At 43.3% G+C, this 144179-nt stretch overlaps 1 protein-coding gene across 1 annotated transcript; it reads left to right on the top strand.

The window, feature by feature from the left end:
- Positions 1 to 7245: 7245 nt before the first annotated feature.
- On the top strand, positions 7246 to 89506 carry LOC124553474 (zinc finger protein 227-like). Its single transcript, XM_047127331.1, has 10 exons — positions 7246 to 7473; positions 7797 to 7866; positions 19560 to 19637; positions 28214 to 28282; positions 29242 to 29298; positions 30435 to 30503; positions 31906 to 31962; positions 49008 to 49067; positions 68374 to 68411; positions 88816 to 89506. The coding sequence occupies exons 1-10, from the start codon at positions 7451 to 7453 to the stop codon at positions 89504 to 89506; spliced, it is 1212 nt and encodes a 403-aa protein (XP_046983287.1). The 5' UTR covers positions 7246 to 7450.
- Positions 89507 to 144179: the final 54673 nt, after the last annotated feature.

Consider the following 144179-nt stretch of genomic DNA (forward strand, 5'->3'; position numbering starts at 1 on the left):
ATTAAGATCGAGTGAAGGGCTGAGACGAGGGGGTGGATTTGGGGAGGATTTCGATTGGAAGATGGGACGTCTGCTTGCCTTTACTTAGGGAAGCGATGTAGCCTGGTAGGTTGTTGGTGGCGCTGGCAAGCAGGAGCGGACTTAGGGCAAGTGGAGGAAGGGTGGGATCTGGCACCGACGCCTTTATTTACCACTGATAGAGGCGGAAGTACTGTTGCCCAGCGTCCTAGCTGTGGCTAAATCGCGTATTCCGTCTGTAGAGACCACAGGCTAAAGGCTACCGCTAAGCACACAAGTGTAAGCATTTATGACAAAGTTTCTCAGCAAAATTTAGTAGATGCAAAGTGTTGATCATTCCAGACATTTATATAGCAAACTTGAGTGAATTTTGCAAGGCAGGTATTTAAACCATTAACATATTCATTAAAGTTAAAGCAACAATAGTGCAAATGTACACTTACGGCATACAGTTCAACGTGTGTTTTCAAATGGAATGTATCGTTACGACAGTGCTGTATTGACAGTAGTAGGCATATGCAAAGACTGTCTGATTTTCATATTTAGGTCTAATAAATGAGTGTAATGAGCACTCCGTCGACACAGCAATAAATACCAAAAGAAAAATGGTTAGGCACAGCAGATGGGCGACATAGGAAGCTAATGGCCCCTATATCAGGTCACACTGCCAGATAACCCGCGAAACAAAAGGGAAATAAAAATGATCCTGGCTGTGCCTGTGACCACTGAACCACTGCGCCACAAAAACTATGAGAGCACCTGGGTGTAACATTTTATAGGGATATGAAATGGAATGATCACATAGGTTCAGTCGTGGGTAAAGCAGGTGGTAGACTTCGGTTTATTGGTAGGATACTAGGGAAGTGCAGTCAGTCTATGAAGGAGATTGCTTACAAATCACTCGTGCGACCGGTTCTAGAATCCTGCTCAAGTGTATGGGACCCCTATCAGATAGGGCTTCAGGGGATATTGAACGTATACAGAGGACAGTACGAATGGTAACACGTTTGTTTAATCCATGGGATAGTGTCACAGAGATACTGACGGAACTGAATTGGATGACTTGAAGGTAGGCGTAAACTTTCCCGAGAAAGTCTGTTAACGAAGTTTCAAACACCGGCTTGAAGTGATTATTCTAGAAATATGCCACAAGCCCCTACGTATCGCTCACATAGGGATATTGAGTATAAAATTAGAATAATAACTGCAAGCACAGAAGCATTCAATAAGTCTTCCTGCACTCTTTCGTGAATAGAACAGGAAGCAACCCTAAGTGTTACAATGGGACGTACTCTCTGCCATGCACTTCACGGTCGTTTTCAGAGTATAGATGTGGACATAGATGTAGAGTACGTGTAGGTTGTGCTCTCTTTTCTCACATTTAAATGCCTTAGCTCCTATACTGAAGGCGTTACTCACATGTGCAACTAAATTTGGCGCCTCGTCGAATATTCCGTCTTGAGTGTAGACCGCAGGTCAGAGACTGTATCATCTACATACACAGTGTCAGAAAAAATTAGCAATGTGCCTTTATCTTATGGGAGCCAGATGAGAAAACATTTTATTTTCCAAGCACAGATCAAAAACTAACAAGAATAAACAACTCGTAACCAAGCCGACTACGGCAAAGATAAATATCTATCAGCTGCAGCTTTCACCCGCTGTTTTTGGCGCAGTGGATAAATGACGTCGCCACATCAGCCCCCCCTCCTTTTGAAACCGGATGCACCAGGTATGTGGGGAAACTTGCACTTGATTTTCCTACCAGCTCTCGTGAAAACATCTGGTGCAGGCAATGGCTGCTCCTGTTCTGCACGTGCTGCTTCGTTGTCCTCTTCTGAAACCGAGGGCTCGGCGAGACTATCTGCTGTTTCTTTGGCCTCCACGTTTGAGGGTGATTTTGCAGACCGTGAAGGAGTGTACCCTCTTCGGTGTGAGCAGGTTTAAACCGCTCAATTGAGACTGTCTCTTCTTTACCATCCTTATCGATTTTGAAGCTGTGGCTTCCCCTTGTGATTACCCTGTATGGTCCAGAGTAAGGCGAAACAAGCGGCAGGCACACCGTATCATCCCTAAGCCACACGTGGGACGTTGCTTGCAGGTCTTTATGTACAAACACTCTCTGGTCTCCATGTCTGACAGGGTTAGTGGGTTTGATGTTTCTCATTCTAACGCTGAGTTGTCTCACGAATTGCGTGCATAGCGCAGGGGCGAATGGCTGTGTAGATGCTGGAACGATAAATTCTCCAGGAACCCTCAATTGTTCGCCATAAACCAATTCTGCAGAAGAGCTTTGTAAGTCCTCCTTCACGGCCGTTCTCAATCCGAGTAGGACCAGCGGTAGTGCTTCAGACCATGAAGTGGAACTACACATTAATGCATCTTTGAGCGTGCGGTGTAGTCATTCCACCATTCAATTACTAGATGGATGATAGCTTGTGGTGCGTAGGTGGTTGCACCCACACAGTAGTAAAAGTTCATTGAAAAGTTGGCTTTCAAACTGCCTTCCGCAATCTGTTGTTATGTTTTGCGGAATGCCAAACCATGACTGCAACAGTACTTTTGCAACCGACTCCGCAGAAATGTCTTGTATTACAACTACTTCTGGCCGCCTGGTAAAACGATCAATGATTGTGAGCAAATAGCGTTGTTCTGAAGAGCATGATAGCGGACCCACAATGTCCACATGCACAGGGTTATTACAAATGATTGAAGCGATTTCATAGCTCTACAATAACTTTATTATTTGAGATATTTTCACAATGCTTTGCACACACATACAAAAACTCAAAAAGTTTTTTTAGGCATTCACAAATGTTCGATATGTGCCCCTTTAGTGATTCGGCAGACATTAAGCCGATAATCAAGTTCCTCCCAGACTCGGCGCAGCATGTCCCCATCAATGAGTTCGAAAGCATCGTTGATGCGAGCTCGCAGTTCTGGCACGTTTCTCGGTAGAGGAGGTTTAAACACTGAATCTTTCACATAACCCCACAGAAAGAAATCGCACGGGGTTAAGTCGGGAGAGCGTGGAGGCCATGACACGAATTGCTGATCATGATCTCCACCACGACCGACCCATCGGTTTTCCATTCTCCTGTTTAAGAAATGCCGAACACCATGATGGAAGTGCGGTGGGGCACCATCCTGTGGTACGTTTAGCTCCCTGCTTGCTTTATTTGTCGACTTTCATGGTCTACGCATGAAACTTGCCCGCACGCGTTCAACCGTTTCTTCGCTCACTGCAGGCCGACCCATTGATTTCCCCTTACAGAGGCATCCAGAAGCTTTAAACTGCGCATACCATCGCCAAATGGAGTTAGCAGTTGGTGGATCTTTGTTGAACTTCGTCCTGAAGTGTCGTTGCACTGTTATGACTAACTGATGTGAGTGCATTTCAAGCACGACATACACTTTCTCGGCTCCGGTCGCCATTTTGTCTCACTGCGCTCTCGAGCGCTCTGGCGGCAGAAACCTGAAGTGCGGCTTCAGCCGAACAAAACTTTATGAGTTTTTCTACGTATCTGTGGTGTATTGTGACCATATGTCAATGAATGGAGCTACAGTGAATTTATGAAATCGCTTCAATCATTTGTAATAGCCCTGTATATGTGAAAATCTTGCAGATGGCGTCGGGAAGTCAGCAATAGGTGCAAAGACATGTCTGCTGATTTTATTACGCTGGCATGTTAGACATGCACGCGCCCATGCACGACAATCTTTTTGTATTCCAGGCCACACTACTTTGGAGGAAACTAACTTTGCTGTAGCTCGTACTCCTGGATGTGATAGGTTATGTAGTGCACTATAAATCTCGCGACGATATTGTTCTGGTATGTAAGGTCGCTCCTTTCCTTTTGCTACATCACACCAAATTCCGTCTGGATCATTTGGGACAGACACACGTCTGAGCTGCAGCGCAGATCTCTGTTCCTCTATTAGACGACGCAAGAAAGGATCTTCTCGTTGTTTAGACGGTAACTCGGTCCAACGAATTGAATTTAAACTGGCACAATTCCTAGACAGGCAATCTGCGACCAGGTTGTCTTTTCCTGAAATGTGACGCACGTCAGTTGTGAACTGTGCAATGTACTCGACTTGCCTGCACTGACGTGGTGAACTGAGCTCTGTGTCTCGTCGAAATATAGCTACTAACGGCTTGTGATCGGTAAAAACTGCAAAGTGCCTCCCTTCGACAGACGTGCGAAAATGCTTTATGGCTAAGTAAATAGCAAGCAACTCACGGTCAATAGCACTCCATTTTTGCTGCTGTCGAGTCAGGTTTTTAGAGAAAAATACGAGCGGCTGCCATCTGCCATCAACTTCTTGCTGTAGCGCTGCACCCACTGCTGTTTGGCTCGTATCAATCATGAGCGCTAAAGGAGCGCTCAATCTTGGATGTCCCAGTAGTGTTGCCCGAGAAAGACATTTCTTTAAGTCATGGAAAGCTGCTTCAGCATCTGGACTCCATGGAATTTTACGATTTCCTGTTGTATTTTTACCTGTAAGTAACGTTGTGTGTGGCTCTTGGGCGGCAGCTAATTTAGGTAAGTGACGTCTGTAGTAGTTGAGCATGCCTAAAAATCTGCGAAGTCCTTTGTAAGTTGTGGGAAGGGGCATCTGCTGCACTGCTTCAACCCGCTCAGGCAAAGGTGACAGGCCTGCTGCTGAAACCAAATATCCCAGGAACTTAACCTCACGTTTTCCAAACGTGCACTTTGTTTCGTTAACAATTATGCCATAGTCTGTCAGACGGCGGAAAAGCTGCCGCAGATGTTCGACATGCTGGTATACAGAACCAGAGAATACCAAAATGTCGTCCATATAACAAAATACGAATGGTAATTCTCGAAGCACCTCGTGCATGAATCTTTGCCATGTTTGGGAAGCGTTTCTGAGGCCAAATGGCATAAAATTGTACTCAAACAAACCGAATGTGTGATAACTGCTGTTTTTTTAATGTCAGATGGAGCCATGGGCATGTGGGAAAATGCTTTGACGCAATCGATCACACTAAATATTTTGGCATTGCTAATCGTACTGTTAAAATCAGTCACATTGGGTACTGGGTAGCGGTCGGGAATTGTGCGGGCATTGAGCGCCCTGTAGTCTCCACATACTCTCCATGAATTGTCTTTTTTACGGACCATGTGAACTGGAGATGCCCATGAACTATCAGACCTACTTACAATGCCTGTTTTTAGAAGTCTGTCGAACTCAGCTCGCGCCGCGAGCAGCTTCTCTGGAGGCAGACACAGCGGGCGGAAGGCAACGGGTTGGCCTTGTGTCGTGCTGATATGGTGTTGAGTGTTGTGTCTGCATTTCCTGGTTGTGTTGACGGGTTCGGTAAGTGCTGGAAAGTCTTGAAGCAGTTTACGAAAAAGTGATTCCTCCGACAGTACTCTGATATTGCCTACAGTATACGAATCGTTACGACTGTCGGCTGTCTTCTTGCGTGACGCACACGTGTGCGCCCCGCTTAGTTGCGGGTACGAAATCGTATCACAATATCCCGACGCGGATGACGCGGTAGAGGGGCCGGAAATCTTCGTGCGGAAATACACGGGCACATCGCACTGCACTTGAACCGACGCGGAAGACGCAGTAGGTAATATCCCTTCTGTGGGAACTGTCACCAAACAACGGTTAACCAGGTCGGGCATAAGTCGGTAGTTCCGTTAAAAGTCCGCTCCAATTATAGGACTCGGCACATCAGCAACCACAAAAATCCATTTTGAATGGAAGTTGGAATTCAGATGTAATGCCAACTGTTTCTCACCATAGGTAGATATTCTGGAATTGTTTGCCGCAGTCAGCACATGCTGCGTTGTTGTCGTGAGTTTATCACCTCTCTTTCTTGGATAAACACTGACTTCTGAACCTGTGTCAATCAGAAACTTCTCACCTGAAGAGAGGTCCAACACGAACAATCGGTGTGATTGGTTGACTGCAGGTACCGTGGCGTTTTCACCTCTTTGAATCACGCTATGAGTCGGGCGCCTATGTTGTTGTTGACGAACGTTAGCGCCCTTTAACGCCCGCCTTTTAAGTTTGGGTAGCTGCAGGGTTGAATACATTGACGGGCAGTGTAACCGAAGCGTCTGTGGTACCAGCACTATTGATCTGTCAAATCCTGTTGGATAGCATTTCTTCGTCTTTTCCAACTGCGACTTCGTAGCTGCTGGTGGTGTGAAGTTTCTTGCACGTTGAGTTTTGCCACTTGTGCTGCCAGTTGCTGTATGGTGGGTTCGGTCGATGAGCACTGCTGTTGGGAAGTATTATTGCATGTTCCTGGCTCACTGACGTCAGATTCCATCACACTACACGTTCTTGGGCCTCCTGGCTGTAGTTGAATTCGGAACTAGCAGAAACTTCGGTTAAGGTGTTTGCGATGGTGTCTGCCTTTTTTGCTAAGACTTTCAATGGTAAGTCTGTTTCTGCTGCAATGACGGCACGGATGTTGGCAGGAAGTTTACGAAGCCATATTAGACGTAAAGACTCTTCAGGTAGGAGTTCCGGGCTGGCTAATGTGCGTAAGGTTTTTAGTACTTGTGACGGAGTCTTGTCGCCCAAATCTTCGCATGCGAAAATTTTTTGTAGTCGCAAATCTGGTGACAACGTATAATGCTGTATGAGAGCTTCCTTTAGCACAAAGTAGTTTTGTTGCGACAAGGTTTCTTCTACTTGCTCTATCACTTCTAAATTTAGATGTGAAACCACTATATTAAATTTGTCAATGTTGTTAGACACCCCACGCTGCCTAAATATGCATTCAGCCCGCGTAAACCAAAGCTGGGGGCGCGTCGGCAAGAACGCGGAAAGCTTAACATTTCCGTGTCGCGCGTAGGTACTCCCGTCTTTTGCGTTAACATCTGTCGTTCCGTTTTGTGGCGAATCAAAGGGCGTGGACCGCGATCCTTGGTCGAAAAGACTGTAGTCTTCAATCTTGATTCCACTGCCCCATGCTTTTGTCTCTGAATTCATTATTCTCTTCGGTATATATATTTTCTTTATGCTTCTGCTACGATTTTTCGGGGTCACCACTATGGGAGCCTTTATATTTTATGAAGTAACAGCTTTTTCATGGGATGAGAAAACATTTTATTTTCCAAGCACAGATCAAAAACTAACAAGAATGAACAACTCGTAACCAAGCCGACTACGGCAAAGATAGATATCTATCAGCTCCAGCTTTCACCCGCTGTTTTTGGCGCAGTGGATAAACGACGTCGCCACAATCTCTTTGTATGATTTCAGCAGATTAGTCGTTTGGTATCTGTTTTGGATACTTGTGAACATTATACTTGTAAATGTGATTGTTTCCCTGTTCCTGTTAGTACGGTGTACATTTGATACGCGAAGAAATTTTAGAAGTATACCGTGAAATTTAGACCCGAAAGTGTGGCTAACCTGAAAATGAACTCCTAGGATCATGCCGTACCTGAGTAGCAGAAGGTTCGATATTTAAAAATTGGTTGAGTTCGTGTGGTTTTTTGTTGTTCTGATTTCTTCTACAAGTCTTTGTGTGTTTGTTGTTTTCGTGTTTGCGTGTAAGTATAGTTGAGCTGGAATCCTGATTTATGAGAGGCACATTTAAAGTTTTCAGCATGTCCAAGTAACAGTGAGATGTAAAAGTTGTATCCGCGTTGTCTTAGGAATCGGTTTCAACGCGTTGACTAAATCGAGGATTGTTTTGTGAAAATTATACGTCTTTACTTGCAGACGATATCATATTGTAAACCCATTTATAATCTTACACCTGTCTTTTTCTGTTTCAGAATGTTCAACGCGGGTTTGAACGATCATTCAGCTAAAGGCATTATGGGTTATGTGAAACAGGAGGACATGGTATGTTTTCACATCCTTAGTGGCGGGATGAGCTTGTTTAATTAAACTATGTGGCTTAGATATTGAGGTTGTGGGACATTTGTAACTTCCTGAAAATCACATTCAGCATATGAACAGGTGGATTGCTTAGATTGAGGATGGGGACCGCCTTGGTTGTAGCCATTTTCACTTCGTTACCACAAAATGTTTCTTCGCAACGGACCGCACTCCCCTCTGGCGAAGCAATTTGAAAAATCAAGCAGCAAATTTGTTTGTTGTGGTTTAATGGTAGAGTAAACCATGTATGCACAGAACGCCACCACTTTCAACAATAATTTTTTATTTTTTATTCTATGGAAACATATGATGCTTGGGTATAGAACATTTCATACTTCATTTGTGTTTTAATGAGAAACTTTGGTATAGTTATCCACGTTTAGATCAATACATAGGCTGTATGGATGCCATCAATTGGGGGGCAATATTTCTTATCTGATAAACGTTTCATGGATTCTTTAATTAGTCTTACAGTATTTATAATAATGTATTCTTGCTTAATTCATGGGGTATACAGGAATATTAACTGGCTGTCTACAGTTACATTAAATACTCATGCACAATGTAACAGCTGTTTGGATGATGTATTCACATGGTACAGTCAGAATTTCTAGATTTTTGAATGAACCTGTACAGTGGCCTTGTTGCTACTATTTGTTATACACAGAGACCTTTTCTGTATCTTGAAGAGTCCGTATAACTGAAGTATTTGTATTGTAACAAAAATAGGTCACTTTGGGGCATGAAATATTGGAAACTGGTGCAAGGATTCACAGAGCATAATATTCTGTGGATAGTCTTTTTTACCGAAGCCTTTACATTTTCTGTTGAAATCTAGCAGTCTAAATTCAATCCAATACATCATCCTTTGTACTTGTTGTATGATCATTGTGTGCTTTATTGAACTAGAAGCATATAGAATCAGTTTTCTTTTAGATTTAAAGGTATGTTATTTTTTAGTGAGCAGGTGAGGCCATTTTCAGGGCTGCATTAGAATTTTCTGTGAGTTGTGTTGGAGCTTTAGCTGTGCTAATTATGTTGCTGTCATCAGAAAACTGTATTCTTTCTCAGCATCTGAACCTTGGGAAATTGGTAACATCCTTGTCCGTGGGACTTTTATGGTATTCATGCATTCTTTGACACAAACTGGGATTTCAGCAACACCAGTTGACCTCTTATTTTTATTTTTTAGTTAGCATATTATTCTTGTCACCCCCCCCCCCCCCCCCCCCCCACCACCACGATATCTCTCTCTCTCTCTCTCTCTCTCTCTCTCTCTCTCTCTCTCTCTCGACAGACTACAACTGAGATTGGTTGCTGATCCAGGGTGGGTAAGATGTACGTGTCAGAAAATTTGTTTTAATTTCTTAACAATGTTATTGAAGTGCTTATTCACAAAGTTTGCTATTTCTTTTGGATGGTTTGACTGTCTTTGTTTTTAATTTGTTAATTTTTGTTTGCACAATCTTGCCGTTTTCTATGTTCTAATATTGCAGGCTTCTTTACTTTTAGTTTCTGTTATAAATAGTATTGATGGCTTGTAAGGTTTTTTAGTGGATAGCAGTAGCTTACTATAAAATCTCCCAAAGATTTCATTAAATTGCAAAAAGGCTGTGTCTGTGAGACTAGTTTTCATGGAAGTGAGGTAAATAAGTGTTTGAGGATTTGTTGATACGTCTACTCATCCATGTATTTCTCTCTGAAGTTGGGATGGAATGCAATGTTTTGAGAAATTTCTCTTCAAATTTTAATTTAAATATGGACAGTAAAACATTTTTATCTGTTATTTCAACATACACTTCCTCCCACTCTACATATTTCTACATACATTTTTACTTCTAATATCTGATGCAGATGATCTAACAGACATAGATTTTGATCATTATATATAATCATTTATTCTTGTCTTTACCTGTTGCTACATTGTCTGTAAGAGTAGACGATTGAACCCCTACCTTTCAAGGAGAATCTACTGTGGAAAGATGCAAATTCATATGAGGTTAAAGCTAAATACAGAATTTCGTTTACTGTCCACCTATGGTCAGTAAGATGTACAATTGAACTGTATGTTTGTATTTGCATTTATCAGCATCTCATGGATGTTTATTTTGCGACGTAGCTGCTGCACTTGCTTGGCATCTGGACAAAGCATTGACATTGTTAGTCAGTAGTGACGTGTAGCTAGTGTGGCACTAACTCCTGCATCGGGGGAAGGGGTGAGGGGTGTAGTCTGGTTTTAGGGAGATTCGGGTATGCACAATGTTGTTGGCTATAATATTACTTGAGACACTCAAAATTGGTAATTAGAGCTTCCCCCTGTACTTTCATGCTTTCCCATTATGGCAATGTATTCTTTATATGCTATGGTTTTCGTTTTATTCCCCATGATTGTTCTCGTTGTTAATGTAAGCATCTTATCGGCAATTTTTAGAACAGCAGTCATCTGTAATTACTGTTATGGTTTGCTTTTATGATGAGATTTAGCAATTGAACACTATCATAGCTCACAACCAGCAGGTGCCATCTGCTGAGGGCCACATGTTCTGGTCTTAGGGGCCTTGTATGTTTCCATATCCAGTGTGATGCATGCAGCCAGAATATGCACAACATTGTAGGCATGTTTTTGATGTAAAGATTTACTGTAAGCTTGATACTGTTTGGTTTGCGTTGGACTGTGCCATATGGCATAATATGGTAATCTGCTGCTTTCTTCTTATTTCTAGTGTAGATTGTCACTTTGGGGACAAAGCAGGTTACACATTTAAAAAAAAAAAAAAAACCTTTAGATCATCTAGTGTTTTATTCTATTTTATAGTACTGTTCCCTTTGACAAGGGTATTTACATACTGGGATATTTTGTGCACTGTATCCCAAAGTATCTACCAAATGCTAGTAAGTTCTTATATCCTTTCTTGGTAATCCAATCTCACTAAATGGGCTAATACCACTGTTATGAAATTTTGTTTTTCTTCCGGTTAGGGCAGTCGGATGGTGCCTAAATAAAGATGAAATGAGTCAGTGGGAAATAATAAAAAATTTGATCACTGCAACTAAGGCTGCTTGTTTCTTCATGTGAAGTACATAGTGTTCACAAATGTACTTCTCGTGGCTGAACATTATTTTTTATGATTTGATGGAAGACTGTTTAACATTTAGTTGTACTGTCTGTGGTGGTCGCCTACTTTTTAAGCTTGAGGTTACAAAATCCTTAAGATGGGATGGAACCACTGCTTTTGCCTGCTTGCTACACTGCACATCTCACGTGCTGCTATTTCTTCCTCTTCTGGCGATGCCTCACCTTCTGTTACTTCCACTCACTGGCTTGACAAATTGTCTGTACATAACCCTGGGAATTTGTATAGTGCGTTTAAAATAAGTTCCAAATTTTGACCTCTGGCTCACAGGAAGAGACGAGATGCCTTAGCTGAGGTAACACTGATGGCATGTCTGCTTTCCGTACCGCGCTGCTGTCGGTGTGCTTGCTAGTGCACCACTGTTGCGATGCTGTGGATAAACAGAACCAAGTGATACACCTATGTTCAACAGCTCTACTGTAGTTGTTCATTTTCACATTGAATTGTCTGGCAGTCATCAGGTGTTGTGGACAAGTGTTTTGTGTTGGTGTTGCGTTAGTAATAACAGTGCGGCATGTCTGAATGTGCGATTCTCAATAAGAGAGGTCATCTAAGAACACGTTCACCGGCTGCAAAAATATTGAACATTGGAAGCGGGATACCAATTCGTGGACCAAGTCATGAATTTGTGTTCTGTGTGCAGTCATTTTGCAGTGTGTGCAGTAGTGGCAGTCTGATTCGGAATGTTACAGAATGGCTGCTGCTCCTTACGGTCAGCAATCTAGATTGCTGAGAATTGGGAAGGAGAAGGAAAGCAATCTAGATTGCTGAGAATTGGGAAGGAGAAGGAAAGAAAGGAAAATATGAATGACAAAAGAACATCAGCTCATTCTTCACTGGAAACTCCGGGCCAGAAATGAGGTTAAGATATGTGGATAACAAAGATAGGCATATCAAAGATAGGCATATTAAAGCAGGATGCAATGTGCAGATGTGGGTTTGCTTATCAATACCAGGAGTACCCTACAAATAAGCTTCTTTTCAGCCATGAAGCTGTGGAGCTGTTCGTTAGGAGGAGGTTGTCAGTTTGAAATTATCTTTACGAGCTTGGTTTCTGGAAGAACAAATTTTTGTCTTGAGAATCTATCTACATCCGTGCTCTGCAAACCACTGTGAGGTGCATGACAGAGGGTACTTGTATAAGTTACTAAGGTTTCTTTCTGTTTCACTCACATATGGAGTGCAGGAAAAATGATTATTTGAATGCCTCTGTGTGTGTGTGTGTGTGTGTGTGTGTGTGTGTGTGTGTGTGTGTGTAGTAATTATTCTAATCGTCTCCTTACGACCCTTATGTGAACGATATGTGTGGGTTTGCTGTTTATTCCTAGTGTTATCATTTGAAGTTGGTTCTTTAAACTTTGTTGGTAGACTTTTTCGTGCTAGTTTACATCTATCATCAAGCGTCTTCCAATTCAGTTCCTTCAGCATCCCTGTGAGACTGTCCCATGGATCAAACAAACCGGGGACCATTTATGCTGCCCTTCTCTGTATGTGTTTAATATACCCTGTTAGTTCTGATTGGTACAGGTTCCACACACTTGAGCACCATTCTAAAATTGGTCACACAAGTGATTTATAAGCAATCTCCTTTGTAGACTGCCTTGTACTCTACCAATAAACCGAAGTTCACAGCCTGCTTTACCCATGACTGAGCCTATGTGATCATTCCCTTTCATATCCCTACAAAGTGTTACACCCAGGTATTTGTACGAGTTGAGATGGCCGATTCCAACAGTGACTGACTGATATTATAGCCATTGGGTACTAAGTTTCTTTGTTTTGTGAAGTGCAAAATCTTGCATTTAGAGCAAGTTGCCAACCTCTGTAGTGGTGCACATCAAAGGCAAGAAACTGGCATCATTGAGTACTTCCAGATTCCTCAATTATTCTACAATTGTGGGCAACAACAACAACAACCACAACCACATCATTATCCCTTTGTGACCTTTCATATTGGTAGAAGATTATTCAGTTCTTTCCTGTTTTGTCTGAATGCCTCCAATCACGAATTCCAATTTTTGGCTAATTCCTCTTTGACACATTCCTCCCACCTCAGCTTGCTCTTTAAACCCTTGCGATTCCTTCACACACTGCATTTAATATTGTCTTAATCATTCTATCCTTAGCTCCGAGTACCACTCGTGCCCTTTCCAGTCTTTTAATCTTAGTGCAACTAATAACATCTCGTTCTCTGCACACATTATTTTCTCCGTATTTGAATCTCCACCACCACACATTTTTTCCACTGGTCCCAGAATTTGTCTCAAGAGCTTTGTTTCAAATATGCCAACTTGCTATTCATCAAATTATGATACTGTCCAGATTACAATACCTGGTCTCACTAAAATCTTAACTAGCTTTCCCAAGCAACAACTTGCCTTTGAGATGTTTTCTGAGGGCACGGTAGAAGTTGGATGACATTACCTGTTTTTGGATTTCAGAGCTTGGAATTCATGATTGGAGGCATTCAGACAAAACAGGAAAGAACTGAATAATCTTCTACCAATATGAAAGGTCACAAAGGGATAATGATGTGGTTGTTGTTGTTGTTGTTGTTGTTGTTGCCCATAATTGTAGAATAATTGAGGAATCTGGAAGTACTCAGTGGTGCCAGTTTCTTGCCTTTGATGTGCAACACTACATTTTCAATATCTTGTGCAACTGCACTGCACTTCTTTTGGTATTTAGTGCTCAACTTGTCGGTTAAGATTAGATTCTTCAGCAGAAGCACCTTTTTTATTTGTTCATCATTTTTGCACCATAAGGCAAATCCCCCCCCTCCCCCCTCCTCCCCCCGCCCCCCCCCAAAAAAGCAATTTTTATTTACTAAAAGCTACCATATTTTAATAGTGGTCACCTTCTCGAAGTTTGTGAGTGGTATAAGTTTGCTAGTTGAATTCCCATATGTTGTAAGCAACCTTTCTCATATTAAAGATTTGGCTGGCTGTAGACATTTTAATGCTGCAGCTCCCCATGTCCATTTAGAAATCATTGATACAACATTTGATGCTAATTAAATGTATTTTTAAGTTAGTCATATAGCTATGAATGTGTGTATAGTGTGTTTACAATAAGTCCAGTACGGTGCGAGTGGAGGGAAGTGTAGTTGCCAGTGTGTGCTGGGCATGTCAGCAGGTGACTGCAGTATTTATATCTGCATGGATACTCTGCAAATCACATTCAAGTGCCTGGCAGAGGATTCATCGAACCACCTTCACAATTCTCTATTGTTCCAATCTCGTATAGTGCGCGGAAAGAATGAACACCTATATCTTTCCGTACGAGCTCTGATTTCCCTTATTTTATCGTGGTGATCGTTTCTCCCTATGTAGATCAGAGTCAACAAAATATTTTTGCATTCGGAGGAGAAAGTTAGTGATTGGAATGTCTTGAGAAGACAGAAGATTCCGTCGCAACGAAAAACGCCTTTCTTTTAATGATTTCCAGACTAAATCCTGTATCATTTCAGTGACACTCTCTCCCATATTTCACTGCCTTTCTTTGAACTTTTTTGATGTACTCCGTCAGTACTGTCTGGTAAGCATCCAACACCATGCAACAGTATTCTAAAAGAGGACAGACAAGCGTAGTGTAGGCAGTCTCCTTAGTAGGGTTGGGTTGTTTGGGGAAGGAGACCAGACAGCGAGGTCATCGGTCTCAGCGGATTAGAGAAGGATGGGGAAGGAAGTCGGCCGTGTCCTTTCAAAGGAACCATCCCAGCATTTGCCCGGAGCGATTTAGGGAAATCACGGAAAACCTAAATCAGGATGGCTGGACGCGGGATTGAACCGTCATCCTCCCGAAGTCTCCTAAGTAGGTCTGTTACATTTTCTAAGTGTCCTGCCAATAAAATGCAGTCTTTGGTTAGCGATCCCCACAATATTTTCTGTGTGTTCCTTCCAATTTAACTTGTTCGTAATTGTAATACCCAGGTATTTAGATGAATTTACGGCTTTTAGATTAGACTGATTTATCGTGTAATCAAATTTTAACGAGTTCCTTTTAGCACTCATGTGGATGACCTCACACTCTTAGATATTTACGGCCAACTGGCACTTTCGGACCATTCAGATATCTTTCCTAAATATAGTGCCAGGCCTACTCGGCACAGAACCAGGCATGTTCGCTTGACTACATGAACAGCAAGCCGTGCTAGCCGGCCGATCTCCCATCTTTCTCAAACAATTTTAAAGAAGCTATGTAGTAATAAACTCTTATTCTCGCGCATCTTATGGTTTAATTCGTCAGCTTTGTGGTGAACCCTGTCTCATTTCTTTAATGGTCACAGTTACTGTGATATTTCGATAGTATGTAAACTACTGCAAGAAATTCTTATTTTGTAATGAAAAATAAGTATTGTCATGAATTTGTGTTTGGTACTTGTTAGGTTGCATGTTACTGCATATTAGGTCTAGATAATACATTGAATTATTCTTTAAACTTGAAAGGCTATTGTTGTCTGTTTCCAGTCTCATGAAAATGGAATGTATGTAAAGTGCTTCATCACAGACTCGTGCAGTGGTGAAAAAATTAGAACAAAATATTGATAAATTCCTAATATCTCATAAATGGTTTTTGTAGATGATAGTGGGCAAGGCGAGTGCGTTTCGGCATATGATTAATATGCGAAACTTCCGTGTCTCTCGTGACATTCGAGTAACTACATATTTTTTCAATGAAATAGCATTATTATTGAGGACCGTCAATAGCTTGTGAAATGAGAACTGCTGTGGTTTTGTACAATATAAATGACACCTATTTATTTTTATACTGAGAATGAGCTGTTTCATAAACTATTGACCTGACTTGGACTCAGTTGTTTGTTTAATAATACACTCTTTCAACATTGTCACAGTTTCAACTGCGCTAGATGTTAGAGGGATGAATATTTCTAAACTCCAGTTTGTTTTGACAAAAGAAGCAGATTTAACATGGCAATAAGAGAAGTTATGTATCCCTCAAAACTTGTCACAATCGTTCATGAATCAGTCTCCTCAACTATCTTCATTCTGTGGCTGACAACTTGAGACCAGTCCTGTCATATAACATTCGCAGTGGCATCTTTCGTCAGCATTTCGACCTCAGCGAATGTAAACTTTATGCTGTTGTTGGCCACATTTTTTGACCTAGTCCCATATATTCTGTCGGATTTAAATGAGCATGATACAGAGGAAGCCTGATTAAACTGTACAGTTTGCCTACAGCTAGTTCATTGACCTGGTAGTGTGAAGTTTTGGCTTGTACAGCACTACAGGTTCCATGAACGCCACCTTGTACATGCTAATTTCAACTTTATCTCGTGGAACATTTCTTTGTACCCAGAGCAAAATATCCACTTTCCTCCACAGCATTGTTGGAGATTTACACATCACAACAGAGGGGTCGACAGAAGTGTCCGACCCCACGCGTCGGCTTTGACCCGTGACGTCATGACGGCGCGGAGTTTGGTTTGTGAGTGTGGCGTGTTTGTAGATGTCGTCGTGTTGTGGTTTGTTGTGCTCTCTGGTGGTATGTTCAGGGTTTTCGTTTGTGTGGTGTAATGGGCTCAGTTTGCTTTTGCTCATTATCCAGAATTGTTAGTGTGTCGGCTGTGTTTGTAGTGGAATTCGTTTCAGTGAATTAACGATTTTGTGTGAAGGTTAATTTAGTGTTGTTCGCTGTACATCGTGTGGTAATTTCAGTAGAATTAATCGATTGTTGTTTTTGTCAGGAATGGATATGACAGATAAAATTAACAGTGCGCAGGTCAAGGGAAGTGTTCGATCCCAATGTGTGGCTGTGTATGTTGATATTGGTATCGGGAGATGTTTTTGAGCTATATAGGCCAAGGGAAGTGTTGGACCCTAATTTATGGGATTGGGAGCTGCTGTTGAGCTATATAGGTCAAGGGAAGTGTCCGATTCCAGATGACATTGTGTTTAGTGGTATTTGGGGAGTTTTGTGAAGTCGTTTTTTTCGTCATTTTGTGTGGTTTTATATGGGGGTGGGTGTCTAAATTTGTTTATATTTAGTTTGCCCCCCACCCAAAAACACCCCAATTTCCGCCCTTGTCCTGTTAGTGTCATTAGGCTTTTTGTGGAAAGTGTGTGTGTTTGTTTTTCGATGTATTTTCGTCCTTATAACGTGTGCGTACCAACTTTATGTGCACCATATTGGAATCGTGATTTATGGTCGTTTCCGCCATATTTGTGACGTCATGGGTCAAAGCAGACGGGTGGGATCGGACGCTTCCGTATTTCCCAACAGAGAATTCCGTGGATGTTTCGCAGCAGAATGTTATCTTCACAGCTGGTGAACATTTTCCTGGAGGACACTTTTATTGCAAATATCATATTCAGATGTACTGAACTGTTGTTATTAATTCAAATCAAATCCAAAACACTTAGTCACAATACCTGATGACAACAGAGCATTCCAATGCCACAAAATGCGGCTTTGAGACCTGGTGAATGTTGACGCATCTAATGCGTGTGGTACAGTTTATTTGTGGTGTGGTAACAGGGGCACTTTACCGGCAGAACGACTGGCAGCTTGTTAGGGAAAGCTGGCTCAACTATGCTGTCTCATAGGCAGCGGTGTCATGTCCCCCTCCAGGTAGCCAAATGTAAAGAGTCGCAACTAATTTTAAAAGTGCTATAGTTATATAGCATAAGACACAGCAAAGTTATAAAAAAAGCTCTAAAGTAGTTTTACAATGAGAGATATATTTTAATGCTCATCCTATTTTTGTGGATGTATTTGTGGCTTCAAATGTTAAATTCTCTAGGGGATGATGTGAAGGTCCAGGTCTGTTGAATGCTAGTGAAGATGAAACTTCCTGGCAGATTAAAACTGTGTGCCCGACCGAGACTCGAACTCGGGACCTTTGCCTTTCGCGGGCAAGTGCTCTACCAACTGAGCTACCGAAGCACGACTCACGCCTGGTACTCACAGCTTTACTTCTGCCAGTACCTCGTCTCCTACCTTCCAAACTTTACAGAACCTCTCCTGCGAACCTTGCAGAAGTAGCACTCCTGAAGGAAAGGTCCCGAGTTCGAGTCTCGGTTGGGCACACAGTTTTAATCTGCCAGGAAGTTTCATATCAGCGCACACTCCGCTGCAGAGTGAAAATCTCATTCTGGAAACATCCCCCAGGCTGTGGCTAAGCCATGTCTCCGCAATATCCTTTCTTTCAGGAGTGCTAGTTCTGCAAGGTTCGCAGGAGAGCTTCTGTAAAGTTTGGAAGGTAGGAGACGAGGTACTGGCAGAAGTAAAGCTGTGAGTACCGGGCGTGAGTCGTGCTTCGGTAGCTCAGTTGGTAGAGCACTTGCCCGCGAAAGGCAAAGGTCCCGAGTTCGAGTCTCGGTCGGGCACACAGTTTTAATCTGCCAGGAAGTTTCATATCAGCGCACACTCCGCTGCAGAGTGAAAATCTCATTCTGGCTAGTGAAGATATTTATTCACATTTTATTTCCCATCTAGTCGTGGCAAACAGCGATACCTATGCATCAGCTCTTTGCATATCGCTAACTAGTCTTTCTGCTGGCATCTGCAGATATCATTTTAATCACTGTCCTCAGTTAAGTTCTTAAAACCTTTCAAATGCATTTTCAATATAAATCCGTTTTCAACATAAAAAGTGACATGTAGAGCACATACCATTCAGAGCATGATGAATCTAACATAAAACTCCACATGTAGACAGAGTATGCCTCATTTCAGCCTAAAATAAAGACTAACTTGCTTTTGGTGTGTATGACAAATGATATATTTCAGTATGAAGTTATGGATTGTTCCATAGCCGGTAATTGGTCAAATTAATTTACGTACATAGTTTTGTGCATCCATGAGTGAACAGTTACAAAGAAAACATTCCTCTTGATATAAGAAAATTTGTAAAAATAATTATGTTATTCTACGTAACTTTCAAACAAAGCTTTTGTAAAAATTACTGAAAGTGTCCCATCACCAAATTAATACACACTTTGTATTTTCTTCTATATGATTGTTTTTTTATTTTTATTTATTTATTTATTTTTTATTATGAAAAATTGAGTTTACTTTTGGAAAGATATGACGGTTCTTGATTTAAGGGGTAATAAAATGTTAGAAGAGGTACCACAACCAAAATATTGTAAAGTGTGAAATACGTACCATTCCTCGTCAAATTGAACAAATGGAACCTGTAAAATAATTAATTTCTTTTAAAATTAAAAATAAAAATGTTCCGTGAAGTGTCACAGAAAAATCTGGAAAAGAATGACATTATAATAAATATTTCCATACAATACACCAATCACATAGGCACCTTTTTGTACCTCAGACGTGAAACTTCAGGTAAAATGTAACTGAAAAAAGTGCAGTCATTAATTTTGTAAAACAGTATCTTAATCTACTGTTCAGCAAATGTCCCTGCAATTGTGTTTCATTACGACATACTCTTAAATATACCTTGTTGCCAAATGTTTCATCAATATATGATTGCTGTTACTGCTGTGTGTGTATACACACCACAATTACAGGAAAAAATAACTTATTTTCTAGGATACTGGCATTGTGACGGTGAAAAAAGAACTCGGTCTGGAATTTGAAGAACTGGAATTCGAAGATTACAGACCAGAGGTATGTGTTCGCTACATTAGTATTTTAATTTTTCACAAAAGGTTGCTGTTTGTTTAATAATCGTATTCAACAGATGTAGGATTATCAGTTTACATATGTAAGGTCTTTAGTGTGTAACTTTTAATGGATGTTTGCAGGGAATGTATTGAATTATTTTTTTAACTAAACTATGAGCTTTGTGCTTCTTTCCTATTACACTCTGAGAAGAAGGGAAAAAAAATATACACTATGAAGCAGTTACGCAAATTGGTCACAAACTGATAATTGTAAAGGTATTGATGGAAGATGTAAAACTGTGTACTGTGGTTGCCAATGGATGAATGTGTGATACTGCAGCACAGTTTCACCGCCCAACTGGCAAGGATAGTAAACAGGGGACATATTGACACCAAGGCATAAGGACTTCGTGAATTTCATCCTGTGTACTCAGCTGGACAGTAACTATGCCTCACACACAAGTATGTGAATAATATATGCAGGTGTCACCCTTTGAGACAGGGCATGTAATTGGCCTCAAAGAACCCAATTGGAGTAATTGTCAAAACACTCAAAATTGAAATTTGAGCAGTGCCACTATTCGAACGATGTTGGCGGAAATGGGTGAATTGTGGCCAAACACAATGTAAAGTTGGAAGCAGTCAACCTAGAGACAACAGAACACAAGAATAGAGCAATCATCAGAGTGGAACTCGAAGTCCCACATCAGTATCATCATCGATTTGATCTCCCCAGGGGGGTTCACTGCTCATTATCGCTTGTGCTCGGCTACCGAGGCGCCCACAGCCTTTGCAGCATCTTTTCACTTCCATCTATCCTCTTACTATTCCTTTTCCATTGGGAAACATGTCTGGGGTGTTTTTGGGAATGTGTTCCCCATTTTCAGTAGTGGACATAAGAACAGTTTCACCAGTTTTTCATTCCTTTTTTCCTTTCTTCATTTACCTTCTCCTATCCCTCCTCCACTTCAGGGTTTGAGGTGCCTCTTTTTTTTCTCCCTGTGCTCTCCCAAAGGCTGACCCACGCGTCTGAGCCAATCATCTTCAGTCAGTGGCTACGTAACGTAAGTGGAATGAGGCTAACGATTCAAAGACCCTCCCAACTGTTCCACGGTTTCTCGTGGTTTCACATACTGAAGATCATCAGTCCTTTGCAATGGGAAATAAGTTTCTTAATCAGAAAGGTGTTGATGTAATTGCCAGCCCTGTGAAATCTTGCTCTCGTTTACCGATGGCACTTTGCTTTTGGATACTACTTGTGATTCTCAAGCACAACTACTGCTTGCCACTTCTCCACAGTTATTATGATCATGTTGAGGCCCATAGAACTCTGAATTCTTCCCTTGGTGTATTTTACACTAGACTGCTCGACGGTCTGACTGAGGCAGAAATCCAAACGTAACTCTCTGGTCAGGTTTTCATTGCCGTCCATGGGGTAATGAAACAGATAGATTCCTCCTTAGTGCCAACCCACACTACTTCTCACTTTTGATAGAGTGGTGCTTCTGTCCAACATCAAAGCAGGCTACAAAGTTACCACAGTCCGACTGTACTTTCTGAACCTGATGCACTGCTACCATTGCCATCATTTCCACCACACTCGAATGTCTCGTTGACACCCGGCCAAATCTGTAACCTGTGGTAGGCATGTTCGCGAGGGTGGTTGTCCACCTCCATTTCTGCACATAACTGTAATGACGACCGTGCTGCCTCGTCTCGAGATTATCCCACGTATCTCGATGAGTGGGCTGTTCAGGTGATCTGGGTAAAGGAAAAAGTGCCTTACCTGTCACTCGCAAGGACTACCATCTGGCACTTACAGTATTGTGCTTTATGGATTTCGGTCCACGGAGGACGTGGCCACGCAGAGGTGCGATCTCAAATTCAGCTCTGACGATGTGAAATTGCGCAGTGTCACACTAGTATCGCTGTCTCCTGGTTCAGTTGTGCAATAAACCACCAAACATTTGCCTCCCAGGGTGAAGTCTCCTGCTCCACAACCAACTGGCCAGAAAGGACAGAAGGAATACTCCCTCAAAGACTTCTTGCATCCCTCCAGCTAATAAACATCTGAGTCTTCGTCTGCCAAGCCGAAAGGTTCCAAGAAGTCAAACAAAGTCAAACGGTCTTCTCCTTCTCCGACTCGGAGAGCCTCTTTGACAGTGTCGCCACGTGATACCCTCTTTTGGCTGACCTCCCTGTCTCCGATGTGCGCCGACAACCGTTTCTCTGCCCTCGACTTCGCATATCGACAGAGGGAGAATGCCTACGTCTTGTAGATCTGATGGAGCAGGATCCTCCAGTCTCCATGTCATGTAACAGTGTCTTTGAAGGCTGGCACTTGGCAGCTGCCGAGGTGACACTCCTTCGTTTTTTCCTTCTTCCCCTTTCCTCATTATGACTCCTTCAATGTAACGTTTGTGGCCTTCAACGAGGATGTACGGCTTCTCTTAAAATTGCAACATCCATTAGTTCTCTGCCTACAGCAAGCAAAACTGTCCCCTCTGAGCTTTCTTTCACATTCCGCCCACCCGCTCAGAGGATGGCATTCCACCTCCTGGGGAAGTCATACTGCTCATATGGGATGACGTTCATCTCCTAACTGTCGGCCTTCAAGCTGTTGCAGTTCGCCTTTTCTTTCCTCACTTGTATCACTTACATCCCTCTGTCATTCGACATTCAGCATGGCAGATTTCCTCCTACTTATTGGACAGTTATCTCACCCCTTTCTGCTGCTTGGTGACTCTAATGTGCACCATCCGCTTTGGGGTTCGCCTGGGACCTGTCAGAAAAGTGCCCTCTTGGCTGACCATTTCAAGCAACTTAACCACCTCTACCTTAACACAGGAGCACTCACATTCCTTTCAGACTCCACACACCTATTCCCAGCTGGATCTATCCTTCTGCACTGCCCAGCTTGCCCATCATCTCGAGTTGTCTGTTGTCTCTGACACATATTAGTGACCATTTCCCGTGTGGTATCCGTTTGCTGACTCCTACCTCACGTATGTGCATACCCAAATGGCAGATTACTCAAGCCGACTGGAGGCTTTGTTCCTCCCTGGCAACCTTCGATGAACAAAATTTCCCCAGTTGCGTTGACCAGGTGGAATATCTTGCAAACTTTATTCATACTGCCGCGGAATATTCCGTTCCTCGCACTTCCTCTTTACCACACCGTGTCCCTGTCCATCGGTGGACTGAAGCGTGCCACAATGCAATACACGTGCGGAGACGTGCTCTCCGTGTTTTTAACCGTCATTCTGTGATGGCAAAATGCATTAATTAAAACAGTTGGTGCACAGTGTCGTCGCATTCTTCGGTATAGGAAAAAAGCTAGATGAATTTCATCCACTAGTTCTTTCAACAGTTCCACTCCCTCTTCCATCCTGTGGACCAACCTCCGACAGCTCCCCGTGACCGAGATCCGTTCCCCAATTTCCGTCCTGATGGTAGCAGACAACACCATAGTGGACCCTATTGCTCTCTCCAACACCTTGGACCTCCATTTTGCAGACATTTTGAGGTCCTCCCATTATCACCCTGCCTTCATCTACCGGAAAAGAGTGGAGGCGGCTCAGGCGATTCCCTACTCTCCTTACAGTTGTGAGTGCTACAATGTCGCCTTTACTATGAGGGACCTAGATCGTGCTCTCGCTTCATCCTGTTCCTTCGTCCCAGGGCCAGATGTGTTCACATTCAGATGTTGCAGCACCTTTCTCTTGCGGGCAAGCACTTTCTGCTTCATATGTACAACCGCATCTGGGCAGAGGGCACATTTCCCAGATGTTGGCGTGGAGCCACTGTCGTACTAGTACCTAAGCCTGGTAAGTACAAACACCATCTTTCTAACTACCGCCCAATTTCTCTCATCGGCTGTGTTTGCAAGGTCACCTGTGTTTGGAAGGTGATTTATTTTTTATTTATTTACACGTCAAGTTCCGTTGGACCAAATTGAGGAGCAAATCTCCAAGGTCATGGAACGTGTCAGTACATGAAATTATGACATAAAAGTAATAACAGATAAAAATAAATGTTCATAACATGGAAAAAGTCGGTTCATAAGTTTTAAGTAAACGCTATCAGCAATACAATAAGAATCATCTTAATTTTTCAAGGAACTCCTCGACAGAATAGGAGGAGTAACACGTGAGGAGACTCTTCAGTTTCGATTTGAAAGTGCGTGGATTACTGCTACGATTTTTTTAATTCGAGTGGCAGATTATTGAAAATGGATGCAGCAGTATACTGCACACCTTTTTGCACAGGAGTTAAGGAAGTCGGATCCAAATGCAGGTTTGATTTCTGCCGAGTATTAACCGAGTGAAGGCTTCTTATTCTTGGGAATGAACTAATATTGGTAACAAGAAATGACAATAAGGAATATACATATTGAGAGGCAAATGTCAAAATACCCAGACTCGTGAACAGAGATCGGCAAGAGGCTCATGAACTCTCACCACTTATTGCCCGAACTGCTCGTTTCTGAGCCAAAAATATCCTTGTAGAATGGGAAGAGTTACCCCAAAATATAATACCGCTACTGGTAAAACATGCGCAATTCAAGGCAGGGCCACATGTGAAACTACACATGTCATTTATCAGCTGACATGCCTGCACTGCACAGCCCTTTACATCGACATGACAACAACTAAACTGGCTGAGCGCATGAACGGACACAGACGAACTGGCTGCCTAAGAGATGTCCAATACCCAGTAGCAAAGCATGCCCTCTAGCATAATTCTAGGGACCTAGGAACCTGCTACACCGTATGTGCCATTTGGCTTCTCCCACCCAACACCAGTCCCTCTGAACTGCGGAGATGGGAACTTGCACTCCAACACATCCTTTCATCCCGCCATCCCCCTGGACTGAACCTACGTTAAACAACCTCACTCCCATTAACTCTTCAGTCTTCTCCTCTTTCCCTTTCCTCTTTAGCCATTCACGCGTCTTTTCATCCTACATAGTTGTGTTTATCTTTATAATATATACCTCTTTACTTCTGTATGCATCCTCTTTGGTTTGAAGCTGCCACAGTACTTACAGTAGAATATTTTTGGCTTCCCTCTGACAACCATGCCTCCATCCTTGCTACCCTCCCTGTTTTCCTTTCCCTGTTGCTTCATAACCTGGGTTGTGAGTAACTGATCCCACTTTCCCTTCTTCCCTTTCTTTCCCCTCTCTCCTCCCTGATGAAGGAACATTTGTTCCGAAAGCTAGGAACGTAAATTTTTGGTTCTGTTTTTTGTGTATCTATCAGCTGTACTGAGCTGAGGTAAGTACTGGCCAGCCCCTCTATCTCCTTGTTAGTATTTGTTTCACATCTTTATATGAGATTTTCCATTAATGATTTAGATTTCCTACATAGTTTGTAATTAAGTATAACATTGGTTTGAGTACAAAAGCCTTTTACTGTTAAAATTTGTGCATCATGGTCTGAAAGACCATTCACACTTTTACTAACAGAATGCCCATCTAGTAATGAAGAATGAATAAAAATATTGTCTATGACAGTGCTACCTGCACCCTAGTTGAAAAACAATACAGTTTGCATCAGATCATATGAATTTAGGAGATCTACCAACATCCTTTTTCTTGCACAATCATATATAAAATTAATATTGAAGTTACCACATATAACTGCTTTCTGGTACTTCCTACAAAGTGGATGAAGAACCCTCTCTAGCTTGAGCAGAAATGCTCTGAAGTTGGAGTTAGGGGACCTATAAACAACAACAAATAGAAGTTTAGTATCACTAAATTCAACTAACGCTGCACAACTTTCAAATATCTGTTCAGTGCAGTGTCACGATACGTCCGTGAACTCAAATGAAATACTGTGATGCAAAGTATGCTTCATGCCTGGCTGGTACGGTGGCTCGAGTTTCGCAATTTACTAACTACTACACTGTGTGGCTTTCGAGCGTGCCGTTCTGCAGTTGACCGTCTCATCACTTTGTCCACCCGTGTCGTGAACGGTTTTCTGCAGAAATCACAGAATGTGGTTGTGTTTTTCGATTTGGACAAAGCCTACGACACCTACCGAAGGACGGGTATCCTCCGTACTCTACATGTGTGGCTTCTGAGGCAGCATCCCTCGTTTTCTAAAGGAATTTTTGAACGACAGAGTTTTCAAGGTGCACATGGGTGGTGCCTCAGGTTTCCGCCCTGACCGTCGTCCTCATTGCCATCGCCACTAGCTCTCAAATGGCCTGTCTCCTGCTGGGCATCTCTGGCTCCTTTTTCATTGATGATTTTTGCCACCTATTGCAGTTCTCCTCGGACTTCTCTCCTTCGCGGCGTCTTCGGCAATGTATCTATAGTCTTTATTCGCGGAGCATCGATAATGGCTTTAGTTTCTCCACTGACAAAACCGTTTGTATGAATTTCTGGTGATGCAATTGGTTTCTTCCACCTCCTGTACATGTTGGTCCTTGTGCTCTTCCATTTATTGAAACTGAAATTCCTGGGGCTCATGCTCAATAGGAAACTTTCTTGGTCCTCCCACGTATCTTACCTGGCAGCCCACTGTATGCGGTCCCTCAATGTCCTGAGTTTCTTCAACAGTCCTTCCTGGGGAGCAGATCAAACCACCCTCCTGCGTTTGTACCGTCACCTTATCTGTTAGAAACTAGACTGAGTGTTTCGTTTATGCATCTGCGCGGCTGTTCGTCTTAAACTGTCCCGATACTATCCACCATGGTGGCATCCGTTTGACCACCAGCACGTTGGAACCTAGCACAGTTGATAGTCTGTATGCAGATTGAATAACATTGTGGATAGGCTACAACCTTGCCTCACTCCCTTCCCAACCACTGCTTTCCTTTCATGCCCCTAAACTCCTATAACTAAACTGTAAATAGCTTTTCATTCCCTGTATTTGACCCCTGCCACCTTCAGAATTTGAGACAGAGTATTCCAATCAACATTGTCAAAAGCTTTCTCTGAATCTACAAATTCTAGAAATGTAGGTTTGCCTTTCCTTAATCTATCTTTTAAGATAAGTCGTAGGGTCAGTATTGCCTCACGTATTCAAACATTTCTACAGAATCCAAACTGATCTTCCCTGAGGTAGGCTTCTACCATTTTTTCCATTAGTCTGTAAAGAATGTGACAGAGTTTACACCCCTAAAGAGATGCGGACATCATAGCAAACAGTATTTCTCCTGCTATGGTGGAATGTGAAGACGTAATGGACTTTGACACATGGTGGCTTCGTCAGTACAAAAGAAATGTACAGTCTAGGGAAACGGCCCATCTCAAGACGCCTCGTCACGAGGGGAGAGGGGGGCAAAAAAAATCCTGTGGCAATGTTCAAAGAATTTCGTTATGACGCAATAAAGCCAGGAGTCGTGACATGGTGCCCTTTGTAAACAGCTGTGTCAGTTACTCCGTTAATCTGGCAAAAACTGTACGTGCTTCGATTCAAATTGGCTTGCAAAGGCTATGTGATGGAAAAAGGTTAGAATCAATAAAAAAGAAAACTGAAGATATTCAGGAAATGGTTAAGTACATCGATGGAGAAGATTCTGAGATTTTCTTTTTTATGAAGAGATATTGAAATGACAGACTGCAAGTGATAACTTGCCATGACAAATTATGAACTATCCAGAACTTTGAATTCTATGAAGCAGCTGTTTTCATGTTCAGTTGAAAATAATTTTCAAATAGTTAGTTAATGAATTTGAGCTTTAGTCCAGAATGTGTAATTTTGAAGATAGTCATAAAAGTGCTAAAGTCCCTTGTTGACTGGAGAAAGGATCTATGTTATAAATTTTCAGTTTTTTTTTCATAAGGTATTTTTAGAAGGTATGAAAATTATTTTCATTCACAGTATGTATGAGTAGCGAGCAACAAATGTCAAAAATTTCAGTTCAGTCTGTCAAGTAGTTTAACAATAACAGTTTCTTGTCTCTCATGAAAAGTAAGAAAAATTTACACAGTTCTTTTTCCCACAAACCAATTTAGTTTATGAAGACATTCTGAATCAAACTGAGGAGAAAGCAACATTACAGCACAATGTGGCCAGAAGAAGCAGTTGGTCACTAAGACACATTCTTAGACACTGAGGAATGCTTAATTTGGTAGTGGAAAGAAGTGCAGGGGTAGAAATTGGAGGAGGAGACCGAGACTGGAATACATTAAGCAGCTTCTAATTAATGTGGCAGACAGGAGTTGTGCAGAGATGGAGAGGCTTGCAAAGGACAGACTGGTGCGAAGAGCTGCATTAAATGCAGACCGAGAATGAAGTATAAGGAGTAAAGCTAACTAGTTACTTCCCAGTAGAGGTGGAGTTTGTTGACAAGCACGTAAATGAGGCTGAAATCACCAATGAGCTTTTGCTCAGCGTCATTCCTCATCGTTTGTACTCCATGCAGAACAAATTGTGTTTGTGTGTGTGTGTGTGTGTGTGTGTGTGTGTGTTCTGAAGTTCTGAATGTTAAATTGTTCAAATATACAAATATAAGATCGAAGGAACCATTTACCATTGCTTCCACACATAAGGTGTATACTTTCTAGGTACTAGCCAATGTAAGGGGGGTGAGCCTTTACTAAGGAAATATATTTTGTTTCAGGAATTTGGGGATAAGGTGATAGAGCTGCTTGGTCTCCAGAATGTATCTGCTGATGCCAATGGTCTTAAGGTAAGTTATGTCCCTCCGGGATTTAGAACTTCTGTGTATAATATGTAAGAAGCATATTAAGTTGTGAATAGTAGATTGGTTCATTAAGAATTACGTAGTGGAACACTTCAATTTTTGTAATTTACATACAATACATGTACAAAACGTGTATCAAAACACTTGTCAGAAAATTTTCCATATCTGATATAGGTTTGCTGAACTTACCTTGGACCTTAAAAGTTTTTGCAACGCAAAGTGGTGAAATTTATAGCTCAGGTTAGTGGTGTACGTGAGTATTCTGCACAACAGTGTTGTGAGCATTAGCTGAGAGGTGTGATGGGAAGAAGGGGGTGTGTCAGTAGCCAGCTCTGCACAGCCAATGAGGGAACAGTGGGCAGATGTTTCCAAACAAGAGACAAAGGAATAGTGGCACATTCTCACATCAATACAGATGTGAGATCTGCTGTGTATGTGAAAAAAGCAGCTAAGCTCTGATTGCACTGTTGACAACCACCTTAGAAATCACGACGTACTCAAAAGAAACAACCAAGTATTCGTGGCTACCAAGTATATAGATTCCAATGCTGCTCATAGAAATAAGTTGCCTCCTTTCTTGCCTCCTTTCTTGCCTCCCTTTGGTTATGTGAAATTGTTGTCCCATTGGGTATGTGAAGCTGACGATTGCTAATTTGTTAGCAGTAAAGAAACACTACTGTGGCTGATTCTGGTGCCGATCTACACTTTAGCCTGAGAACGTTAGTGTGATATTCACATCTGCAGCTTTGCCAACTGGCTACCAAATGCTGCCTTCCAACATAACCTAGACAACCAGTTACGCTAAAGATTGTTCCGTCACCAAAACCAGGACTTCAGGGGTGTATGTCCAATACCACACTCCTGTCATTGATTCTAGCTTAGTTAAAGAAGCTCCCATTCTGTAGTGTCAGTCTAACTATACTCTCTTGTTTTGTTGTTTGCAGATTTCGACACGCCAGAATGATCAAAATTCAGCACAGATAATAATCAAAGAGGAAACTGTAAGTACAGCTGTGTTTTCTCATTGCAATTTCTTATTTTATGTTCTATTAATTTACTTTCTGTAAATCTGGTCCCTGTGAAGTAATGTAACACAACTGAATACTATGTGACAAAATTTTGTTAAAATGAATTCTATGCACACCTTATATAAAAATGTGAATCTCATTATCAGTATACAACACCAGTCATCAAGGGTGTGGTGTTAGGGAACTTAAAAGTGTATTTACAAATTTTCTTGGCATAAAGGTATATACTTCACTATATATTTATATGTAAAAAAGGTAGCAACACCTGTTGGACAATGCATTCAATTCAGTTATATTCTTTATTCGCCATTAACATTATATAGAAGAATAGGTTTAGACATTAAATGTACAATTAACAACTTTACAGTGAAGTTCTTTTGTTCAATTCCACATCTTTAAGAAATATTGGTAATGTTTATTTTAAATGTTCTGATATCTTGTAAAATGGGTTTTCAGTAACAAGTCGTAATTCAGAAACTTGAAAATATTACATAGCAAGCGCTGAGCAGATATTGGAAGTTTACTAAAAAGTTTTAAGCGTGTTATTTTATGTGAGTTTGCAGTATGTCGATCTGTATTGGGGTATTGAAGTCCAGTTTGTCTTTAGCTCTCTGAAGTTGTGTATTTTCTCTGGTGTAAAGTGGTTGCACCTTTGCAGAAGTCATGCAGAAATAAAGAAGCATTATGTGGAACTCCTTTTAGATGGAGGACAAAATGCAAGAAGTGAAGCTAACTGTATATTTCACAGTAGACGAGGCATTTGTTGACAAACATGTAAATACGGCTGAAATCAGTGATAAGCTTTTGATCGATATCATTATTCAGAAATAACTGTCAACTTAAGGTGTGGTGCTGGGACAAAGTAACTATGTGTTAGCTTGTAGTTACTTTTACTATTCCAATATTTGTCTTCTGTGCAAAAACACGTATGTTGCTAGTAATGATTGCAAGTGTGTGTTTAGTGATAAAAATATAAATCAGATGAATGAATAAATGAACTATTTATCATAACTTTCACACGTAAGGTGTGCAATTTTAAAGTGTGTAATTTGTAGATACTAGCCAACGTCAGGATTGAGCCTTTACTGAGAAAAGACATTTTGTTTCAGGAATTTGGTGATAAGGTGATAGAGCTATTGGGTCTCCCAAATGTATCAGCAGATACAAATAGTGCCAAGGTAAGCTATGTCCCTTCCAGATACAGTACTTGTGTATGTAATATACAGGGTGTTCATTTTAACTGGAGACATTGAAATATCTCAAACTAAAAATTAGATAAAAAAAAAAGGCACAGTTGCAATTTGTTTATCTTGGAGGGTGACTTTCACTGGTACAATTCCCCCCACCCCACCACCACCACCACCACCACGCATGTGGGTGAGGGGGCTGGCTTTGAAATCTTCAATGGGAACCCCTGTTTTTATTGCAGATTAAGATTTTTACAGCAAAATCTACGTATGTTTTGTCTGAAGCATTTTCTTCGTTTTTCCATAGAGGGCACTGTAATCGGAGGAATAGAAATGGATAAGCAGTCGTAATTTGTGACGTGTTACTCAATAGCCTTTTAATATTCAGTGGCACGTGGACCCACCTCTGTGCGGTGAAGGTAGCACATGCCAATATTCTATAACTTCTAATTGGAAATCCCATCTGCAGTGTTGTATTCGCTCAGCATATCAAACATTTTTGGATCTGACGTGTAGTTCTCGAGATATTTCATTGTCTTTACTTAAAATGAATGCCCTGTATAAGAAAGTTATTCAGTTGTGAATTGTGCATTGGTTTGGAAGAAGTTATTTAGTGGGCTATTGCCCCATCCATTTTCCATTGTTTACGTATGATATAAGTAAATAATACGCATAAAAGTACCCTTCGGGACTTACCCATTATCTAATATAGGTTATGTCAATTTATCTTGATACTTACTATATGCAGCAGTATTCTCAACACTCGCAGTGTCGTATTGGGGTCGAATTGGGGGGGGGGGGGGGGGGAGGGCTAAAGGAGTTGTGTTAGCTGCTGTCCCTGTACCACCAGTGAGAGGACAATGGGCAGACTATATTTTTCCAAGCAAGGTATGGAGGAGTATTGCCATATTCTCACATCAATATTGATGTGAAATCCACTATGGAAAAATAATCTGTGCTCCCATGTCCCATCTTAACAACCGCTTCAGACATTTTGACATACTCGGAAGAAACAACCGATATTATAGACTTCCAAGCAGCTCGTACAAATATATTGTCTTTTCTCACCTCTCGTTGGTTATGTGAAACTATCATCCCATTGGTTACATGCAGCTGACATATTGCCAACCTATGAGCAGTAGGGAAAGACCTTTGTGACCAGTGCTGTCTCTGATTTAGACTTTAGCCTGACAACCTTTATAGCTTCACCAACTCATAACTAACTTATTACATGCTAACTTAACCCAAACACTCTACACCACAGATCAGGCTGCCATCACAACAGATATTTCAGGGGTGGGGACCATTATCACACTCTAGCATTTGCTTACATTTCAGTTAAAGCAGCTGTAATTCTGTAGGAGGCTAATCTACTCATTTGTTTTGTTCACAGGTTCCTACATTTCAGAACGATCATGAATCAGCACAGATAATAATCAAAGAGGAAATTGTAAGTACTTTTGTGTTTGTTACTCTTTGAAATATTTTATTTCATTAAAGTCAATTTATTTATTTTCTTAAATTCTACTCGCTGTAATATTCTTCTAACTGTATGTGGTACAGAAAATTTTGCTAAATATTTACAGGCATCTAATTTAAAAAGCCTGCATCTTAATACCAGTGGTCCACTTTGTGTATAGTCATCGGTGGTCTGGAGTTGAAGAACCTCACAGATTTTTGGGCCTTTTTTTATTTTTATTATACGAAAATTTAGTGATAAGACTGCTCTTATGCACAGGATTTGTATAGTGGCATGTGATTCCAATGTAGCCAAGTACAAGAGAGGGAGGGTGGGGTAGGGCAATATACTAAAAGTTTAAAACTCCAAACTATTTTTATTATGCATTTTGAATGTGAAGTCGATAAACTGACTGGTGGCGGCGTCAGAATACTACCCCATAGAGATCTGTCAGGCATGTGACCTCTTTCAAGTAAACTTCCACAAGGTGCATGTAGAAAAGCTGCTTCTGCAAATTTTTTGATGTTGAAGTGCCCCCTCCAGCAAGACTCCCAGAAGTAACTTCTGCAAGTTAGTGGAAGTGTTTTCTTGCTGCAAGTACCTGTCAGTTGCTGGAAGTTTTCTCACACTTGCAGAAGATTTGAGAGTTCAATATCAGTTTGAACATCTCTGTGTCAAAAAGGAGAAAAGCAAAAAGTTGGATGGGCCAAAATGAATGTAATATTGAAACCCTGAAGCATACATAATGGCCAGTTCAGCCAATGAAGTGAGAAGTGACTTGCCATTGCCAATTACTTTTTTTTTTTTTTTTTACAAGAAGCAGTAGAATAGCAGTACAGGTGTTTTAAAATTTTAGTTGATATATTCTGGACCGATTATGACTTGCACAGAGCCAGCCTGTATTTTTGGCGACTTTGAGCTGTAAAACCTTGGGCAATAGTTTTTGTACAGAAATCAAATGTGGCCATCTTGCACAACTTTATATTCCCTTAAGAATAATAATGAAAATAATTTTATGAGCCATATTGCGCCAGAAAATTGTAGGTAAAATTGGCCAAAAAATACTTACTGTGTTGGGTACACAAACCACAGTCGGTCTTTGGCCTCACCAATTGGCCTCGTCCAGTGTCCTCGGTCTGTGTATTCTTCTTCAGACAGCCCCAGCATACTCGTATCCTCTCTGACCTGATCGATCCATTGGAGTCGTGGTCCTTTGCCTCTAGTATCTTCCTCCACTACCTGCCTGATGATGATCTGGCCTTCTCAACGCATTATGTGTCCGTACCACTTAAGCCTTCTTTCTTTGATGACTGCCACAATGTCCGTTGACTTGTATAGCTCCTGCAATTCACAGTTTGTTATTCTCCTCCAATCATCTCTGTCCTTCATTGGCCCAAAAATCTGTCTGAGGATGGCATTCTCAAATGTCAGGAGTTCAGGTGTCTGCACCATATAAGACTACAGGTTGTATTATTGTCCCGTACATCTCGGTCTTTGAGGATCTCGATAGAAGCCAGGACTTTAACAGCTTCCCCGAGCTAACCTTGACCTGTTTCCTGCTTGTATTTGTGCGGTAATTTCCTGGTCTATCTCGTTCCTTTCACTGAGTATATTCCCAAGATATTTAAAGTCTTTTACCCTTTGAAAGTCTTTGTCCTCCACCTTCAGGGGGTCTGTCATCATTTTCTCTGCTAACTACGAGGTATTTTGTCTTATCCATATTAAAGTTCAGGCCTGCTCTCATTGCCTCTTCCATTAATATTCTTGTCATCTGAATCAGGACTTTCTCTTTCTCTGCTGCTAAAACTACATCATCCACATAGGCCAAAGTGTTGATCCTTGTTCCCAGTTGTATTCCTGTCTCCAGGCTTGCTACCTTTCTCAGGGCTCTTTCCAGTACCAGGTTAAACAGATGAGGGGAGAGGCAGTCTCCTTGTCACATTCCAGTCATCACCTTGAACTTCGCTGATATGTTTCCATTTACTTTCACCGTGCATGTTGTCCTGTGGGTGCATATCTGTGTCAGTTTTATGAGTTTTGTGGGATCTTGAGCCCTTTTGGAGTTTTCGCCATATTTCTTGTCTACTCTCACTATCACATGCTATTTGGAAATGCACAAAAAAGCAGTGAACATTTTTGCGGAATTTCCAGCTCTTTGCTAGCACTTGCCACATTGTATGTAAATGGTCTACAGTTGACTTTTCCTTTCTGAAACCTGCTTGTTGGAATCCCAGTACATTCTCAACATGTAGTGTTTGTCACTTCAGTAAGAACATGCTCAAGATCTTATAAGTTGTACATAGTAATGTGATTCCTCTATAGTTGCTACATCACATGTGGTCTCCTTTCTTTGGTATAGGACAGATGATAGATTCCTCCCATTTTTCTGGAATTCTTTCCTTCTTCAAAATTAAGCAGATTAAGTGGTGTAGTCTTGCCAGAAAAAAAAAAAAAAAAAAAAAATAGGTGCTCGAAAAAACTTCAAAGTTTGGCTTCTTGTATCTCCTGGACTACTGCTATGACTAATGTGAAACTTGGCATGTAGTAACCTAACAACACATGGTTCTCAAATATTAAAGTTTTATTTTTGCATAGCACATTCCAGCACTGAATAAATAGAGTACAAAATTGAAGATTTTTCTAAAAATGTCAAAAATGTGGTATTCCATTCTGATTTTGCTAAACTATGTTCTATAAAACATTTCAAGTTATATAATTGAAAACAATATGGGCGTGATAATCAGCCCCGAAAACAATGTAAACTTCCAATTTGCATATCTATTGGAATGAAACAATGATGAAAATGAAATTTAGAGTGCAATAGATTAATAGCACAAAGATACAGAATAAAAAATTTTAATCCCCAACTATTTTCCAATAATCTATAAATTAGTCGAAAAGATGTTGAATGTTCTGAAAACATGAAAGCAGGATATATTCAATACTTCTTTTACAAATATCGTTTTCTATTATTGCTTCAAAGCCAGTCTCATTTGAACAACCCATTTTAAGCCCCCCCCACCCCCTCCAAAACAGCGAGTTTAATTTCCAGTATTGGCAAACAACAGAGGCAAAGTATTAAGAATTAACTTTGGCATGTTATTTCTTGTTGATCAAAGGCGTTTGCAATCAGTTACGGAAAACAGGTTTTATACAAGTAGACGGAATGTGATCAATATTTGTACTACTAACGAGAAAAGAATATAACTGTGTATGTTTCATGTTAATAATTTAAGTGTATCGTATGTAGGTTAATATATGGGTTTTGTTTTACTGGCACAATCTACTCGGTGTAATTAAATTTGCCACAGTATAGATATTTCGCCATTGTAACCACCGAATCAGTTTGTTTGCCATGAAACTAAGACATATGAAGAAGTCGGGCATTGTTTGAGTAACACATAATGGAAGTTTGCAAGTTTTGCATTGGTATTTAGTTTCCCGGCACACTGTCTGTTTCATGAAAACACGCATTGGTGCATTAGCATACTTTTCTGTGGATGTTCACTCACAGCAATAGCTGCAAAATGTCTCTCTGTGAATCGCAGAGGATTCTCGTCATAGTAGCGCCTTCCCCTACCAGCTTTTTTTCTATTCTTTAGAATATATTTTTCTACATTCTCCGTTACGAAAGAAAGGTGAAACTCTGCGAGTGCCATTTTTCTCCCTGTTACCGACCGGTAGTGAGTATGAGCATTTAGAATGCACAAATCCAGAACGTGAAAAAAAATATTTTTTGCACCATTTCACAGTGTTACGCACTGGTCCCACTGAGCTCAGTAACATGTCACAATGGTCAACTGCACCCATACTCTATTTGTAATCTACAATTCATTGTGGTTTCTTTATTTTTTTAAATTTTTACCAGTATTTTTGTCAGTCTTCTCTGTTTCAACCATTTGTGTCGTGTGACTTATGGTCACCATGCACGCCTCTTTCTTATCGCAGCACTCGATGGTAAGGATCTTGTCAGTGGACTTACTCTGTGTCTGCTCGTTTTAATTTCTTCTGAATTTTTTGCATGTTGCACCTATTCTTACGAACAGTGGCACGTGCGGCTGTTCCGTGGTTGTGAAGCCAGAAGAAGAGGTCCGGGCTGGAGTACCAGTTATCAACATACAGAACATGACCCTATTCTAAATGCCGTCCCGTAAGAGTTGCCACTACGTTGCCACTTTTCCCTAAATTGTGGAACCCAGTTTCTGTTGTGCGTGTATATACAATAAAATCCAAAATATGCCCTCTCTGACAGTCACACGGTACAAATGGCTTTATTCCGAATCTGCTTTGCTTGACTGGAATAAATTGCTTAAAAGATAATCATCCTTTGAAACAGCAAGAGACTTTCATCTATACAAAGCTTGTGATTGTTACGAAATGAATTATGAAACGTCTTATGAACGTTGTCAACAATCGTCGTAATTTTAAATAGACTGTCACTTCCAGTACTTGCAGGGCTATCACTGAAGTGTAGCATTCTCAGAAGTAGGCAAAAATGGTCTCAGGACATAGTTCCGCTGAAAAATAGTGTGTTCAAAAGTGTGTCGCTGGACCAATAAACTCTTAATTTTAACTTGTTAACTTGCGCCATTAGAAGGCAAGTAGCAACAAAAAATAAATTTCCTCAGATCCAGTGTCTTTCCACTCTGACAGTTGAGAATTCGCAGATTCCGTATTATTTTCTCTGGTGTAAATGTAAAAGAGATTTGTTGTCTGCTATAAATTGCAAGAGTTCTTCAGTTATGAATATCACAAAAATGAAAGAATGCTTAGGTCAGTATCTAGTTCACATTTTGTCCTGAACTCGTCATCAAAGTAATGGTTTAACGGCTGAAAATCAGTTTCTTTCCAGTCAAACGTGTCACTTAAGTGTGGTCTTTTCCGAACTGTTTCACTGTCACTTTGATTCCTCGGATTCAGAGAAACTGATGACTGTAATTCTTGCTCTCCCCTCTGATGCAAAGGACTGAGGACTACAGCTTCGAGATTCTGTCGAAGACTCATCACTGCTACCAACGTCAGATAATTCATTCACTGTCACTCATAGTGAGCATATCCAGGATCTCTCTATCTGTGCAACCACACCGATGTGACATTTCTCCCGTAGAAAACAAGAAAACTGATGAAAATACAGGAAGCGAAGTCATATTCTGCAAAGAGGGAACACAGCAACATACATGTATGCACTATCGAACCATACAGTCAGACCACTGAACAGCTACTGGAAGAGCAGGGCGGAAAGACAGTTGTGCGCATTTACGTGTCTGTCACGCTCAGGTAGCTGTGACTCGGTGTGCCTTTGTCCCTAGTGGTGAAACGGCCAGTGGCACGGTACGTGTCAACACATCCTTAGTGCTGTACAGAATCTGAGTGCCGCGCTTAAACACGTCAGGTGCGCCAGGGAACGGCGAGGCACGATGAGTTAAAACGTCCCCAGCAGTTGAAGGGTTAAACTACCAAACTTAACAGTTGCCAAGGACATAGGTAGTGAACAAAATGGAACATACCAGCTGTGTTCAGTAAATTGCTGAGTGAATTCTCTCGCCCCTCAAACATGTTCCCTCCTAGAAATTCAGCTACTAGCAGACTGTAACTGCCCTCTTAGTTATTTAACAAATTTCTAGGCTATTGGACAACTAAGAGGAAGTAGTTCGCGATTACATCCAGATATGTAGGTGGTTCTTTACTTATACTGTGGGCCTGAAGCCAACCTACGCACCACTCCATAAGATTGTAATGATTAATACTTAACAATTTTCTTGATTTGCAAGTCACTCAATGGAAACAGCTTTTTAACTCTCAAGACAAGTAAAATGTTCCCTAAGCAGTTGATGGCTGTCAATCTGTCTACCCACAAAGTAAAATTTAATTTGAAAATTACAGTATGAAGGGTCAAATTGATTGACTGACTCACAATAAAACTTCTTTCAAGATCCGGTAAACAGTAACTTTGTTAACGTTGAAATACCCATGTGGCATTAATGACAGCCACACACATAATATCTGGAAATTTCACATCTCTTGATAACATGCAAATAATTTGACGAAACTTCTTCCACATTTATAGAATTACTAGCTGCAGCACCCAGCAGTGCTTGGGCTGTTTAATATCGCCACACAAGGTGATTGACCCACGTGCCTTGTTGATAGTTGTAGCAAAGCCAAACTGCATGGGAAACTACAGTTGCTTTAAATAGAAGAGCATATTTGAACCACTGGGTGTCAACAGAATGTGATGACTGGGTGTATACGACCCGGGACAACCGGGAGATCTGGGAAAAACCCGGGAATTTTTTCATCCGGGAGAAAAGCGGGAAAAACCCGAGAATTGTTTAGAACTCTGAGAATTATTCTTTGTATTAGTTTTCAGTTAAATTTTTGTGTTTTGTGACTGGTAAGAACCAATACTCTAACAAAGGATATTACTGTATCCCACTACTGCAGAATGATACTGCAGCAACAAAACATGAACGAGAGAAAGAAAAACGAAAATAAAACTTAAGTTGCAAAGCAAATGCGCCATATACAACAACACAACACAGTGCTCATACAAGCGTCTGCCAACAGCAAAGTGTGTCAAAAGCTTTAGGAAGACTATGCAGTGCTTCCTAACAACAAATTGCCTCCGATGAGCGTGACGTGACAACTGTTTAAATTAGATTCGTTTGAGCCATTGCGGGCGGGCTCTTGCGTATGCACAATTGAGTCTCGTATGAGCAGTACCTTCTCTCGCTTCTGGTTACAGAAGTGTGGCTGGGTGCCACTATCTAATATTGCCTCAGTTCGGAAATATAGTAAATCTGGGGCTGATGCACAGAGCAGTCTGAGTTATGGTGGAGAGGTGGGTCGTCGCCACGTGACCTGTGTTTACGTTCAGTGATTTTGTTGCTTCCTCTTTGTTTATTGCTCTCACGTTAAATGATGATAAACTGATTTTTGCGGCTGGTAGCTATCAAATGAATTAAAATACGTTCAAATAATTACGGAAGGTAAAATATGTTACTAGTTTTAGATTTTATTTCCACCTTCCTGACAGTCAAGCATTAATTGCCTTGCAGAACAATGAAGTTATTTTTGTCGGTTTTCTAAAGAGATTTGACTTTTATTAATCTTTTCTACCAGGTAGTCAATTTATTTGAAACAAAGTGTTTAATTTCACACTATTGGCTAGTTTCAACTGTTCGCTGCATTTCAAGTGCTCGTATGGCATTATATCATAATAAAGAACGAAACAGGAGATAATACAGTACTGGTACTCCAAGGAAATTTACATACGAATCTGGACATACGAATATGCATTTTAAGCCGAATTATGCATTTTAGTATGGTTCACGAATTTACGATGGTCTTGAAGTATCCTCTGATGATGTCTTGTTTCTTTTATGACATAATGTGAGATCTTTTAATGTTTTACACGTACGAACAGACTGACTTCCTACGTCATCGTAGCTGCGCAAGTGCGGTAACACCTAGTATCTGGTGCTCTCTGACAACTACTGAAATGAACCTATTTCTAACAGGTCATGGGAAAATATTGCGAATGGTGGTTTGAAACCAAATTTCCTTTTATGCTAGATGAACTATATGCGAGAATGTACGATGAATTTCTAAAATCACAAAGCGTTTGACTCACTTAAAAATCAACTCTTAGAGGACAACCATTTAGAAGAATTTCGAGCCCAGAAGATCAAACATTTACGTTGTTATTACAAATTTTACTGGCACATTTGTGTGATCTGTCTAAAAGTGTAACACGCGCAATAAAAGATCAACATTATATACGGAAATTTAGCTTCTCTTCCAGCTTATTAATCTTAGAGACCAATATTATATGTGAATGCTATGTATATTAATTTAAACAATTAACTTTTCTTATTTGTGTGTTCGCACTACTTAAGAGTGATATTGCTATTGGCTGACTACGTTGTGTGTCCTATGCTGTCATCAGCTGGCGAGATCACATGACATGAGCTATGACTGGATTACAAAAGCGCGTTGCAATCTCAATTTCAATGCTTTGGAAAGTGACATACGGTATTTGGTGGAATTCAAATTTATACCTTCGTAATATGGAAATGTGCAGCGTACAAGTTGCTGCACATCAAAGGTTTTTCAGAACGTGCCCCCCCCCCCCCCCCCTCCGTCCCGAGTTCTGTTTCTTCCTAAGTGCCAGGAAATTCCACGTCGGTATATAAAACCATAAACATTCAAAGGATTGATGAGTTTCACAGTGCCAAGGAAGAGTATACTGTCACTTAACATGGTAAAAGTGTATTTTCACCCAGGAGAAAGAAGTGTATTTTTAACCGGGAAATCCGGTTTTTTTGTGTGTGTGTGTGTGTGTGTGTGTGTGTGTGTGTGTGTGTGTGTGTGTCCACATATACACCCTGGATGAATGAATGTGTCTTAACCTGCGGCAGGTTTTTTTTTTTTTTTTGACCTGTACACTTTTTCTTTGGCAGTGTTTAAATGGGCATGAATTGATATCTACCTTAACTAACCTTGTACTCTTCCAGTTCTTGCTTATATAAACAAATCAGCACTTAAAAGTACTAAAAATTAGCATAAAGAAAGCAAGGGGACTTCACTGATAGATGGTAAAGCTAATAGTCATGCTTCCTAATGACCAGACTAAGTGATGCTCAAATAAGAAATGGTGATGTAAACTACTTTAAAACAGAATGAGATTTTCACTCTGCAGCGGAGTGTGCGCTGATATGAAACTTCCTGGCAGATTAAAACTGTGTGCCCGACCGAGACTCGAACTCGGGACCTTTGCCTTTCGCGGGCAAGTGCTCTACCAACTGAGCTACCGAAGCGTGACTCACGTCCGGTACTCACAGCAGTTTGGAAGGTAGGAGACGAGGTACTGGCAGAAGTAAAGCTGTGAGTACCGGACGTGAGTCGTGCTTCGGTAGCTCAGTTGGTAGAGCACTTGCCCGCGAAAGGCAAAGGTCCCGAGTTCGAGTCTCGGTCGGGCACACAGTTTTAATCTGCCAGGAAGTTTCATACTTTAAAACATTCGTTTCCAGAGAAAGTGCTCTGTTATCAGTATTTGATAAACTGAAATTTGATGTTTCTGTTAAACTTTGAGAGGAGCAAAATGTTTTGCTGATAGCATTTTTAATTCATTTCTTTGAACAAGTTTTTACAGACTTCATATGTAAGGGTTATATGAAAAGGTTGATCCAGACTAGTTACCAGAAATGATATCGATATTACCTCAGCATATCACAAAACGCCCAAAGGATTAAGTGGAAGGACTGGCCCGTAGAGCAGAGGAGCATTCACCTTTTATTCTTCACAATGTTTATTGAAAGTCAATCAACAGAAATAACAATTATCATAAACTTCAAGTGAGAGAACATTTGTACATGAAGCTCATCAGTTGGCCTTAAATACCAAAGAAAATATAAAAGTTCTGCAGGGTATGCAGGAGAGCTTCTGCGAAGTTTGGAATGTAGGAGACGAGGTACTGGCGGAATTAAAGCTGTGAGGATGAGTCGTGCTTGGGTAGCTCAGTTGGTAGAGCACTTGCCTGTGAAAGGCAAAGGTCCTGAGTTTGAGTCTCGGACCAGAACACAGTTTTAATCTGATAGGAAGTTTCATAGTCCGCTGCAGAGTGAAATTCTCATTCTGGAAGTTTCAAAGCATAACAACTTTTCAAATGCGAAAGGTAATACCATTTTTATAGAAAATAGAATACACTCGACGCCTAAAGGGCTATTGTAAGTTTACTTACAGGCAGTTTCGAAACCTTGCCCAAATATATTCGTTTAAAAGAAACAGTAACCTTACATACGAACTCCAAACTAGACAGCCAGTAATTTACATCACACACTACCTCACAAATAGTTCCCAGCTCACTGCATCTGCCAAGTGCAGACATGAACGTCCTGCGGAGCAGCCGACACGGGCCACACCTGGTTGTGCCGCTCGGGCCTGATTTATCGGTCTGACAGAGGGTGCGAAGTACAGTAGGTGCATCTGACGTAACTTTCCCCAAATGGTTAACTGAGAGGGCTGTCATTGTGTGCACTTAGACCTTAATGGAACATTCAATTGTGTCAGATGGAAGAACAAGTGCACTACACGCCGGAAGCGGCTACAAGGGTAGCGGAGTATGTGTGGAGTGCACTTGTGGGTTTTTTAGGTTAGAGAATTCCCTCCCTAGGCCCGACAAGACGCCTCCTGAGACGCGGCAAGGTAGGAGTAGGCAAAATGCAACAGGGAATAACAATATTAATGTGCTAATAGTTAACTGCAGGAGCGTCTATAGCAAGGTCCCAGAACTGCTCTCTTTAATAAACGGTCACAACACCCATATAGTACTAGGGACAGAAAGTTGGCTGAAACCAGACGTTAACAGTAATGAAATCCTAAACTCAGATTGGAATGTATACTGCAGAGACAGGCTGGACAGTGAAGGGGGAGGCGTGTTTATAGCGATAAGAAGTGCAAAAGTATCGAAGGAAATTGACGAAGATCCTAAATGTGAAATAATTTGGGTGAAGGTCGCGGTTAAAGCAGGCTCAGACATGGTAATTGGATGTATCTAGTGGCCCCCTGGCTCAGCAGCTGTTGTGGCTGAGCACCTGAAGGATAATTTGGATAATATTTCGAATAGATTTCCCCACCATGTTACAGTTCTGGGTGGAGATTTTAATTTGCCGGATATAGACTGGGAGACTCAAACGTTCATAACGGGTGGCAGGGACAAAGAATCAAGTGAAATTTTTTTAAGTGCTTTATCTGAAAACTACCTTGAGCAGTTAAACAGAGAACCGACTCGTCGCGATAACATATTAGACCTTCTGGTGACAAACAGACCCGAACTATTTGAAACAGTTAACGCAGAACAGGGAATCAGCGATCATAAAGCGGTTACTGCATTGATGATTTCAGCCGTAAATAGAAATATTAAAAAAGGTAGGAAGATTTTTCTGTTTAGCAAAAGTGACAAAAAGCAGATTTCAGAGTACTTGACGGCTCAACACAAAAGTTTTGTGTCAAGTACAGATAGTGTTGAGGATCAGTAGACAAAGTTCAAAACCATTGTACAATATGCATTAGATGAGTATGTGCCAAGCAAGATCGTAAGAGATGGAAAAGAGCCACCATGGGACAACAACCGAGTTAGGAAACTGCTGCGGAAGCAAAGGGAACTTCACAGCAAACATAAACATAGCCAAAGCCTTGCAGACAAACAAAAATTACGCGAAGCGAAATGTAGTGTGAGGAGGGCTAGGCGAGAGGCGTTCAATGAATTCGAAAGTAAAGTTCTATGTACTGACTTGGCAGAAAATCCTAAGAAATTTTGGTCTTCTGTCAAAGCTGTAGGTGGATCAAAACAAAATGTCCAGACACTCCGACCAAAATGGTACTGAAACAGAGGATGACAGACTAAAGACCGAAATACTAAATATCTTTTTCCAAAGCTGTTTCACAGAGGAAGACTGCACTGTAGTTCCTTCTCTAGATTGTCGCACAGATGACAAAATGGTAGATATCGAAATAGACGACAGAGGGATAGAGAAACAATTAAAATCGCTCAAAAGAGGAAAGGCCGCTGGACCTGATGGAATACCAGTTAGATTTTACACAGAGTACGCGAAGGAACTTGCCCCCCTTCTTGCAGCGGTGTACCGTAGGTCTCTAGAAGAGCGTAGCATTCCAAAGGATTGGAAAAGGGCACAGGTCATCCCCGTTTTCAAGAAGGGACGTCGAACAGATGTGCAGAACTATAGACCTATATCTCTAACGTCGATCAGTTGTAGAATTTTGGAACACGTATTATGTTAGAGTATAATGACTTTTCTGGAGACTAGAAATCTACTCTGTAGGAATCAGCATGGGTTTCGAAAAAGACTGTCATGTGAAACCCAGCTCGCGCTATTCGTCCACGAGACTCAGAGGGCCATAGACACGGGTTCACAGATAGATGCCGTGTTTCTTGACTTCCACAAGGCGTTCGATACAGTTCCCCACAGTCGTTTAATGAACAAAGTAAGAGCATATGGACTATCAGACCAATTGTGTGATTGGATTCGAGAGTTCCTAGATAACAGAACGCAACATGTCATTCTCAATGGAGAGAAGTCTTCCGAAGTAAGAGTGATTTCAGGTGTGCCACAGGGGAGTGTCGTAGGACCGTTGCTATTCACAATATACATAAATGACCTTGTGGATGACATCGGAAGTTCACTGAGGCTTTTTGCAGATGATGCTGTGGTGTATCGAGGGGTTGTAACAATGGAAAATTGTACTGAAATGCAGAAGGATCTGCGGATAATTAACACCTGGTGCAGGGAATGGCAATTGAATCTCAATGTAGACAAGTGTAATGTGCTGCGAATACATAGAAAGAAAGATCCCTTATTGTTTAGCTACAAAATAGCAGGTCAGCAACTGGAAGCAGTTAATTCCATAAATTATCTGGGAGTAGGCATTAGGAGTGATTTGAAATGGACTGATCATATAAAGTTGATCGTCGGTAAAGCAGATGCCAGACTGAGATTCATTGGAAGAATCCTAAGGAAATGCAATCCGAAAACAAAGGAAGTAGGTTACAGTACGCTTGTTCGCCCACTGCTTGAATACTGCTCAACAGTGTGGGATCCGTACCAGATAGGGTTGATAGAAGAGGTAGAGAAGATCCAACGGAGAGCAGCGCGCTTCGTTACAGGATCATTTAGTCATCGCGAAAGCGTAACGGAGATGATAGATAAACTCCAGTGGAGGACTCTGCAGAAGAGACGCTCAGTAGCTCGGTACGGGCTTTTGTTAAAGTTTCGAGAACATACCTTCACTGAAGAGTCAAGCAGTATATTGCTCCCTCCTACGTATATCTTGCGAAGAGACCGTGAGGATAAAATCAGAGAGATTAGAGCCCACACAGAAGCATACCGACAGTCCTTCTTTTCATGAACAATACGAGACTGGAATAGAAGGGAGAACCGATAGAGGTACTCATGGTACCCTCCACCACACACCGTCAGGTGGCTTGCGGAGAATGGATGTAGATGTAGATGTAGATGTAGATGTAGATGTAGCCCGGACCCACCACGATAATCGAGGTCTTGGTGGGTGCCAACATTTGAACCTCTGCATGAGTGTATCACGGAGTTAGCGTACTCTGGTACATCGTGCAGTTGGAGCTGCACAATATTGTCTGGATCAAACTAAACACTCAGTTTTAAAACATTATACACAATAAGCCCCATGGTGTGGATGGTAAGGCAAAATGCTGAAGTCACTAGACACCGAGCAACAATGGGTCGATCAGAATGGTACAACAAATTGCGTAGTGTGCGACCACAACATGGATTACTAACAGATTTTCATAAGTGAGCACTCACTGATAGTTTACTGTCAGGTGAGGTACACTTCCAATACGGAAGGCAGAAGGTGCGTGGCCAGTGAAAGACATAAATAGAAAGATGTCACCTTATCAGGTCAGCGAAATGATCGTGCAGCAGCATCAGAGAAGTAGGTCACCAGTTCAATCTCGCAATAAGATGTAATTGGTTAACAGCCACCAATGGCTTGGCTGCGCAGACCATCCCGAGACACAGCTGTTAAAATTGTCACCTGTACAGTTCCTTTTCAAATCACCTCTTCGCCGAACCGGTTACCTCCCCTCATCAGTCACTGTCGCCTCTCCCCATCCAAAACTGCTCTTGCGCTCACCTGTCGATCCGCTCACTGCCGCACCGCCTCGCGACAGACCCACAGGTGCCGAAAAGTTTGCACCTCTGAAGGAATATCGATAGCTGCAAAGCCGGCACAGCTCAGAAAAGTTGGTAACGTCGTTGCAAAGAGAAAAATGAGTGCACATGTGAAAATACACCATCGATGGGAGCAGTAGTTCATGAGTTAATGTCAAAGTTGCTATAATGTAACCTGATAATTAAACTACTGGCCATGAAAATAACTACACCACGGAGATGACGTGCCACAGACGCGAAATTTGACAGGAAGAAGATGCTGTGATATGCAAATGATTAGCTTCTCAGAGTATTCACACGAGGTTGGCACCGCTGGCGACACCTACAACGTGCTGACAAGAGGAAAGTTTCCAACCGGTTTGTGATACACAAACAACAGTTGACCGGCGTTACCTGGTGAAACGTCGTTGTGATGCCTCGTGTACCATCACGTTTCCAACTTTGATAAAGCTGGGATTGTAGCCTATCGCGATTGCGGTTTATCGTATCGCGACATTGCTGCTCGCGTCGGTCCAGTTCCAGTGACTGTTAGCAGAATATGGAATCAGTTAGTTCAGGAGGGTAATACGGAGCGCCGTGCTGGATCCCAATGGCCTCGTATCACTAGCAGTCGAGATAACAGGCATCTTATCTGCACGGCTGTAATGGATCGTGCAGCCACGTCTCTATCCCTGAGTCAACAGATGGGGACGTTTGCAAGACAACAACCATCTACACGAACACTTCGACGACGTTTGCAGCAGCACGGACCATCAGCTCGGAGACCACGGCTGCGGTTACCCTTGACGCTGCATCACAGGCAGGAGCTCCTGCGATGGTGTCTTCAGCGAGGAACCTGGGTGCACGAATGGCAAAACATCATTTTTTCGGATGAATCTAGGTTCTGTTTATAGCATCAGGATAGTTGCATCCGTGTTTGGCGACATCGTGGTGAACGCGCATTGGAAGCGTGTATTCGTCATCGCCATACTGGCGTATCACCCAGCGTGATGGTATGGGGTGCCATTGGTTACACATCTTGGTCACCTCTTGTTCGCATTGACGGCACTTTGAACAGTGGACGTTACATTTCAAATGTGTTACGACCCGTGGCTCTACCCTTCATTCGATCCCTGCGAAACCCTACATTTCAGCAGGATAATGCACGATTGCACGTTGCAGGTCCTGTACGGGCCTTTCTGGATGCAGAAAATGTTCGACTGCTGCCCTGGCCAGCACATTCTCCAGATGTCTCACCAATTGAAAACGTCTGGTTGATGGTGGCCGAGCAACTGACTTGTCACAATACACCAGTCACTACTCTTGATGAACTGTGGTATCGCGTTGAAGCTGCACGGGCAGCTGTACCAGTACACGCCATCCAAGCTCTGTTTGACTCAATGCCCAGGCGTATCAATGCCGTTATTAGGGCCAGAGGTGGTGGTTCTGGGTACTGATTTCTCAGGATCTATGCACCCAAATTGTATGAAAGTGTAATCACATGTCAGTTCTAGTATAATATATTTGTCCAATGAGTACCTGTTTATCATCTGCATTTCCTCTTGGTGTTGCAATTTTGATGGTCAGTAGTGTATATGAATGCACGGTGTCTGTTCTTTTTGGCATGTCTGAAATGACAGACATCACATGGAATCCACACCTGTAATAGACATTATGTAAATTAAGGTGGAGAGGGGGAGAAAGGAAAGGGCAGGAATTATTGTCAGTTGCATCAATACTTTGCGTGAATTTGGCGGCGACAAGTGAACGTTTGTACCAGACTGTGAGTTGTTCCCAGTATCTCCTGCTTACTAGGCCGTCACATAAGCACAGCGCCATGCAGACACAGTGTCTGTCACAATTGTGTGCACTGTCTCGGCATGCCTCTGTGCCGACCCACATTCCCACAGAATGCTACTTACCCTCCACACTCACTTGTTTGAGATTCCTGCAGAGGTCGAACGTAATTGTGCTTCTGCACTGAAGGTGGTGGATTCGTGGCCTGTAGAGGCAAATCTACATGTACATTTATCTACACGCATACTCTGCAAGTCACCTGATGGTGTGTGGCGGAGGGTACTTTGAGTACCTCTATCGGTTCTCCCTTCTATTCCAGTCTCGTATTGTTCGTGGAAAGAAAGATTGTCAGTGTGCCTCTGTGTGAGCTCTAATTTCTCCGATTTTATCCCCATGGTCTCTTCACGAGATATACGTAGGAGGGAGCAATATACTGCTTCACTCCTCGGTGAAGGTATGTTCTCGAAACTTCAACAAAAGCCCATACTGAGCTACTGAGCGTCTCTCTTGTGGTCTTCCACTGGAGTTTATCTATCATCTCCGTAACGCTTTCGCCACTAAATGATCCTGTAACGAAGTGCGCTGCTCTCCATTGGATATTCTCTCTCTCTTCTGTCAACCCTATCTGGTACAGATCCCACACCAGTGAGCAGTATTCGAGCAGTGGGCGAACAAGTGTATTGTAACCTACTTCCTTTGTTCAGTTATATGAATGCCCGAGCAGAATAAGCAGCCGTGATTTGTATTACCTAAATGGAGGTAGAGAGGAGATCAGAGTAGTTAGATGTCCCACTCAGCACTCTGTACGGTGTCAGTAGCTTTGTGCGGCACCTGTTGTGATGTGGACTTTTGCCGACTGAATCTGTCTGTGACACTCGCCTGAGAAGTTCCTCCAATGGAATAGTAAAACAAAATGAGAATTTTATCTGCATATTCGTGGACTCTTGCACATTTTCATCTCTTTCAGCACTTTCGCTACTTGCGTCTTTTGGGTGGTGGGATGTTACTTGTTCGAGTTGTGTGTGAATATCGTGATAATTTAGGCTGAAACCTTTTAACTCTTGATGTGTGCATACTTTGAACTAAGTAACTCACAACTTTTATTTAAAATGTCATTGAAAGTGCAAACTATACTTACTATGCTCGTGTCAACCAATTTTTATGGATATATTTTTGTACCATTTCCTTTCTTGTCTGAGGGAAGTAGTATAACTTTTCTACCGGTGTGCTAAATTGACAAACGGTTTGCATTTTTAGAGCTGAGGGGAAACACTCCCAGAAAGCAAAATCGTGGTGACACACTGGCGCCATGTGACGCATACAGCTGGAAAAGTGGGGTCAGACTAATGTTTCACCAGAATTTTGACACACAATTTAATTAGAATTCTTTGCCAGAAGAAAATTAAACATGAATTTGCATCCAAGGTGCAGAAGTCAGCTTCCATGGAAAGCTGAGAAACCTAGTTTGTGTTTCTCTTGAAGCACCTGAAATTTTGGATGTTGTTAGATGTGTTGAGACATTGTTTGTTGCAGGATTGTGACATTGACAACGGCTCTGTCAAAGACTTGGATTCTCCGCATTTTGCAGATGAGGTGAGTTTTCGTTTGAAAGTTACCTGATGACCTCTAACATACGGCTTTTCTTTTGTCTGTTGCATGTACTGTAACTCGTTTGGCTTTCTGTGGCTACTGCCACATAATGTTTTGGTCTCATTTTATGTATGGAACTGTAAATAAAAATTATCTAGCCAGAAAAGAATATCAGTAAGAGTTAAGTCATACAAATAACTGATTGTAATAATTGGTGGGGATATAACGTGGAAAAACACATGGGATCCGTCCTAATTAAAGCAGGATCCAGATTTCAGGTCTTCAGTAGGATCTTCATAAAGTGCAACCTTTCTACAAAGCCGAAGAGTTTCAAAATAGTACAGCAATCCATCATAGAATACAAATATTAAATGTGAATATCAGACAACAGATGTTCCACCAATGCAGTTAAAGATTTGACACTCCGCCATTTTGTTGTCACCAAGTGTCAGATGCACACGAGTGATAAATTGGAAAAGTGTGTGCATAACCTTGTGTTGTTCTCAATATGTTGAAATTTATTTCAAACAAAGAGCATTCACATACAGCAATAACTTTTTGTTTTCATATGAAGAAAACTGCTGTTGAATCAAAACTGATTGCTTCAGAAACTTGCGGTAAACATGCTCCATCACAAGATAAGTATCAGTGATAGTTTCGACATTTCAAAAATGGTGACTTCAGTTTTGCAGATAAAGAATGGGGGGGGGGGGGGGGGGGGGAATAGATGTGGAATTGTGAGCATCGTTGAACGAAGATGATTCCCAAACATAGTAACAACTTGCTGCGCAATTGGGTGTTAGTCGACAAGCTGTTCCCAGTCGGGTACGAGAGATGGGTTGAACGACAGGCAAAAGGAAAAGCGCAGAAAGTTGAGTGATTTTGATTGCTCGGTACAAAGGGAAGTCATTTTGGCATTGTATACTTCAGAGGATGAAAAGTGGATTTACGATGAGAATCCCAAGTGCCAAAAATTGTGAAAGGAGCACACCGTCCATATCGAACATGGGACTGAATCGCTCTGGCAGAATGACAATGCTTTGTGTCTGGAAGCACCAGAGGGGCGTGGTCTATTATGAGCGGTTAAAACCTGGGAAACAGTTCATATTAACGTTACCAACAACAGTTGACTGATTTGACCCATTCACTGCTTGAAAAAAGGCCACAGAACCTGAAGAGGCAACAGTCATTTTTCTTCGTGACAGTGCTCCTTCACATGTGGCAAAACTCAGCTGGAACGTTCTATACCATGCAGCTTATGGCTTACTCACCAGACTTGGCTCCTTCAGAGTACCACTTGTTTGCAATGATGGGTCACGCACTTGCTGAGCAGCACTTTGGTTCATACGAAGATGTGAAGAAATGGCTCGATGAATGGTTCGCAGCAAAGGGGAAAATTTTTGCTGATGTTGTTTTCACAAATTGCTCGAAAGATGGGAAAAATGTGTAACAAACAATGGAGCATAATTTGAATAAAGCACTATTTATCAGTCCCCTGAATTTAATATGTATTTTAGACAAAAAAATCTGCATTTTGTACTTCTACACCTGGTAGAGCTTGAGTGTACTGTCAGCTGGAGTTAAGCTGACTCCAGTGTTGTGGCCAGCTGTGACAGCTTTCTCGGTTGATGATCCACAGCTCAAATGGCCCGATTGAGTTGGTCCTCCAGATTCTAGATCGGATTTAAATTCAGCGTGTTTGGTGGGCAGGGGAATATGGTAAACTCACCTGGTCTCTTCGACCCACACATTTTCAGTGCAATAAGCTGTGTGACATGTTGCATTGTCCTGCTGGTAGATGCCATTGTGTCAGAGAAAAAACAAACTGCATGTACACATTGACATTGTTACTGACAATAGATATGTACTTGTCGGTCTGTTGTCCCTTCCTGAATTGTGACGAAGCGAGCTGGAATATTTTTAATTCCTCTCTTGTTTTGCCATCTGCCTCTCCTTAAATTCATTTTGTTACTTTTAACTGTTCCCCATTATCACACGTGAATATAATCTGTACTTTCATAAGAGAGAGGTTGGCCCTCAGTTCTAAAGGATTTAACACCAGATCTAATTTTGTGCTTTGTTTTATGTATATGTTTGATTTTATAATTTATTTTGGTTATTCCTAGTAACTTTCATTATAGGGCAAAATCAGTAATTGTTTCGTAACTTAAATTCTATTGTTGACATATAAACAAATATAAATTCTGTAATAATTGTAAATATTTGGAAGATGAAATGCTATTAATTTTAAAATATCTATTTCGATCTCTTCAAAAACATGTTAGCAAAACCAGCTCTTCATTAATTCCAAACTAATTAACGGTTTTGTCAAAAGTATTGTTTACATAACTGTATTTGTTAATTTAGTGATTTAAACAAATAATTTGGCCTAAACCTTGTAATAAATGGAGCTGTTAAAAAGACGCAATTTTTTGATGTATTCAGTTAATTTAATGAGTTAAGTTTTAATTGTAACTTCTGTAGATTTATCTTCAAACAACGTGTAGCTTCAGTACCGTTTATTGTGACGATATATAAAGGCCCGATTTTTGGCCACGAAACAGTCAGTCCACGGCCGAGAATCGGACTAGTAACCTGTACCGGTTAGAATAACAACAATGCTTCAACTTAACAGTGTAATAAGTGTTAAACGATTATGCCGTGCGTAAACCAGTGACAGTGTCTGCTCCATACGTACCCGATTATTCTTAAAAAACTGTGAACTTTGTGGTTCGGTTATACTGCTCGTAGACGTTCGACAAGAAACTATTATAGGAGTATGTGGAGTTTTGCCTGCAAACTATTAATGAGATTTATCACAAGTTAAATCATTGAGGAGACACACTGTCCATAGCCGCCTTTGTTCACCTGGGTGGTCAGTTGCTTATCAATTCACCTGCATATATCTCCGCAGCTGTTATGTGCTTTTCTCGCCTGTGGTGTGCCAGTTATCAGACACCAGTTTTGGAAAGTGACATTTTGCCATCCACAGTATACTTTAACCATGGTGGCATGGAACCAGATTACAAACTTAAACGTTTCGAAAATGCTTCCAATCTGGACCTGAAAGCAAATGATCATTCTCTCTTCGATGTCAGATTAACTGCTCCGTTTCCACATTATGATAACTTTTGCACTGTTTTTCACATCCCCCCCCCCCGACACACTTTATGTATCGTCAACTGCTAGTGCTCTCGTCTGCCCTCTGTGAGTAGCTGTTGCATGCTGACATTGAATATGGGCAGTGGTCACATTAATCCTTTAACAGGTGCACCATATTTTCGTAACGAGTGTGGGTGCAAGGCGTACTTCGTACATGTGTAGAGAATAGCTGCCTTTGTTACTGAGGTAAAAATTTATGAGCAAATCACATTTTAATCTTGGTTTAATTTAACAATGATAAAATAAGCTTACATTATGAGCTAAAGCACTATTTAATTAAACAATGATAAAATAAACTTTAAAAATTGGTTAAGGAAAGGAAAACCTATGTTTATAGCATTTATATATGTAGAGAAAGCTTTTGACAATGTTGACTGTATCACTCTCTTTCAAATTCTAAAGGTGGCAGAGTAAAATACAGGGAACAAAAAGCTATTTATAATTTGTACAGGCATAAGATATGAGGGGTACGAAAGGGAAGCAGTGGTTAAGAAGGGAGTGACACAGGGTTGTAGCCTATCCCCGCTGTTATTCAGTCTGAATTTTGAGCAAGCAGTGAAAGAAAAATTTGGAGTAGGAATTAAAGTTGAGGGAGTAGAAATAAAAAAATTGAGTTTTGCCAGTGACATTGTAATTCTGTCAGACAGCAAAAGTCTTGGAAAAACAGTTGACTGGGCTGGACAGTATCTTGAAAGGAGGATATAAGATGAATATAAACAAAATGATAATGGAATGTAGCCTAATTAAATCTGGTGATTCTGAGGGAATTAGATTTGGAAATGGCACACTTAAAGTAGTTAATGAATTTTGCTATTTGTGAAGCAAAATAATTGATGAGGGTCAAAGTAGGGGGGATATAAAATGTAGACTGCCAATGGTAGGAAAAGCATTTTTGAAGAGAAATTTAACATTGAATGTAGGTTTAAGTGTCATAGTCTTTTTATGAAAGTATTTTGTGAAGTGTAGCCATGCATGTAAGTGAAACATGGGTGACAAATAGTTTAGACAAGAGGAGAATAGAAGCCTTTGCAATGTGGTGCTACAGAAGAATGCTGAAGATTAGATGGGTAGATCATGTATCTAATGAGGAGGTACTGAATAGAATTGAGGAGATGAGGAATTTGTGGCACATCTTGACTAGAAGAAGGGATTGGTTGGTAGGTCTTGTACTGAGGCATCAAGGGATCACCAATTTAGTACTGGAGGGCAGCGTGGAGGCTAAAAATCGTAGAGGAAGACAGAGATCAATACAGTAAACAGATTCGAAAGTATGTAGGTTGCAGTAGTTATTCAGAGATGAAGCAGCTTGCACTGGAGAGCTTCAGCAACCCGGTCTTTGGACTGAAGACAACAAACAAAATAAACTTTTACTATATTACTCTGTTGCCATGTTAAAGTTCTACCACTCACTGATCCACTTGAAGCATTAAACAGTGCAGTTGCATCAGATCCCAGCCAACCACTTACTAGATTGCTAATTATCTCGTAGACAACTGCATCACTATGGGATTGCACTGCTAGCTTGTAATCTAGGTTGTTTTCTTGCACAGATTGTAAACTTTTTCTCACGTATCTCACTGTTTATTTTATATTACCACTGCTGACTCGTACTTCTGATGGAACAACTTTGGGCTCACAATGTCAAACAAGAATGGAATGGTACAAGAAAAATTATTTCAGTTGGTACACTTTATACCTAGGTGCATCTGCTTAAGGATTAATGTTGCTGGACCATGTAAAATCCTTCAGTATCATCTTCGGTTATCCATTTCACAACAACAGATTGGAACATATCCTAACCATCACTAAGGCAGCGGTAAAGTAGAAACTGCATTAAGAGGCAAATTTGTCATGCAGTTGGAATGTGATCAACGTGGAACCAGACAATTTTGTTTCAAAATTTAAGTCTTGATTGAATTAAGTCAGAATTTAATGTCAAACAAATGATTTATTTTCTTCCATTAAATTTGAAGTCTCAATGAGTATCGAGATGCTCCATTTACACTTAGATTTAGTCTGCAAGATCAGTGTTAAAATAAATAACTAACACAAAGATTGGCTTCCTCTGACATATCGTCCATTGCTGTGCTTTGTGATAAACAAAATTTTTTGTTTTGTTGTCTGCTGCGAAAACAAACAAATCTGATTTTCTGACATCGCAACAGACGACATAAAATTGCCCATGTGAGTGCTGCAAATAATCAATGACTGCCCTTGTAGATTGTTTGTCATTGCGAATGCAAGCTACTCTGATCAGTTATTTCCATTTTGAACAAAACAAAAAAAATGATCAACCAGGTAAGTCATCGTGTAGCCCATCGTCAGTTAAGATACAGTGTGCATACGGAAATTTGTTCAAATTTTCAGACATTCCTTTGCCATTGTTCCAAATTTTATTTCCCTAAACTTTTCCAGGGTCACTACAAAAAATAATAAAAAGAATTACACATATCCACCATTTGAATTGTGAATTTTGGCCTTGAGTTCATAGAAAAATCCAATGGAAAAAGCCCTTATATGTTTTCCTGAATTTTGGAATTTTCTGAGCAACTTTTCCAATTTTTCTTTCCCTTAAAACCTTACTGGGCTATTATGAACCCTTTTTGTGCTATTCTCAATTGATGAGCTTACTGACGAATATTTAATTTTTAATTATGTGGACTATTTTGCAGTTGTTGATTTTGGGGCAAAATGGGAAGCAGTAATTTTCTGAGCATCTTGCACACTTTATGAATGTGACATATTCAGAATTATGGGGTTGATTCAAAACGTTTCTGTAGTAAAACATACTTGAGTTGCATTCATAAAAGGTTCTCTCTTATCGCACGTGGTCAACGAACCATGCGTAATGCTTAATTTTGCCAAATCTTGCAATGAGGTAAGAACACATTTGAAGTTTCTCGATCGCAATCTTTACCTGATGATCAAAATAGACATCATTCAGCACTAACAGGGTGTGTTTGGGAAAAATTACTTTAATACTGTACAATGCCAAACCTTCATCTTCTTGATAATTTTCATCATATAATTTTAGAATTTTTTGTCCTTGCAGAGAGTCGGTTAACAGAATAAATTTGTTCTCCTGCATGTGGGGGCGTTGTCGTCGTCGTCGTTGTCGTTGTCTTCAGTCCAGAGACTGGTTTGGTGCAGCTCTCCGTGCTACTCTATCCTGTGCAAGCTTCTTCATCTCCTAGTACCTACTGCAACCTACATCCTTCTGAATTTGCTTAGTGTATTCATCTCTTGGTCTCTTCTATGATTTTTACCCTCCATGCTGCCCTCCAGTACTAAATTGGTGATCCCTTGATGCCTCAGAACGTGTCCTACCAACCAGTCCCTTATTCTGGTCAAGTTGAGTCACAAATTGTTCTTCTCCCCAGTTCTGTTCAGTACCTCCTCATTAGTTGTGTGATCTACCCATCTAATCTTCAGCATTCTTCTGTAGCACAATATTTCTAAAGCTTCTATTCTCTTCTTGTCTGAACTATTTATCGTCCACGTTTCACTTCCATACATGGCTACACTCCATACAAATACTTTCAGAATTGACTTCCTGACACTTAAATCTATACTTGTTAACAAATTTCTCTCCTTCAGAAACGCTTTCCTTGCCATTGCCAGTGTACATTTTATATCCTCTCTACATTGAGCATCATCAGTTATTTTTCTTCCCAAATAGCAAAACTCATTTACTACTTTAAGAGTCTCATTGTCTAATCTAATTCTTTCAGCATCACCTGATTTAATTTGACTGCATTCCATTATCCTAGGTTTCTGAACTGTACACCCTGCTAGGTTTTGTAAGTTAATAAATTGTGTATCACGGTCTGATAATCCATTTATCACAGGGAAAGCATGTGTTAGTGTTTCATTCTCTTGCTGTACAAATACATAATCTACTGTCTTGAGCTATACGTGTAGGGAAGTTGATCATTGATTCTAAATTATGACATTAATAACGCTTCTAGTTCACCTTTCCTATCAGAATGCCCAGAATGTTTTAATTGAAATCATCACAGATTAATAACTTCTTTTTGTCTGACAGACAGCATAATATGGAGTCAACTTTTTTTATGAATAGCTTCCAATCTACTAATGGGGACCTGTACACTGTTGCTAATATCAACACCACATTATCTAACTGTAGTTCACATGCACAAACTTCAAAGTGCTGATCGCCACAGAATTTACTTACTTCTACAGTTTTGTACTTACATCCATGTTTTGCGTCAATAGCAACTCCTCCTTTATCCTTGCTAGATATGCAAGTGTAAGACTCTAAATTATACCCGTTTATACTGTCATTTCCATTCCCACAGTTACGTGTTGTTCAGACAAAGTATATAAACGTCATTCTGATTTTTGACATCATCTAAACACACTAACAGCTCATCTACTTTTTTATTCTCCTGATATTTTGATAAAGTGAATTGATACTACCCTTAGCTTTATCCCTATTTAGAGTACATGAAGCTTCTTTTATTTTATTTTTCTTGACTGTTGTCTCTGTGGACTTTGGCTTTAACCTAAAAACCTGTCTGCCTGGTCCCATTAACCACAGGGATCATCCCTTGTGTCACTGTGCCCCCCTCCCCCCCCCCCCCCCCCCCCCTACAGTGTCTGCTAGTAGAGAAGCTAACTTATCTTTCCCCTTCCTATTTAGGTGCAGGCTGCATGCAGTGTATTTCCTCCTACCAATAGAATCAACTGGATCAACCCTTCTGCGAGATTTTGCCGGTGTCTGGAGAACCCTGTTCAGCTTAGTGTTAACATGCCTTACAGCAGTGTTTACCCAGGGCCGATCACGGCACTGGAAGACTTCCACAAACCCCACATTTGTGTGCCCAGTTTCTGCTCCTATTTCGTCCAGGTCACTCGTAATACTATATCTTGGATTCATAGGTAGTAATCAAGTTTCTTAACTATTTGTGTTACATTAGATGGTGAAAAGAATGAAACGTATCTACATTTTCTGTATCTACATGACTAAAGTACACTGCATTTCACATTTACTTGCTTGGCACAGGGCTCATAGAACCACCTTCAGATTTCTTTTCCCGTTTGCTGTTATAGAGTGGAGCATTCAAAACATAAGGATTTTAAATCCTTCCACGAGAGCTCTGATTTCTCTTACTTTATTCGAATGGCAATTTATCCCTGTATAAATGTGAGTTAACAAAATATTTTCATTTTTGTGGGAGAAAGTTGGTGACTGAAATTTTGTGAGAAAATCTTGCCACAACAAGAAACTTCTTTGCTTTAATGATTGTCATACCAACTGACATATCTGTGATACTCTCCCCTCTACTTTGTGGTAGTATAGAACAAGCTGCTCTTCTTTGAAATTTCTCAGTGTCCTCATCTACTGAACACACCACATGAACAGCAGTACTCCAGAAGAGGGCAGACCAGGGTATTGTAGGCAGTCTCTATATTAGGTTTGTTGTAGCATTATAGTGCCCTGCCAGTGAAATGTCATCCCCACAATTTGTATGTGATGCTTCCAGTTTAAAGTTGTTTGTAACAGTAATCCTGAGGAATTTACTTAAATCTACAACCATTATATTCTTTATTTACATGTAACTGATTCTTAATGGAATTTCTTTTAGTACTCACATGGAGGACATCAGACTGCTTATATTTAGGGTAATTACTACTGGGCAATTACTGTTTTTTGCACCATGCTGGTATCTTGTCTAATTCATTTTGCAATTCATGCTGGTTATGTGTCAATAACTTTCTTAGTCAGTTTTTGTAGTCTTTGAACAGTGTTTGATCTAAAACACTACTGTAAATTTGTCAGTGATAGTAATGCATAATTCACTGGATTACTTCTGTTTCCTTTCCTGCTTACTGATGTGACCTGTGTGTCTTTCTAGTGAGCAGGCACACACATTTTGTAGAGCAAGCAGTGGTATCTAACAGCTAAAATTGACATTGTTTCATCGCCATACTCTGAAAGGGACCTAATTGGATTACACTTCGGAAAAGATTATTTGTGTGTATCTGACTTCGGTTGCTTTGCTTACTGAAGATACGTACTTCTAAAGGAGTTATTTTAGCAGCTGTTCTTGACTTGAATTCTGGAATATATAGTGCTTTGTCTTTGGTGGTGGAATTTCAGGAACCCGTCTTAAGTAATTCCACTTTAGTGATGCTGTCATTGGTAACATTACCGTTACTACTTTGCGGTGAAGGTATCTGTTCCGTCTTGCCATTTGGTATACTTCGTACAGCCAAATCTCATTGGATTTTCTGCCAACTTTCAAAACAAAATTTCGTTGTGGAAACTAACTTGCATTGAAGTTTGTGCAGGTTTTGAGCTTCTGTAAATAACTATTACTTGTAAAAGCCATCTCTTTGCTTGCCCACGCTCGTATGTGTCTCGTTGTCATTCCTAATGGTGCCAGGGGTGCCTTATACACTTGGTATTAAAATTTGTCATATACATACCAAATGTGGTTAAAATTACTGCAAGTGTTTTGATTACATGCTTGACCCCACAAATTGAAGTGCTAAGTGTATCCCAGCCTCACAGTATTTATTCCTAGGTAGTAAGCCACATGTTTATTTATGTCTTTGTACATACTATGTATTCAGTCTGTATATTGAGCAAGCAGTGAAGGAAACAAAAGAAAAATTCGGAGTAGGTATTAAAATCCATGGAGAAGAAATAAAAACTTTGAGGTTCGCTGATGACATTGTAATTCTGTCAGAGACAGCAAAGGACTTGGAAGAGCAGTTGAACGGAATGGATAGTGTCTTGTGTTACAGAAGAATGCTGAAGATTAGATGGGTAGATCACATAACTAATGAGGTGGTGTTGAATAGGATTGGGGAAAAGAGGAGTTTGTGGCACAACTTGACTAGAAGAAGGGATCGGTTGGTAGGACATGTTCTGAGGCATCAAGGGATCACCAATTTAGTACTGGAGGGCAGCATGGAGGGTAAAAATCGTAGAGGGAGACCAAGAGATGAATACACCAAGCAGATTCAGAAGGATGTAGGTTGCAGTAGATACTGGGATATGAAGAAGCTTGCACAGGATAGAGTAGCATGGAGAGCTGCATCAAACCAGTCTAAGGACTGAAGACCAAAACAACAACAACATACTATGTAAATCACCATAGTGCCTAGCACATGGGAATTAGCATGTTACTGCATGTTAGGGTTTAGGCTGTTGCCACGGCATACGAAGCATGAGAGGGATGACTCTCTCTCTCTCTCTCTCTCTCTCTCTCTCTCTCTCTCTCTCTCTCTCTCTCTCTCTCTGCTATGTGTGTGCGGGTGTGGTAAGTAGGGGTTAGGAGTTTAAGGAAGGGTCTAATTTCTTCACATAATACTGGTTCTCAAAATTTTGTTAGTAGCCTTTTACAGTATGATTTGCATCTGTCTTAAAGAACCTGCCATTTCTGTTTCTTCATGTTCTGCATGATGTTTCTCCATGGGTGTAACAAACCTGTGACCATTTGTGTTGCCAGTGTTTGTATATGTTCTGTATCTGCTGTTAGTAGTAACCAACACGGGTCAGACACACTTCAACAGTATTCTGTCCACAGCTCGTGGTCTAGTGTGCATTGCTGCCTCTGGATCACGGGGCCAGAGTTCGTTTCCCGGCTTGGTTAGGGATTTTCTCTGCTCAGGGACTGGGTGTTCCTGTTGTTCTCATCATTTCATCTTCGCTATTCGAGACAGTGACTAGATTGGACAAAAATGTGGACTGTTTAAAAATTGAAACTTTGTGTGGGTGCTGATAACGCAGTTGAACGCCCCACAAACCAATAATCATAAACAGCATTCTACAACGGGGCCCTCAAGTGGTTTGTAACCTATTTACTTTGTGGACTGTCTGGTTAACTGCAGGACACTGGGATAATGCAAGGTCTGGTCTTCTGCCTTACATACAACTGAGCTTATGTGATCGATCCATTTCCTATCACTACACGTTCTTACAGGTAGGTGTTTGTTTGAGTTGATCAGACTCGTATTGTGACTCAATGATGTAGTCATAGGATTTTACTTTTTTCTTAGTGTGTAATGCATGATTTTACATTATTGAACATTTCAACTGCAATGGCAGTCTTTGCACCATTTTGAAATCCTGTCATGAAATGATTAGTTATTTTTGCAGTTATATGCAAATAGTATATCATTAAAGGTAACTGAATCCTGCAAATTGTCTGAGGTTGCTATTATAGTGTCTGGGAAGTCATTAGTTTCAGCACGAATAGCAAGGGCCCCAACACACTTCCTTGCAGCCAGCACTATGTTATTTCTACTTACACCAATGATTCTCCATTCGAGTCGACACACTGTTTCCTCCCTATTGAGAAATCCTCAGTCCTGTAACAAATTGTGTGATACTGCACATGATAGTACTTTCGTGTGCAAAGTGTAGTATAAATTTCTTCACGCTTTCCAGAGCTGAGCTAAGCTTACATGTCACTCCTTTTTGTTCTGTGCCCTCAGCCCCATTCTTTGGTATGCTAAGCATTTCCTAGTCCCATTCATTCATACCAGCACTCCTATTACCAGGACTTAACATTCAGCACAGCCATCCAAAAAACTGTGGATTCGATACTTAAGATGTTAAAGATCAATTTTTCAAGTACATCCCACTCCACCATTAACAATATTGTCCAAGTTTTACCTCAACAGTAATTGATGCAAGAATAAGTTGGCTGGGTTTACTGGATTGAGCACAGTTGCACAAGTTAGACAGTACTGGCTATCCCCGTTGTGGGTGGTTAGCTGTGCATTTTATTTCTGAGCCGTGTCCATTACAGAAGTTTGAGTATTGCTCATTGGTGCCTTACCAGGTAAGATTGCTGGTGGAGATAAACATACAAAAAAGAGTAATAGGTCTTTTAAAGGGCCACTAGTCAAACACGCTGTAAATCAGAGATTTAGTATTATGTTTCTGATCCTACCTTCTGAGTACTTCAGTAACATATTTCTTTCTCCCACACATTTCTCCAGGAACGATGCTGATGATAAAAATTTGTGAAATTAGAGCTTGTATGAGGTCTTATTGACTGATGCGTTTCCAGTAGACTGTTCTCAAATGGAACAGTCAAGGGTGAAGATGGTATTGGCAAATTAAGTATTCTGTGCCATATTACGTAAGCTATCTTCTGGAGGACAGAGGGTCTGTCGGCTAGGAGTCACCGGGCGTATTTTCTCTGGGGTTTTCGTCGATATTTGCAGTTTTGTTTCTGCAGTGTCGTGTAGCTGGAGTAAGCCCGAACAAATTGTTCATTACGTCTTTTCATGTGTCGCCGAGTGTACACGGAAGGCATTGGTCCCTTTCCCTTTACAAACAAAATTATTTTTAAGCCAGGATTTTATGTGCCCAACCAATAGAGCAATCTTAAACGAATCTAGTGTGATATTTGTTTTATCGATATTTACACCACTGGCCATTAAAATTGCTACACCACGAAGATAACGTGCTACAGACGTGAAATTTAACCGACAGGAAGAAGCTGCTCTGATATGCAAATGATTAGCTTTTCAGAGCATTCACACAAGATTGGCGCCGGTGGCAACACCTACAACATGCTGATATGAGGAAAGCTTACAACCGATTTCTCATACACAAACAGCAGTTGACCGGCGTTGCCTGGTGAAATGTTATTTTGATGTCTCGTGTAAGGAGAAGGAATGCGTACCATCATGTTTCAGACTTTCATAAAGGTAGGATTGTAGCCTATCACGATTGCGGGTTATCGTATCGTGACATGGCTGCTCGCGTTGGTTGAGATCCAATGACTGTTAGCAGAATATGGAATCGGTGGGTTCAGGAGGGTAATACGGAATGCCGAGCTGGACCCCAATGGCCTCCACATCACTTACAGTTGAGATGACAGGCATCTTATCCACACGGATGTAACGGATCGTGCAGCCACGTCTCGATCCCTGAGTCGACAGATGGGGACATTTGCAGAACAACCATCTGCACGAACAGTTAGACGACGTTTGCAGCAGCACGGACTATCAGCTCGGAGACCACGGCTGCGGTTACCCTTGACGCTGCATCACAGACAGGAGCACCTGCGATGGTGTACTTGACGACAAACCTGGGTGCACAAATGCAAAACGTCATTTTTTCAGATGAATCCAGGTTCTGTTTACAGCATCGTGATGGTTGCATCCGTGTTTGGTGACATCACAGTGAACACACATTGGAAGCATGTATTCGTCATCGCTATACTGGCGTATCACCCAGCGTTATGGTATGGGGTGCCATCGGTTATACGTCTCGGTCACTTCTTATTTGCATTGACGGCACTTTGAACAGTGGATGTTAAATTTCAGATGTGTTACGACCCGTGGCTCTACCCTCCATTCAATCCCTGCGAAACCCTACGTTTCAGCATGATAATGCACGACCGCGTGTTGCAGGTCCTGTATGGGCCTTTCTGGATACAGAAAATGTTCGACTGCTGCCCTGGCCAGCACATTCTCCAGATATCTCGCCAGTTGAAAATGCCTGGTCAATGGTAGCCGAGCACTGGCTTGTTACAATACGCCAGTCAGTACTCTTGATGAACTGTGGTATCGAGTTGAAGCTGCAGGTACACTGTATACGCATGCCTGTTTGAATCAATGCCCAGACGTATCAAGGCCGTTATTACGGCCAGAGGTGGTTATTCTGGGTACTCAGGATTTATGTACCGAAATTGTGTGAAAATGTAATCACATGTCAGTTCTAGTATAATATATTTGTCTAATGAGTACCCGTTTATCATCTGCATTTCTTCTAGGTGTAGCAATTTTAATGGCCAGTATTGTAGTTACGGAGACAAAAATGGGAAGTATAACCAGTACTCGAGCAGTGACAGCCCCACCCTGGCCTATACTGACTGCTATCGCCGTGCAGCAGCACTGCCCAGTCGCTACTGCAGCACTGGTTATTCCTCGTGTCTTACTGTCCCTGTCAATACGTGTTAATATAACAAAAATTGCACTAGATTAATTTGAGACTACCCTATTGAATGAACACGTAAAATTCTGCTTTGCAAATTAATTTGTCTAAAATGGGAAAGAAACCGCTGCTTTCCATAGATGCTGGCTGTCACATGTAAGACGTGGTGGCCAATACTTGCTTGGCCGATTCCAGCTACACGTTGCAAAAATAAAGTTGTGTGTATTTGCTGATATACTAGAGAAAATTTGCATGGTGACTCTTAAGAGGCAGACCCTGTAGATGCAGGTATCACTACGTACAAGAAATGGCCTCGTTAATATCTTGGTATTGCTCCAGTTGTTGGGAATTCAAAGTAGCTATTTGTTCTGAAATATCTGAAGCTGTGTTCTGTCAGTATAGGTCAGCAGGAAATCATAAAGCTGTCAGTAACGCACGGTAACCAAAAGTCTGTATGTTATTGTCACAGAAAACGACTGATCTTTAAAATGAAGGTACACATTTGCCAGCCAGTGCACACCTTCAAGAGACAAAAATTTAGTATCTCAAATACACACATAAAAGTACAAGAAACAGTTTTCTTTCAGAACTACTTGTTCCTTCTTCGGGGAGGAGATGGGAATAGGTAGGAGGTGGTTTGAAAAGGAAAGACTGGTGACTCTAGCTTCAGCATGGGGGGGCACAAAGACCACTAATATTTATGCTCTGTTGATGAATTCTGACATTACCACAACACGAAATTGCAATTGTAAATGTATTTTAACTGTGAAATCAGAGTATGATGAAAACAAATAGCGAGAGGTCGGAGAAAAGAAGAAAATTAATCTGGGTTTGGCACTTCACAACCTGTTAACAGTAATATTTAACCGACTGCTTATCACCAAAATTTAAAGATACTTCTTAAATACTTTCAATCTTAGTTTTTATCTCTTGATTAATACCTCTCATCAACCATGAAAAATGTTATTTAGAAGCGTAATATTTTGTAAAATAACAATTTTTCAGCTTCTGTCACATTTTCCAACATTTACTTGGACAAAACTTACTGGAAGTTTGCTACCATCATGAAATGTGCAACCGTAACATCATGTCTGTCCTAATCGCTCATAAAAACCAGAGGTTACATGCTGTACCACCTTACAGTGAGGCCTTTGGAGGTGATGGTCAAGATTACTGTACACACCAATACCTCTAATACCCAATGGCACATCATCTTGCATTGATGCATACCTGTATTCATCGTGGCATAGTATCCACAAGTTCATCGAGGCATTGTCGGTCCAGATTGTCCCTCTCCTCATTGGCAATTTGGCATAGATCCCTCAGAGTGGTTGATGGATCACATCATCCGTAAACAGCCCTTTTCAATCCATGCCAGGCATGTTCAATAGGATTCGTGTCTGGAGAACATGCTGGCCACTCTAGTCAAGTGATTTCGTTATCCTGAAGGAATTCATTCAGAAGATGTGCACGATGGGCACGTGAATTGTCGTCCACGAAGACGAATGCCTCCCCAATATGCAGCCGATATGGTTGCACTATCGCTTAGAGGATGGCATTCACATATCCTACAACCATTATGGCGCCTTCTGTGACAACCAGCGGAGTACGTCGGTGCCACATAATGCCACAGGGAACCTCCACCTTGCTGCACTCGCTGGACAGTGTGTCTAAGGCGTTCAGACTGACCGGGTTGCCTCCAAACACGCCTCCGACGATTGTCTGGTTGAAGGCATATGCGACGCTCATCAGTAAAGAGAATGTGATGCCAACCTGATCAGTCCATTCGGCATGTTGTTGGCTCATCTGTACGGTGCTACACGGTGTCGTGGTTGCAAAGATGGACCTCGGCATGGACGTCGGGAGTGAAGTTGTGCATCATACAGCCTATTGTGCACAGTTTGAGTCTTAACATGACGTCCTGCGCCTGCACAAAAAGCATAATTCGACATAGTGGCTTCATTGTCAGGGTTCCTCCGAGCCATAATCCGTAGGTAGCGGTCATCCACTGCAGTAGCAGCCCTCGGGCGCCCTGAGCGAGGCGTGTCAGTTTCTGTCTCTCAGTCAAAGGGGCTGTCTCTGTGATACAATATCCGCAGTTAAAGTCTATCTTCAGAAGTTGTGGGAACTGGGGTAATGCAAAACTTTTTTGGTGTGTGTATGATCAGTTTTCTCACTCATTTGATGCAACCTCGTCATGTCAGAGTAGCACTTGCACCCGTCGTGTTCAGGTATTTGTTGGATATACTCAAATATCTACCTTCTTTAGTTTTTACCCTCCACATCTCCCTCTAGTACCACGGAAGATATTCCCTGATGCCTCAATACATTCTATCGTCTTGCAGCTTCTCCTTGTTCAGTGTATTCTACACACACCTTTCTCTGCCAGTTTTGTGGAGAGCCTCCTAATTTCTTATCTTAGGAGTCCGCCTTCATTTTCAGCATTCTCCTTTAACACCACATCTCAAATTCTATATTCGTTTCTTCCTCACAGTCCACGATTCACTAATGCTGTGCTCCAAATATACATTCTCAGAAATTTCTTTCTGTAATTAAGACCTGTGTTCAATACTTATTGACTCCTAGTGGGAAACCAGTAAACCTCCCCAATTCTTTGAAGTGTCGGACTCCTGTGCAGTAAAACAGTTTCAAACCTGTGGTTACTTTACAGATGTATCAGTGTGTTAAAATACTTGATATTACACATGTAAGCAAGGAAAAACTTTAGAAAAGGTTTGAAATTATGCTTAAAGTTTATTGAAAGTTGCTAAGTACTCTTATTAGAAACACTGGATGAGTAATACAGTCAGGATAGTTTACTCTCCTGTTTTTCAGGCATCTTAGTGTTTGATGTCCTGTCTCCTGACCTGTCTCTTACAACAATATAATTTTTCAGATACGTTCAGTGATGTGTAAATACTGCCCGCAAAGTTAGTAGTAAAGAAGTAATAAATTAAAACTTTGTGCCTGACGTTGAAGTTTTACCGCGAGCCATTTTAAGCAGTAGCTAGTTTCCAAGGATCTCAATGTCTGATGTCATATCTCCTGAATTTCTTAATGATGAATTATGAAAGAATTTTAAATATTTAAATTTGATCAATAACAATGCAAAATATTGAAAGTAAAATTTTTGTTGCACGTGGAAGCCATTAGATCAGCAGCCTGCCTGCAGCTATTACTGGGTTGCAGGTACTAGGATAGTCACTTGGTAGTAAGAGGTAACACAAAAAAAATTGGACTGAGAGTGTGCTATCATTCATAGTGCAGAGTTCTCCCAACAGACAGGGTTAGTAGAGGCCTTTACAAAATAACTGTACAGACGGCATCAGTGTGTAGCTGAGCATGTGAGTGTAGTGTTTCTCTGACTTTCGGTGTGCTCTGCTTGTGAAGTTGTTATGGCAACTTTGAGAAGAGTGTGTATGAAATTTCGTTTCCTGCTTTAAAGAAATCGACAACGGAGACTCTCCAGACACTTACAGTGGCTTTCCAGGATGATTCTAAGAGCCACATGAACATTTTCAACTGGTTTGGGCACTTTTGACTTGATGAGACGAGTGTTGAAGAGCAAACTCATTCTGGATTTCCTGCAACATAGCCAAATTAGGGGAAATGACTTGATAAGAGATTGGAAGTGATCCAAACTTTTTGAACGAAGTCTTTACAGGTGATGGGAGTTGATGTTACACGTATGACCCAGAAACCTAGCAAGTTGAAGATGATCATTATCTTCTTTGTTGTTCGTGGAATTGTACATTGAGAATTTCTACTCTCTGGGCAGACTGTTAACCATTAGTTTTATTTGGAAGTTTTAAGACATCTGCGAGAGGCTGTGCGGAGGAAATGCTCAAAACATTGGCAGTCAGGTTACTGGTTCATTCGTTGTGACACTGTTCACACACATACACATACACATACACACACACACACACACACACACACACACACACACACACACACACACACCCACCCTTACGAATGACCCACTGTTTGGTTGGTAGAGTGCTCAGCTGCGCGGTCAACAGCACCTGTACAAAGTCCCAATTTTTACACAGTCCATTTTCATTTCACAGTCCAGTTTAGTCACTCTCTTTGGCATTTGATGGATGGTCTGTCACTCCACCTTCCATATTCTCCACACCGAGCCCCGTGCAACTTTTTCCTATTCCTGCAAATGGAAAAAGTTAAAAGGGAAGTGTTACGATGTGGAGGCAGCAAAAACAACTTCACAAATGGCACTGGACGTTGTCAAAGTTGAAGGAGTTCCAGACATGCTTCAAGCAGTGGGGAAAAAGACTTGACAAGTGCATTGACACCTGATGGAGAGTACTTTGAAGGTGACTGAAGGAATTGTATAAAGGTTCACAAATGAATGTTTTATAACAAAAATTCCATTTCCTTTGGGTCTCCCCCTTGTGTACATGTCCTGTTAATGTATTTCTTATGTTCTCCTTGCTTCATCCGACATGCATTATGCTCCTTCCAGAGTACAGTTGGTTTAATTCAAACCTCGATAAATGAAATTTATCATTAATCGAACTTGTCATCGCTTCCCTAGAAAAAACTTCAATAAATCAAACTAATCCTGTGTTTATCATAAGCAGCAAGGAAGTGAACCCCATGAGAAGTTTTTGTTTCCTGAAGAATCCTTATGGGAGTGGAGGACAAAAAAAAAAAAAAAAAAAAAATCTGTTCGAGCTGACCTGCTTGAAAAGCTTCAGTCATTTGCTGTTAGTCTGGGCACTGAAGGCTTAGCCGCTATTGTGGTATGGCTTACAAAAGACATAAACTTTTTGTGGAGAAAATGACAGTGTTGACACAGTTTGTTCAGCATGGAAAAATGAATGAAATTGATACTTTCTTATGTAATTTCAAAAATGTGTGTCTTTCTTTGAAATGCTAAAACAAATAAAAAATGTTGATAAGTTTAATGCTAACCACATTTCTAATACTTTTCATGACTCACCTTTCTGTGGCTTACTCTTTGCGTATTCTGTGCTCATTGTGTTAGGTTTATTTAACAAATCCTGTAATTCTTTGGTATAAAACCGAACAGAGCAGTGCCGTAATCAATTAGTAGCATTGATGTCCTTGCGCCCTGAATTTTAATTTCAATTCCAGAACATGGGAGAGGGGCTGCATTCGTCTCTTCTGTGCATTTTTAGTGTGATATGCTTGTTGTCTGTCATCGTACGACTGAACTAATTTTGCAAATTGTTGCAGGCACCAGGTCCAACACTCAGGAGGTCATCAAGGAGGAGGTAAGTTCTGTGCCTAGCCAATAATATTCATTTTTTTTTGGGGGGGGGGGGGGGTGTTAGGAGGCAGATGCAAGCTGTCGAATTTAGACATAGCAGTTCCCTCCTACATAAAACCTGCTGCTTGTCAGCATCCATTGTGTTGTTTCCAGGGCTCTCGGGTGTCCAGCCGGACGCGATCGTTGAAGTCCCACGATAATAATAATAATAATAATAATAATAATAATAAAGATTTTATTGTCTTTAGGCCATTACAGCAATTGACAATGTCAAATGAAGCTACAATTTATAATACAGTGTGATAAGGTATTGACTACTGAAATATTTTAGCTTATATTACAATAAATGTACAGTGGGTCATCTGTTGGATTACTGCATTTTACAGTTGAAGAATTCATTGATATCATAGAACGGGTGGGCAATAAACCATTCATGCAGTCTTTCTTTGAATGTATGTTCAGGAAGATCCTGTATGGCATGTGGCAGCTTATTAAATAGCTTGTGCCCTGTGACTTCATAGCTATTTATTGATTTTGATAGTCTGTGGTAAGGCGTGTATATGTGTTTGATGCTTCTTGTGTTGTAACAATGTACATTTTCTCTACGTTTCACATCTTGTAGGTTCTTCTTCGTAAAGATTAAGACATTGTATATATAGAGGTTTATTACAGTCATAATTTTTTGTTTAGTAAATAAGGGTTTGCAGTGAGCCTTATGTGAAGAATTTGTAATTATCCTAATGGCTTTCTTCTGCAATAATAGGATGTCATGTATATGACTACAGTTACCCCACAAGATAATGCCATAGGATATTATACTCTGGAAAAATGCAAAATAAGATGATCTGATGTATGTTTCAGGTACACAATTTCTGAGTTGTCTTAATAAATAAATTACTCTAGATAGATTACTACTAATATAGTTTACATGTTGGCCCCAGGATAACTTTTCGTCTAAATAAACTCCCAGGAATTTAACAGAACTAGGGTCATCAGATAGTGGCTTGTCTCTTAGAGTGAAGATTATCTGCTGAGTTTTATTTTCATTTAGCAGGAAACTATTTGCTCTGAACCAATATGCTGCATGAGTGAGTGTATTTTCAGCACAGGTTTTAAGATCATTAAGACTGTTACTGCTATGGAGAAAAGTCGTATCATCTGCATACAATACAGTGGTGGATCTAATAAACGAGGGGAGGTCATTGATCATTATCAGAAACAGGAAGGGCCCCAGTACAGATCCCTGAGGCACACCTACTTTAACATTTTCTATGTTTGACATTTCCTTACCAACACAAACTACCTGTTTACGGTTGTTGAGATAGACTTTTAATAGTCTGAGACTGTTTTCTTTGATGCCGTAGAATTCTAGTTTCTCTAGTAGTGGCATGTGCTCGACACAGTCGAAGGCCTTGCTTAGGTCACAGAATGAGACCTGAGCAAAGCCTTTGTTCTCAAAAACTTTGAGGATGTAACTGACTACCGTGTTGATTGCATCAATGGTCGACAGATTCTTCCTAAACCCGTATTGTGTAGCATTAATTATTCCTAGATTCTCAAAGTGAGATGATAATTGTTGGTACATGATGCATTCTATTACCTTGGAGAATGTAGGTACTATTGAAATAGGCCTGTAGCTAGATGGAGAGTCTTTATCTCCCTTTTTGTATACTGGGACAATCCTAGACAGTTTTAACTCATCAGGAAAATATCCCTCAAGTAAGCACTTGTTTATGCAATGGGTTAAGGGGTAGAGAATGCAGTCACACACTTTTTTTTAGCAGGTTGGATGATATGCCATATATATCTAAGCTATCAGATGATTTCAGTTGTTTTATGACCCCTTGTACATATCTAGGCGATACTTCGGAGAAGGTTACCGTGCTTGTATTTAGTGACTGTCTACCCCAATTTTGGGAGAGTAACTCTGATGGACTAATGTCTGGTTTGATAATTGTGTCTGCTATTTCTCTCACTGAATTAATAAGAAACTCATTGAGTGTTTGTGGTGGGATATTAATTTTGTCTTTTTTAGTATCTCTGGCAGCACTGTTAATTACTTTCCAAGCAGTTTTGCATTTATTGGTGGAATTATGTATGCTGTTGGCATTGTAGGTTTTTTTGGCTTGCAGGATGGCTTTTTTGTATTCATTCCTGCATTCCACATAGGCTGATTTGGCACAGTCAGACTTCATACTATTGTATATGTTGTACAGTAACAAAACTTGTTTCTTTAGGTCTGTCAGCTGTTTAGTGTACCATATATTTTGTCTGTTTTGAGATCTGGATTTGTGGCTGCTGTCCATTATTTTGATTTTCTTTTTGGGAATACTATGGTTAAATAGGGTCAAGAATGCATTAAAAAATCTATCAAATATTATTTTGGCTGGCAGATCATTACTTGATGTGTAATGTCCATCGACACTACAATGGCCAAACCAGTCTCTGTCAGCAAGGGAATTACGAAATGTTTTAATTTTATCCTCAGTTATGGGTCTGGTAATCACAACTGTTGGGACAGGTCTGTTTGCATTGCTCCTATTGAGGGGAATTTTACTTGCATAATTTAGAGATACGGAGTCATGGTCAGAGAATGGGAACACTACAACTTCGCATGTGTTTTCAGTGGTCTTGAAGCTTACAAAGATGTTATCTAAACATGCTTTGTTTCTTGTGGGCCTGTTATTAACATGATGTAAATTGTATTGTCTTAGCAAGTTTTCCAGATCTGCAACACTACCCTTACATTTAGTAACATCAAAATCAGCATTCAAATCACCTCCTATTGCAATATCATAATGTAGCCATTTAATATTACTTAATTCACTCAATAGCATGTCCATTTTTTCTAAAAATATGTTAATGCTTCCCTTTGGTGATCTGTACATGGATACTACTATTAGCTTATGACTATTAATGATTATACCTGTAACTTCAAAGTGCTGTTCATCACACAAGGAATTTAGGTCTAGTTTGGTTATTGTACAATTGAGTGACTGGTTGGAATAAATTGCCACACCACCTCTAATGTGCTTTTTCCTACAGTAGCTATTTACTATACTAAAATTGTCAAATTTGGCAACTGCAAGTTCATTCTCATTAGCCCAGTGTTCACTCAGACAAAAAATATCAAACTGGTTATCAAGTCCAAACTCATTTATGATAAGTTCTATATCTTTCAGTCCTTGAACGTTAAGGTAACATATTTTAAGATCCATGCTCTTATTGCTAACACACTGAACACTATAGTGATTGGTTTTCAAACGTTTTTCAGGGCTTATCTTTTGGATTTCTGCCTCTTGTTGCCTTTTACTAAAAAATTGTTCACTTGGAGTGGTAGCACATCCACTGTTGTATACCTACTCTTCCCTCCTTGTGATGATATTGTAGATGAAGCTGCTACTAGAGGAATTGATGTAACTGCTGCTATGGTGTCTGGAGGCACTGTTGTGGCATCTGGTGACTGAGGAGATAAGGTGGTTGCTTCTTCTTCTGCTGCTGTTGAATCTTGCTGGTGAAGTGTGATAGGTACTGCTGCTGCTGTAGGCATTGTTGTGGCAACTGGTGACAGTATTTCGGCCAATAACATTTCCGGCATCATCAAGTGGTTCTGATGGAATGGTCTGTCTGCTCATTGTCAGCGTTATTTATGTCCGTCAGTCGAGCTTCGATTTCCTGAGCCGATGGTCCGATTGCGGCCGCTGACATTCCGTTTGCGAGTGCCAACGCTTCGATTACGGCCACTGACCCAGGTCCGCACCATCCCCGGCATCGCGCTGGATGGTGAAAGATGCAGAATCCCGTGGAGTGTCCTCTGCAGCCGTCTTAGAAGGGTCTTGTGTCCGCTTGTGGCGTGACTCCTTGCTGGAGTTAAGTAATGGTTGCCATGCCTTGCTTAGTTGAAAACCTGTGTCTCAGTTTATGAGATTGACTGTTACGTGAATTTCAATGGCCTGCTTGAAGATGCTGTCCCAGTAGAAACTGGTAAGGGCCACAGTCTTGGTCTCTTCGTATTTCGCGTTGTGTCCAGTTTCCAATCAGTGTTCTGTCAGTGCCGATTTGGTGGGCTGGCCTAGGCGCGTGTGGCGTTGGCGTTCTTTGCAGCGGTCTTTGACTATTCGGATTGTTTGACCGATGTAGGATTTGCCGGAACCACTTGGAATATCATATACATCCGCTTTCTTGAGGCCAGATCCGTCTTTCACTGTCCCCAGTATGGCCTGTATCTTGGATGGTGGTAGGAAGACCGTGACAGTTTTGTGTTGTTTTAGCAGTCTTACAATTTTTTATGTCGCGTTGCCTGAATACAGTAGAAAGGCAAGGCTTGTTTCCTCATCTTTAGACTGTTCTTCATCTGGGTTTCTGCAGTGTTTCCGTCGTTGTGAGGGCTGTCTGGATCTGTCGTTTACTGTATCCGTTCTCGCGAAACACATTTTCTAGGTGTTTGAGTTCTTTGTACAGACTTTGTTCGTCCAATATCGAGTATGCCCTATGAACCAGTGTGTTGAGCATCCCGTTGAGTTGTGCAGGATTGTGGCAACTCGAGGCATATAATTATTGAAAACAGGTGTTAAGTGAGAAAAAGGCCTCTCTAGAACCCCGCAACAATTTAAATGACCGCTTTATGGTCTGACAATTGTTTATCGCTATAGTGTAATGTTTCGGTGTAAAATCTGTTAATTTATCTATGTTCCTTTTAATTTTGTATAAAAATGTGGTCATAGCTGGCTTAGACATTTTCGGTCCTCTAAGAGATGTTACTTCAAAAAATGAAAATTCGGGCCACATGCTAGTTTACGGACAGAGCTCCAGCATACTAAACAGGTTAAATTAGTTTACCAGATTGTAATCTTAACCACTGTGGATAAGAAAGATGGAGATATGGAGAGCATTTTTATTACCTACACAGACTTCTATTGACTCTGAAGAATGGGTGCTGTAGGAGGAAACAAATAAAGAAAAGCAGGTATTTCCGGAGTGCCGTATAGTCACCTCGACCTGAGGGCCAATTGTGAGGCCATTATTCTGAAGTGAGACCTTCGTAGAGGTCAGATTGTTGGCAGTGGTGGGAATGGATAGAAGATGAGAAAAGAGTTTTGTGGGGACAATTTCTGGAGGTGATGGAGGCTTCCATTAGGAGCTGTAAGGGTTTCACCTGTAGTGACGGGTTAACAGATGCGTGTTTTTAAACAGTTTCCTTATATCGTACACGCACTTGTATTTGTGTAAAACTGTTTCAGTACCACATGGAATCCTATTCGTGAATGTGCTTTTGAACATAGTATCATAACCAGCCAACTTCTTTATTCCATTATCATAAGAAAGCTGCTACCTTATTGGGTGACCACTGTTCAACAACCATTGTGAGGTTGTCGTTACACTGCCGACCACTTAAATGCTTCCTCAAGTGCTAGGTGGCAGAGCAGGGCTGTACGGGAAGTGATAATGCTGGTCCCAACTATGTTTCAGCTGTATATGGCTGGTCATTATCTGGAACCAAAAAAGTCCCTTCACCTAGCTTGCCACATATCTTGTTCGATTATTCGGCACAGTTTAGTTGAGGTTTCACGAAATGAGGTGTAGTCATAATTTTAATTACCGCATCAGAAAAATTGAGTTAAAGCCAAGAGACACATTAAGGGTTCAGTTGCTCTCTACATATTCATTTTTGGTGCATCACATTTTTCCCAATACTGGATGACTTGGAGGCTCCAGTTGTAGGAGTCTGCATTTTGCTATTACGGAAACATTCCACCCCAAAAGCCACATAATTTCCATTCTGGAAATCCCTGTCGTGCAATGGCTTTTTGCATGAGGTGCTGTGTCAGGAGAATGTGTGAGATGAGACAAAATTTGATTGCCCAAACAAGCAACCTGTGAGACTGTATGTGATGCAGAATTAGACGGACATTCTTGTTGAAATAAGCTCCCCCTCAGTCATTTTTCTGCAAAGCATTGACCTCACAGCCTCCCGTAACCTCCTGATGAGATTTTGATAGTGTGCTCCTGTGGCAGTTTACCCTTTATGAGAATAATCTGTTAGCCCCACACTGCGACAGCCCAATACACACTCGGCATCTCTTTGTCGGATGATGTTTTGGTCTCGATCTTCCCTGCCGTGGTGAATTCGCACATTTCCACTGCTTCCTCTGCTCATTTGTCTCTGGGTCACAGTGGTGTAGCCACGACTAGCCCACGATTATTAGGCAGCCGAGGATGTAATCTAGATTGGCTCACTTTCCCTTTACTGCCTCGGTGGTGGGCTTTTTGAATGAGTGCGAGCAGTAATGGAACTCAGCTTACGCTGACATTCGTAACGTACAAAATGTCATGCAAAAAACTGTCCTCTGTCTGATTTGTCAGTTTCTCAGCTATCCCCCTTGATTTATGGTATGCTAGTCTGAGTACTGTGCCTCCACTTCTGTTGGGGCTTCTGGTTCTTCATAGTAAAATGGTCTGCCACTTCATTCTTAGTCGTTCAGACTTATTTGAACTCCTCGGAAGCATCCGCATCACCTAACCACTGCACTGTTACTGTAAACTTGCGCCAACTTGGCACAGGTTGTTGTTGTGTTGTGTCCCTTCAGATTCAGAAAACGAATTACTGCACGATACCTCGTACTATCGATGGGCTGTGGCATTTTGCTTTGGCTTCTTTAGTGCCATACTACAGTATTGTGGTGTGGGATGTCGACACATACTAGGACTGTGTCTATCCACAAGCACCATCCCTAGCCTTCCCCAAATCTAGTACACATTATTTTGGGTTGACATTGCTTGCCTGAACTTTGCTTTCTTTGGTGGTATGAAATGCCTCCATTGTATGGATTCTCATTTAGATTCTAATGTAACAGGACCCATTAGAGTTTCATCTCCAGTGATAGTGTGGCTAAAACATTCTTCTTTTATTTCTGTTCTGCTTGAGGTATTTTGAAGCATTGGATGCTGATAGGTTTTCTGCAACTTCCTCAGGACTTTATAAGTCCAATTTGAGCACAGCTTCCAGTAGTTTGTGTTGTATAATAATTTATCTCTCTTATCACATAGTCAGTAACTGTTCTAGATCTTCTGTCCTAGCCATACCTAGTTATTTTATGGCTGTCTTGTATCTTGAAGAAGATATTTTATACCATCAGATTATTTATTTTTGTAGTCTGATGTACAGACTCCAGCTCAAGCAGTTATGTTCCGTATTATATGAATGCGTGGTGTCTGTTCTTTCGAACGTGTCCGAAAGAACAGCCACCACATGGAATCCACAGCTGTGAAACATTATACGAGGGTCAGTCAAAAAGTAATGCCTCCTATTTTTTTTTCTACGTTTAATTGTCAGGAAATTTAAATGCAATTACATAGGTTGAAAACCACAACATTGAGGATCATTTTGTCATTTTTCAATGTAATCTCCGCCCATCTCTACAGTTTTGGTCCATCTTTGAACAAGGGCATGTATCCCAGCACGGTAAAAATCACAGCTCTGCTTCCTAAGCCATTGACGCACGGATGTTTTGACGGCCTCCTCATCTTCAAAATGAATCCCACGATGAGCTTCTTTTAGTGGCCCGAACAGATGGAAGTCTGATGGTGCCAGGTCAGGGCTGTATGGGGGATGAGGCAAAACTTCCCATCCAATTTTGACAATCTCGTCAGAGGTGTGACGACTGGTGTGTGGTCTTGCATTGTCATGCAAAAGAAGAACATCTGCCATTGATTTTGTTGGGCGAACTCGCTGAAGACGTGCTTTAAGTTTGTTGAGGGTTGTGACGTATTGAACAGAATTTATTGTGCATCCCTGCTCCAAAAAATCAACCAGAATCACACCCTCTGTATCCCAGAAAACTGTTGCCATAACTTTCCCTGCCGATCGCACAGTTTTGAATTTTTTCTTCCTCGGCGAGCTTGTGTGACGCCACTCCATTGACTGCCTCTTTGATTCGGGTTCAAAAAAATGCACCCATGTTTCGTCCCCGGTCACAATTTTTTTCAGAAACTCATCTCCCTCCAAACGGAAGCGCTGCAAGTGTTGGGAGGCTATTGTTTTCCTTGCCTCTTTATTCTGATCGGTTAACATTCTTGGAACCCACCGTGCACAAACTTTTGAGTACCCCAATTGTTTAATAATCGTGATCACACTGCCTTTACTAAGAGAAATAATGCGACACACTTCATCTGCAGTCACCCGACGGTCACCACGAATGATGTCATCAACTTGCTGAATGTTGTGTGGAGTCACTGCACTCACCGGTCTGCCGCTCCGCTTTTCGTCAGTCAACGGTGTTTGCCCTTCAGCTTCCTTACGACGACGAACCCATCGTCTAACAGTGCTGACATCCACTGTCACAACACCATTCAGTCTTTCATGAATGCGTATGGGCGTTTCACCTTCTGCATTCAAGAATTCAATCACACAACGCTGTCTCAAACGAACATCGATGTCGGCCATCTTACAAACTTCTGCTGTGCTGCCACCTGTTGACACAGAAAGTTACTACTGCAGTGGATTGCAGAAGAAGGTTTGAGGAATGGCGCCAAATTCAAATTTTTCACTTAACTTAATTTCTTTAAGTAGAAAAAAAATGGGAGGCATTACTTTTTGACCGACCCTCGTATGTAAAGTGAAGGGGATTGTGCTGTCAGCTGCAGCAGGACACATTTTAATTTGTCGCCTCTGACTGCGCGTAATGTCCTGCTGCAGTTGATAGCAAGATCCCCTTCAATTACATAAAAAGGTTCCCTCTTACCATAATATTGTTTTCCTTTACTTTGACCTCCATACTTCCAAAAAACTCCTCTTTCTTGCCACAATTAATTTTGTCTAGTGAGGCATATAAGTGGATTACTGTGAGATTATCACCTAATTCCACTCTGGCTCTGAGGAGTCTTCCATTTATGTATGCAGTATCTGTTACGGTTTCAGTATCTTCATGCACAGAACAAACTCCATTCTTAGCTTCCTTTTTCTTACCATTCCCCAGGTACTACGATTTCACCTGTTCCATTTTTTCCACTTATTCCTAATAAATTTATCTTCCTCCTATCCCTTAAGTTAATTATTTCTTCACATTTGCCACTGAACGTAATTGTATTTGGGAATCTTATACTTCTTGGTTTCTTGATACAGCCCCTTCTGGTTGTGGGGTAAATACCAACAAGGAGAGAAAGAAGGCAATAGAAGTGACCATAAGATTGCACTGTCTCGACTGATTGTTCTCTAGTCAGTGAACCCCTCGTGCACTCACGACGAGGTTGCCTCGAGATAGTGTGTGCTGTTGCTCCTTTTTGGTGAAAATGTCCATACAGTCATTGATCTTCTACTAGGATGGTCCAAAACAGATTTCCTATTCATTAACAAGGGCCAGTTCCTTGTCAGTCTTATAAATATTTTTCGCCACAGTTAATTTGGCCGCCCTGTAAAATCGCTGGATACAGCCGAAACCCTCAAAATATTGTATTGTGAGGTATTAAATAAATGTTCGAGGCAGTGAAAGGACAGTTACCTCTGGTACCTTGAATAATGTTTAGACTACTGGCAGCTTAAGCCACGTTGAAACAAAAAGCAGTTCCTAAACTAAATTTTAGTCCAGGATGAAATTGCAGTCCAACATTCTAATTTTGCACCAGATTATTTCCTTTGAATAGGTTTCTCTTGCTGACCCTGCCTCCATCTGTATACATGATACAGGCACCTTTGTTTTTATTGAATGTAACTTCAAAAATATATAATTTTGGGCCATCAGACTTCATCCAAAATTATAATCTAAAATTTTTTCGTAACACATTTTTGCCACTCAGTTGTATAAAATAAATTTATAGCATCTTTGTTTACAAGAAGTGGCTGTAAATAAAAAGGTTGTTGTTTGTATACAGAGGAGTCCAGATAAAGAAGACACTTTGACAGTTAATATCTTAGGAAAATGAGGACATATTATTGCAATTTTGTGCAGTAACGTAGTGTATAGTTTCCTCAATAGATGGTGGCATGGGTCTTCCAGCAGATGACAGTGTAGCAATGAATGAAGTAAGATTGTCGTTTGAGCAACACAAGGACGTATTGAAGTGGTACTGGAAGCACGAAAACGTAATGGAGGTACGACGACAGTGGCAAAATGTGTGCGGCCACCATCACGTACAGCAATTTATCGTATTCGTGATAAATTTGGAGCCAACGGCAGTGTTCAGGATGTGCATAAGGAAAGGTGTGGCTGACCAAAAACGTAAACAAGTCTAGCTTCCAGTGCTGCAAAATTTTACTAGGTCACCTCAGAAATCTGTAAAGCAGGGCACACACGAAAGTGGGTTAAGCCAATCAAGCGTACAGTGAATTCTGAAGGCTGTAAAGTGGAAAGTGTACATTGCAAGATTGCTGAATGCTATGAAAAAGGATGACCCAGATTGAGGGATAGAGTACCGAGAGTGGTTTGAAGGCATGCTTTGTGAGCGTGAACAGTCTGCAGGGATGGTTATCTGATCTGATGAGGCACAATTTAAGCTGAACGGCACTGAAAGCAGCCACAACTGCATGTACTGGACTCCTGAAAATGTTCGCGTTCACGTGGACAAACAAGTCAATCTATTGCGTGTTGATGTACGGTGTGGTGTCATTGTGCAGTTTGATTTTCTCATATTACTTTGAAGGTACCATAACTGTTGAGGTGTATCTTCATATGTTGCAAACACTGATTTTATCTACCAGCCGAGAGGTGTTTGAAAACACAAGATTTTACGTACAACAAGATAGTGCTCTGCCTCACTACCCCAGAGACATCAGAACTCACATGGATGTAAATCTACCTGGATGATCGATACGTCAAAGAGAAGCTGTTCAGTATCCACTGTGGTCTCCAGACGTTACACCTTTGACTTCTACCTTTGGGGGACCTCGAAAAAAGGTGGTTTCCACAAAGCCAGTTACACTGAATGAGCTGTGAGAAACCATTGAGGCATCCAGTGTGGCTGTCACACCAGCAAAACTGACAACAGCAGTTTGGCCAACAGTTTAGCAGCATCGACGTCGTTTGGCTACTAATGGGGTTCACTTTAAACACACAAAATGACCCCCCCCCCATGCAAGAATTGTAATGGTACACTACGTGATCAAACGTATCCGGACACTTGGCTGAAAATGACTTACAAGTTCATGATGCCCTCCATCGGTGATGCCAGAATTCAATATGGTGTTGGCCCACCGTTGGCCTTGATGACAGCTTCCACTCTTGCTGGCATACGTTCAATCTGGTGCTGGAAGGTTTCTTGGGGAATGTCAGATGTCAGCCCATTCTTCACGGAGTGCTGCACTGAGGAGAGGTATCAATGTTGGTCAGTGAGGCCTGGTACGGTATTGGCGTTCTGAAACATCCCAAAGGTGTTCTGTAGGATTTAGGTCGGGACTCTGTGCAGGCACTCCATTACAGGGATGTTATTGTTGTGTAACCACTCCACCACAGGTCGTGAATTATGAAGAGGTGCTCGATTGTGTTGAAAGATGCAGTGGCCATCCCCGAATAGCTCTTCAACTGTGGGAAGAAAGAAGGTGCTGTGGTAGTGCCATGAAAAACAACAAGGGGTGCAAGCTCCCTCCATGAAAAACACGACCACACCATAACACCACCGCCTTCGAATTTTACTGTTGGCACTACAAACTGTGGCAGATGTTCACCGGGCATTCACCATACCCACACCCTGCCATTGGATCACCACATTGTGTACCGTGATTTGTCCCTCCACACAGCATTTTTCCACTGTTCAATCATCCAATGTTTACGCTCCTTACACCATGCGAGGCGTCGTTTGGCATTTACTGGCGTGATGTGTGGCTTATGAGCAGCTGCTCGGCCGTGAAATCAAAGTTTTCTCACCTCCCGCCTAACTGACATAGTACTTGCTGTGCATCCTGATGCAGTTTGGAATTCCTGTGTTATGAGCTGGATAGATGTCTGCCTATTACACGTTACGACCCTCTTCAACTGTCGGCAGTCTCCGTCAGTCAGCAGATGAGGTCGGCCTGTACGCTTTTGTGCTCTGCGTGTCCCTTCACATTTCCACTTCACTATGAAGTCGGAACAGTGGACCTAGTGATGTTTAGGACTGTGGGAATCTCGCATACAGATGTACGACACAAGTGACATCCAATCACGTGTCCACGTTCGAAGTGTGTGATTCTGTGGAGTGCCCCATTCTGCTCTCACGATATGTAATGACTACTGGGGTCGCTGATACAGAGTACTCCTGGCAGTAGGTGGCAGCACAATGTACCTAATATGAAAAATGTGTGTTTTTGGGGTGTCTGGATACTTTTGATCACATAGTGTATGTCCTTTTGATCTGCTAATACTGACTGTCAACCAGTGTCTGTTTTTTCTGACCCCTCTGTATGTAGCATGTTGTTCGCATGGTACTGATAAACACAGATTGAATTTTTAAAACATAGAATTGGCGAAGTGTCATTGTTTTCTCGTCAGTAGTTAATGGTTTTCTGTGAGTGCATTGTAGGTGATCTGTAACCACTGTGTAAACAGTGATTCAAGAACTAGCAAACTTGTTACTTGCCTATTGGTTGCATTTAACTGCTCCCCTGATGCCTATGAGTATCTGACACACATCATACAAGCACCTAAGACCAGGTGGGCAGACAAATTAAGTAAATATTAATTAACCCCTACTTATAATGTTCCTATATGAGTATATTCTGTAGATTGTGTCGAGCAACATTGTCAGACTTGACTTCATTGGTTGGATACTGGGAGTATACTGATGACTAAACAATGGAGCAGCCCATTTTAGACTACTGCTCAAGAGTGGAGGACCTGTACCAAATGGGACTAAAAGTTAGTCCCATATATATACCAAATGGGACTAAAGTCTTTTCCCCCAACATTTGAGGCTTTAATGAAACAAATTGGTTACATGTGTATCGTTCAAAGTATTTTCCATTGCTGGCAACTACTTTCTCCCATCTTTTGGGCAGTGTACGAATCCTGCGTCGAAAAAATTGTTCATCTTTTGAAGCGATCCACGAATCGATCCAATTTCCGACTTTTTTGTGAGATCGGAAGTGTTGGTCAGCCAGACCGTGCACTATTGATCTAAACAGGTGATAGTCAAGAGGGAGCAATGTGTGGAGAATACGGCGGGTGAGGTAGGACTTCCCATTTTAACGTTTCCAACTACGTTTTGACCTCTTTCGCAATGTGAGGTTGAGTGTTGTCCTGCTGCAAAATCACTTTATCGTGCCTCTCGCTGTATTGCGGCCATTTGTCTTTTAATGCTCTGCTCAAACGCTTAATTGCGTTCGATAACGAGCACCTGTGATTGTTTCACTCAGTTTTAACACCTCATAGTACACCAAGCCGAGCTGGTCCCACCAAATGCAGGGCATGATGTTGGAGCCGTGAATATTCGTTTTGGCTGTCAACGTGGAAGCATGGCCGGGATATCCCCATGATTTTTTGCATTTAGGGTTATCATAATGAACCCGTTTTCCATCCCCGGTAACAATGTGATGCAGAAATCCCTTCCGTTTTTGCTCTGAAGCAACTGTTCACAAACACACAAATGCCGTTCAACTTCTCTTGGTTTCAGCTCACATGGGACCCAAGTCCTCCTTTCAGAATTATGCCCATAGCCTTGAGACGTTTTGAAATGTCTTGCTGTGTCACTCCCACTAATCGTGCCAATTCTTCTTGAGTTTAACGTGAGTCTTCACTCAGCAATGTCTCCAATTCTGCGTCATCGAACACATTCTCTCTTCCACCACTATGCCGGTCTAAGACATTAAAATCACCGTTCTTGAAGTGTTGAAACCACTCAGTACACATTCTTTCACTAATAGCGTCCTTAACATACGTATCGGAGAGTATTCAATGAGACTCAGCAGCTGTTTTCTTCATACTGAAACAAAACAGTAACACCTCCCGCAAATTACGAGAATTGGGCCCGTAAACTGACATCTGCAATCAAGAACAACTTTATGATGCAGACGCAAATCAACTAATGTTTGAATGAGGTTATGTTGACCGAGGTCCAAGCTAACTGCCTGGCGTCTGCGATCTGTTTCTTTCGACCGCTACGTTGTCGCCACCTATCGGCAAACGGCGGAAACAAAGTTGTACACCTTGTAGAAATATACCACAACTCCATACATCTTGCTCCTATTGGCCTGTTAAAAGATAAAACAATTCCAGTGCGCAAAAAGGAATTTAATTGGTTATTCTCTTGCTATATGTGAATGTCATAGAGACCCTGATACTCGCTATAGTTTACAGCGGTTTGCAGAGAGAGATTCGATCGCGTGGACTCGGATTTCCGGTCGATAGAAAACTGTCACATCATAGTACTGGGCGCGAAGGTTTATTATATGGTGCTTGATTCTGTACTATTAGAATGATTATTTGTTTACAATAACAGGGTGTATACAAGCCGGGACATCCGGGAAAAACTCGGGATTTTTTTCATCCGGGAGAGAACGGGAAAAACCCGGGAATTTTTTTAGAATTCCGCGATTTTTTTTTAGAATTCCGGGATTTTTTGTTTTAGTTTTCGGTAAATTTTTGTTATTTTGACTGGTAAGAAATATTCAAACAAAGGATAGTACTGTACCCCACTACTGCAGAATAATACTGCAACAATAAAACCTGAACGAGAGAAAAAAACTAAAATAAAAATTAAGGTGCAAAGGAAATGCGCCATGTACAACAACAAAACACAGTGCTCACACAAGCATCTGCCAGCAGCAAGATGTGTCAAAGGCTTTAGGAAGACTATGCAATGCTTCATAACAACAAATTGCCTCCGATGAGCGTAACGTCATAACTGTTTACATTGGATTAGTGTGAGCAGTTGCGTGCGGGCCCATGCGCATGCGCAGTTGAGTCGCGTATGTGTAGTACCTTCTCCCACTTCTGGCTACAAAAGTGTGGCTGTTATTAGCTGTATAAGCAGTAGCAAGATGCTACTCGGAAAAATTTTACTGTCGCGCGCAAGCTGCCATATTCGCTGGGAGCGATCCGGGGTATCTGCCCCGGGCGGCAATTTCAGTCAAACATCAATCGCCTTGCAGAACAATGAAGGTATTTTTGTCGGTTTGCTAAAGAAATGTGGTTTTTTTAATCTTTTCCGCTGAGGCAGTATATTTGTACGAAATGTTTAATTCCACACTATTGGCTAGTTTCAACTGTTCTCTGCATTTCAAAAGAGCATGTTTTCGTCTTCTTGCAAGTATGGCATTATGTCATAACCAAGAATGAAATAATACAGTACTGGCACTCCAAGAAAATTTACAACCGAATGTGGACGTCCGAATGTGCACTTTAAACTGAATTATGGACGTTATTATGGTCCACGAAGTTCCGATGCTCTTGGAATATCCTCTGATGTCTTGTTTCTTTTATGACGTAACGTAAGATCTTTCAATGTTTTACACGTACGAACATACGGGCTTCTTGCGTCATCGTAGCTGCGCAAACGGTGTGAAAACTGTTATCTGGCGCCCTCTGGCAACTGCTGAAACGGACCTCTTTCTAACAGGTCGCGGGAAAATATCGCGAATGATTGATTGAAAAGCGTTACTTTCAAAGTAAATTTCCTTTTACCCAAGATGAGCTATGTGCGATGAATTTCTTTAATCACAGAGCGTTTGACTCTCATTTAAAAGTCAGCTCTTTGAGGATGACGATTTAGAAAAATTTCGAGCCCAGAAGATCAGACATGTATGTCTTTGTTAAAAATTTTAGTGGCACATTCGTATGATGTATCTTAAAGTGTAACACGCGCAAAGATGATCAACGCTATACCTGAAAGTTTAGCTTCTGTTGCAGCTTATTAATCGTTGATACCAATATTGTATGTGAAAGCTTTTCTTTTCTTGTAGCAACACTATGTATATTAATTTAAACCATTTACTTTTCCTATTTGTGTGTACGCGCTACTTAACAGTGATAATGCTATTGGCTGACGACATGACGTGTCGTGTGCTTTGAATATCCGCTGTATCGGCTGGCGAGATCACGTGACGTGAGCTACGACTGGCTTACAAACGCACGTTTCAATCTCGACAAATTGATAAGTTTTACAGTTCCGAGGAGAAGTATACTGTTACTTAACACGGAAAAAGTGTATTTTCACCCGGGGGAAAGTGTATTTTTAACCGGGGAATCCGGGATTTTCTTTTCCTTGTCCACGTACACACCCTGAACAGGCGCGACTCGTGGTTTCTATACTGGGGAAGGCTGCGGCATTTATCAATCGGAGCCAATATAGACCTCAGGTTACGTTACAGATTAGTCCGACATAAACAACTAAGAATTCAGGGGGAGGGCAGATCACTCTCTACCCATAATTTTACGTACTGTATCTTCTATAATCAGGTATTAATTTATTAAATATCATTAGAAGTTGACTTCGAGTTAAAATATTTGGTTAATGTTTTTATACGTCATCATTACATTTTCTGACGCTTTGCAGCAAATCATATGGAAAGACGCGTTTCGGAGAGATCTTTAATGCGATGAATGTTAACTTTGCGGCTGCTTAATATTTTTGGTGTTTTCAGTTCTAAATTTAAGGCGTTTATTGTAGTTTACCTCCAAAGCTCGAAGTTAAATGTTTTTCGCTGGAATTATGTTTTTTGACCTTTGCGTGAAAATACTTTAAGTCAGTGATACCAGTTTCAGTCCAGGCACTATCAGTACTATTTGTACGAAGACACGTGAAACAGAAAAATGCATTTTTCGCTTCACAACCATTCAGCTGCATCGTACATTGCTCTATTAAAACTGCGTTTGTATCCTTGCCTAGATTTGCACTGTTTCTGTTCTTGATTGATCGTTAGATCGGGTCTGTGTGCACCAAGTTCTTTCACTTGCATCCTATGGCCGTGTTCCAAGTTTTTACCGATTAAATTGCACACTGAATTCACATTGCGCTGGTTTCACACTCGCGGTATGTCGCAGATATTCACAAGCAAGTAAAATTCACTAAAATCTTGCAAAATACACTCCGAAAAAGAAACTTGCTAATATCACGATATCAACAAAAGCAGTCAGCATCAGCAAGCAAGGAAAGTAAAGTAATGGGACAAATTTCGCGCGCTTTGTCCTCTAATCACTTATGAAACTCTCGCTAGATGGCAGTACTGATGTTACGGTTAGAGAGCCTGTGGTTACGGTCGTTTAGTGCACTCTGGCGGGATATTTGCAAACGTATTGTAAATGTGGATAAAATAGCCAATGGTAGAAAAACAACAACTATGTAAAACATTATCAAAACAATAATACTAAACGTCGATTAATGACGCATCGAAGCGTAGTAGAGATGTGCAGAGACAGAGATTGGATAGCGAAGTTTCGGCCACTCTGCATTCCTTTATTACATAGATAGTGGAACGTGAAAAACGTGTGGTGGTTGGTATGACACCCTTAGGCTGCAAGCTCTGAGCCAGGGGGGCGCAGAAAGCAACGTGTTTTCTCAGTTGTGCGCATGACGTCACGGTGGAAGCAGCTGTGCCAAACAGTACACAGTTCGAATTGTGTGTGTTTTCTTGTGTTTTGTGTTTGAAGGAGTATTTTGATTGAGTTCTTTGTTCTGAGGTACTCAGTCAACAGCGGAAACATTCGGAATTCGGGAGTGTTAACGGATTTTGCTGTAATTGATATTTGATTCGGAACTGAAATACTGAGCGATAGTGGACAGCGGGATCAACATTGTGTTCGCCAGCTCTACAGTTCATGGTTCGTCCTTTGAAATTCTTATTGGAGAATCTACAAGTGAGTGAGAAAATTAATTTTTACAATGCCAGGCTGTGCTGTTACGGGCTGTTTTTCCTACAACCGGAGCACAAAGGGAACTGACGTAATGTATCACAGTTTCCCGCGTATTGAAACATTACAAAAACTATGGTTGTCGAAATGCTAAGGCAGTGTAAATGTTGCGCTTGCACGAATATGTTCTCGCCATTTCGCATAAACAGATTACTTAAGGTATTTACAGTCTGAATTGCTTAATTTGCCCCGAAAAAGAATGCTCAAGCCAGATGCAGTTCCTTCGTGCAATTTGCCGTGCAGTAGTGCGACTGTCAATGTGTCACCCGCAACAGAAGACAGAACCAAACGGTATAAGGAACGAGAACTACATAAGAGATCTCTGGAAACTCTGGAAAAGCTGTCACCAAATAAGAAACATCATAATAAGAGCACATGTACAGATGACAGTTTTTTTTTTCAGACACAGATAAAGTTACTTTGATGAATACTATAGCGGCTTCAGAACGCTGTTCAAACAAGTGTGTGCAACTTCGAGCTCTTAATTAAATTTATTTCAATGCGATTAAATGAATAGTTTCTGATTTATCTGAGCCGAGGTTTCGAATTTCAAGTGTGTGTCAGTGTGGTTGTGATCTGATATTTTACCGATGTGTGAGGCATAAGCTGCGAAAGAATATAACTCATCAGTTTTAACTGTAATATTTTAGCAGCAGAAAAGCAGTTTAGACATCTCGATTCTGGTATAAACAAAACCTTCCGCCAAAAACTTGACGTAAACACGCATGCCGTGTCGTCTGCTTCTGAGCGCTTGCTTCCACGCTGACGTCACTAGGCCAGCCAATAGCAGAGCAGAGCGCTTACTGCCCAACCTTATTATACCGTGCTCTGAGCCTTCGGGTCGCCCATAAAGAGCAGTACTATGTAGAAGCCACGCCCCCAAACAGCTACTACATGCAGCTTACGGACGTTCCAAGGCGCAGCCTAAACACTACTAACCGTTCGGAAAACATCTATCGATACAAACAGTTCCAAAAACGTTGACCGTCGTTATTTTAATCGGAATGGGAAATGTGCGAAATTCGTCCTGATAATTTAAATTTTGTAATATGTTCTTGCGAAATTTACTTTAACATACACTGCTGGCCACCGTAAATGCAACACCAAGAAAGACAAGAGGTAGCACAACAAAATTTATTTTGTAGATAACATGTTGACCAAGTATCAAATGATTACGTTTACAGACATCTGTGACATGTGGTTCCTGCCAGAATCTGTAGCCAGAGTAGCCGCCATTGCTGGAGATCACCGCTGCCACACGTCTCGGCATTGAGTCAAAGAGACGTTGTATGTGTTCCTGGGGTACAGCAGCCCAAGCAGCTTCCACACGTTGCCAAAGATCATCTGGTGTGGCAGCTGGGGATGTAATCTGGGTCACTCGTTGAGCAACCGTGGACCACATGTTTTCTATCGGCGAAAGATCCGGAGAGCGAGCCGGCCAGGGAAGCAATTCAATCTGGTTATTGACGAAGAACCTTTGGACAATGCGTGGCACGTGTGGTCGCGCATTATCCTGTTGAAATATGGCTGTGGCCGAGCCCTGAAGGTAAGGAAGGACAACTGGCTCCAGCACCTCGGATATGTAGCGCCGGCTATTTAAAGTACCAGCAATGAGTACTAGAGGCGTGCGAGAGTAATATCCAATACCGCCCCATACCATAATACTCGGTGCAAGACCAGTGTGGCGGTGCATAATGCAGCTGTCCAGCATCCTCTCTCCACGGTGTCTCCACACTCGAATCCGACCATCGTGGTGCTGCAGACAGAAGCGTGCCTCGTCAGTAAAGACGACGTCATTCCGTTCTGCCGTCCACATCCGTCTGTCATGACACCATTGGCGACGGAGACGTGTGTGGTTCTGCGTCAATGGTAGACGGAGCAATGGACGTCTTGCGGACAGACCACTCTGCTGTAAACGGCGCCGAATGGTACGCGCAGACACTGGATGATGCGTTACAGACGCAATGTGCTGTGCTACGGTTCGGGATGTCACTGAGCGATCCGTCACTGCCATGCGCACAATTTGCCTATCAGCACGTGCAGTGGTGCACCGAGGTGAATGCGATCGACCACGTCGGTCCGTCGTACCCTCCTGCATCCAACGGTCACATATCCGCATTACAGTTGTTTGGTTTCGTCCAACACGACTAGCGATTTCTCTGTATGATAATCCACAATCTCGGTAAGCCACTATCCTTCCTCTGTCGAACTCGGATACTTGATCAAACGATGTTCGCTGTTGTCTACGAGGCATAACTGATCGTCTTGTGAAACAACCACAAGGTAAACACACGTGCCGAACGTACACTCGTCGAAGTCGCCAAGCCTTAAATGGCGCTATGAGGTGGCGCCACAGGCGCGCGTGATGTGCGTCTGCGCTGAAATTCTAATCAGTTGCATATCTCATCGCTGCAAACCCATGGTGTAAATTTCACTTGATTCGGATGCTTCCTTCAGGGTGTTGCATTTACGGTGGCCAGCAGTGTATATTATGGGGCGGCTCCGCCTCAGAGCCTTTAGTTACGAGCCGCGCCTGACCCTGAATAAGAGGCAAGCACTGTGTTAAACAATTTCCTCTCTGTTTTTATTTCACAGGTGTCAACGGTTTTCTTTAGATGACCTGTCGGAAAGCTCGACCGACGAAGCTGCAGTGTGCAAATTCAGAAAGAAGGTGCGGGTACGGAATTCTTCTCACGACGGAAGAAGAAGAAGAAGAAGAAGAAGATCGGACCGCGGCACTGTCTGTGGTAAATTCTTCGAGCTGTACTGCGATATATGCGGCAGAGGTTTCAGCCGGATCGGATATTTGAGGCGGCACGCGGCTACGCATTCCGAATCGAAGAGGTACTCGTGCGGCCAGTGCGGGAGGTCTTTCGGGCGCTCCGACAACTTGAGGGAGCACGAGCGGCTGCACGGGGGGGAGAGCTACGGCTGCGCCGTGTGCGGCAGCGTGTTCTCGCAGCCGAGCCAGCTGAAGCGGCACGCGCGCCTGCACACGGGGGAGCGGCGCTTCCGCTGCGACGTCTGCGGCAAGGCGTTCCGCGAGCGCCGCTACCTGCGCGACCACCTGCGCGTCCACACGGGCGAGCGGCCGTTCGCCTGCCACGTGTGCGGTAAGTCGTTCACGCAGGCGGCGCACATGCGCGTGCACGCGCGCCTGCACACCGGCGACAGGCGGCACGGCTGCGACGTCTGCGGCAAGCTGTTCTTCCGCCGCACGCACCTCAAGCTGCACGCGCGCGTGCATGCGGGGCTCCGCCAGAGGCGGAGGAAGGCGCGACGCTAGAGGGCTGCTGTTCGCCGTATTTTACCACAGCTTACGGATAATTACAGAAAATCGTAAGGTACCGTCCTCTGCTGCTTGTTCAGAAGATCCAAACGTGTCAGTGAAAATAAAGTGTTACAAACTTCTGAATATTTCTGAAGCGTTTGTACGTTGCTGAGAGACGTTTGTAACGTGGCTGACTGTTTGGATTTTGTGTGCGAGATTTTGTTGTGAAGTGCGTGTTTTTCTATACTGCATAGTGTGTGGTTGAACGTAGTGTACCTATTGACAGGAATACTATCACTTCAAAAACTCCTTGTGTCTGGAGGTGTTTTTTCATAATTTGGACCGGTAGCAATGTAAAGGCTTTGCCCAGTAGCTGATGGTAGTATGGTATATATTTTGATTTTCATTACATTCGTGTCATTAAAATTGTGTTGTGCAAAGCCCAAGCAACAAGGTCCAACGGTTAAATATTTGGAAAGGGCGTGTCATTTGAAAAGTTGTAAAACAGTTATTTACTATTAAGTGGAACTAGTCCCAGAATTTACAGTAATGATAAAAAGGTATTGGTCAAAGTGGCGGGATTGCGCAACTTCAGATTGCCAATCGATGCGTGATTTAACTCACTCGATTGGATTTGGTAATGTGCCACTCTCGAGGGTGTCGAGCGGTGGTGTGGAGGACAGTGTGGTTGCAGAACAAAACGTAAAATAGTATGTTTATTACAATTAATAGGGGTTTTATTTCGTGAAACTATTTTCAGAGTGTTGGATGTCATTGTAGCTTATTGAGAAATGCATGTGATGAGGTGGTTGTGAATAAGCCGTGCTGCTTAAACGGCAACAGAAGGTTTGTCCACCAACTTTGAGAGGGATATTGTGGTTGCACAATTTCAACAGAGACATATGCTACAGTGTGTATCTATGTGATGTAGTAGATTTATACTGTTTTTCAAAGATTATTTTTCCCACTGGGCATTGTTTCATTGCGGACCGAGACTATTCTTCATTCTAACTTCCAAAATTAGGACAAAAAAAATGTATTTGTAGTAGTTGGGTTTGGAGCTGTGACTAATTTACATTTCTAACATACACAGCAGCATAGCTTTCTCTGAGAGTCTTGGGTTTTATTTAAGCCTTAAAGCCAGTAGTTTCCATGCTCGCACATAGTATTTTTCAAAGCTGGGTGGTATTTGAATTCAGTGTTTCACTTAACTTGCTCTAGTGCCGAAATCATTTGCAGAAAATTAATGAAACTTTTGCTAATTGTTAACAGTATAGGCGAGAGTGCCCAATTATCGGTTACTTTTCTTTACGATTATATTTGACATACTTTATTTCATGCTATTTTAAAATAAAATACACTTTTGCATGCCACAAGCATCCCAATAAAATATATCTTATAAAGGTTTTCATTACTGATATTATTTTGGTCTCAAACTGTACATTATCTGACTTACGAGCAATTTGGTGTTTTTAAATTTGTGTTCCTATTATCTGATAATAGTCAGGATTAAGTACACTTCAATATAAGAACAAATACTTTTATTAAATAACATACAAGAACCTTATTTAAACAACATAGAGATGTTATTCATTTGTTTACCATGCAGTACTTGCTTAATTTATTACAACGATCACATACAAATGTTTTCCATCCCTTCTTGGCAATGCCAGAACACAATTCGTGTGCCCAACGAAGAAATTTTGTGCAACGGATCCACTGTTCGCTACTTGGGTCTAATTTGTAAGTGTGATTGCAATATAGGCACTCCTTGTCCACACTGTCTTCGTCATCAGTGGAGACGAGAGGAACACAACCGTCCTCAGACGAGGAGGAAGATGAGTAACGCTGCCTTTTGTTTCCTTATTTCTGTCTTGTTGCAGGTGTTGTTGATCTGCAGCAGTTCACCTTTCCAAAGATAAACATTCTGACAGGGCTCTGGCTAATATTGCGTTTGATGGACCTGGTTTAGGTCTAGGCTTATCTGTTGGGCCTTCCAATTGCAACTTTCCTTAAAGTGATTTCTTGAAAGGCGAGCTAGTGATTGTAGCGGCTTTACCAGTGGGACCTGCTATTGCATTCGTTTGGCTGACTGTTGGAGGCAGACACACATGAAAAGGTGAAACAATTTTTTTCGTTTGGCTGGGCTCCAAAAGTTCAGGATCATGGCCCATCACCCAACTGGATAAAGTCCATCGATCTAGGGGCAGAAATCCATTCCAGTAAGATTATGCCATAGGTGGCAAATCATTGGAAGCGGTAACGACCGTAAAATACTTAGGAGTTACTATCCGGAGCGATCTGAAGTGGAATGATCACATAAAACAAATAGTGGGAAAAGCAGGCGCCAGGTTGAGATTCATAGGAAGAATTCTAAGAAAATGTGACTCATCGACGAAAGAAGTAGCTTACAAAACGCTTGTTCGTCCGATTCTTGAGTATTGCTCATCAGTATGGGACCCTTACCAGGTTGGATTAATAGAAGAGATAGACATGATCCAGCGAAAAGCAGCGCGATTCGTCATGGGGACATTTAGTCAGCGCGAGAGCGTTACGGAGATGCTGAACAAGCTCCAGTGGCGGACACTTCAAGAAAGGCGTTACGCAATACGGAGAGGTTTATTATCGAAATTACGAGAGAGCACATTCCGGGAAGAGATGGGCAACATATTACTACCGCCCACATATATCTCGCGTAATGATCACAACGAAAAGATCCGAGAAATTAGAGCAAATACGGAGACTTACAAGCAGTCGTTCTTCCCACGCACAATTCGTGAATGGAACAGGGAAGGGGGGATCAGATAGTGGTACAATAAGTACCCTCCGCCACACACCGTAAGGTGGCTCGCGGAGTATAGATGTAGATGTAGATACTAATATCTGTGTTCGTGGATCACGGATCCCTCACAGCATTCAAATGAAACACGGTCACTTGTGTAAAGTAATGGTAATGATTTTATTAGATTAAAAATGTAGTTATACACAGTTCACATACTCAAAAATAGTTGCCAAAATTGTTGACACATTTATCCCATTGTGACACGGGCTGGTCGATTCCATCCTTCAAGAAGTTAGTAGGTTGCTGTTGGATCCAGGCCTGGACCCAGTCACACACTTTGTCATCCATTGAGAATCGATGTCCGCAAATAGCTTGTTTTAGAGGTTCAGACACGTGAAAGTCGTACAGTGAAAGGTCGGGACTGTACGATGGATGTTGCAGCAGTTTCCCACTGAAACTGTTGTGATGTCCAGGACAAGCATCGTCTTCCGGTGACTCACGCCCCCTCAAGGGATCATTTGCGCCATTCCACAACACTTGAACAACTCGGACTGTACTCACTGTATACAGCCTTCGTCTGTCGATACATTTCACCACCTCCAACTCCCTCTGCTGCCACAAATCGAATCGCTCCTCGTCGTTCCTGCTATTTGCCTGCACGTTTGGTAGTGGCCGATAACTCGTGTGACCACCTTCTCTTCGGCGTGAAACCACTCTGGCGCTATGCGACATCAAACAGTGTGCACGCCTCAGTCTTTCTGCCAATAGATGACGCCACCGTACCCGCAGTTATGTGGTGCCACCTTACGTGTAAGGCAAAGGTAGACGCACTGACCAGGTATCATTTGAATGAACCTCATATTTCCCTCTTATCTTGACGCTCACCACTACAAGTAAGTGTCTCCTTACATTTCAAACAACCACACTTTTCGATGCATGCTTGTGCTAAGTAGCCAGCACAATAAACTACTGAACACCATTCAGAGGAAAGGTCTTGCTGTGAGGAAGAAAAATAATTGCCATCCATAGAGGAACCAGGGGTGTTCGGGATTCCAATGTCTCCAGAGCTCTCCAACAGCTGAAGTTAATCACCTGTTACATCTACATGGAAACTCTGCAAATCACATTTAAGTGCCTGGCAGAGGGTAACACAGTTGTTCAATAACACCCCAAATCACGTGGGGCAATAGCATGTTGTCAGCATCATTCTCACTATTTGAAGCGTCAGAAGGTTTCATTAGCCAGTTAATAGTGCTTGTTCGGATCAAGCACCTTATTGTTCTGACTGTTGGATTGCGGTTGTAGCCTCCTTTCTGACGGTACACAGAAAATAAATTCTCAAGAGCATCTTGATTCATTCTGCCAGTCAGTAAAAATTTAATGCCGACAGTTTGTTCCTCAAGAAAAAAACTGAGCAATAGCATACAGTCTGAATTAAACCCGTAATGCATGGTGGTATTATTATTTTGTGTGTCTGTCAATTTTATTTATGGTACTTAAGACATCCTTTGCATTCTGTAGCATTTCCATTACTACTGGGCATTGTTCTGATAATGCACACCTATATGGAGTAGAGGAAAATGCTGTCCTGCTATTCAAAATATCAAACAAATTGTTCATAAAGTCTATAAATTAAGCAGCTGTGTTCTCTGCTGTATCATTCTGCAATTCTTTAGTCACTACGCAAGTTCTGGTAGCTGCAGCAAAAGAATGGCTGAGGACCTGGACTAACATTTTGACATTCATTTTCTGGAACGAATCAGGCTGCAAATGACTGTCGGTGAGCTTTAACAACATTCTGCTTTCTTTGTCCTTCGTATCGATGTCATATGTTTTCCTGACGTCTTCGAATGAAACACCGCCATTGTTGAAAATGTACTCGCCACTAAGCAGATTGTTTCGTATGCTTTTGAATAAATGTGGGACATCGTAAATATAAAAGTCTCTGTCCATTTGCAATGAAGTAACATCTTTCAGGCGTAACCTGTAAATGCTTCACAACACTTACTAGCTCTCTGATCACAAACAACTAATTTTGGTTCTAGGTTTGCATTTTGCAATAAAATAATTAGTTGCTGTAAGAGACCCAACAAAATCTGAATGTTTTACTCCTGAATTAGACAAAAAAAATATGAAACGGGCAGTTTCCAGTTACTGTAGAGGCCTCTAATCATAAAAACAAGTGCCTAATTTGCAGGAAGTGATTTCCTTCCCCTGTCATCCAAATCTTCTAGACCACCTACTAAATCGAGATCTTTTGCATATTCCAGATGACACATTGACATCTCATCAAAAGATACTACACATGCCTTTTCTAAATAGGTTTGTGCCTCAAATTTCTTGCTAAGTTGACTAAAAAGGTTTTTGTTAAACCCTGATAGAAATTTTGTGGCGCCAACCCATCGTCTAATAGTGGACAGTCCAGGTAATAAGATAGCAAATTTTCACAAAAATTTATATGCTGCAGGAGATTTGTGAAACAACATTTGAGAGATTTTTCTCAATAGAAGACCACGGACGTTTTTTGCTCTTATGCTGAATTGCGGCCAGTGCCCTGGAGTAATCAGATGGGAAACAAACTGCTGAGCACATGTGCAATATTATTTGAGCTCCTACAATGCAACAATCTACGCTTAACTATTGACAAGTAGGAAGTTTTGGTTTTCAATGATATGTTCATATTATGGATTTTCTATTTCATTTTTTTGCTTTCTAGGAGTATCATCACATATCATACAGAGTTTTCTTTTAACTTGTCTAGCAGGCATTTTTATGATTTCTTTCAGGTCTGGAAATGGTTCACACTTTTATGGTGTTCCATTTGTTTCTGCCAGAAGGTAACTAGCTGCACTGTGTGTTCTCCTTGGAATACTTACTTTCGTATCATAAGTTCCCCCACATACTTCGGAAGAATCAGTATAAGATGTAAATTTTAAAGGAACTGTTCTGTGTAGAAGTTGTTGTTTCATGCTGTTCAGCAGTTTGACATTGCCTGTAACAATAACTATCTATTAGAAAATTACAATATATGTATGTACCGTTAACACATTTAGTAGCTCAGTCTACATTAGCTCGATAGAAAGGAATCTTTCATTAAGTATTTGCTTAGAGAGCTGTTTGTTTGCAACCTTTTTTGGACTTTAAATAATATGATTAATTCTGGGGATGTGGTCTTACAGCAAGGATGTTTTAAGCCTGGCCAACACTGTGTGAACTAAATCAGGGAAAGACGAACTTCAGCAAATGACATTGTTGTGTTTAGTTCACAAACTTCACTACCTGTCCACTGTGCCTCTGAAGTTCCTGCAAAAGTTACATACACACGATTTCTAATCTCTTCGTCTGCGTGACATTACTTGCTTCGTAATTGAAACAAACCTTGCCTATAATGTTGTTTCCTCTTTAGTGCTTACCTTTTTCACTGTGAGAAACAATTTAGTAGCGAAAGCATAACCTCAGTGTTTGCAAGTGTCTGCGAGCTTTCAAAAAAAATGTGACCCTCGGACTAAGTGTTGCTGGTTTTGTTGTCTAGCGGCTGGGATACGTAGTTGCTGCATTGGAAGCCAAATACTGCCGAGTCTACAATATGAATATACACATGAATCGAATGGTCGAAGGTTCCTACCACTCGGCAATTGCGAATTTTCAATGTAACATAGGAATTTATAAATGAAAGATTGCAATTAAATAAAATCTGCAGGTACTATTTTTAATGACTTTAAATGATGAGTACGACAGTAGAAGTACTTTGACAATGTGGTATATTTCTGCAAAACACTTATGTGTGTCGATGGTCCAGCAATTAAATAAAATATAAGTTGAATAACAGGGAAACAATAGATTCCTACTTCACGTAATTAGTTACGAACAACAACATAGCTTGCGAGATATTCACTTCTAAACGCATACTACGTCTTCAATGCAGAATCCGTGGAAACCTCACAAGTGCACGAGTCGGCACTAGGAAATATTTCTATCTCCGACAACCGTGTGCAAACTGCTCAACGCTCTCCAAGTATTGCCTGCAGCCATCCATCACACATTTCCATCCAGCACTCTCATGTCCTGAGCGACCCGATACTCCTCCCCCACTGCCACAAAGTCTCTCCATTGACTTCGGTAGTCGCCTATCACAGTAAGGAGTGCTGTGACTGGCTAGACCGCTCCCGCCATGTCTCCAAGCCAATGCACACTCACGAACATATTGAGACCCATATGAAATACTGGATTTACATTTAAACAACTTGAAATTAAATAAATATTCCTACGGCGGGACCATAAATATGCTCCAACACACATTATTAAATACATAAATAAATTGAACAAACATATATCAAAGGAATAGAACAAAAGGTAGGCCAGTAGCCTAATGTGTATGTGCTTTCTAAAACACCGTAAATATTTGACCAATTTCTTAATGAATAGTATATGTCAGACATAAACAAAGACATAGACGAATAAATACATTTACAAACATGCTGCTACCATTTTTTCGTGTAACTCAGGAGTACTTACGGCCTGATGCGATCAGTAGTAATGGGCCACTTTGACCTCCAATAACTCGTGTGCTATTAAAGTTACATGCCTGTAATTCATACCAATTTAGGTTTACACTAATAGCTTTCTAAAGACATGTCGATTGACAAAATCGGATGAACCGTTTAGATTTTGGCAACTTGATGCTCAATGTTACTTGTATAATTTAGAGTCACATAGTGAACTTTAAACTAATAAAGATATTGATAATCTGATTACACCCTCAAAATTGTTCTGCAGATAATGGTAATGTTCATGTTTTTTTTTTTTAAGGTATCATGATTCCTCTGGCTATTTAATTTCTACATGAACTGTGAAATGTCTGCCCACAAAGTCCGCCATCTTTGGCGCTCCTGGCATACAAATCTCCTTCATCGACACAAAGGACAGTCCTCGACACAGCGTGAACGTGGAATTCCCAGCCACGGGGTCGGCCTGGACCGTGCGCTGGGGCTACCCCTCTCGCTCCACTCAATGTTCGGCACCACGGGGTTGCTGACGAGCCCCGGCTTGCGGAGTGGCCACTCCAACTCCGAACTTAGAATATTTTCAGGGCGCCACAACTTGCTCGTTACCTCACAGTGAGTTCCAAAATCTGTTTATTGCAAACAGGTCCACAATACTAACACAACTTGGTGCTCGGTCGAGAGCAGTGACTGGGCTGCAGAGTCCACGTCCGGTACGGTAAACAGTCGTAGCACAGTGTAGTGTCGTCCCTGTGTGCGACGTCGACGTAGCAAGTAGGTAGCCCGACACGAGACTGCCAGGCACGGGCTTTCTGTTTGTTCTCTTGTACTGAAGTGCCACTGGGCTGTGCCAGTCTGACTTCTAGGAATGCGCTAAGGGGTTCGTGAAGATGATGGTTTGGTTTGTGTGTGTGTTTTTGTGTAAATGTTTGTTTTGTGTGTATGTTTGTGTGTTTTAAATGTCCCTAAAGTGGCGCGTAACGGTTTGTTTAGGTCTTTTATGCTGAAGGTCTGGATGTTCGCAGCCTAAATTTCGAATGAGGAGGTGGGGTGATGCTTGTGTCCTCTCATAAAGTTTGGCAGATTTTTCCTTTATGAGGGAATAGATGGTGGGGTGATCTAAGAATTCTCTGATTTGTGTGTTGCGGACGTATCTGTCGGCACCTGTGATTACACGGAAGGTTTTATTTTGTAGCAGTTGTAGCCGTGCGAGTAAAGTGTCTGACACCATTGACCACACTTTCGAGCCATACGAGATGACCGGAAGCACGAGTTGGCACCAGAGAAGCATTTTGCATTTTGAGGTGATTCGAACTCCCCTCAGAAGGGGGTTCAGTTGGGACAGGAGCGCGCACCCTTTGTTTGCCGCTTTATTGATGTGTTGTCTCCATGTGAGGCGGTTGTCTTGTCGATCTCCGTCCCGAGGTAGGTAATGCAATTTCGCCAGGCTAGGTCCGGACCACCAATTGTTAGTTGTTGGTCTGGGAGTTTTAGCCTGCTTGTGAAGTATATCGGTTGGGTTTTTCTCGGATTTACTTAAAATTTCCACAAATTGCACGACTGTGTTACGGAGTCGAGGTGGGCTTGCGGCTTTAGCCGTACGAAATCGAGGTTGCGGCTACTCCTGTAGATAGCTGTGTCGTCAGCGTAGAGAGCGATCACTCCGCTGACCTGCTCAGGTATATCGTTAGTGTAAATTGAATACGGGACGGGACCTAAAACCGAACCTTGCGGAACTCCGGCCGCAATAGGTCACATCTGGCTCGATCTTGTCCCATTTCTTACAATGAAGTGACGCTCCGCAAGAAATGAGTCGATGATCTTTATGAGATGAGATGTTCTGGGCACCCTATGTGATCTGGTTTGTATATTAGGCCATCGTGCCAGATGCGGTCAAATGCTTTCTCTGTATCCAGGAATACTGCTCCTGTGGATTCTCTCTGTGCCCTGGCCAGACAAACGTGCTGTACCAAGTGCAGGCATTGCTGGACTGCAGAGTCCACAGCGTGGAATCAAAGTTGTTCGGGCAACAGGATGTTGATGTGGGATTGAGCACTGGATACAGTGCCTGGAGTCTGTTGAGTGCCCTTGTCCTGATGTCTTCAACGTGTGGGCGCCATGTCAGGCACCTGTCTAGCGTTACTCCCAGGTACTTGGCCGTCTGCGTCCAGGATACGGGTGTGCCTCGTATGATGACTTCTTGGTCGTTTGGCGGTATGGGCCGCCTGCAGATTGCGAGGGCCTGGGTCTTCGAGGCGTTGAAAGACAGGCGCCACTTTGTCGCCCACACGGTTAGCTCATTTCATGCTCCTTGGAGCCTTTCCTGGAAGTGTGTCGCGCTCCTGCTTCTTGAGTACAGGGCCGTGACGTCGGCGTACAGGGCGAGGTGTACCCTCTTTATCGACGGTAGGTCAGCTGTGTATAATATGTACAGCAGCAGTCCGAGGACGCTGCCTTGTGGAACTCCGGCATTGATTCTTCTGACGGTCGAGTTGCCATCTAGTGTCCGGACATGGAATGTTCTACTGTTGATGTGGGACCGTAGCAGCCGTACGTGCGACACGGGCACCCCCAGATCAAGTAGTTTGAATTGGAGGCCCCTATGCCACACACAGTCGAATGCTTTTGAGACGTCGAGGAAGATCACAGCGAAGTATTCTCGGCGCTCTACGGCATCCGGTGCCTCCTCGACGACTCGGAGCAGCTGGTGTGTAGTGGAGTGGCTGCTGCAGAAACCAAATTGTTCATCCGGCAGTATCTTCTCGTCGCTGACGTGTCGCAGCAGAAATCCTTTCAAATACCTTTGAAAGTGCCGGTAGTAGGCTGATTGGCCTATAACTATTTGGTGGTTTGGGGTCTTTACGGGCTTCGGTATCGGCACTACTTCTGCATGCTTCCAGGCTATGGGGTATTGCTCGATACTCAGGATGTTGTTGAATGTTTTGGTTACCGTGGTGGCCGCTGCAGGCGGTAGTTTTAGCAGGAGGCTGTTCGTCAGCATATCTGGTCCGCCTGCTTTCTTCGGGTTTAGTATTGCAATTTGTGCAGCTACCTCTTCTGTCGTAATCGGTTCGATTACGTTGTCGTGGTCTTGGTGTTCCAGGAATCTGGGGAGTGTTTCTTCCACCATTTCAGTGTGTTGCTGGTCCACGGGATCTTCGATTGGTTGAAAGTTTCTCTCGAAGATGTCCGCCAGGGCGTTTGCCTTGTCGTTGGGTGAACAGGCTACGTCGTTCCCCACGTGTAGTGGGGGTATTCTTTGACCTTGCCCCAGCAGGTGTTTGGTGGTTTTCCAGACTGACTGGTCATTGAGATTGAGTGCTTCTACTTTGCTTGCCCACGACTAGATTTGGTGCACCTCAACTTCAGCTTTTATCTCTCTCTGCATTCTGTTGGCTTCTCTTTTCGTAGCTGGATTTCTCGTGTCCTGCCATTCCCTGAGGCATCTATTTTTCCTCCTGATGAGGTCTCTTATTTCTTGCAGTAGTGGTTTGGCATGGTTTCTGGGCTGCGTTTGTCTCATGGTGGCGGCTTCGATCGTGTCGATGGCTTTGGTTACTATGTGCAGAAGTGTCGTGTCCACTCCTACCCCGTCTGGGTCTGGGATAGCTTCCAGTTTGTCGGCTAGTAGTTCTTGGTAGGCTTCCCAGTTTACTCCCCTGAGGTCCATCTTTGATTCCTCTCTTGGTGTGGCTTCCATCTCGAGGTCAAAGATTACTGGAATGTGATCAGAGGACAGTACACGTCTTGTGCTGGCTGTTACCGTTTAGGGGAGTCCTTTGACCACTGCGATGTCTAGGACATCTTCTCTTCTGTTTGTGGGGTAGATGGTGGCTGTGTGTGGCGCAACTATGATTGCATGGTTACGCTCCGCTGCCGTCAGAAGATGACGTCCACTTTGATTAGCCTGCTGTTCCATGCAGTGTGCTTTGCATTATAATCTCCCCTAGGAAGAGGTTGCCTGGCATGGAGAGCAGTAGGTCAATGTCTTGTGGTTGTAGCTGGCCTTGTGGGGGCCTGTATACTGCTGCAAATGTTATTGGCCCTTTGCTGGTTTTTACCTCGACCCCCGTGGCTTCCATGGTTTGCAGTGCAGGTAGTTGTAGTTGGTGGTGTTGGAGGTGTGCACGGATGTAGACCGCTGTACCACCTCCTGCTGTAAGCCGATCGTTCCTGTAGCTTCTGTAATTCGCTGCCCTGACATTGACTCCCGGTTTTAAGTGAGTCTCTGTTACAAGGCAGACGTCAATTCCTTATTCTTGCAGGAAGTCACGAAATTCACTCGCTTGTTGTCGGATTCCGTTGGCGTTCCACAAGCATAGTCTTAATCCTTGTGGTCTAGTGCCCATATTGGTTCCTTGGGTTGGTCTGTGGGAATGCCTGCATAGCAGCTTGGATTGCAGCGCTTATCTGCTGTGGAATATATTTCACAATGGCCTCCATTGCGGTTGTCGTAGCCACTTGCACGACTTCCAGAAAAGCGGCTGCATTGTCCTGGGTCATCGAGTTGGTTGCAGTGGTTGGTACTGGGTGTGTTGGTTTGTTAGGTGTCCATCTTCTTTTTCGGACTGCTAGTGATGGGCGCCTCCTCACGATGGCGGTGTGGCTCGCGTTCGTTTGGGATGCTTGGTCCTTGATGGTGATGCTATCTTGTTTGTCAGAGTCGGCGGTGCTGCCATGAGTGTGGTGTTGGCAGTGGTTGTCCTTGTCGTTGCTGGTGCGCCTTTATCAGCTTCAGTGAGGGTGGTTGTCGGTCTGGCAGCTGCTACGGGTCTGTTTGCGGCCTGCTGGAGACTGTTGTTCCGTCTGTTGTGTGCTGCAGCGTTGGCAAAGGTGTATCCCAGCCGTGTTGCCGCGTTGCGGTTGGCTGCAGGTGCCTGTTGCCGTGCTTTGTATGCCTTTGCAGCCTCACATCCCAGGTAGTTCCCAGTAGAGATGGGCAAACTGGCACACGTAACTGTTTCGAAACAAATGAAACAATACAATGTAATGTTTAGATACGCTGTTTCGAAACAGTGAAACAGTTTGTGTTTTGTAATCTAATAAACCTACACATTTTATCATCTTGAATGTCTACTGTAGAAGTATGTCCATATAAGCACAAATGAGGTGCGAGAGCGCTAATCATGTCGCAGAAAGTATGAAACTATCACCTGGGCGTCTTGGCAGTTTCGTATTTCCTGCAGCAAATGCGCTGCTTTCGTGTCGTGTGGCTTTCATACACTTCAATTGGCTGACAGCCATAGCTGAAGACAGAAGAATCACCACGAACGGAACTGGAGGTGGGAGCAAACTGCAGAAACAACGGATATGCTACTGGGATTCCCGCATTCCGTTAGTACAAGTAATATACCCATCCTGCTAATTTCCATGCACACAAAGGGAATCATTGTGGATAATAGGCACAGTGACTATAGACTCACAAATAACGTCAAATAATTCGAATAAATAACAAAATATAACAGAAAAAAATTGACTTTCAAGGTGTTTAGAACCGTTACTATAAATTCACCATGCTTCCCGTTCACCATTACACTGCAAGTGATATGTCAAACAGATTGCTTGCAATTATACCTACATAAAATTTGTGTATATGTCTAATAAGTGTCACTCTACGCCTTTTCTCATTCAAAATGTTGTATGCTTAGTTGCGTTTATTAATATGATTACTGTACATAACAGAGAAGCGTATGTTATAAAAAAAGTAATTTAACTGAATGATTTTCTAATATTTATTATTTAGAATGTGAATAGCATGCGTTGTTTTATTGTTTGGTTAGTGTTTATAAAGCAGATGTTTCGCCATTTCGGAATAGGACAGTCAGCTACAAACGAAGCTTTATTTTCGGATATCTTAAGCTTCATGCTATTGCTTGTCAAAAAGATTTCGACACTCTAGAAAGTGTTTCACGAAATGGTATGTTGTGTTTCAGTATCTGTGCCGGCCCGAATCTCGTCCGACACAGAGCGGAATGAAACATCACTGTTTCGATACAATTAGTCCGATCCAAGCACTGGTGGACTGAAACAGCCTTATTTTGAAACAACGATACAGTTTCTGTGTCTGGCTCGAGACCTAATCTGGGCCGGTTATCCGAGACAGGGGCAGAATGAAACACCACTGTTTCGAAACAGTGAACCACATCCGTTCCGAAACACTGAAACAGTTCCACGTATCAATACACTGTATCGAAACATAGAAACTGTGGCCAAGTCTAGTTCCCAGGGTGTTGCTGGGAACATCTGGCACATGTGGGTGGAGCGTTCTTGTCCTTTGTGCAGTTTTCCCTGGCGTGGTTTCCGGCACATCGCACGCACTTGGTTTGCATCTTGCAGTTTCTCGCTATGTGGTCTATCCCTTGGCAGTTATAATATAGCCTTGGGCCTCGTTTTCCTCTGGGTTTTTCGAGAGTGACATCCACGTCCCTAATAGAGGTGATTTCCCTGATTGTCCTGTTCTCAGGGGTATCTGCTGCTATTATTTGGAAGAGTGGAGTATCTTTTTTGGTTTTTGGCGACTTGACTTTGGTCACCGACCTGGGCGTGATTTTTAGCTTCTTTAGCTCCACTTGTAGGTTTTCTACGGTAAAACTGTAAGGGAGCCCTCTCGTGACTAGATTGATCGTTTTCACGGGTTCAGTAGAGTAGGTGAAGTATTCTAGCTTTTTCTCCTTCAATTCTTCTATGACCCGAGTGAAATCGTCTAGCGTTCTGGTATGGAGGCGATATATGTCATTGCCTGCTACTTTGGACGGGATTGGTTCGTTGGTGAGTTCCTGGATCTCCTCATGTAGCTCAATGTACGGCTTCTCGTACTTGATCGTGATGGGAGGAGGCTTCCTGGACTTGGTGAGTGCGCTTGCAGCCGGCGGCGTGTTGCCGTTCGTCTGCTCGCTGGTGTCCAGTGGCTGGAAGGCATTCCTTAGTGGGGGCGGGTCGGCGGTCGTGACGCGGCACGGTGGCGCCGTCCTGGTGGCCCTAGTGAAGCCCTCAGAGTCGGTTGTCCCCTTGGCTCTCTTGTAGTTGCCCACTGGTTTGTCTTCCATCGCTGGGGCGGCGGGCGGAGTCTCGTTGTTCTTCTTTTTTCGTGATTCCGTCTCGATGTCCATTGGGGTTGCGGCTGGCTGGCGGCTGCAGGCTGCTTGTCCATGCTGGTGGTCGCCCCGTCGTCGGCTTGCTGCTGCTTCTTCTTCTTCTGCAGTAAACGCCAGGTTGGGGTAGATCCCCAAGGCGTATTTCTAGCCGTCTTTATTCATTTGACATGAATAACACATATATATTACATAGTCGTGGTGTAATAATATTAGGTCGATGTAATTCGCCAATTTCTACCACCGGGGTGGGGACTTACAGGGCGACACCAAATAAGAACTAATGTAAATATATGAGGAAGAAAACACAAATAGAAAGACAAGAGAAAACAAGAATAAAGACGGATGATTCCTCCTGTGGATAGGCCCCAGGAGTCAAGGCGAAGAGATAACCAGCAGCCTATCCGACGCCGGCTCGTTCCATCGGGCGTGGCGCCGTCATGTGCTCGAAGATCCGATAGCTCGTGCAGCAGCTCTGCAATAGCCTAGTGCTGAGTACCGCCAGTTCTCGGGGTCGAAAACCAAGTGTAGAAAGGTCCTTCGCCGACGCAGGAGACCAAACACCCCTCCAGTTCAATGTTGCGGTGGACACAGTCACCACCTCGACGTCTCGGTGCAGGTTGGAGATGGCACGCCTGATGGACGGCGTGTCGTAATAGGCCGCCTTCTGTGAGTGACACCAGTCGAGCCGGAGATGATCTCCGACTACCTGGGCGTCGATCACGCGGGCGATGCCGTCTTTAACCGCCACCACGTCAGGCTTGCGGATGCCCTCAGGTGTTCGGAGGTGGGGCTCCACTGACACGTTGAAGCCCTTCTGCACGAGTCCATGAGCGACATAGCGCACTATCGCGTCATGTCGTTTGACTCGGGACCCGTGCGTCCTGAAGCAAGCCTGTAGTACGTGGTTGGCGGTCTCCACGGCTTGGCAGCCCGCGCGGCATCTGGTGTCCGCCTCCCGCCCCCGACTGCGCCGCGCCCTCGTCGGGAAGGCGTTGATGCGGGCGCGGAGGGCGTCGATGTAGTTACGCCCAGATAGCAGGCGACTGGTGTCGGCGACCCATTGATGTTGCCTCTTGACGGCGGCAGAGGATGACAGCGCCGCACCGTCAAAGGCAACGTGCAGGCGCGCGGCCCACATCTCTCCAACCTGCGTCGACGATTTGAGGAGGTGGCCCTCCCACGTAAGGTGCCGCTCCAGCACCTCAATCTCACGCTGTACCTCGCCTAGGCCTGCACCGTCGAAGGCTGGTCCCATCTTCTTCAAGGCCAGGAGACGGGACCGGCGAAGGATGGGTCCCATCCATCGGCATGATGGGATCCCGAGGCCCCCCTGGGCAACAGGAGCGTGGAAGTAGCCCAGGGGAGTGTCCGCCGGAAGGCGGAACCATCTCCTGACGGCGGCCCTGATGGTCACGTCGGCCGCTTTCAGAGCACCCACTCGGGTGCGACTGAGAGCCAGCCCATGGTACAGGCCAGGCAGAAGCACATTGGTGACAGCATAGAGGCGCTGTTGTGGCTTAAGCGGAGCTCGGGAGATAACGTCTAGCTGCTCCCCCAGGTGACGTCGGGGATTGAAAACGCAGCGACCGGCGGTGGAGAATTGCAGCCCCAGGTACCGGAAGGTTTCACCCACACGCAGGGCAGGCACGGTGGTGTTGCCTGCCTTGAAGGTAACGTCTGCGTCTACCTTCACCTTCTTGTCACGTCCAAACGCGACCAAGGCGAGGGTGAAACACTTCCGGGCGTTGATCTGCAGCCCCAGGTGTGCGAGGGCTGCGACGGCTGCGTCGATGAGGGACTGCAAGCCCCTCGCGGTCGATGCAAACAGCAAGACGTCATCTGCAAAGGCTGCAGCGTTGATTCTGCGACCAAGGATCCGAGCTCCGATGTGGGAGGGAAGTTGACTCAAGACATAGTCCACCGCAAAATTGAAGAGGAGGGGGGAGAGGGGATCGCCCTGACGTACGCCCCTTGACGGCTGCACAGACACTCCCACGCCGGCGCCGCCCGGTATCACCGTCGCGCTGCCCTCGCAGCACCTCTCGACGTACTCGATAAAGCAATCCGGCAGGCCATGCGCCCTCAGCACAGACCGGAGGGCAGCATGATCCACCGAATCAAATGCTTTAGAGACGTCGATTGACGCCACAAAACAGAGCGACAGGAGCGGACCGCGTCAGTGAGAGCAGTGTCTAAGATGAAGGTGTTTTCCAACATCCCATCCCGGGGGATGAATGCCCGCTGACGTTCGTCCACAGCACACGCACGCATCAGGCGTGAAGCGAGAACCTTGTGAAAGGCCCGCGCCAGGACCGAGCAGACGGTAATGGGGCGAAAGTCAGCGGGGGATGTTGGTGCAGCCGTTTTGGGGAGAAGTGACGTCCGCGCGCGAAGCAGACGCTCAGGAAGGGCGCGGGCCAGGAGGAAGAGGTTCATGATTTTCACCAGGACTTCGTGCAGCAGGCGCCGCAGCTCCGCTGGAGTAAGGCCGTCCGGCCCGGCTGCCGATCCCCTGGGCGGCAAGGCAGCAGTGACCTCCTCGTATGTGACTGGCCCCCAAAGGCACTCAAGAGCGACAGGCTCCGAGTGCAGGAGGAGGCGGTCACGGATGAAGCCCACGGTGGAGATGGGCTTCTTTGTGAAGAGGTCCGCCCAGAAGTCCAGCAGACCGGGGATGTCATGTGGCGGCTGCAGCAAGGTGCCATCCAGCAGGCCACGCACACAACGTGCACGCGACCTGCGAAAAGCATCCTGCGTCCGCGCGTACTCCCAGCGGCGCCGCTTGCGCTTCTGCAGCGGCGGAGCGGCAGGCGGCCGCTTGGATGGCAGGCGCGGCCGCTGTGTCCTGGTGTTCGTCCTCTCCCCCCTGGACCCGACCGACGCAGGGGCATCCGGGAGCATGCCCAGGATGACATCAGGCGGCGTGCTCCGCCCCAGACCAATAACTCGGTCTAGAGCAGAGAAACGCTGGGCGGAAGCAGGGAGCTCCGCCAGATGCTCCCAGATGGCGGCGTCAGTCGGCCCCTCCGATGGCGGCCTGGTGGTGTCGGCCGCGAAGTCCTCAGCTGCGTCAGTAGACGGCGCAGCGTCATCGCCCGCGTCGGGCAGCGGCCTCTCCGCTCCCCGGCGGGACGCCGGCTCTTCCCCCCCCGACCGATCTCAAGTGCCTCCATGAAGTTGCGGACCAGCTGCTTATGAGCAGCCTTCCGCCGTTGGCACTTGATTGCCTCGAGCGTTCGGTCGGGGAACATCCTAGTCAGCTCTTGGTTGACAAAGAAGAACCGTGCGTCCCTCTCAAGGAACAGTTCCGCCTCTTCGGTCCACCTCGCGCGATGCCTCTCCGTGATGATCTCCGCGTTGGCGGCCGCTAGGTGTTGGCGGCGCCGGTGGACCCCGAGACCGTTTTTGGTGGTAAATGTGCGGTGGCACTCACAGCAGGCAAAAGAGGCTACACAAGCTATCGGATCTTCGTCACGGCCGGTTGGCCGGATAGGTGCTGGGGAAGCTGGGGTGGCACCTTCAGCGGAAGGGCCACCACTTGTGTTCACTTTGATGCTGCCCCCAACTTGAAAGGGATAATGCGAGGGGGGGCTGGTAACCCCCCCAAGCCCCTGGTGCGGTCTTCTACTCTGCGAAAATCAGCGGGCCCACGTGAAGGGGAGAAGACCACAGGAGAGGAGAGGCTAAGAGGGCTAGGCCCATGTATTACGCATCACTCTCCCTGTAGCTACAACCCAAGGAAGGTACCTCGCAGCAGCAGCACGACTCCACTGAAGCAGTTCTCTGATTCTACTTCTTCTGCCGCGGCAGCTTCCTGTAGAACACTGAGTAGTTCTCACTGGTCTTCTAGACAGTCATCAGGAGAAGGTGAGGGAGGTTTTAGTGTGTCCCTGTCCACAGTGGCGTGTAGAAGTGGGGGCTACAGAAAATAGAGCTATCTGGCCTAGTGACCGCGGGCTGGTCCCACATGAAGGGGGCCCCGGATCACGTCGTTCCCTAGGTGCTCTGCAAATTGTTGCTGAACAATTCCCAGATCAACCACGTAGGAAGAAGTTGCAGCAAGCTGCAGGACCTGCGAGTCCGAAGACTCTTACACGACACAATTTTGCTTTCCACACAGGTTGTGTGGTGTATGCTGCAGGTTCTTCAACGCCGACTTCTTCTTCTTAGTCTTTCTCTTCTTCTTGGCGTTCTTCGTAGAGGAGATGAGAGCTGGGGGAGGCAGCTTGTCACCGAAGTGGCTGCTTCGGCGTCTCGTCAGCGTCTGACCTGTAGCTCACTCACTCACTCACTCACTCGCTCACTTTCCTAACGAGCAGTCCTATGCTCGTGGTATGGCAGGGTGAGCGTCTAGCGCTATTCCTGCAGAACATGACTTGTGGAATTTAGGGAACTGACTTAATTTTGAACCGGCCTTTTGGATGCATGGCATCCTTTGACTGTTACAAGATTTTAGTCTCGCAACAGGTCAGGCCAACGTGTGGTCGGCCTGCGGTGGATGTTGTGGCCCAGTGACTGTACGAGCCTGTTCTGTGACCTATTGGTCTCCTGGTAGAACTGTCTTGCCGTTTGACGAAATCTCTCCTTGAGCAGCGGGATCCCGGTTGGCTCATGTAATCGGGCTGTTGGGCAGCGCCATGGCAACCGGAGAGCGAGCCGTAGTGCCCAGTTCTGCACCCTCTGGAGCTCGGCAATATGTGTCTCAGCTGCTTTGCCCCACACCATGGCTGCGTACTCCAGCACTGGACGGACCAGTGCCAGGTATAGGGTGATGCCATGGCGGGGGGGAAGAGTCGAGGTCGGGTTAAGTAGAGGGTATAGGGCCCGTAGACGTCCTATAGCTCTACCCTTTATATCCTGAATGTGGGGACGAAACGTCAGCCTCTGATCGAGGGTAACCCCGAGGTACCTAGCGGTCTCGCACCACGGGACGGGGCCTCCCGCGATCGTGACCGGCTCAAGATCGGGTGGGAACAGTCGTTTTGTAGATATGACTGCTTGGCTTTTCGCGGCATTGAATTTGAGCCGCCATTTCGTGGACCATCTTCCAAGCTGGAGTCAACGCCTCATTTCGAGAATGTTCATGCTTCGGACGAGTAGCGGCGTATCGTCGGCATATAGCGCGAGCGGCACTTGCGCCACTCACAGAGCGTCAGCAGTGTAGAGGGAGTGCAGCAGGGGTCCGAGTATGCACCCCTGCGGCACTCCAGCCTGAATTGGGCGTTGGGTGGACACTCCCTCCTCCAAGCGCACATGGAAAGTGCAGTTTTCGAAATAAGATTTCAGTAACACCGCGTGTGGCGTCAGGACCCCGTGCACAAAAAGTTTGTACACGAGGCCGTCATGCCACACCGAGTCGAATGTCCTGGAAACGTCCAGGAACACCACCCCTAGGTATTCCCGGGTTTCCAGGGCTCACATGGCCTCCTCCACGAGTCGCAAGAGTTGGTGTACGGTGGAGTGGCCCTTGCGAAAACCGAATTGCTCGTCTGGAAGCAGGTGTTCGGCTTCCACGTACCTGAGGAGCCGCTTTGCTTATAGTCGCTCGAAGACCTTAGACAGTGTGGGCAGAAGGCTCACAGGACGGTAGGATGCCACTTGTCTGGGGTCCTTGTTTGCCTTTGGGATTGCTACCACTTCCGCACGTTTCCACGCAGAAGGGTAGATCCCCGTACGCGGGATTGTGTTAAAGATGCCTGTCACGTTCCGGTGGGTCCCTGCTGGAAGTTGGCGCAAGAGGGTGCCAATGATGCCGTCATCCCCTCCCGCCTTTTTGGGGCTGAGGCAGCTGCGCGGCCACTTCTTCCACCGATACCGATTCTATTTCGTCACCCTCTTCCCTGGCTGCCAGGAAGGTGGGTAGTTGTGTTTGAACTAGGCGGACGTGTTCCACGTCCACAACGTCTTCCATTGGGGTGAAAGACGCTGTGAAGTGGTCAGCCAGCACGTTCGCCTTTTCATCCGAGTGGCTGATAACGTCGTGTCCTACCTGGATAGGTGGGGCACGACGCCGACGTCTCAGAAACTACTTCGCGATGCGCCACGCATTGCCGTCTGCAGTGTCTAGTGTTGCCACTAGGTCTGTCCATTCACTGTTGCGGTGAGCCTCTACCGCTGTCTTTATCTCACGGTGCATGTGATTTAGGCGGGCTATGGTGCGAGGCTGTCATGTTAGTTGCTATTCTCTAAAGAGTCGGTTTTTCTCCCTGATTTCTGACGGGGGGCGATGGGAGTGTACCGGTGGCTGCCGTGGGGGCGGCGGAGCAGCTGCCTCCGCGCCCCTGAATATTTCTTGGGTGAGGTGCTGCAGAGCAGCGTCTGTGCCGACTGCAGCAGGATCTGGTGCACCATCCAAGAGAGTGAGGACCTCCTCTTGGTAGCGCTCTGTGTTCATGCGCCTAAAGTTGGGGCGGCGTGGTGGTAGGGCAGCACCGACAATTCCACGTCGTAAAGCACTGGTACGTGGTCCGAAGACAGTGCGCAACGTGTCGAGGCAGAGATGTGGTGCCCAATGCCCTTTATCAAGCAATGTCCAGCACATTTGACATCAGACCTTGTCGATCAGGGAATATCGTGTGCTCATATGGCCCCAGTGCTATGGCGTCGTTTCTCTGGGCAGGCTGGAAAAGGCGACGGCCACTGGCATTCGTGAGGCGGGAGTTCCATTCCGAGTGCTTCGCATTGAAGTCACCCGCAATGTAAACCCGCCCACCGACTGCCAGTAGTGCATCGACGTCCTGATCGGAGATGATCACACGTGGGGGCTTGTAGGCCGCTATGAAGGTGATCTAACCTATGGCTGTGGATACACTGACCGCCGCAGCTTCCATGGCTACGACGTCAGGGAGGTGGACGGAGTGGTGCTTCAGAGTGTGCTGTACGTAGACTGCCGTCCCGCCACTGGCAGTCGGCCTGTCAAACCGGTAGCAGGCATAATTTGCTGCCCGGACTTGGACTCCGGGCTTAAGGTGAGTTTCGCGAGACGAGACAGATGTCAATTGCCTCTTCCTGTAGGAAGTCGCGAAACTCACCTTGCAGCCCCACCAGGCCGTTTGCGTTGAATCCGCAAACTGAAAGACCTCGAATGTGTGGATAATCCATGGTGGTTTCGTGTTGGGACGGTGCTGGCCTGAAGGGCCGCCGTGACTGCCTGGACAAGTATGGACAGTTGATGTAGCATAGAGTTTAAAGAATGCAGAAGTGCATTTAGCTGGGTCTTGTCCGGTATTGATGGGATGCTCTGGGGCAGCCCTCGTGGTAGATGCAGCCGCCGGTGTAGGTGTGGCAGTAGCCACAGGTTCGCCCACCTGTGCGTCTACGTGCCTGGCTGGGTGGTGGGGGGAGGGAGGGGGCGTTCTGGACCCCGTCTGCTGCCTTGGGTGTCTGCTGGGGACGGTTGGGGGTCAGCTGTGGCAGCTGGCAGTGGCTTTACTACCACAGGCGCTTTCGTGGGGTTGGGGAGTGGTTGCTGCTGCCGCTGGTGGGCTGTATCTGAGCCCTTCGCAGCTGCAGCGTAACTTGTCCGCTGTTGAACCGGACGTGATGCAGCTCTCCGCCGCGACCTCGACGGTTTGTTCTCCTGAATAGGTTGCAGCCCCTGTAGCTCGCTACATGGGGTTCTCTGCAATTGCAGCACTTTGATGGCTCTTCTTTAGGCTTCTTACATCCTCTACTTTGATGCGATCCCGCGCATTTCACACAGCGGGCCGGCATAATGCAGAAGTGAGCCACGTGGTCAAGGCCCTGACATGAAAAGCACTGGGGCCTCCTTCCTTTTGCTTTGAGCAGCTCTACCTTACGTTTCCCGTCGCTACCGTTTTGAGTTGAAAGATTTTGCGTGCCTGAACGCTATCGACCAGAACGACTAGGAACAGAGGCATGTCCCTCCGCGTCCTGGGCCATTTCATGAGACCCGCAGTGCGTACACCATATCCCGAGGCGGTGAGTTCCTCCTTGAGATGCGATGGTTCCATACTCGTGGGAAGGTGTCTGAAGACTACCTTCAGGAGAGGAAGTCGTTCTGCGTCGTGTGTGTAGCAGAACAGCACCTTGTCCCTGATCTTTTTCATGGTAGCTCGGTAGTCTTCCATATTGGCAAGCGTGATTCGCAGTAGCTTGCGCCCGGCTGTCTTAACTTTGGGAGGTGCGGACACACCTTCATTGAATTTAGCTAGGAAGGCGTGAAAGGTGCCCTTCCACAGAATATTAATTGGAGGAGGTGCCGCCCTTTTTGGCGGAACCGTTGTTGTCTCCATGGCATCGTTCTCTGCCTCTGCCGGCACGCACTCGAACGAGTTTGCCGTCGGAAACGGCTGCACCTGCTCGAGCTTCCTTGCTCGGGCCGTGTGCCTCCGCTTTGGGACGACAAACCCCTCTTCATCTTCTTGGGCGGCGTCGTCGTCCGCTATGGCGCCCTCAGGCGCGATTTGCTTCTTCTTCTGCTGGGACCTGTGGGCAGAAGAAGAGTCTGCAGACGTTCCATCGTCATCCGCTGGTCTCTTTCTGGATGGTACAGCTACTTCCATGGCCTCCTCTTCTAGAATGAGTTGCTCTAGATTTGCCTCTGGAATGTTCGCATCCTCTTGGGATTCTGCTGGCAGGTCAGCAGCCTCTTGATTGACCTGTACCGGTGGGGAGTCCAGCAGTAAAGTGGCTACTTGTGAAGCCACGCCTGGTGGCACTACACCCTTCGGGGTCGCCTTTGGCAGGGCAGTGTCCCCTTGGTTGGACACGCCCGGCGGGGCTACCGGCGGTACTGTGGCCTCTTCCCTGGCTGTGCCTGGCAGTGTGGCTGCTAATTCGTAGCGCATAAACCTCTGGTAGGCTTTTTCCGCTGCCCCGCGTTCGGAGGCTGGCGCGGCTTTGGCCATGCGGTTCATAATTGCGAATAACTCGGCCCCTGTCAGAGGGCGATAACCTGGGGGGGGGGGGGGGGGGGGGGGCGGCTGAGACATTGTCCGTGGTCGTGGCCTGGGTTGCCGCCGGTTGTCGGTAGGACGTTGCCGCCGTCAGAGCGCGCTCGGACTGGGCGGAGTCCTCCGTGGCCATCTGTTTGCAGTTTTTCGGGTCCATTTGGCGGTAGTGAGAGAGATAGAAAAGATGGAAATGTCTACTCTAGTGACCGCGGACTGGTCCCACGTGAAGGGGATCCTGGGTCACGGCTTTCCCTATCGATCCCTAGGCGCGACGCAAATCGATTCCTGAATCGATTTGTGTCGCAACCAACGAAGAGGTGTGCACGACAAAATTTCGCCGCTAACGTACTGGCAAGCGAGTCGTCAGCAGTGGAGAGTCCGCTGCAGCTTCAACCACGCGGCCGCCGTTGACCAGCGTGCCTTGACAAAGGCACGTGGACAAAGGCGTGCGAGACACAAAGGCGCGAGCGGAACAAAGCGCAGCGCGGAGCATAAGCACTTGTTCCTTTACTCTTGTCGGATATTTGGGGTTTTGGATGGGGGAATTAACTCGTTTGAGGATATTTAGGGCGTGGGTTGATCAGGCAATGGGATGTCTGAAGTCGGCGTCTTCTTGGTTTCCTGTGCCACAAGGCGCCGATGACGTTATGGCTCGGTGAACGAATATGACCCCACCATGAGGTCAGCAACTGCATTCCCGGCGTCTTGAGGTATAAGTCGGACGGTTGTTGGCTGCTGTGGAGCAGCCTTCATCTGGACCTTCTTCGTCTGAGCTTCTTCTTCGGAGACCTGGGCTGCCTTTGGCTTGGTGGCCGCCTCAACCTTGTGGGAGGCGGCCAGTTCGAGCAGCCCTTCTAAGTGCTTGGTGATCCACACTGCCAATTTCTTCTTGGGTGGCGGCTGGGCGTGATCTGCCTCCGATTCTGTCGTATCCACTGCCTCTGTGGGCTCCCGCCCCGAGAGGGGGGAACAGGTGCGGGGGCCCGAGAAGCCACTTCAGCCCGCAGCCGCTGGATTTCTCTGTGCGCCGCAGCCAGTTCGTCCCGTAGGGCGGTCCTCTCTGCAGCAAAAATGGCTTTGAGGTCCGCTATTGCCTCTTGTGTGGCCGCACGGAGCTTGTGCGGCACTGCAGCGTCATGGCTGCGTCTTGCGGGGGGCAGAGGAGCCCCCTGATGATGCTGCTGCTCTGTCCCTTCCGCAGGCGCTGGCCCACGGCCGGGACGTTTCCGTCGCCGCTTCTTCTTCCTCATGTTGCTCCCGTGACCCCAGTTAACGATGTAACTGCAGCCACGAAAGCTCGCGACGTGCTTTCCTCCGCAATTTGCTCACTTCGGCGCCACGTCGCGCGGCTTTGTGCAGTCGCGGGTGTTGTGCGCTTCCGCGCACTTCATGCACACCACTTGGTTGCGCCGGCAGCATTTAGCCACGTGGCGAATCTGCTGGCAGCGGAAGCACTGCACATCTCGGCGTGTGAGCTGTAGCCGCCGCTGCCGCTAGAGCATCTTCTTCAGGGTGCACCCTCTTCCCCTGGTTAGTGGGAGTTCTTGCAGGATACCCCTGCATTGCCTCCATGTCTTCTCTTTGACGATTTGTAGATTGTACTTCTCGTGTGGTTGTCCTCATCTCGTTGCCCTTCTCAGGATTAGTTGGCTTCTGTGTTGCCCGCGTGTGCGGACAACGGTACTGGCCCATGGCTGGCCGACTGCATACCTCCCGGCGCGGACGGCGCAGGGAGCGCCTCACTGCGGCTGCTGCTTGGCGGCCGCTTGTGTGGCCGTCTCATCAGTGCCTCTGCAACGCGCTGCAAGGTTTGCAACCTTGTCGATCGCCACAGACAGTGCAGAGACGGCTGCGACCAGGATTTCTTCATGCGCTGCCGTCGCAGCGTCTTGCCTTGGCGCAGCAGGCTTCGGGTGTGTCCTCTCGAGCACGTTTACTGGCGCGGATGCGCCTTCTTCTGTTCCCCACAGTGGTGGGGGCGTTGTTAGCGCCTGCGGCTGTCTTCTGCGTCCTCGCTGTTGCTGTACCGTGTGCCTCACGTGCAATTCCCTGCACGATTTGAAGCAGGTTAAGCAGGTCAACTGCTGTTCCTGCATGTTGGATTCACTGGATGGATGTGGTCCTCTCTTTATGGTATGTCATCTCGAGTTCACATCTGTTGGTCGTCCTCACTGGGTGCTGGGGTTATTCCAGCAACCGGTCTGGCCATCTGGTCGCTGGGCGCCAGTGGAGTTGGTTTCCCAGTCCACTGACCAGCGGGTTCCTGGACCTCCTCGCCGACTCGTAGAAGTTCCGTGCGAGCGCGCGGAAGCGGCGCTTCAGCATCGGAACTCCCGCGATGTCGTGCAGCATACGGGTGTCGTAGTCCCTTGGCAGGTGGAGCGCCAGCCGAAGGGCTTTGTTCTGCACCCGTTGCAGCGTCTGGACGTGAGTGTCGGCGGCATTTCCCCACACCACGGCCGCGTACTCCAGCACTGGCCTGATTGGTGCTAGGTAGAGCGTGAGGCCGCAGTGGGTGGGCAGTGTCGTCGTGGGGTTGAAACTTCGCAGCCGCGATATCTCGCCTCACGCGGGCCACCGCAGTTTGCACACTTTGGTGTGTGCGTCCTAGGAAGTGGGCAGAGCCCACTTGCGTGTCCCATCCCCTGGCAGCGGAAGCACTGGACGAGCCCCCTCTTCTGTTTGAGGCCCTCCGCGGTGACCGATGTGTTGGCCACCTTCTTCAGCTCGAAGAGCCGCCTGTTCTCCGGTGTGTCGGTGGCAATCACCAGCAGGGAAGGCGACTCTTTGTGGCTGACGTGGGACTTGACGCGCGTCACGTTTCTGACGTGGAAGAACGTCCGCCAGCTCTTCCTTCAGCAGGTCCGGTTCAGCCGCCATGGGGTAGCCCGGCCAATCGGAGCGCGCGGCACGTCTACGTAGGCTGAGCTAGGAGAGCTGAGAGTACAGACGTCTTCTCGCATCGAATCCGGGACTCGAACTGCCGGCAAGCGCTGCCCTATATAGCCGGCGTATGCGGCTATATAGGGCGAGTGGCGGAGGAATATGCCCGCCGTAACCGAGTCCGTTTGTCGTGTCCTGTTACGATTGACGGCTAGGCCTCGCGTAAATATCTCTCGGGATGACGCCGGCCGAGGTTGCCACGGCAGTGCGGAGGCAGTGTGTGAGGCCCGCGTCTCAGCTGCGAATAAGCGGGGCGTGCCGGCTGTTGGCTGTATGACGTAAAGACCGCGGCCACGCAGCTGCAGGCGCCACGGTGTGGGCATTGACTGTACCACAGAATGCTCATTCTGTAGTGTTAAATTCCGTTCAGCACCGCGAGAAAATAACATTCAGTCTTGTTCGGTACGCATTCGGTGGTGCTCGTTAGGGTTCAGCTGGTTGTCGGTTTTTGAGCAAAGCATCAAAGGAAGTTCGCCACGTCTCCCCTTTGGCACTATCAGCACAGAGAGTATTCGTCTGCGTGCGAACTGCTTTGTCTTGGTGCTAGTAAATTTCCTCGTCGAGTGTAATGAGGAACCAGCGAAAGGTGCCAACTGACACGTGTGCAAAATTTTGTAATAAATCTAAAGAAGGCTGGAGATGCAATTCAGTGTTACGTGCACTGGCACTACTTCCATGCGTTTCACATCTACGTACAAATTAAGCCACCAACATACGCATTTTCCTACACCACTTTACTTGCTTTGTCAAAACCAGCAGGCAAAATAATCACATCTCACTACCAAAGACCTACGTCGTAGCTGTAACTAGAGGTCTGTGCAGACAAGAAAAATGCCGTCTGTATGCGCACTGCACCCACAAGATCATTATCCCTATCTGCCAAGTTGCGTATCCGCATTCTCAGGTATTAACGTTTTGTAAAGTAGTTTAACCCGCCACTGCTCTAACAAGTTGTGCCTGGCCTGAATTTTTGTCTGCTGATGTCCGCTCTCGGTTGTGTTGCGAATCAAGGCTGGACGTATTTAAGTGACACTCATTTCGGATTTAAATTCTTTTACTTTGCCTGTAACTTATTGTAAATGATATAAGACTGCCAGAAAACGTACTTGTTCCTTATTTTTAAGTAGGAAGGTACTGGAAGAGAAGACATTTTGTACCTGATGAATTTTTAATTGTTGTTGAAAGGGGGCTACAAACGCGGTAACATACAAGTGAAAGTGTGTTTTTCGAGCGTATTTTGGTACCGTCAACTTGGAAGAAGAGCCACAGACGGCAAACCATAATTATGTTAAAAAATTATTTTGTACAGTTTAAAGATAGCCCACGGATATCCGCAACAGAGGTACATTTTATCTGCAACACAATTATTACTGGAGAAATCCGCATCTGCGCAAACATGTTGCTATAAGTAGTGTTGTTTTCGAGTGAAAGCTGCGTGAGGATTGTTGCCGCATAGACTAAAATAAATAAATAAAGATGGGCAGCGCCTATAGTTTGCATGCTATGCTCGTTCTCTTAGGCCCGTTTCACACTGGGACACTGGTGATGGTCGCCAGTGACGGTCACAGGTAATTGCTGTGAACTCTCCAGGATCACTGATGTCAGACACCGCAGTGTACCGTCTCCCTTACTCCTCTCACTTTTTTTACTACTGGAGTTAATTTTATTCGGCTTGTGGTTTTATTTATTTAGATATGATTATATATGTGTAGCAGCAAGTAATTGGTACATGGTAACTAGTAACTTTACGATATTAAAGTTTGGATTTGCAGTGTTCAGGCTGATATAAAACTCAAACTGAGAGCTGATGGCAGTACACAAAATTATTTGTAACACGTTGCTATGGTTTTGATTCAATGTTATTACACTGTCTGTACTTGGTAATTCTTTCTTCATAAAAGCTAGTAACTTTGAGTAATGTTGAGTAAATATTTCACTTCGGTTGTATGAGTCATACTAGCACATATATGTTAAGTTCAGGCATGGAGTGGGAGAGGGAATAAACACTTTTGTCATAAATGTGGCACACCATGGATCAAATTATTGCTTTTCCATATCTGCTCTGGATAATCATGTAGGAAACATTCACTTGCTACTGTAACGTAATCAAGAAAGAAAGAAAACTGCATCTGAACTCACTACCTTGCATAGTATTCATAAAAGTCAGTAATGAAATTCTAATGATCATCACAACATTGAATGTTGGTTACGTTCTGCAGTGGATTTTTGAATAGTGTTAATTAGAACACGCTCGCGGCTAGCCCGCGTTCTCTTAATCTCAGGGAAAAAATGTAAAATATTGCTTGAGTTTCACAGAGCAGGCCTTGTCACAAAATGTGAAAATGATAGTTGTAACAGAGTTATTCGTTATATTTTTGTGATCACGTAGAACATGTCGCAAGTACCTTCCAAATCGTCTGCCGGCACTGCTGGAAGCTGTAAGAAAATGTTAAATATTATTATGTTACCTCGCTTTACCGACGAGACAACTGCGATGCCTGAAATAAATATTTTTTAAATGTGCTGCGCCTGCGGCCGTTGCCCTCTCAGATTGGTGCAGCGGCTTCCGCTAAATTAAATGCTGAAAATGTCTAAATTATTTACGGGACAAATGGCTGGCAACTTTACAAATTATTTTAAAAACATATTTGCTCAAACCCTATATATCCAAACAAAAACGCATTAATTTTACACACCTTTTTACAACTCGCCTAATGGCGGATCTCAAGCTTCATGAACAAAAGACTCACGGCCAGCATATACATTTGCTTAACGAAACCCAAAGAAAACAGAGCAATTATTATAAAGCTTTTTGCTATTTATACATGTACTGAATTGTCCTTTTTATCTGAGGTGCAGATCATAATCACTAATTAATTTAAAAGGAATACGATTGTCAAAGATAATAATATGTCATGGATTCAAAGTTAAGAAATGCATAAAACGTCAAATAATTATGAATGTTCTTCATACACACAAAATATATTCGTGAAATGTTTACGCAGTCTTGCTTTATTCCTTTAGTTGGTCATGTTTATTCGTATTTAAATTATTTCTCTTTCGCCGTGTGCGTGGCACTATATCGATAAGCGTTAACTGGTCTTACACAGACGGAAAAAAATTCTGTCACACGCTTTTTATGACGATTGGCCAGGAGACGCTACAGCAGGTATTGCCAACTGATTAGTTTTATATACTAATTCCATGTGATCTGATGGTATACAGTGTGTTACAGATGTCGGAAAATATCAGTTAACATTGTTAACATATATTAGCATATAGTATCCTAATGTATTATATTGCAGAGATTGGTTAAGTTTACTTCACTCCATTGCTCAGTGTTTACAGTTTAACATAGCAAGATTACTGTTCTAGGTGTTCATTTATAGAGTCAATACAGTGTCACAACAAGTGTGACTTCACAGCTTTGCTAAGTTTTATGTTGTCTTCGATGGACTTAATACTAGTGGACAGACTGTTGAACAGTTGAGGAGGCCCATGTGGAAAGCTCCCTTTTTCCACAGTTGAGTGTTTATACGTAAAACATGCAGATTTGAGTTTTTCCTGGTGTTGTGTTTATGTATTTCATTATTTTTTACGACTCTGGAGTCAGTTGGCAGTACGTGGTTCCTGAACAATTTTAGCGTCTCGAGAATGTATAGGCGAGGCAGTGCAAAGATTTAAAACCTTCTGAAGATGCGTTTGCAGGAGTCTCTGGGTTTGCTCCCAGTAATAATCCTCATTGCTCTCTTCTGGACTTTGAATGTGCTCAGGGCAGTTGGAGAATTTCCCCAGAATATCACACCATATCTTAGGTGGGCTTGTATGTAAGCGTAGTACGCACTGGTTACTGTTTTCAAGCTAGCACATGATTTCAGTACACTCAATGCATAACAGCCAGTACTAATTCTGGCATTTACCTTTCCTGTATGTGTATTCCATTTAAAGTTGGTGAAATGGACTTCAGCGAGGAGAAACTTTTGTTAGGACTTCTAAACAGCAGGAGCAGGAGGGGAGAATGAAGACAAAACGTTCATTACACATATATCCACCGGTTTATACTCTTTGCCCTTTTGGATGAAAGTATTTAGATATCAAACGTGTTCAACTATAGACTTTCCAGAACAAGACGGTACATCAAGTGTAGGTTTGGAATTCTTGCAAACAAGTGGCGCGTTTTCCACAGACAATTCCATGTTAACTTAGATTTGACAGTGCCTATTGTAAAGACATGTTGTCTCCTCCATAACTTTGTGCATGGTCGCAGTGGAATAGAGTTTGAGGATACATTAACTATTCGGGGATTGCAGGACTTGTCACCTAGCTTAGTCTGTGGAGGAAGTATTGCGAACAGTGTCAGAGATGACTTTCTAAACTACTTTGTTAGACCTGAAGGCGAAGTGCCTTGGCAGCTACAAAAAATCGAATTGCCGGAAATGTTATGTGAACGTTAATGCAGTTAAGCTTCATTGTTTTACCTGACATTGTATTGGTGATGTGCATTGTGCAATTATTACTGTGTTAACTGTGACTGTGACAAGTCATGTTATTGCATTCAGTGAACTGATTGGAACTTACAATTAAAATTATAAAGTTTCAGGGACTTGTACCTCAGTAATATTATGATAAATAAAATTAATTAGCCACATATGCGTAAACAATTGTAGTTAAGAATAATATTTTAAGTGTATTTTTCAGATCATTAAGATGACAATAAGACACACCCTTAATTTTGTTATGAAAATTTTGAAATATAAGTATTTTTTAGATTTTCTCTTCATTCGCCCTGTAGGGGTGGGTTCATGGTTTCCACGTTCATCCATTTTGTCCCTTCTTATCGCATTAAGACCGCATAACGGTACACTTGATACTGGTAAACGCAAAAGAAAAGGGATGAGGGATGCAAATATGCTTGAAGGTTACTGCCCTCCTAGTCTCGTACAGGGATAGCAACAAAATTTCGCTAGTCTTTTATGGTCCGAAAAATAAGGTATTAAATTTGAAAAATGAACATACAACTTACCAATTTCTTTTTCATCCATGCTCTTCTCATTGAAATCAAGCACAAACTTGATTATAATTTCTTGCCACGCATTCGTTTTCACAACTTCCCAAATAGCAGAATGACTTTCTACTTCACTTATAAAATCTTCCGTGTTAATCAAATATAAACTCATGGCTACAATGTGTAAAGTAAAAAAAAAAGAAATGTAATATGAATGTTTCGTGTCACTGACCCACAAATGACTGCCTTTCTGTTGGCAAGTCTGCTGCACTGTTCTGTGACCTGTGCCCCAGTGTGAACACAGTGACGTCATCCGTCACATGTGGCGAGGGTGAGACACTGGTGTGTCACAGTGGCTCAGTGAGGCAGTGTAGGTCCCAGCGTGAATGCTCCAGTTCAAACGAATGTATCTCTATCGGTGACCATCACTGGTGTCCTAGTGTGAAACGGGCCTTATCTTCTGCTCCTTTCATTCCAGTGTAAACACTTGTTGATAGGTGTAAATGAATGGCAGCGAACACTGGCGAATTATCTATGAATACTCGTTTGCAGCAGTGTAAACGAGGTTTTACACTCGTTCACTCTACCCTATACCAGGATTTAGATGATGGCTATTATTCATTTATTTCAGTGTGTCAATTTCAGCTCTGGAGCCATTTTATAGTAACAAGAGAAAGGTCTTGTAAAGTCGTGCTTCTTAAGTTGTGTTTACCAAATGTTATCACACTGTGCTTTGCATTTTGTTATCCCTTTCTTATACTGATTTCAGTTTTCACATTGCACACAAAAATGCCTCCACTGCCAAAATCACAATACTGAAGGGAATAAACAGTTATAAAAAAGGTCAAATTGCAGCAATGATTTCATTTAAAAATTATATCGTATGATTCTTATACAGGAAGGACTGCCACGTTATATCTGAATACACATGCACAAAATTTAGATAGAATCGAATGCTTAGGGTTCTTTATTAATTCTTACTTGCAACTAATTTATTAATTTACCTAAATTTAAAATCTTCTTCCATAACCTTTCTATCTTTGATGGGAAATCTGAACATTTTTAGTTCAGTATTTGTACGTCTGATCCTTCCACAGTTGATGTACTTGCAGGCACTAGGCATGACGACTCGATCAACTAGCTACGATATGTCAGAAACAGCTGTACTTCAGACACCAGACGGTGGAAAGAGACAGGAAACGTTAGCGACAGCCCCGGATATTGCACAAGCCCCGCCCATTTACCCCCCCCCCCCTGCTCCGCACCAGCCATTTAACCATTTACGTAAAGAGACTAGCGGCTGCATGCATTCGGATGAGGTTGCCACATATTTCACAGAATGGAGTGCCATATACTGTTTGGTGTCACAAGTAAGGCTGTGACGCTGTCGCCGCCTGGTGGCCATTCGCTTCCAAGGGTTGCCTGTTAGACCAAGCGATTGGGCAATCTGTTAATTATGTGATCTGGGCTGTTATCCCAGTGACAATAGAGATAAAGAGGATTTCTCATCAGTTTTATTGCTGACTTGAAATAGGAGTAATTCATTTGAGCTTGTCTACATATCTACGTTGCAGCTGATGAAAGAGAATGTCATTGTGTGGTAGGATCTTATTGAGAAACTCAAGCCAAAAGAGAAATTCTTGGTCATTGTTAAAGTTTCTGTAGTCAGCTGCTTTCCTGGTTGTTGCATAATCATTGCTATCACAATCCTCAATGATCCTGAGACACAGAGCTATTTTATTTTTATACTTAAATGTGGTGTTCACACATCACATTTTAAAATTCCATCTAGTGTCACCATTTCATGGAATATGTTTCTTGACAACGTTATCCAAAATGGCAGTTCTTTTCACTGACTGCCATTAACATCCACATCTATACCCTTCAAACCACCGTGAGGGGGATGTCAGGGGTACATCCCATTAGGGTTTCTTCCTGTTCCATTCATGTATGGAGTGTGGGAAGGACGACTGTTCGAATGCCTCTGTGCATGCAGTAATTATTCTAATCTTATTCTCACGATCCCTATGTGAACAATACGTAGAGAGTTGTTGTATATCCGTAGAGTAATTATTTAAACCCTGTTTTCGAAACTTTGTCTATAGACTTTCTTGGGACAGCTGTCTTTAAGTGTTCGCCAATTCAGTTCCTCCAGTGTCTCCTTGAAACTCTCCCATGGATTAAAAAATCTGTGACCATTAATGCTGCCCTGCTCTGTACACGTTCAGTATCCCCTGTTAGTCCTGTCTGGGACGGGTCCCATACGCGTAGCTCGCACAAGTTACTGGTAACCAGTCTCCTTTGTAGACTGATTGCACTTCCCCATTATTCTACCAACAAACCGCAGTCTACCACCCGCTTAACCACGACTGAACCTACGTGATCATTCCCTACAAAGTGTTAAACCCAGGTGTATGCATGAATTCTTCAATTCCGACACTGACTCACTGATACTATATTCATAGAATACTACATTTTTTCCATTTTATGTAGTTCAAAATTTTGCATTTTTAAAGATTTAGAGCAAGTTGCCACCACGTTGAAATCTTATCGAGATCTCACTGAATATTTATGCAGCTTCTCTCAGATTGTACTTCATTATAGATAATGGCATCATCTGCAAAAAACCTGATTTTACTATTAATATTGTCTGCAAGGTCATTAATATACAATATGAACAGCAAGGGCCCCAACACACTTCCCTGGGACACACACAAAGTTACCAGAGTTACTTCTACATCTGACCGTGACTCTTCACGATAACATGCTGTGTCCTCCCTACCAAAATGTCCTCAATTCAGTCACAAATTTCAGTGACTGTACTTTTGACAGTAAGTGTAAGTGCGGTACTGAGTCAAATGCTTTCCAGAAATCAAGAAACACTGCAACAACTTGATCCAAAGCTTTCAGTATGTCATGTGAGAAAAGTGAGAGTTGGGTTTCACACGATAAATGTTCTCGAAATCCACGCTGGTTGGCATTGAGTAGGTCATTCTGTTCAAAATACCTCATCAGGTTTGAGCTTAGAATACGTTCTAAGATTGTGCAACAAATGTGTGTCAAGGATATTGGACAATAATTCTGTAGATCAGTTTTACTAACCTTCTTGTAGACAGGTGTGACCTGTGCCTTTTTTCTACGTCAGGCTTGCGTAATCCTTCTGGCGTACAAAGGTGGGGCTCCACGGAGACGTTGAAGCCCCTCTGCAACGAACCCACAAGCAACATACTTCACGATGGCATGTCACTTGCCCCAGGACCTGTGCGTTCGGTAGCAATGCTGAAGAACGTGGTTGGCGGTCTCCGCAGCCTGGCAGCCCGCACGACATCTGGTGTCCGCCTCCCGCCCCGTCTGCGCCGCGCCTGTGTTAGGAAGGCATTGCTGCGGGCGCAGAGGGAGTTGATATAGTCACGCCCAGATAGCAGCCGACTGGTGTCGGCGACGCACTGATGCTGCCCTCGGACGGTGGCGTACGAAGACAGTGCCGCTACTTCGATGGCGACGTGTAGCCTCGGCAGCTCACATTTCTCCGACCTGCGTTGACGTTTTCATGAGGTGACCCTCCCACATCAGGTGTTGCTCCAGCACCACGATCTCGCTCTTCACCTTGTCCAGGCCTGTACCATCGATAGCTGACCCCATCTTCCGTAGCGCCTGGAGACGGGAGCGCTGGAGGGTTGGCTCCATCTGGCGGCAAGATGGAATGCTGAGACCCCCCTGTGCAACAGGAGAGTGGAAGTAGCCCAGTGGAGTGTCCGCCGGAAGGCAGAACCATCTCCTGACTGCAGCCCTGATGGTGATGTCTGCCGACTTCAGGGCATCCACGCGGGTGAGGCTAAGGGCCAGCCCATGGTACAGGCCAGGAAAAGTACATTGACGAGGCGTAGAGGTGCTGCTGCGGCTTGAGCGCAGCTAGGGAGATGACATCCAACTGTCCCCCCAGGTGGCGTCGAAGGTGCAGCGACCAGAGGTCGAGAACTGCAGCGTCAGGTACCGGAAGGTCTCACCCACGCACGGTGGTGCTGCCAGCCTTGAAGGTGACGTCACCGTCCGCCTTCTTCTTCTTCTTCTTGTGACCGGACGTGACCGAGGTGAAGGTGCAACACTTCTGGGCACTGATGTGCAACCCCAGATGTGCGAGAGCTGCCATGGCTGCATCGATGAGGGACTGCAGGCCCCTCGGTGTCGACGTGAACAGCGGAATGTCAGCTGCAAAGGCCGCAATGTTGACTCTGCAGCTGAGAATCAGAGCTCTGATGTGAGAGGGAAGCTGTCCTAAAACAAAGTCCACCATGAAATTGAACAGGATGGAGAGAGAGGATCACCCTGTACGATGCCCCGTGACGGTTTCACGGACACGCCCACACTGGTGCCGCCCACTATCACTGTTGCACTACCTTCGTAGCATTGCTCGACATTTTCTATAAAGCCATCTGGTAGGCCATGCGCCCTCAGCAGAGGGCGGCACGATCCACCGAGTCGAACGCCTTAGGAATTTCGATCGACGCGACAAAGAGTGGCAGGAGCAGATTGCATCGGTGAGAGCTGTGTCCAGGATGAAGGTATTCTCCATCATCCCATCCCGAGGGATGAATGGACACTGATGTTTGTCTACAGCACATGCACGCATCAGACACAAGGCGAGAACTTTGTGGAAGGTTTGTGACAGCACCGAGCAAACAGTGATGGGACAAAAGTCAGCGGGGGATGTTGGTGCAGCCGTCTTGGGGAGAAGGGACGAGCACGCGAGGAAGTCACTCGGAAAGGGCCCTGGCCAGAAGGAAGAGGTTAAGAAGTTTCACGAGGACCTCATGCGGCAGGCGCCGCAGCTCTGCGGGAGTCGGGCCGTCAATACCCGCTGCCAAGCCACTGGGCGGCGAGGTGGCCACGACCTCCTCGACGGTGACCTGCCCCCACAAACGCTCGAGAGCGACAGGCTCCGAGTGCAGCAGGAGGCGGCCACGGATGAAGCCCGCGGTGGAGATGGGCTTCTTAGTGAAGCGGTCTGCCCAGAAGTCCAGCAGGAGGGGATGTCTGGTGCCGGCTGCAGTATGGTGCCACCCAAAAGGCGACGCATGCAGCGCACGCGAGACCATCGGAAGGCATCTTGTGTCTTAGTGTATTCCGATCTGCGCTGTTTGCGCCTCTGCTGCGGCGGCCCTGCAGGTGGCTGCTCAGGTGGCTGGCGCACCTTCTGCTTCCTGTCCTCCTCCTCTCTGGATCCGACGGACGCAAGGGCATCCGGGAGCATGTGTAGGATGATGTCGGGCTGCGTCCCCGGCCCCAGACCAATGGTACAATCGAGGGCCGAGAAACGCTGGGCGGAGGTGGGTAGCCCTGCTAGGTGCTCCCAGATGGCGGCATCATTCGGCCCCTCTGGCGGCGGCTCGGTGTTGTCAGCTGCGAAGTCCCCTGCTGTGTCAACGGCTGGCGCAGCATTGTCCCCCGCGTCGGGCGGTGACCTCTCCGCTCGCCGGCAGGACGCCGGCTTTCCCCCCTCCGACTGCTTTAAAGTGCCTTCGTGAACTCCTGGACGAGCTCCTTGTGGGCAGGCTTCCGGTGTTGCCACTTGATTGCCTCTAGCGTTCGGTCGGGGAACATCTGTGTAAGCTCTCGATTAACGAACAAGAACCGTGTGTCTCTCTCGAGCAACAGCCGCCGCTTTGGCGATCGGCAGGACCTGTTCTTCTGTCCACCTCAGGCGGTGCCTCTCGGTGACAATCTTGGTGTTGGCGGCCGCTGAGTGTTGGCGGCGGTGGTGGACCCCGAGGCCGTTCTTTGTGGTGAAAGTGCGGTGGCACTCACTGCAGGCGAAGACTGCTACAACTGGAACACTATCTTCGACACGGCCGGTTAGCCGGGCAGGTGCTGGGAAGTTGGGGTTGTGCCTTCAGCGGAAGGGCCACCACTCGTGCTCTCTTGTGTGCTGCCCCCAACTGAAACAAAGGGGATAGTGCGAGGGTGTCTGGTAACCCCCTAAAGACCCAGTGCGGTCTTCCACTCGGCAAAATCAGCGGCCCACGTGAAGGGGGGGGGGGGGGGGGGGGGAAGACCGCAAGAGAGGAGAGGCTAAGAGGGCTAGGCCCACGTACTACGAGTCACTCTCCCTGTAGCTACAACCCGAAGAATGAGCCTCACAGCAGCGGCCCATATACAGCAGAACTGCGCTTTGGAAAGCTAAGTCTGGATGCAACCGATACGCCGCTATTTGGCTAGTTCAGCTGTATTTATTCACAATTTTGTACACTGTGAATAACACAACGTAAAATATTCTTAAATCTAGTGTGCCAGTACCCTCCCGAGGCGAGCTTACGTGGGGCGCCGGTTACCGTTGTCGGTGTAACAGCAAAACCTTATTGCTATACACAATGTGAGGATCCGAGAGTAAATAAGAATATAAAACAGTATTGCTCCTGAACTCGTGAAGCCCCATGAGTCAGGGCAAACTAACCTAAAGCAAATGCTCTCTAGCACACTCCCTCTCTGACCGTTGGCCTCAGGGCGGTCATTTTTTCGAAGGGGCTGAAAATCCACGCTGTTCCACCGAGCACCCGCGTGCTTATTGCGCTCAGCTCCCGCCTGCGGAAGCAGAGTAGGAGCAGCAGATGTCGGTGCCCGTGTCCCCCTCCAGTTCGACGTCACTGTAGCGAACTCCGTGTTGCCGGCTGTTGGCCGGAGAGCACTGACCGGCCTTCTGCCGGTGACACCAGTCAGTGTCGAGGTGGTCGCCTACGATCTGCGTGTCGATTACGTGCGCCACGCCGTCCTTCGCCGCTACGATGTCGGGCTTACGGACTCCCTCTGCTGTAAGGCGCCGAGCCGGCCCGCGCGCGATGTACTTCACCACTGTGTCGTGACGCCGCAAACGTGCTCCACTGGTGATTCCACAGCCCTGGACAGCACGGTTCGCTGTCTCCACGGCATTGTTCCTCACTCGGTACTTCTTCTCCCTGTAGCGGCCGCGACTCGTCCGCGCTCTAGTCGGCAGCGCATTGATCTGTGTGCGGACGCATACCACATAGTCCCACCCCGACAGGAAGCGACTGGTGGCTTCTATACAACTGTGCTGGCCCGGTGTTCTGGCAGACGACGAAAGGGCTGCCCTGTCGAAGGTGACGTGCAGGCGCGCCGCCCACATCTCTCCGACATGTGCAGCCGACTGCAACAGGTGCCCTCCCACGTGAGGTGCCACTCCGGCGCCGCTACTTCGTGATGTGCCTCCCCCAGAGACTCATAGTTAGTCCCGCATTTGCATTTTCTCGTGCCTTTTACCTTTTTGGGAAAAACATTGTTCAGGGCATCAATATCAACAAACTCTTCATCTCTCATTTTAGGTACAATAAACTTCTGATATTTTTTTTACTGTAAAAATACAGCGACCAGCCACTTTCTTTTTAATGCGTTTTATTAATGCCAATATGCATTTCGGGTTTGCATCCATCTTCAGCTGGCAAATTACATGTATCTTCAGTTTCTACATTGGTACAATATCGACAGCAGTTTGGATGCTGCAGCTGGCCTGTGCAAAAGCAACGATTCCAATCATTTACTTCAATTTCGCGAGTTTAAAGCTGTGCACTAATCAGTTGTTCATTTTACTTACATTCTCCTCTCCTTGTTTTTTCTCGGCCTTTCTTCTTTTTTGTAACAGCACAAACACTTTTTGTCACGTATTTTACACAGGTGCGCTGCGTTATCCGCCATGTTGTCGACTGACAGTTTTGTTTACATACAAGCAGTTTATCTATGGACAGAGTTATATTTTACGAAAGTTTTGAGGTTCCAGGTCAGCTACTGTTTACTAAACATTTTTGCTTAGGCAGTATTGGAGATGATAAACTAACATAACACATTTATACAAAGCAGTAATTCATACATTTACAAATAACGAAGGTAGAATTAAGATTTTTATGTTGTATATTATTACATGTATTTGTTGGGTTTATATTAGATTATGTTATTTCTTGATTGTGCTTAGTAAGTGGTTTGATAAGTAGTGTGTGGAAGTTTTTCAGAAATATTCGGTTTGGTAACTCTGTTTGCTGATGCTACTAGGTTCACCCTGTTGTCTGGAACATAAATGTCTCTGGGTTTTTTTCCCCCTTCTTTTTGATCTCTATGTGCCAAGAGTCTTGGTCACATTCATTGCACGAGTGGTCTGGTACAAATTAATGGTGGGTGACTGTCTCAATGCCTGTGTCCCATATTACGTACAACCAAAATTTTGTTGTCAAGTGGCTCTTGTTCTGCCCTCGACAATTGTCGGGAAATTCCTCAGTGTGTTTGATGTAGTTAGGGAGAGTCTTAATGTATTTTTGAAGGCAATTTATTATTTCCTGACACCCCCTGTTTGCTTGCCCCTCATGCAACATGTACATGTTTCCGGTACTGTCTTTGAGATTATCAACATTTAAGCTATATGTCCACAGTTGTCGCATATAATACGCTTCAGAGTTTTTAACTGCAGGTATTATCATTCTTTGAAGGTCAAAACAGATTGATGCTGTATCTTTTGCGCTATTTTTGGTACTTTGTTTTTTCTTTTAATTCATTTATAGCTTCAGCCTTTCTCAAGTGTAATTATTTTTGTTTCATCTGAAACTTTTTTCCTTCTGCTGTACCATGCAGGGTTTTTATTTGGAACTTGTCGCAAGTGACCCAAGTGTCTATCTGAGGCCTATGAAAACCCAAATTAAACTGTGTGTTGAAAATTTTTCGATAGAAGCTTTCTTTTTCAGGCACGATTCCTCTTTCCTCACATGACTCTTTGTACAGCTTGTACATAATTGTTAGGTTTAAGTCTGGATTAAGGAACCGTTTGTTGACAGCCTTTGCTCTGCTGTAGTGACTTGAGTACTTAGGGAAGCTTCTAATGTGTTCTTCAATAACTGCCACTCTTCCTGCTGCAATTTTGTTTGCAGGTTCCATTTTACCTCTTTCCTTTCAGGTTTTCTTTCTTTTTTAGAATAATATTTCTTACTCTTTTGTTTGCTACATCAACAGTTCAGAAAAAAAAAATCTCTGCAAACTCTGTGTATTTTACACATGGCTAATCTGCAAAGGTGGTTGGTAGTGAATGGTTGCATTTGCACCCCCTAATACTGAGTCATATATTGGCTAGCCTTTGAACAGCAGTGAACTGAATACACAATTGTCTATACCATGACCTTGCACAAAAGCAAAATGAGGTACACTATAAATGTCCAGATAGAAAATTATTTATTAAAAAAAAAGAGCCCTTCTAACTTTGTGGCCATGCGTATTAAAGTTCACAAATAAATCCGATCTGGATAAATGATAATCAGTGCAATTCGTACACATGGTCTTGCACCTACACACTTTCATGTTGTTCCTTCACAGTTTATTCACATACACTGGCGTCCATGCTTACACTCGCGGCACTTTTCTGCTCCGAACTTACCACCACAACGGACAGAACTTACCAACACAACGGACAATGACCAAAAGCCCCACTTCAACATCTTCTGCATCCTGGCCCTTACAGCCTCTTTATCAGCTATTGCTATAGGATAAGGTTGGGCTCTTATTACTTCATGTGGCAATACCCTCAAAACATAATTGAAATCTACAACTTTTCCAGGTCTGTCAGAGAACATATCCTTATGTTTATACAATAAATCTGTAAGCTGCATCTTTTGTTCCTCATTTAAATGTCCCATTTAATTTACTTTGTCATATATCTGCTGTTCGGCACACATTTCATCACCTACCTCATCTATCCTTTGTAAATGAGTCATTGTGTCACCCCCCCCCCCCCCCCCCCAATTCTTCGTCTGTTTCCATCAGCATCAAATTCTACCACTCTGCGCGTTACAAAAATGCTACAGTCTTATTTGTACAGGAATTCCATGCCCAAAATTACATTCAGTGCCAAACCCTTCACCACAAAGCAATTAATATCAAAACAATAATCACCGCTCTTAAATTCCTGTGATAATTCTCTGCTGAAGGGCTTACTACATGTCCCAATTGATGTCTTAATTTTGACTCCTGTAACTGGTAGTTATATTAATCCTAAACATTTAATTCGCTGCCAGAAATATTCAGAAATTGCAGATTAACTTGAGCCAGTCTAATAGTGCTATATCTGTAATTCCTCCAAGATTGATATCAATTATTGGCTGTATCACCACTATTTCTACACTGTTCAACCCAGAATCCTGTAATAAATCACTTTTTATTTCACTGCTGCTTTCTTCTTGGGTAATGCAAATATCTTTAGGTCTTTCATACATCAGTATCCCCTTCAAACAGATCCTTAATAGCAAAGTCAACATACTCTTCTTCATTTAATTCTTACAATTTTCTGGCAATTTTAGATTTTATTTTACCTGATTCTACAGCCAACAAAGCTTCATGTAATTTTGCATAGGATACACAGTCACTCGAATCATTGTCAGCCTCCTCCTTTCCTAACCATCTACAATTGACATCTTTCAAGCTTGCATCCTCATCAGTTGAGAAAACATAGGTTTCAATTTTATCTTCAGGGCAACCTACAGCAACATTCTCCATATCATTACACAGTTCCCACAAGCACAGTAACATTATCGGTAGGTAATTTACCAGAATTTCCACATTGAGTGGTGTATTTGACATATTAACCTTTACATCACACTTAATAATCCTCTCCTCACCTTTTCCGTAATTCTCCATAGTATTTCTGATAGATATCTATACCCGTTCATCACATCCATTATTACTGTGAACATTGCCCCTTAGTTCCATATCCACTTCTGTTTCCCCTTTTGATGAAACTACATCTGTCTCTGATCTTTCAATGAATTTTTCGGCAAACAAGCCAATATTGTCCTCCTCTGCTTGTAATTTCTCTTCCCTCTTAAACATGTCATCAATGTTAAACTCACACTCTTAATTGCTGATATTAACCGTGTTCCATTTTTTCCGGTTATACCTTTTATCTCTATTTCTGTAATTGTTAGAACCTTCCCACAGATTTTCATTTCCTAAGACAGCATCCATATTACTTTCCAATTTCCCTATTTTCCTTGCTGACTTTATTACTCATCCCGTCATGTCCTTATCTGGCCCTGTTTAAAGAATTACCGCCCCCCCCCCTCCCTGTGGACCTTAAGTGAGGCATCAATTAGCTTTTTGACTGTCTACCCTGTCCATATGTATCTGGCATTCCCTCTATTCTCACACCTTCTCTATCACTCCTCCTCTGATCGAAATTGTCTCTTCTCCCCCCAAAATTTCTGTTATATCTTTGTGACCTGCTTCTCCAATCTTTATCCTGATATTTCTGATAACTTATATCCTCTCTACACCTGTTATGATTATTACTGTACTCATAATTGATACTGTTTCCCCTTTCATGATACCTTCCACTCTCCCTCTGTTCCGTGTATTTAGGTCTGTAATATATTACCCACAAAATTAAGAAATTCTTCCACTGAATCTGTTGCACTGTGAATCAAATCCCATTACAAATGCTCTGGTAATCTTCTCTTTAGCTTTGATATTTCTGTTAATACACCCAGAGGCCTATCCAGATGATTTAATTCATTCAGTTCTCTAACTCAGAACTGTGTAATGTTTTCCTTTTCACTCTTGTAACTGGGTCCATTCAAAAAAATCATTTTGCAGTCTTAATTGTTTTGCCTGGCCCAAGTATTTGTTCAAGAACATGTTTTGAAAGGTTTTAAAATCGCAAAATTCTTTAGTATTTTGGTTAGCCCATGTTTTAGCTCCCCCTTCCAACTGGCTCTTAACGTATTAAATTTTTGCCTGCTCACTCATCCCTGTCACAAAGTTATCCTTATACGAAGCTAAAAAGTCAACTGCATGGTGTTTATTGTCCCCACTAAAAGGTTTAGATTGAAATCCATGGCCCATAGGATTTCCCACAGCAAATTTCCATTCGCTGCTGCTACAGTATTAACTGTTTCCCTCAATACATTTATTTCTCCTTCAAATTCCTCCTATTTACAGTAATCCCCTTATGGCAATACAGCACTCCTATCTTAATGAATTAAATGTCGGCCTCTGTTTCTGAAATAACGTGCATTTCTGTTCCTGAATCTGCCCCATAAGATCACTTTGCACGGTGTCCACCTTGGCTACTAGTCCCTTTTCAACCTCAATAACTCTCTGTGATTCCCTCAACAATTTCAACTGTGTTTTCGACTTTATCTGTAATTTGAGTGAATTTGAGATCTAGCTGATCAAATTTTTCACTCACTGTCTTTATTTTATCACTAAGCCTTAATACCATATCCTCTGTTTTTGGAGCCATTCCTCCAACTGTTTCAGTTTTTATATTCCCTATTTTTGAATATATTTCTCCTAATTTACTACTAACTTTTACAAGAAGTGCAGTCAGGTCACTTCCTGATATCCAACCTATTTCTTTTGGCATGCTAGGGCTACTACAGTTACTCCTAACATGCACTGATTCGTCTTCACTCTGAGATTCACGCATCTCATCGGCCATGGCTAATGAAAGAGCACAATTTTACAGTGTAGCTGCTGGCTGTACTTATCTTTTATATCCTCATGTGACACGACATCTGCAGTCAGCGGCAGCAGCGCAGCTACGCAATGAATCGTAGTCAGTGGCGTGGACACGCAGCAAACTCGATCAAGAGCGAGAAGACGTAGCGTGGGCCCCTGGCAGCATGTAGACGTGTTGGTGGTGGCGTTGATCCTCGGCAGCACGTGGATACAGCTTCATCAGCTGCTTTACCCACGGCAAAACGTGGACGCGGCACAGAAGATTGCGTGTGTTTTGCGCCCGTGGTAGCGCACGGTCGGCTCACCAGGCTGTGCATATCACTTCATCACAATCGTGGTGGCCTTATATTGGCGTAACCAAGCGGCAGTGCGTATCTTGTCCAGCACAGACATGCTGTACTGCTCATGCACCAATTTAGCTCAGAGCCTCCACACTAACTGTTCAAAAGCCTAAACATCAGACGGACACCTGATCCCGAAATATTACGGAATAGAATGAAAACAAAAAGTCCAATCCTGGATGAGCCCCAATTGCAACTGTACTCGGGCTCATTCACTACCTATTTTACACATGGATCATCAGCAAAGGGGGTTGGTAGTGAACGGTTGCATTTGCACCCCTAATACTGACTGAGTCATATATTGGCTAGCCTTTGAACAGCAGTGAATTGAATACACAGTTGTCTATACCATGACCTTGCACAAAAGCAAAATGAGGTACACTATACAAGTTCAGATTGAAACTTATTTATTAAAAAACACTTCTAACTTTGTGGCCATGCATATTAAAGTTCACAAATAAATCTGATCTGGATAAATGATAATCAGTGCAGTTCGTACACGTGGTTTATTGTCTTGCAACTACACACTTTCACGTTGTTTCTTCACAGTTTATTCGCATACACTGGCATCCATGCCTACACTCGCGGCGCTTTGCTGCTCCGAACTTCCACAACAACGGACAACGACCAAAAACCCTACTTCAACATCTTCTGTATCCTGGGCCTTACAGCCTCTTTATCAGCTATTGCTATAGGATAAGGTTTGGCCCTTATTACTTCATGTGACAATACCCTCAAAACATAATTGAAATCTACAACTTTTCCAGGTCTGTCAGAGAACACATCCTTATGTTTACACCATAAATGTGTGTGCTGCACCTTTTGTTCTTCATTTAAATATCCCATTTCATTTACTTGGTCATATATCTGCTGTTTGGTACACATTTCATCACCTACCTCATCTATCCTTTGTAAATGAGTCATTGTCTCACACCCTTTTTAATTCCCCCATAAATTTTAATCTTCGTCTGTTTCCACCAGCATCCAATTCTACCACTCTGTCCTTTACAAAAATGCTATAATCATATTTGTACAGAAAGTCCATGCCCAAAATTACATACAGTGCCAAACCCTTCACCACAAAGCAATTAATAGCAAAACAATATTCACTACTCTTAAATTCCAGTGATACTTCTGTTGATGGTCTTACTACATGTCCCAATTGATGTCTTAATTTTGACTCCTGTAACTGGTAGTTCTATTAATCTGAAACATTTAATTTGCTGCCAGAAAGATTCAGAAATTGCAGATAAACTTGAGCCCGAGTACACTTGCAATAGGATTTAGTTCTACAGCACTGTGTATGTAGGCCGTTTGCAGTTCCAAATCAGATAGGTTCCAGTATGCGTCAACTATGACTTGCCTTTGCTCTTGTGGGATATTTTCATTGAACTTAGAATGACAGTTGCGGTTGTACTCGCGGACGTCCTTAGATGCATGATATTTTGATTTGTGTTCATGATAAGCCTTGCTGGAGTTTTCGTAACTTCTGGATTTGTTCTCGCTTCCGGAATCCCGCTCTCCGAACTCGTTTTCTTCCAGGTTGCATCGGTGGTGGTATTGCATCGTCTGGTAAAACCTTGATAATTCCTCCAGCCACTTCAGCTTCTGGTATGCCATCTAAAAGGGAAAATAGGAGGATAGAAAAGTGAGTTACGTTTAGAGTAAGAAGTCTGGGTTAGGAGGCAAGGAATTACATTAATTTAGAATAGGGCTGTGAATAAACCAAAATATGCTGGTATAGTAAAATAAATTTTCGTTATGAATTTTTCATATCAAATTCTTATAAATAACCACTCAATATTGGGGTACCACTTTCATCACTTCCACTTGTGGTTTCATCATCACTTCTGGGAACGAAATTGGGATCTGCATCACTATCATGTCCATCTCCAAATAAAGCAGCATTTAAGAAATTCAAACTGGATGAGTCGAAGTGTTTTTTAAATATTTTTTGTCAGCAAATAAACAAATATCTAGAAAGTTGACTAACCTGACTCAGATGAATCTTCACATTGGTCACCCATATTGCAAGGAAATTGCAACTTTTGATGTTTTAAACAATTCTCTTTCAGTTTAAAAAACAATGAACTGGTTCAAAACTGCGAAATCATAGTTTTAATGTAAACACCAAAATGCACGTTAATAAAAAACAACTGTTAATTTTCAATAACCTACATCAATTTGACTAAAAACATGTGACACTAATGCTCATTACCAAACAATAACAACAAAACAATTTGCTCCTTTATTTTGGTGGTGCAGGGATCCAAACGACTAAGTACTTTCCCGAGTTGGTTTAGGGGCACCACGCTAGGTAGTAGCACCTGTTAAGAAATGAGCTTGGATCTCTATTTCCAGTCAACAGATGTGATTTTTTACTTCCATTTCTGCACTTAACTCCATTCTGACAAAAATGTCACTTGTGAACCCCTTGGCCTCTATGCACACATATATCCTTTGTTTGTATTTAGTTATCCTTTCTACTTAGCTAATCGTTATTGTCACAACCGCATCATGGTTACTGATACCAGTTTCAATGTGGACATCCTGAAAGACATCAGGTCAATTTGTTGCCATTACATCCAATATATTTCCATCATGAATGGGATTCCTAATTATCTGCTCAAGGTAGTTTTCAGAGATGGCATTGGGTAAAGTTTCACAGTATGTCTCATCACATCCACCACTAACGAAAGTGTAATTGTCCCAATAAATAGTTGGATGATAGTCTCCATCGATGACTATACAGTATGAATGAGGAACTGATGTTCAAATAAACTGAGGTTTCCTCTGAAGTTTTAGTTCATATCAGGAGATTATTCTGGTGGGTGATAAAAGGATGCAATTTACAAAGTGATAGTCTTATCGTTTTACTGCTCGAACTGTAAAACTGTCTTTCTACTAAAATGTTATGGCGTAATCTTTTCAAAGAGCAGAGGTCCTGCCTTGTAGTTTGTTACATATATTTTAGCTCCATGTGCAGTGGTGTCTGAGCATAAAGTTTTAAATCGTGTGAGGGAAGTTCGAAGTTTTCCTTGTGATGCGTATCATAGTTGTGGTTAAATCAGAACCTTTCAAGTGGTTATTGTTAATCACGGATTTTTGGTCATAAAAAAAGGCATTTTAGGTGCCTGAAATAGGTTCTTAAACGACCTCATTTAGGCCATATAAAAGCTAAAATACACTAAAAAGTATTATACAGAAAGACTAAACATGGTGTAAAGTACGCAGTGTTGACTTATGAGCAAATTTCTATTCATTTACAATAAGAAAAACGAAAAATGCACCAGCGCACAACATAGAAAACATTACTCAACATTAATGTTCAAATTGTACACCAAACCTTCATAATTTTTCGTAGATAAAAATACAGTGCGTAACAGAAGCCATATGTTGAAATACATGTAATATACAGAGTGTTACAAAAAAGGTACGACCAAACTTTCAGGAAACATGCCTCGCACACAAAGAAAGAAAATATGTTATGTGGACATGTGTCAGGAAGCGCTTACTTTCCATGTTAGAGCTCGTTTCATTACTTCTCTTCAAATCACATTAATCATGGAATCGAAACACAGAGCAACAGAACGTACCAGCTTGACTTCAAACACTTTGTTACAGGAAATGTTCAAAATGTCCTCCGTTAGCGAGGATACGTGCATCCACCCTCCGTCGCACGGAATCCCTGATGCGCTGATGCAGCCCTGGAGAATGGCGTATTGTATCACAGCCGTCCACAAAACGAGCACGAAGAGTCTCTACATTTGGTACCGGGGTTGCGTAGACGAGAGCTTTCAAATGCCCCCATAAATGATAGTCGAGAGGGTTGAGGTCAGGAGAGCGTGGAGGCCACGGAATTGGTCCGCCTCTACCAATCCATCGGTCACCGAATCTGTTGTTGAGAAGCGTACGAACACTTCGACTGAAATGTGCAGGAGCTCCATCGTGCATGAACCACATGTTGTGTCATACTTGTAAAGGCGCATGTTCTAGCAGCACAGGTAGAGTATCCCGTATGAAATCGTGATAACGTGCTCCATTGAGCGTAGGTGGAAGAACATGGGGTCCAATCGACATCACCAACAATGCCTGCCCAAACGTTCACAGAAAATCTGTGTTGATGACGTGATTGCGCAATTGCGTGCGGATTCTCGTCAGCCCACACGTGTCGATTGTGAAAATTTACAATTTGATCACGTCGGAATGAAGCCTCATCCGTAAAGAGAACATTTGCACTGACATGAGGATTGACACATTGTCGGATGAACCATTCGCAGAAGTGTACCCGTGGAGGCCAATCAGCTGCTGATAGTGCCTGCAGACGCTGTACACGGTACGAAAACAACTGCTTCTCCCGTAGCACTCTCCATACAGTGACGTGGTCAACGTTACCTTGTACAGCAGCAACTTCTCTGACGCTGACATTAGTGTTATCGTCAACTGCACGAAGAATTGCCTCGTCCATTGCAGGTGTCCTCGTCGTTCTAGGTCTTCCCCAGTCGCGAGTACATACGCTGGAATGTTCCGTGCTCCCTAAGACGCCGATCAATTGCTCCGATCGTCTTCCTGTCGGGACACCTTCGTTCTGGAAATCTGTCTCGATACAAAGGTACCTTGCCACGGCTATTGCCCCGTGCTAATCCGTACATCAAATGGGCATCTGCCAACTCTGCATATGTAAACATTGCACTGACTGCAAAACCACGTTCGTGATGAACACTAACCTGTTGATGCTACGTACTGATGTGCTCGATGCTAGTACTGTAGAGCAATGAGTCGCATGTCAACAAGAGCACCGAAGTCAACAGTACCTTCCTTCAATTGGGCCAACTGGCGATGAATCGAGGAAGTACAGTACATACTGACAAAACTAAAATGAGCTCTAACTTGGAAATTAAGCGTTTCCGGACACATGTCCACATAACATCTTTTCTTTATTTGTGTGTGAGGAAAATTTTTCTGAAAGTTTGGCCGTACCTTTTTGTAACACCCTGTATAATTTAACAAACACTGAATAAACATTCAGATTATAGTTGGCTTCACAGTAAAGGACTAAATTTGTTATAGGTTTTCCAGAGAAAACTGTGGCACTTCTCAGTCAGTATTAATTTATGTACCTAGAAAGAACGTTCATCTCCGGCACATATTGGACTGGAATATTCCGTGGAACTTTATTTACGCTGAGTATGGATGCTACCCCGTACAGCTCCTTCAGGCCAGTATTCTGCTGTGAAATCTGCTGCAGTTTTGCCTGTACTTTTTCTCCCAGTTCGCCTGGTGCTTCATTAATGTTCTTTTTTCACTTCCTCCAGCAAAGCAGTGTTCTTGTAGATTTTTTATTCTCGAGTCAGAAAGATACAAATTTACAGTAGCCATACACATCAAAATATATATTATTAACAACGATTGTTCCCCTTTAGGCGAGCGATTGAACTTGAATTCATAATTTCATCTTCGGATGTTTTTCTTCTTTGCTTCCCAAAACCACCTCATCCTCTCAGAATGCTCCTTCTTCCATTCCTCTGTCCATTTTTTACCAGGCTGACGCGATGTTCTTTCCCCAAACTTCACACTTGTGATTTTATGCCGGCACTCGGTGTGATCTTACAGATTTTTTATGATGATCTGCTGTAGATCCCTCTGGACTTCTTTCAGCCATTCTGTGCCACATTTACTCCTTATTATAATATTGAATAATTTCTTTGCTGTTCTGGAGTCTTCCATCCTGTAGATGCTCATTACCAAACAATAACAACAAAACAATTTGCTCCTTTATTTTGGTGGTGCAGGGATCCAAACGACTAAGTACTTTCCCGAGTTGGTTTAGGGGCACCACGCTAGGTAGTAGCACCTGTTAAGAAATGAGCTTGGATCTCTATTTCCAGTCAACAGATGTGATTTTTTACTTCCCTTTCTGCACTTAACTCCATTCTGACAAAAATGTCACTTGTGAACCCCTTGGCTTCTATGCACACATATATCCTTTGTTTGTATTTAGTTATCCTTTCTACTTAGCTAATCGTTATTGTCACAACCGCATCATGGTTACTGATACCAGTTTCAATGTGGACATCCTGAAAGACATCAGGTCAATTTGTTGCCATTACATCCAATATATTTCCATCATGAATGGGATTCCTAATTATCTGCTCAAGGTAGTTTTCAGAGATGGCATTGGGTAAAGTTTCACAGTATGTCTCATCACATCCACCACTAACAAAAGTGTAATTGTCCCAATAAATAGTTGGATGATAGTCTCCATCGATGACTATACAGTATGAATGAGGAACTGATGTACAAATAAACTGAGGTTTCCTCTGAAGTTTTAGTTCATATCAGGAGATTATTCTGGTGGGTGATAAAAGGATGCAATTATCATTTTATGCCCACCCCTGATACCGAGTCTTGCCTCAATCTCACATTCAGCTTCAATTTCCATCTCACAAGGAGACGGCAGGGTGGGATTTGTCCAAAATTTTGTGTGGTGAAAGAGGACCCCTAACACCTCACGTGGTTAAAATATTAGGACGCTCTACCCGGAAAATCCCGGGAAAAATCGATCCAAAGTTTCTTAGGTGCCTTATGAGGATAAAATGTTAGTCCATTGCCGAGCCGCCGTCTGGCCTAGTTATTGTGGGGAAGGGGGGGGTGGGCGGGGGGAGGAAAGTTAGAGTTCGGACTCTTACGCTAGAGGTCTCGGGTTAGATTCCTTCTCCGGCACTTTTTTCTTCTTCTGTTTCATTTTCTTTTGTTATTCCACCAATTATTCAGAAAGTTTCCCAAGCCTACATTATCTTTAACAAATTAGTTACATTATTGAATAAAAATTTTCTTTCTGTCCAACAACACAATTCATGGCGGTGGGTTTTCCATTTTTCATTGTAAAGTATATGAGGATAAACATTGGGTTTTTAATCAGAATAACAAAGTCGATTGGGAAACATTCAATTTTTATACGTGTAATAATTACAAACAAGTACCGCAGTGGTAATTATCGTAAAAACAAACAAAGCTATAATTTTTGCGACATCTTACGCAACATACAAAAGTGGATTTTTTACAGTCACAGGGCGTGTGCAATAAATCTGTACAAAAACATGCCCCATTAACATTTACGAAAATGTTTAGAGTTTCTGATAATTTTGAGGCAAACCAGGCATATTGAATCATTTTGATTTTATCCATACTGCATGAGAGGTCGTGGTTGTGACTGTCAATGTTAAAAAAATATATCGCCTCAAAGCACTTGTTTATAGTGTAAAACACTAAGATTGACGCGTTTCGGAAGTCAAGCTTCTTCCATCATCAGAATAATAAAAAGTAAAAGAACCTGTTAAAACTCGCTAAAATGGAACATGCACCAGGCACAATAAAATTGATAATAAAATTAAAACATCGTGGCTACTTCCTTTGTTGCAGCCGTGTCCCCCAAGGTGCATCTCCACATAGTCCTCAAAATATAAAAAACTCTAAAATGATGTCGCGTATGCTGTTCAACATCTAACCACACGTCTCTCTCCTCTATCGTCGTAAACCGCCCGTGCGTCTTCGTTGATACCACACACCACGTAGCCAAACACGACACTGAAACGCGAGTGAGCTCACGCGCAAGTAAACAAGGAAGTCACAGAGATGTCTATACAAACAGATAACTTATACATGTCCCTAGGACCTCATGAAATGATGGTATCCTACCAATTGCTAAAAATGTAGTTACTAAAAGAAACCAGTCAAATGTTGAAAAAGTTATTTGTACCAGTTAGCTGTTCAGTGTGTTCTGATTATAAACGCTATGTATCGTAATTTCCAGCTGTTCTAGTAGATCCAGCTAACTGGTGAGTGGTATCAACGAAGACGCACGGGCGGTTTACGACGATAGAGGAGAGCCATGTGGTTAGATGATGAACACCATACGCGACATCATTTTAGAGTTTTTTATATTTTGACGACTATGTGGAGATGCACCTTGGAAGACACGGCTGCAACAAGGGAAGTAGCCACGATGTTTTAATTTTATCATCAATTTTTTTGTGCCTGGTGCATGTTCCATTTTAGCGAGTTTTAACAGGTTCTTTTACTTCTTATTATTCTGATGATGGAAGCTTGACTTCCGAACCGCGTCAGTGTTTAACACTAGAAACAAGTGGTTGAGCCGATATATATATATATATATATATATATATATATATATATATATATATATATATATATATATATATATATATATATATATATATTTTTAACATGTTGAATCATGTCTCGGAATATTGGTGACGATAATTGATGGTGAATTATAGAATGAATTTTAATACGATCTTCCCGGGAATTAATTTCACGATTCTCTTGTAACAATGAGCTGCAATTTTGCAAGCGCTTTACGAAATTTTTAACTTGCCTGTAAAAGTAAACATCACAAGGTTGCACCAAAGAAGTGCATTTTGGAGGTATGACTTTTACAGACCAAGTTGGCATATTTTCGCCATCTTGAAAAATTGCATCATATATCTGCGGATTCGTCTGACCTCCCCAAGACTCAATGAGAAGTAAATATTTATTCTCACCGACGTAAGATTTTAAACATTTCCGGAGAAAATCCATGTATAAAACTGTTGTTAATTTTCCGGACTTCGATGATGTTACGATGTCGTTAGTATATGTATTGGCATAGCCATCTATTAATTTGTGAATACGAGGTCCGAAATGACCGGTCGCTTCTTGTAAGCATATGAAGACATGTGGGAGCAGTTTTCCGGATAATGTTGTTGAATATTGTGCGGTGTACGAATGCGTCATTACTTTATTCAAATCCGACTTTTTCACGATAACTGTTTTACTCCCTTTTTCAGTGAGAGTCCTGTTGAAAACAGATTGCTATTGGCATCCTGAAACAATAGTATTTTTAATATTAAACAATATTCGAATGTGTGTGTAAATCTTTTTCTATAATTAAATCTGAATTGATATATTTTACATCGGTAAAAACATTTTGTACGCAGAAAACATGTATTTACCTGTTTGGTCAGTATTTATCACATACTCCTCGTGGTACTGAGGGATGAAACGGCACGTCTGCGACGAAAGGTCTCCGCAGACGCTTAAATGCCGTCCATAGACGCCGCTTCTTTTTTCGAAACCAGTTTCGTGATATTGCGCAGTGAAATTCTGTGCTTCCCTTTAAATGCCGTGACCCATCGATCAGACGCCTTGAATTTGAAATCGACGAATTGTGCAGCCGCTGTCTTGCTTCCACAAAACGGTCGTAGGTCCACGAATGTATCGCCTCAAATTTATCCATTCGCGTACCACCACTTTTAATACATTTCTCCCATTGTGAAAGATATTCTTTTCTCTTCAATTGGCGGCATCTTTTTGTAGGCAATGGGAATCTTGTCACTTTTAAATCTTTTCGGTGACTGTTTATATTCGTCTGGAGACGAATCACTTTGTGGCACTTCGAACTGTTCGTCGTCCTGCTGACATTCTTCGCAATCCGCATGAGCGTGAATTAATTCCTCTTCAGTTACGAATGTTTTTTCACCCAAAAGTTCCAGTGTATTATTATAAAGTTCTCCGGCCAATAACATAACATCGTGAGAGAGTTCTTCCGAAGATGTCGATGCAATTAAATTATTTTCCGCCAACAATTTTTCATAATACACCACTGCGTCTATCAATCGTAATTTTGATAGATCAGTATGAATCGATTATTCAGGAATTTCTTCTCCTATTCCAGATGAGCCAGCAACTTCTTCAGTCGACATGTTTAACCTCGGTTCGGAATAACACGTTAAAATTAGAAACAGGCACGTCTGTTCACGACGAAATCGAAAAACAAACTGCCGTTTACTCCTCACGGTTCGCGCACTGTCCTATGCGCAGATGACTGCTATAATCCCAAGGGGACCCTTACAAAGCCCCTTTAAACCTCGAAACCCCATAAAACGAAATAGAACAACGAGCACGAATATTTTGCAGTGAATTAAAAACTTTACGCTCTTGAGCTAAAATAATCTTTTAAAAATAATGTAGGTTTGAGAAACTTTTTGAATAATTGGTGGAATACGGTAACAAAAGAAAATGAAACAGAAGAAAAAAAAAGTGCCGGATGAGATCAAACCTTTTTTTTTTACGTTTATAAACTTATATTCACAAAATAACAATTTTCGTTTTACTTGTTCTGATAAGACAACCTGTTCTGTGGTTTTATTTTTCTGTTATTGTCCAGGTAATTATTTCCTTTGGTCTTCTATATTTTTCGAGTGTCTGTCGGACTGAGTTCGTTATTAGTTTCTAACACTGTTTATTATTTCAGTTTAGTGTTTTCAGTGTCTTGATACACTACATTTGAACATGTGGCAGAAGGAATTTGGAAGAAAGCTCTGATTGCAAGATCTAGTTAGTTACACAGAATGATTGATAATTAAAATTACTTTAAGGATTTTTTTTGCTTATTACTAGTTAGGTTGTTGTATAAAGTTTTGGATGTTTCTATCCATTTTAAAATAATGTTGTATTTTTACTATTTTCTTATCAAATCTAGTGTTGGAAAACAAAAATTGGAGGCATTTTACGTTGGGCTTTGAAAACCAGACCGTAGTGGAACAT

Source organism: Schistocerca americana, chromosome 11 (assembly GCF_021461395.2).
Source record: "Schistocerca americana isolate TAMUIC-IGC-003095 chromosome 11, iqSchAmer2.1, whole genome shotgun sequence".
Taxonomy (NCBI): domain Eukaryota; kingdom Metazoa; phylum Arthropoda; class Insecta; order Orthoptera; family Acrididae; genus Schistocerca; species Schistocerca americana.

Bases quoted from the DNA above. Each gene is read 5' to 3' on its own strand.
- LOC124553474 (XM_047127331.1), top strand. From the start codon at position 7,451: ATGCCGTACCTGAGTAGCAGAAG. The intron at 29,299-30,434 runs GTAAGTACAGCT...ATTTTGTTTCAG, and splicing joins TAATAATCAAAGAGGAAACT to GAATTTGGTGATAAGGTGAT. The intron at 68,412-88,815 runs GTAAGTTCTGTG...TTTATTTCACAG, and splicing joins AGGAGGTCATCAAGGAGGAG to GTGTCAACGGTTTTCTTTAG.